Here is a 121,896-nt window from a genome sequence, read left to right on the forward strand (position 1 = left end):
AAAAAGACAGCTTGGTCCTTCACAGTTTCTGTATACCACTTCACCCTGTGAATTTACTTTGGAGTACTGACCACAAATTAAGCATCCATCTGTTGAAATGCCGATTGCTTCCCCCCATCCCCCATCACCAATAGACTATCAACCCACTGAGGGTAGGGGTCCTATTTGTCTTGTTCTCTGCTGAATTCTTAGCAGCTCATATAGACTGCAGCATGTAGCAGTGCTCTATAAATATGTATTGAATGACTAAGTATACTAAACCAGGAATGGGAGATGAAGTTCTAGACTACAGGTCAAAGTCCTGAGCTCTTCATCTCTGGTAATCTTAGAGAAAAGCCAAGTTGTCTAACTAGCTGGACTAGTTAAGAATGCCTTCTGCTCAGGGATGGATAGATGAAGCCCCATTGTGCCTTCCAACCCAGTGGACCTTGGATTTTATCCCAAGATGTCCAATGTGAGGCATCTAGTCATGCCAGGCACACCTCAGGGCCATGAAATGTTTCTTCCAACTGATACTTCCCATCTGAGATGGGGAATTGTGAATCCAAAATTCTTAAGACACCATAACTGGACAGCACAGCTAGACAGTGTCATTGGTTCAATTAAAACATTTTTGACAGCTTACCAAGTACTTGCTACTATCCAATGAGTGCACTGAAGGAAGATGCGTAGCATCCTAGAAGGACAATAGAAAGGAGAAGGGTTTCATTAACTCATGTAGGGTCTGTTATACCTGTTCATTTCTCCATTGGCATTTCTGTGGGAGAGGCAGAGAGATGTATCCTAGAAATATGCCATTTCTGGAGTCTTCAGGGCTTGTTTAACTTTGTTATCTATAAATGTGAAGCCTTTAGCAAGCAACTGTACATCTCCAAACCTCAGCTCCTCACCTGTGAACTGAGGATAATAATAATGGTTATAGTAGGAATTATTACAAAGCACTTTACAAACAGTAAAGTGTCAGATACATCAATTATTTGGTTTTTCTTGTTTTCTTTGGGGACTCACCACCAGCCACTAAGTCAATCATTGTCATTTTTTGCAAAAACTCCTACCTGTAAGCTCACTTCTAACACCACTTACAGAACAAACCAAATATTCTTCTCCCAAATTCTCTTTTACTACCACTTGCAGCCACAAAAATTGGCAACTTGGGTTCACATTTACATCTATTTCCTTTGTGTATATTTTGTTTTTGTTTTGATAATTACTATAGTCTATAGAGATTTTTCTTATGTAACAACATTGCTCTGGTTTTGAGTAAAACTATTGCAGAATTTTAATTGTCTGGGATATCACATATGTCCTCTGATCTAAATTTTGCAAAAGTGCATGATACACGTGCTGACTATGAAATGGAAGGCTCTCCATTCTGTTTTATGTTTTCTGTTTGTTTTTTTTTTTTTAGACGGAGTCTCGCTCTGTTGCCCAGGCTGGAGTACAATGGTGCGATCTCAGATCACTGCAACCTCTGCCTCCTGGGTTCAAGTGATTCTCCTGCCTCAGCCTCCCAAGTAGCTGAGATTATAGGTGCCTGCCACCATGCCCAGCTAATTTTTTTATTTTTAATAGAGAGGGGGTTTCACCATGTTGGCCAGGCCAGTCTCGAGCTCCTAACCTCAGGTGATCCGCCCACCTTGGCCTCCCAAAGTGCTGGAATTACAGGAGTGAGTCACCGTGCCCAGCCTCCATTCTGTTTTAAAATTCTAAGTCAGTTTTTAAATAAGCTCAAATGGTCGTACACTCATTCATTCATTTGTTCATTCATTAAATAAATATTTATGAGTTTTGGAACAGACACTGTTGGCACCTTGCCCACATCCCTTCTGCCATTCCTGTGCATATCAACAGCCTGTGATTGCAAACACCAGCAACCTTCTTCCTAAGTGCTTTCTCTGAGGTATGGGCTGAAAATACCAGAGAGCTAATGCCTCCATGAGCAGCCTTTAACCAGTGATGAATAGGAATTGGTGAATAAGTACTCTGCTTCCTTGCTTCTCAGTTTGGAAGGAAGCGAGTTCCTCAATGGGATTACATGTCAGCTGCTCACAGTGGTAACTTGCAGTTGATGCACTGTTCACTGACTCTCTTACATTCCCTGTTTCACTTCCCCACTTCTCTACTGGTGATTCCTGGGCTCATCTTCCAACTGCTTTCACTCCAACCCTTTTTTTCAGAGTCTGCTTCTGGGGAGATCTAACCTAGGGTGAATTCTTACCAGGACAAAGGCATGGGACTGGGGTTCTTAATTAGACATTGGGTAGAGCCACTGACCCTAATGAATCCACAGTTCAGACAGGGAGATGATATGTGTGTAGAAATGCCAACATGAACATGCACATCTCATTCTTCTAACATTTAAAAATCCTGCTGGGTCTCTCTCTCTCTCTTTCTCATGCACTCAGGCGTGCATGTGCACATGCACACACGCACAGATACACACACACACTCTACTCTGATTCACATGACTATTGTATTTAGTGGTATGGTAGAGCCAGCCTGCTTATGAAAGCTGATTGTTACATTTTTAGGAATTTTTCCAGCAGTTTGTTAAACATGGTCATTATTAAAAATTAAATTATAGGCCGGGCGCGGTGGCTCAAGCCTGTAATCCCAGCACTTTGGGAGGCCGAGACGGGTGGATCACGAGGTCAGGAGATCAAGACCATCCTGGCTAACACGGTGAAACCTCGTCTCTACTAAAAAATACAAAAATCTAGCCGGGCGAGGTGGTGGGCGCCTGTAGTCCCAGCTACTCGGGAGGCTGAGGCAGGAGAATGGCGTAAACCCGGGAGGCGGAGCTTGCAGTGAGCTGAGATCCGGCCACTGCACTCCAGCTGGGCGACAGAGCGAGACTCCGTCTCAAAAAAAAAAAAAAAAAAAAAAAAAAAAATTAAATTATATAAACTTAAAACAAAATAGATCATATTAAAAACAAAGGTAATAAATACCCAAAATCATCGCTTCCTAGTTACTACATTTTACTGTTATCTATACTCTTGGAATGATTTGTGTCTCTTGTGTTTTTATGGTAGAAATAGTAGACAGTGGTGTGCTACTGCAAATTTCTTCCCATCTTTGCCTTCAATGACTCCATAGCTTGAAATCAATTGGCTCTGATGGGAATATTTACACCACAAAAACTGGCAGATGCTGTAAATCAGGGAGTGCCCCCATCCCCATCTGCACCTCTGAGAGCCAATTGTTAAATATTTACTAGCACATCATCAACCATGTCTTGCCTGGAATCTTGGAACAGTCTCCTAATTTGAGTCCTGAATCCTCCATTACACTGTCCAATCTATCCTGCATATTGCTGCTAAAGTGATCTTTGAAAATGCACATCAGATTGCATCATTATTCTGCTTAAAGTTCCCACCCAACCTCAGCATCCCATGGTATCCTCAGGCCTCCGTGGTCTGGGACCTTCCTGCCTGCAGACCCCCTTCCTTTCTCTCCCTTCCACTTGTTCGTGAGCTCCAGCTACACAACCTTCTTTCTCTTCCCTGAACCAGCTGCTAAGCTCCTCCCTGACCCAGGATTTTTGCACTTACCCTTCCTTTTCCCAAGACAAGATCAGTTTCTTTTCATCGTTTAACTTTCAACTCAACCATCACCTCCTCATAGAGGCTTTCTCTGTCCATCTTCATCACATCCACTGCACTCACCATCTCTAAATCCCTGTCCCTCTCCATCAACTGAGCCCATTCTCATTTCCTTGTAGCCCTTTGCACCACTTCTATTAATCTTCCTTATTTATTGGTTGCTTTGTCTACCGTCTCTCTTCCCACTAGAATGAGTTCCATGAGAGAAGACCCTTCCTTTGTTCGTGGCTCCCTCCCCAGCACCTGGAACAGTGACTGACACATAGTGGGTCCTCAGCTGGATTCATCTGTTGGAAGAATGGATGTACGTTCCTTCTACCTTCTCCACTCCCATTCATTTCTTAGCCCTCCATGATCTGGTGGTCTCCTTATCAAACGCCCCTCCTCTAAAGCTGTTTCCCCAAGGTCCCTGGTGACTCCTGGGTTGCCATGTGCCCCGGTCTTCATCTTGCTGGATTTTCACATTTAACAGTCCTTACCATCCCCCAATTCTTGAAACTCTCTTGCCTCACTAAGGCCATCCTCACCTGATTTACGTTTTCCATCTCTCCTTGGACTCAGTAGTTGATTGTATCACTGGTGCCATTGCTTTACCCCTCCCTGTATTTCCTGCCCCTTGAATCTGGGCTCACCTATCCAATATACCTTATATATGTATTTCTGCTTATTTTCTTTTCCTTCAACCATCACCACGAGAAGGGAATGCCCCTTGTAGCTTGCTGATCACAGGAAGAGGGGGTGAGCCAGGTGCAGCAGAGCTTGTAAGGTGCCCCAGCCAAGCCCAGGCTAGAGGTGAGCTCCCAGGCCATCCAGAGACCTATGAGTGAGCCAACCAAGATCAGCCAAGCCTCAGCTGACCCACAGATGTGTGAGCTCTAACAATAAACCATACTTGTTTTAACCACTGAGTTTGGGAGTAGCTTGTTACGTAGCAAAAGTTGGTTGATACATACTCTTTTGTGGGTTTTTTCCTTTCTCTGTTCAGGACTCAAGCATTTTCTCCTGTTCCCATCCACATGCAACTGCCATGCTATCCACTGGGTATGGTCATTGCTGTTCTTGGGGTCTGAATCTCCAAGGGTATGCTTAGGTTTCCTAATTGCATCACTGACCCTGACATCAACCCCTGAGCCTCAGACCTACAGAAACATTGTCTCCACCTGGATTTTCCTCAGGCTCCTGAGATCCAGCATGTCAAAATACAATACAACATTTCCCCCAGCTTCCGTACTCGACTTGTCCATTCTTTTGTGTGCCCTGCCCCAGCAGTGACACTACCATGCTCCCTATCACTCAGGCCAGAAACAGGGGCTCACGGGTAGCCCCTCTCTCCTTCACACCTGCTGATCCCCAAGCCTCACTTGCTACTACTTCATGTCCTAATACCCCTCCTGAAGGACCTTGCACCTCCTACCCCTGCCACTGCCCCATTCCAGTCCTTGTCACCTCTCACCTGAGCTACTGTGGGTCTTCCCCCACAGTACTGTGGAAGCCACAGTAGCTTCCACAGTAGCCTGCAGGCCCCAAACCTAGCATCCACCCCAAATGTAGAATGGCAAAGGAGTCATCGCAGCTGTCATCAATCACAAATCCTTCCTTGAGTTGCCACTCTCAAAGGATTAGGCTCGAACCTTGCCCCTTCTACAGGCACAGCACATCCTCCGTGACCTGGTGCTGAATGCAAGAGTTCTGCCATGAGCCCTGGGGTCCAGTGTTCCTCCTCCAGCAAGCCCTGTGACATAGACAGGTTCCTTGATCTCTCTGTGCCTCAGTCTCCTCATCTCTAAAATGGAAATAATAACTCTGCCTCACTTATAGGGTTGTACTGAGAGTTAAATAACCTTACATATTTGTAGCGTGTCTCAAATGGTACCTGGCACAAGAGACCTAAACATGTTCTATATTATCACAGTGGCTTTTATTTTCACATGATATTTTATTGTACTTGTCATTTGTCATCTTTTCATCATTGTTGACAAAGCAAAATCTCTTTTTAAACTGTAAGATATAATAGATTCTCATCTTTCGGTCTACTCTTTCAGATAATATTTGCAATTTATTGTCATGAGTTAATGGACCATATTAGGTAATTATTCTTGTATGTTTAATTTTTTCTAATAATAATGCTTTGTTTTTAATATGCAGCTAAAACCAAATGCTTCCTTTTTTTGAGTCAGGTTGATTGAAGCATAATTTGCTTCCAAATCAAATGTATCCTTTTTAAGAGTGTACAATCTGATGAGTTTTACCACAGTCATGTAACCATCACTATAATCCAGATATGAAACATCTGCACCACCCCAGGGAAGTTCCCTGTTTCCCTTATGATCACCTGTGTAGAATCAGCTCTTCCCAGCCTCTCCCTCACCCTTCAGGCTTTGCCAACAACCGAGTTGTTCAATAGATAAACTGAGATGATGTGATCTCAGATCATCCCCCCCACCCCCACTCCCCCTCTCCTCCTCCTCTTTCTCCTTCTCCTTCTCCTTCTTCTTCCAACCTGGAACTCCTGGGCTCAAGCAATCGTGCTGCTAGCTGGAGCTGCAGGGGCACACCACCACACTTGGCTAACATCATGCCTTACTTTACCCATGCTGTTCCTCGCCAGTGTGCCCTTTTTGGCCTACCTTCCACTTCTTCAAGCCTCTGCTGTCACCCTCTGCTATCCTCAGGGTCGGGTAACTCCCCTGGCCAGGGGCTCCCAACTGCTGACTTTAAGTTGAAATGACCTGTTCCCATCTGAGAGCCCCTCACTGCACTGCCATTGGGGGATGGCAGGGACCTGTTTCCTAGGATCTGGCCTGAATCTGGCACTGGGCAGCTAGAGCCTGGAGGCTGGACTGTGGGATGGGCTTTCTCATGCTGTTGGAGGGCTGCATGATTTAGCAGAAGACTTGAGCCTGGGGGGATGCCTCTCACTCCTGCCACAGGCAACCCCCGTCCATCTAGTCCTGGGGATGAATCTGGTTTTTCCCAGATATGCCTTGGGAGAGCTGAGGAGGCTGCAGAGGGTTAAAGATGGGTGTCCACAGGCACATCAGTGGCTGTCAAAGTCGGGCCACCCTGAGGGTGGGCAGATCAGCCCTGACAGAGCCTGGTACAGCGGAACTGATTTCTTTGCTCAAAGGGCATGAGGATGATGAGGCTGGAAGTCTTCACAGCACGTTGGGGCTGTGGGCAGACAAGGGGCAGGGACAGAGGAAATGCAAAGGCTTAGATAGGGCTGCTCTTCCATCCCGAAACAAATATTGTGTTGAGGCCAAATCAAATGTTAAGTTATGTGAGGGACTAGACAAGGAGTCCCTTTTCTGTAAACACTCCTCACTCCTAAGGACTTTGTAATGTTATCGCTCATGGGACAATATTTACAGAACATGTATATTCACAGAGCCTCTATTCTGTGCAGGTGCTGTGTCAGACACTGGTTCACAGTGTGGCAGACACTGCTGTGGCCCCTGACGTGCCTCTGGGCACTCACCATTCTGCCAAGGGCTTCTTGCTGCAAGGCTTTCTCCAGCTTGAGTGGGCGCAGGAGTTAAAGTCCCCCCAGAAGAAGCTGTTAACCAGTGAAGACTGGGAGTGGGTGGACAAATAACCAGGTCCTCACCCCTCAGCTGGGACATCTCTGGGGTGTGTTCTACAGAGTTTCACAGCATCCCCAGAGATGCCAAGCCCTGTGTGCCCACACCAGTCACAGGCTTGATGTTGGTCCTCTTATTGGCTCTTTCTCATCCCACTCCTCCACCAGTGTTTCTTATGATTATCCCCCGAATGAATGATTGAACAAAACCCACTGCCAAGATCTGCTTCTGGGAAAAGATAAACAGTGAACAGGATAAAGTAGGTCCCTGCCCCTGGACAGGCCCTTGAGGGCAGCTGGGTCTTCACTGGACCTATGTGTTACTCTAGGTTGCTTGCCCAGCTTAGCACTGTATACCAGGCACTCCACAAACACCGGTGAATGAATGAATGAATGAATGAATTTCCTCCCTAAAACCCAGAGGAAGGAGTGATTGTCCAGAGGAGTAGACTCTCCAGGGTATATTCAGAAAGGTTAGATGGCCCAGCCCTGGTCAAGTAGGACTCATTGGTAAAAATTGCCAGCCAGAAGCTGGGATTCTTAACTTTCATTTGAAGCCGGGTCTCACTGCTGGAAAATGACTGAGTGTTCCAGAGTTAATCCAGGTTAATTCCTGTTGATTAATCATTAATGGGCTAAGGAACCGCCAAGATTAAAAATAGGAATGAACAGTTTAATTTCAACCCAATCCCTCTTTATTCCCCATGAAGGCTTGTATTTTTCACATCTTTCCAACAACAGTTAGTACAGTACTAGTGACAAATGGGGGCGGGGAAGATTGAAAATTATCCAAGAAATAGATGTTAGGTACGGGATTCTGCAGCAACTGGAGCTGGGGAAGTGGTGTGGGACAGGCTAGGCAGCCTTTGGTCTCTCAGAATCCAAAATTCCAAAGAAGCTGTCTTTGGCTCATGTTCAAAGGGTTGGCTTTAAGAGACGCTGACATAATGGTTAAAAATCAAGCCTAAAATTATTTTAATTTAAAGACTTGATTGATTATGAAGACTGAGTGTTGGCTGATATTGGGGAGAAAGTCAGGGAATGAGGAAGTACCAGTTGCTCCGTTTTGTGCGACACGGATGAGTTTTCTTAGGTCAGAAGCTCTCACTTTCCCCATCGCATGGAATAAAAGGCCACAGAGGGAATTGTAATTATTGCTCTGCCGGCTGTGGTTTAGATGAGTATCTTAAACAGACCGTGCCTCAGTTGTACCCTCCCTAACAACGAGGGCGATGACATCCGCTTCAATTCCTTGTGCACCTTCTGGCTTTTCCACCCCAATTCCTCCATTTACTCAAGGAAATTCCTTCTAGTGCTGATTGCAATCTCTTCGATGTTAAGAACTCGTCCTCCCTGGGCTGACCCCCAGCAGAGCTTGTCCTCATACCCCGCGGCCCGAGGGGGCGCTGCTTCGGGGGAAGTTAGTTGGGTTTAAATAACGCAGCTTCCTTGGCTGTTCGCGGTTGCGCAACCCTGTTCAGCCACCGCCATGTCAGCCCAGCGGTATCCAGAGGGGCAGGCCCGGGGCCGATGGGACCCGAACCTTCTGCTTCCCGCCTAGGCAAAGCCGGCTCCTAGTCAGAGACTGCTGGGAGCGCCGCGGGCCCAGAGTGGGCGGAGATGGCCGCAGACCCCACCCTCGGCGGGCGGGGCGTTCCTGCTCCGCCCCGCCCCGCGCACAGCCGAGCGCCGCGCCGCTCGGCCCCGCCCCTCCCCGGCCCTGCCCCCTTCACCTCCCTGCAGCTCCTCCCCTCTCCCATTGGCCGAGGTGGAGACCCTCCTCTCTGCCCAATGGCCGCCGCCGCGGCTCGGCCGTCCGCGTCCTGACTGGCAGCTACAGACAGAGTGGCGGGGTGCGAACCAATGGGAAGAGGCGGCTCGATGAATGGCTGGCCCGGGTGGGGAAGGCAGGAGGCGGCGATCCCGGCGGAGGGGGCCGTTCGCCAGCTCCGAGGCAGAAAGTGCCACGACTCCACACGCGCGCACGCAGCCAGCGAGCGGCCGGAGCGGACGGCGGACGGGGCGGGCGGCGTCAGGGTCGCGGCGTCTACAGCTGCTCGGGGGCGGTTTCTTGGTGGAGGCTCGGCCGGCTCCTCTCTCCCGGCTCCGCGGCGGCGGCGGCGGAGGCGGCGGCTCCTGCCCTCTCGCTCTCCCTCTCGTGTCTCTGGCTGCAGGTAAGAAACTTGGCCGGGCCCTGCAGCTGTCGCGCGCGGGCCGGGCCGTCGAGGGGCCGGGGGCCGGCCGCTCTGCGCCGCGAGTGACACGTCTCCTCGGCGGCCCCTCCCCCGGCCCGCCCGCCGCCCGCCGCCGCGGCCGTGCACCATCGGGGTCGAGGTCTGACTCGGGGCGGGGGTGCCGGGAGAGCGCGGTGCAGGGGCGTAGGCAGGGCACGCCCCGTGGTGTGGACCCCGCGGCCCTCGCCGTCGGGGGACCTGCGGCGGCCGGCGGGCGCGACGTGGCGACCCCTCCCTGCCTCTCTCCCTCCCGGCAGGGCCGTCGGTCCGGCCAGCGCGCTCCGAAGTTGGGGGAAAAAAGTTGGCGGCGGGGCGGGGCGGCGCACAGCTGGCGGAGGAAGGGGTTAAGTTTCGGGAAGCAGCCGGATGACGTTGCCGGGCTGGAGTCCGGGCTGGAGGGGTGGGGGTGCGGGCGGAAGGCGGCTGAGGCCGGCCGAGGGGAGGAGGGCGGGATTGAATGGGGGCCCGCGGGCCGAGCGCGGCGGTCCCGGGCCGCGGCCCGCTGGCGCTTCGCGGAGCTGGGACGGCCCCCGACGGGGCGGGCCGGGGCCGCAGGGCTCGCGGCGCCGGGACCCGGGGTCTGTCCATGGCACGGACGCCGGGCGGCCGCGGTGGCAACTTCCCGGAGTGCGGGAGGCGGCTCCCTGCTCCCCCTGGTGGCGGGGCCAGGGCCACCGTTTCCCCGACTAGGCGGCGCGGAGCCTGGCTCGAGGGCTCCCGGCGGGGGGACGAGGGCATCCGGGGCCCGGCCCGCCCCGCCCGCGGCCACGATGAATGGGCCGGCGGTGCCAGCCCCGGGCGGAAGCGGACACCTCCGGGCCGGCCAAGCGCGCTGGCACCCGGCCTGGCGCCCGCCCTGGCCCGCCCGGCTCCCCCGCTGCGCCCTGATTAGGGGAGGCAGGTCAGGGTCTGCGCTTCCAGTGGGGCACCCGCGATGCTTCAGGAACCCCTCCCCGGATGATAAGTCGCGAGTTTTAGCTCTGTAGCGTCCCGGCCTGCGAGGGTGACACCGACCAAGTTGTTTCGTTCGGGGTTTCCATTTCCCCGTCTGCAAATCGGGGCTCCTGTTGGCTTCGATTTGCGAGAAAAGCTGTGGAGACCTAGCACTTGTAGGAAGGAGCCACAAGTGTTGGCTGTTCAGTTGGGATGCGTTTCTAGGGAAGTGCGGGACACGGGAGGAAGGTGGGGCCTGGCTCCGGCACTGCGGCGGGCACGGGGCTGCAGAAGTCGCACAGCCAGGGTTCTGCACCCCAGGCCACGTACTGGCCGCCTACTCGCAGGTCCCAAGGCCCCTGTAAACCCGAGTTTCTTATCTGTGGCCTGGAGACAGCACCACCCACTCACAGGGTAGGGAGCCACGCCGGGAAGTGCTGGGACCTTGTACAAACAGAAGGCAATTTGGCAATTACTCTGGGAGGTCAGAGGTTAGGAGAGACTGGGAAGCACCAAGGAAATGAAACTCTGAGGGACCTGGGGAGCCTCTCATGTCACTGCTCAGCTATTCGCTCTGTGTGCTGAAACCTTCAGGGTAGGGGCCATCTGGATGGCATTTTCAGGAATTTGGAGAAATAGGTCTAGTAGGGCCTCACATCTCACATTAGATACCTCTTCAGAACTGGGTGTCCCCAGAGACCCAGGACGTCTGTCCAGCACTCCCAGGAAGAAAAACTGCGAATGTTACCGGGCCCTGTGCAGCTGAGGGACATTCTCCCACTGCCCCTGCCTCCCTCCTCACTCTCCTTGTTTGATTTAACTTCCTGTTAATCCGACACCTAGAGAAATCTGTGACCCTGCAGTATGCCACTTACTGTGTGATGTCTTGACTCGTTTATGAACTTGCCAAAGGTCACTCCCACTATGATCTGCCAACCTCTTTCCCCTCCAGAAAGAAGCTTCCGGTTCTGAGGTCCTGGAGGTGCCATTTCCCTCTCTGTTGAAGCAAAGGCGGGGGCAGACCTCCTAGTAGGTGAAGTTTTCCTTTTACATGGAGCACCGCAAAGCCGGCTTGCAGGGCTCCTGGGCCAGTGGAGGCCTGGAGGAGGCTAAGGTTGGGGGAAGGGAGACCAGAAAGGGATCTTGGGGTTTAGAAGCAGAGGTTTAGAGCTCTAGGCACTGTAACAACTCTTACCTTTCATTCTTAGGAATCTGTCTCTGAACATTTACAGAGAGATTAAGAATTTACGGTGGTATGGTGTATGAATATTTTTTGGTGATGGGAGAGTTTTAAATAAATCTTAAATCAAGTCACATTTAAGCAATTATGCTCTTTGCTGAAATGAGCCCTAACTCAACAGGCTGCAATAATTACATGGCACCAAACTCAGTTTAAATGGTTGAATGCCAGTGATTGGAGTATTGGTTTATTATGTAGCAGGGACACCTTTTAAAAGTATCAGGACCCAGACTCTTCTTGTCTGTTTTAGCCCTGGGAATTTTAACTAATAGATGAATGACACATAGAGGATCAACTGTTCTGTTGAGACAGCAAGTTTTTCTTTGCTAAAACCTTGTTTCAGGAGAAACAAAAATAATGGTCAAGTCAGAATGATGAAGGCAGGGACTGTGCTGTCCATCTGTGCATGCTGAGCCTGCAGTGGTTAAGACCTGGCCTATAACATCATAAATATGATCACTTCAGGTGACAGCCGTAACATGTTAAACTATTCCCAGCTGTCTCATCGGATAAATGAAGCTGAGTCCAACTTGGTTTTTAAGGTTCGCTTTTTAGAATCAGATTCCACAACTGTGGTTTACATTTAGGCCTTACAATAACTCTGTTCTAGAGGGTGGGAATGGTTGTCACCCATTCAGTGGATGAGAAGGTGGAGGCCCTGCTGGTCAGGAGGTTGTCAGGCCAGTTCCTGTTGCCTAGTTGCTAGGCAGTGTGGGCCCAGCCTTCCAAATGTTCCCTCCTGGCGGTACACCTCCACCTTCCTGGGGCAGTAATTACCCAAGGGAAGACACAGAACTTGAAGATCAAAATTAAGAGCTTCAGTGGCAGGAAGGTGGGGAGGCATTTGAAAATCTGGCAATGCAGAAGGTGTTTTTCATTTCATCTTTTTCACCAAGGGTCTCCTGTGTGGTGGGCGTTCAAACACTGCAAGTGAGACCTAGTTCTTGCCTGAAAAAGCCACTGTCTAGAACTGTGTTGTCCAATACAGTAGCCACAAGTAGCAATTTAAGTTTAAAACAGTTCAAATTAAGTAAAATTAAAAATTCAATATCTGAGTCAAATTAGCCACACTTCAGGTGCTCGGTAGTCACAAGTCGGTCAGTGTGGGTGTAGATGGTTTCCACCATCACAGAAAGTTCTACTGGACAAGCGCTGGTCTAGAGGTAGCTGGTGTTCTCTAAACATTCATGTCTCTGTTCCTCTTGATCATGTGGTAATATGTGGAACCACACGAAATTGCCCATTCTGTAGGTCAAAACCAGTTGACTAGTGGCAGTTGATACACTTCATCTGATAAGATCTCACCCTGAGAAAGCATTAGTCCTGCCTCTTTGCGTGCATTGTTAACTGCTTTCCAAGAAAAAGGAGTGGGGGGGGCTGCACAGATAGTAGCCCTGTCCTGGAGAGATTTTTTTACCCAATGCCCTCAGCATCAAAATGGTGACTTGTAACAAAGACAGAAAATAAATAGATATTAAGTAGAAAGTGATGGCTTGTAAGGGAAGGTAAATATTTAATTCTAAGTGACAGTGCTTAGGCAAGGAGGCACTCTCACTTAGCATATAGAAAATTAGTTCAAGGGCCTCCTAGGAGACTGTTTTCTTAGGCAGACAAATTCTGACCAAGTCTCCTGAAGCAGACAACCAGACTTCCCCCAAAACCAGACATATCTGTGTGTCCTTTATGTGCATTCAATAACATATGTCTTCCACCCGTAAACAGTGGGCAGCAACTTTAACTTATCAAAAACATTTTGTGATTTCTAACTTAGATTTTTTTGGGAAGACTAGAATACCTGTCCAGTCCCAAAACCTTTTCAGTTCCAAAGTATTGGAGTTCCAGTGTTCTTGGGTGTCATAAATTGGTTCCTACACCGGTGACTATTTACACAACTCTGTTATTCTCCATTTAACTTTTTTTTCTTTTTTTTGAGACGAAGTTTCGCTCTTGTTGCCCAGGCTGGAGTCTAATGGCGTGATCTCAGTTTACCGAAACCTCCACCTCCCGGGTTCAAGCGATTCTCCTGCCTCAGCCTCCTGAGTAGCTGGGATTACAGGCATGCGCCACCACGCCCGGCTCACTTTGTATTTTTAGTGGAGACGGGGTTTCACCATGTTGGTCAGGCTGGTCTAGAACTCCTGACCTCAGGTGATCTGCCCTCCTCAGCCTCCCAAAGTGCTGGGATTGTAGGCATGAACCACCGTGCCCGGCCTCCATATAACTTTGAAAGGATAATTGGGCAGTATTGGGGAAGAATTTTTGAATTCTTGGTTGTACTTTGGGGCTTATCTTAGTATTAGTACTCTGTAAAGAATAACATAAAACCAAAGTTTAACTTTAAAGGAAGAAGCTGAATGATAGACAGCTACTTGATCTCTTTCTGGTCAGAAAGGAGGCCCACTGAGGCTACTGGAAGTTACCGACTATTTATAGTGATAATGAATATTTGCTGACTCAAAAGTTGGAATAAAAGACCATCTTGAATTCAAATCGTTAATTCTCTACCCTGGGCAAGGTATAAGCAAACAAGGTCTGTTAGGCTGTCTTGAGAGGAATTCCAAACTGGTGCCCTGTGTGAACTGAACCTGGCCTCCACATGCAGTTTATTTCACTGACCTCATGTTTAAGCAATTGAGTCACCTTTGAAAACTGGAAATTTTTTGTTTTTTTTTTTCATTAAAATCTAGATTTGTTTGGGCTGGGCACAGCGACTCATCCCTGTAATCCCAGCACTTAGGGAGGCCAAGGCGGGTGGATCATTTGAGCCCAGGAGTTTGAGACCAGCCTGGGCAACATGGCAAAACCCCATCTCTATAAAGAATACAAAAATTAGCCAGGCATGGCGGGCATGTGCCTGTAGTCCCGGCTACTCAGGTGGCTGAGGCGGGAGGATCATTTGAACCTGGAAGGTGGATGTTGCAGTGAGCCAAGATCACACTACTACACTCCAGCCTAGGTGACAGTGAGACTGTCTCAAAATAAAAAAAACAAAATCTAGATTTTTGGGTTCTCTGGGAGAAAATGGGAATTTCTGGCTCTACCAGGTTGACTTTCTTGTGTGGCAGCCATGGACTGTGGTTGTCCTCTCTGGGCAGGGCCTGTGCTCTCAGTGCCCAGCATCCTATCCCAATTTATGTGACGTGCTTGGGTATTGGCAGTCCCTCAGGGGCTGGGGGCTGTTCGGTGTGACCGGACTAGTCATCAGCATGTCCCATGGAGCTGCTGTGTGGAGCAGTGGGAGAAGCACTGGTTGGGTGTTCTAATCCCTGGAATAAGTGAGTGACTTTGGACACGACTTCTCTTCCCTGGGCTTCAGTTTCCTCCTCCTATAAAATGAAACTAGGCCGGCTAGCTCCACCTTTCAGGCCGCAAACCTCAGTTTATCCTTAACTCCTCACCGTCTCATACCTGTACCCTGTACACAGCAGGTCCCATCAGCTGTACCTTCTAGACAGAGCCAGAGTGACCGTTCTCACCACTTCTGCCTTCTCCCTGGTCCAAACAGCTCTTACCTTTTGATTTTTTGTTTCTGAGAGGGACTTGTTCTGTCACCCAGGCTGGAGTACAATGGCGCAATCACTGCTCACTGCAGTTTCAGCATTGCGGACTCAGTTAATCCTCCTGCCTCAGCCACTGCTCACTGCAGTTTCAACATTGCGGGCTCAGTTAATCCTCCTGCCTCAGCCTCCCAGGTAGCTGGTACCATAAGTGCACACTACCACACCCAGTGAATTTTTAAGTTTTTGTTTTTTTTTTTTTGTAGAAATCGTGTCTCACCGTGTTACCCAGGCTAGTCTTGAACTCCTGGGCTAAAGCAGTCCTCCTGCCTTGGCCTCCCAAAGTGCCAGGATTGTAGGCGTGAGCCAGCACGCCCAGCCTGCTGTCACCTCTGCCCTGGGCTACTTCACCAGCCTCTGGTGGGCTCACTGCCTTTGCCTATGAATCCCCTGCCTTGTAGTCTGTTGCCAGAGCAGACCATGTCACTCCTCTGTTCAAGACCCTCCTTAGTCAAGGTCTCCAGTGGCCTCTCAGGGCACCATTTTTGCTCTGGCTTCACTCCTATTGTCTCCCTGTCCTCTGCTCCAGCCATGGTGGCCTCTGTTCCTCAGGCATGCTTCTGCCTCAGGGCCTTTGAGCCTACTTTGGCCTATCCCTGAGAGCTTTTCCTTAGACGGCACATGGCTGGCTCCCTCGTCTCCTTCAGGCCTGTTGGCTACCCTGTGTGGAGTGACAGCCTCTGATGCTCCCCCACCCGCTTTCCCTGCCTCCCTTCTCTCCATCACTTTATCTTCATCACCACCTGACACGTCCCGTATTTCACTGACTTTGTCATCTCCCCCTCTGAAGCGTAAGCTTTACCAGTGCAGGGATGTAGCTTTTGTTTCCTGAGGTATACCCAGTGTCGAGGGCAGTGACTGGCACGCAGTAGGTGCCCATTCTTGCTGAGCTAATGGAGATGATTTTGTAGCGCTGGTATTCTGTGAGTATATCATGTAGCCCAAAGGAGTCTGGATTCCTAGAGCGTCAAATATAAACCACAAAAACACATTCCAGAGCCAAATGCAAGTGAAGTTTTGATTCCCTCCAGCCTGGCTCCAGTTGAGACATTGACAGTCACATGCAGCAGGCACTGTTAAATTTGGACATCCTGCCCTGCCAGTGGAGGCTGGGGTTTGAAGTGAGCCTTAGGAGGTGATGTGGATGTTGGCTCTCTCCTGGGAGCCCTCAGTCTCCAGCCCGGTTAGATTCATCCCAGTGTCTCTGGGAGTCCATCATGCATGGCACCTTGACAGGACTGGGCCCTTCCCAGGTGCTTGCACCAGTTCTGGGGAGGAGACTTGGCTGTGAGCATCCTTTAGTTCCTTGTACAACCAACAAGTGAGAGGTGGGCCTTGCAGAGTAACTGAGCATCTCAGTGACGACACACTCACCAGGAAACAGCATGTGTGTTTTGGGTGTGAACAGTGTGCTGGCTTGCTCTGAAAAGAGGTAGATTTTGTGTTTAGTGAGCAAAAGTGTTCCTTAGCGGGAGAAGGGAGAATTCTTATAGTCGGCATTACATTTTCTTTTCTCTTGGTCAGTCCTCATCATGCTAGGAAGTGAGGGAGGGGACAAGGTTCGTCTCCTGCCTCACCTCATGGTGGTTTTCTTTTCTCAGAGGAATTTTGTGTGGCAGTCCACTAAGCAGGAGGAGCAATGGCTGAGGCAGGGGGATCTGGTTGGGAAGAGGCAATACCAGGTCCAGCCCCATCCTTCGTTTCTCCTCTTCTCTCCTATTGATTTTAGGTGAAGAAGAGTAGATACTAGATTCCTCACCCTTTTCTAACAGGAATGTCTGACCTACTCATTTTACTTAGAAAGGTGAAAGGCCCTTGTTCAAACCTAGGTGGTGTGTTTTTTTTGAAGTTCTCATTCAGTGATTAAAGTATACAACTCAACTGCATTAAATTGGTTTTTAATTAAGTCTGATCCTGAATAGGAATTAGATGTAGCTTTAGTTTTATGAATACATTTTTATTTCCTTGGTAGTTCTAGGTATTTGTAGTAATTAGAAAGGAAAGTCTTAATTTTCAGAATAGTAATCACAGTGATTGAGGGGAGGAAGGAGTCAATACTGAAGAATAAATGAATTATTGAAACTTAATGAAAAGTCGTATTGGTGATGTGTCAAAGGACTCTTGAAAGGTCAACTTTAGTCACTGCTCTGAAGCTCAGCTAGTCTTTTCCTTCTTAAGTCACATCCCTCTTAAGTTGGAGGATCTGGAGACTTATTCTGTACAGTTTGATTTTTTAAAGGACTGCAGGTGGGCCGGGCATGGTGGCTCAGCCTGTAGTCCCAGCACTTTGGGAGGCTAAGGCGGGCGGACCACCTGAGGTCAGGAGTTCGAGACCAGCCTGGCCAACATGGTGAAACCCCGTCTCTACTAAAAATACAAAAATTAGCTGGGCATGGTGGTACATGCCTGCAATCCCAGCTACTCGGGAGGCTGAGACAGGAGAATCGCTTGAACCAGGGAGGCGGAGGTTCACACCACTGCACTCCAGCCTGGGCGACAGAGTGAGACTCCATCTCAAAAAAGGAAAGAAAGAAAGACTTTAGGAGAGCATGGTGGCATGGCCACAGGACCATAAAGGGCTGTGGGTCCTACTGAGTCACTGCCCTGTCAAGTCAGGAGGTAACTGCCTGCCTTGACCCCGGCTCCAGTTACTTCCTGTCTGTGAAGGGAGCGATCCTGTGTGGGTGTGAGCGCTAGGAAGTGGCAGTAGTAACAGGGCTTCCTAACAGGTTTTTTGGGCCTTAAAGATGCTCCTCCTCCAGGATCTGTGGGGCACGTTTTCCAAGAAAATATGACACACCTTTTTAAACTCTTTCAAGTAAAATATATACAGAAAAATTCACTATCATGGGTCTACACAATAAGTATCCACAAACTAAACACGCCTGTTTAACCAGCAGATCAAGAAATAGATTATTCCCGACCTCCCCAACCTCCCTTTGTGCCCAGCTTCCAGCTGCTGCCCATCCCTGGGCAGAGAATACCTGCTCTCTTCTTAATACCAGTGATTGATTTTGCTGTGTTTGAACTTGATGTAAATGGACTCAAACGGCATATGCTCTTTCGTGTCTTTCACCCAACATTATGTGTAAGACTTGTCAGGTTGTTGGGGTAATTGTAGTTTGTTCATTCTCATTGTTCACTATTCCAGCATGTGAATATATGAGTTTATTCATGTTACTGTAGGTGACTACTTGGAGAGTTTCCGGTTTGGAGCTATTATAAATAATACTTATGTGAACAGTCATGCCACAGACTTTTGGTGAATGTCTATACACATTTCCATTGGGTCAGTACACCTAGGAGTGGAATTGCAGGACCAGAAGGAGGTAGGTGCTCGGCTTTAAAAGAAAGTGCCAGACTTTTTGTCTAAAGTGCTTGTACTAATTTATACTCCCACCAACAGTATATGAATGAGACCTTGGAATATATTATAAAGTGACTGATTCTAAAAGGGAACCAAAGTGAATTTTGAGTTACCGCTGATAATAAATAAGAAATGACTCACTCATGCTGAAGTTCTCCAGTGTCACAGAGATAGGATGTTTGGCTGACAGAATTCGTTAATCAAAGGTGGGCCTTTGCAAAGGGCTTGTGAGAGGGTCAGATTTTATTGCCGATGAGCAGATGATATTTCCTAATATAAACCTGAGTGGAAACGCAGCTCTTCTCGAAGGAGTTAATGGAAGGGAATTCAGCGAAGCTCGTATCTTGAGATTGAATTCTTCATCAGAACTCTTCCCCCACAGAGCGAATTTCTTAAAAACAAAAGAACCAACAGTTGGGTACCAGACTTCATTTAGCTCTGGCCCATGCGTTTCTAGTTAGAAGCTCTGCTAACCTCCAGGGGTTGGCGATGTCGGGATACTCCTTCAGGAGCCCTTCCTCCCTGGCCCACTTAGTCATGAAGAATGGTATATCCAGGTCCAGAGTTGGCAGTAGTCTCCCTGGCACAGCCAGCCTCCTGGCACATGGCAGCCACGTGCTCCCTTTTCTTTGAAGAGCATGGTTGGCTGGGATTTGGTTTGGCTGTTGGGGGTGACAACACTGGGCTTCTGGTGATAGGATAGGCTGAGTGGCCTGAACCAGTCTTCTAATTTGTTGGATGGCCTGGACAAGAGGTAAATAACATTAGAAATACCTTCTGACAAGCCTAGAATGGAAGACACTGAGGCAGGCGGTGAAATGAGTGACCCAAGAGGATAAGGACAACCCTGAGGGCCTTTGGCAAAATGGGCAAACTCTTAAGTTCTGATAGCATCTCCAGGCATGGGGGCAGAGATTCATGCTGGCAGCATGATAGGAAACGGGCTCCCTGAGTTGGAACTGCAAGGGGCCATGACACCTTCAGGGAGAAGGGGAGTCAGAGGTAAGCCCATTCTCACCCTACAGGCAGGGTAGGGAGGGGCACATTCTGAGAAGTAGGTATCACAAGTTGTCTCTCATGCAGATCCCATGGCCTGAGTAGTGGGAAACTCCAAGCTGATTTGAAGATTCTTTATTTGAGAGTGGACCTGCACAGCTGGTGCTCCTGGGCCAGTCCAGGGGCGAGCAGATCTTTGAAGGACTGCACCTTTATCCTGGGCTCACCAAATCCCCAGGTGTAATAATCAAACGAAAGAGAACAGTCCATAGTTAGGAACAACTAAATGCAAAGGATGAAAGCACTGAATGAGGACCAGCAGGAACAGATCTCAGAAAACGTAAGATAATGGACTTGTTGACGGAGATTTTAAAGGCCTTACTCAAACTAATAGGCAAGATTGAAAATATCTACGAGGAAGAGGAAACTATACAATGACCTAACAAATTTGAAAAAGGAACCAGGAACAACTTGTAGACATGAAAAGTTCATGTCTTTGTAATAAAAATCTAACCGCTGGGTTTACTAGCAGATTACATAAAACTGAAGAGAGTGAATGAACTGGAAAAGTAGAGAAGAAGAAATGTATACAATTTATCTTAGAGAATCACGTAGATGAATAATTTGTAAGACCAATTAAGATTCAGAAAGAGTAGATTCAGAAGTGTGTCTAATTGGGGTTCCAGGAGAGGAGCGAGGACAGAGCCAGTACTTGAAGAGCTAATGACTGAGAATTTTGCGGAATGCATAAGACACCAAACCAAAACCCAAGCAGGATAAATAAAAATAAATCCACATGTAGACATTAGCGATACAGCAACTCGAGGGAAAAATTCAACAGCGAGAGTGAAAAGATCGTTTTAAGATAAAAACCCAAGATAGCTACTGACAGGTCTTTGCTAAAGGAACTTCTCAAGGATATTCTTGGAAGGAAAGTGATGGGAAGGGGAAAAAGATATAACAAGCAATGATGAGTAAAGAGAGTGGTAAATATTTGGACAATTCTAAATACATTCAAAAGAATAATGTTGGAGTGGCTGAAACAAGGATAAGATTAAATACATGAAAACAGTAACATCTAAGTTGGAAGGGATAATAGAATTAATGGGGGGAGGGTAAAGATTTAACTTTGAATTTTGTGAGCGCTGTGTGTTACTTTTTTTTTTTAAAGGTAATTGCTAAAGAGTAGAAACAATGGAAAAAAAAAAAAGAGTCCTACACTACTGATTTTGATGCCAGCCAACCTTGTTACAAAACTTGACAAGAATAGTAGGAGGAAAGAAAACCGTCAGTCAGATCTAATACCTGAAAAGAAAAACCAAATCCAGCAGTATGTATGACTAAATCGTTTTATCCTGGGAGTTCAAACCTGGTTTAACGTTTAAAAATAAGCTTCGGCCGGGTGCGGTGGCTCAAGCCTGTCATCCCAGCACTTTGGGAGGCCAAGACGGGCGGATCACGAGGTCAGGAGATCGAGACCATCCTGGCTAACACGGTGAAACCCCGTCTCTACTAAAAAATACAAAAAACTAGCCGGGCGAGGTGGCGGGCGCCTGTAGTCCCAGCTACTCGGGAGGCTGAGGCAGGAGAATGGCGTAAACCCGGGAGGCGGAGCTTGCAGTGAGCTGAGATCCGGCCACTGCACTCCAGCCCGGGCGACAGAGCGAGACTCCGTCTCAAAAAAAAAAAAAAAAAAAAAAAGCTTATATTCACCTTCCACACCTCCGGGTTATAGTAGAATAGTATGATTATCTTAATAAATACAGACAAAGTATTTGATAAAATTCAACATGTACTTACGTAAACTAGGAATAAGAAGGCCACCTCTTTGACCTGATAAAGGATGTCTACAAAAAGGCTTAGCAAACCTCACACTATAAAGAGAGAGACACCTAAATCTTTCCTTTCGATATGAGAAAAACAGAATACTTGCTGTCATTCCTTCTCTTCACTGTGTTGAAGGTCCTCCCCTGCGCAAAAATTCAAGAAAAATTAAGCAGACAATAGGAAATTGGGAAGAAAGGAATAAAACTGCGATTCATATGCTTATATGTGTAGATTCTTTTTTTTTTTTTTAATCGACAGATATGTTACTAGAATTAGGCAAGTTGCTGTGGGGGAAAAAAATCATCCTCCTGGAATCAGTTACGTTTCCGTATACCAGCAACAAGCAGAAAATGAAACTTCAGTGCTACCTTTAGAGTGTGAAAACTCTGAAAAACTAAGAGGTAACTCTGAAAACATGTAAGACTCCATGGTGTGTATTATTTTCCATCTGGATACTTGGGGTGTTCTGTTTAGATCTGGTCCTTATAATGGTATACATTAGCACATATGATCCTGATATAATATTGAGTAGACAATTGATTCACCACTTACCATATTTCATGTGGTGAGGTTTGATTGGCTACAGTACAGATGAGACTGACCCTTGCTTTGGGGAGACAAATGTTTACCGCAGTAAGAACTCCCTTGTGGGCTAGCACATCTTAACTGTTCATATCCATTTTGAGACATCAGTTCTTGATTCCTACCGCCTAGGCATGCTGTCTTCCTCAATAAGGTGAAGCCTGTAGGCTTCTTGGAAGTTCGCAGAAGATTTAGGTCTGTTTAAGTACCTACTTTCCAAAGACTGTTATTTGGAGAGACACCAAAAATTGTCAGTTCTTTATTTTTTTCCCCTTGAGGCATAGAAATTGAATCTGAAATGGCTGATGAATAAGCAAAGGCTTATAATAGAATACATTTCTATTTTTAGTGTTTCAACTCTTCTTTAAAATGAGTAACATTGTTTCTTTAAAATAGGAAGTCCATTATATGTATCCTCTTAGAAATGAAATAAATTTTTTCAGACTCTGTCTTCCTTATTGCATTTTCTCTTAGTTTCTTTGGGTTAAAAAAAAAAATCAGAGATTATACTTAAAATTTTAGATCAACTGATCTGAAACCCACTTCTCCAACACTTAGAAACGTTACGTAGTTAGTAAGCACTCTTTACAATGCATAGTAGTGCATTCACAAGGTAGGGAAAGAGATGACCAGAGTTTATAAGCCAAGGTTGCGGAGAGTGACTGGGGCCTGCAGTGAGCTGACCCTGGAACAGGGGTAGGGGTGCGGTATTATCAGTTGAAGTCATCTGAGTCTTTGGCTTTAACGTCCAGGGGGAATGGGATTTTGTCTGAGATTGGGAATGGGAACTGAGCCTGTAAGACTTGAACCCTTGAAGGGCTGTACCCTCAATGGGAGGGCAGACTAGAAGGAACACCTACCCAGTAGTAGCAAGGGGAGATGACAGGTAAGAATTTATCTGTTTTGTCCTGGGCAAGGGAGGCACAGTCTCCTGATAATTTGTAAGAGGAGACCGTGCCTCCTGTAAAAGTTAGTCCCTGGCTGGTCTTCCCTGAGAGCCTAGTTGAAGCAAAGATAAAACAACTCATTAGAGGCAGGCCCACAACTCAGCCCATTAAGGGTTGCCAGTGATAAAGCCCCACCAAAGATATAATATAAAATTACTATTAAAGGTAGAAAAGAAGACAATGAAAATGGAAAAGCCAATCAGACTTAAAAAACAAATTGAATAACTCAAAGGGCTGATTATAGAGCTGGTGAGATTCAGCTGAAGACTGGAGTGTAGGTCTAACGAGTTCTCCAAATGGTAGCACAAAGAGATTGAGGTCTAATTAGGAGCTCTACCAGGAAGGAATAGGGACCAGACCATTTTCCAAGAACTGAGTGGGCAAGGATTTTCCAGAATTGAAGAAAAACATAACTCCTCACACTTAGTACAGTGAACCTGAATAAGTTAAATACACACTTAAAAACATTTTGCTGAGTCTTTAGAACCCCAGAAATGGGTCTTAAAAGTAATGAGAGTTTAAAAAGATATTATAAGGGAATGACGAATAGACTGACAGTGTGTTTCTAAACATCCCATCAAGAAAAGGCCGGAAGACAAGTGAAATAATATCTTCAGCGTGGTGAGAGAAAACTGTCAGCATGGAATTCTGTTCTCAGTTAATCCATGAAGGTGAAGTAAATTTTCTCAGGGCTTTAAGGACTGAGAAAGTTTATGAAGGAGAGATCTTTGCTGAAAGATCTACTCAAGGATGTACTTTGGCAAGACCCTAAGAAAAGGAATGAGATGCAAGAAGCAGTGATGAGCAGATGGCCAGCATTTGGGTAAGCAAGCAAGTATCAGCTGTCCGGAACCGAACAACACTGACTAGTCCATATGTGTGTGTGATGGGGGCTCATGTCGTGGGGAAGGGCAGCAGACCTAAGACCTTGTAGGTGGTTCGACCACTGGGGAGGCAGCTGGAAACGTTCGTGAAATTCAGTCGTGTATGGATGTTAGGAAGCTGTGTTAGCATCACAGCTTGTAGGATGAAGCGGTAGTAGTACTTAGGGAGAAATTTATTGCCTTAAATATTTGCTGCAAGAAAAGAGAAAGGACTGAAAGTTAACAAATGGCCATGTCAGGAAGTTAGAAAAGACAGAATAAACCAATGGAAGGAGGGAGGAAGGAATAATGAATATTAATTTTATAGATTGGATCACAAACCCAACAGCTGGTCCCAGAATCATCGATGAAATTGATGTTGTTAAATTGTATTGAAATTGTTAAAAATCAGCACTCTAGCCACCCTTCCCCCTTTTAAAGAAAAGGTCTCAGAACACTAATCCTGACAGTTTTATGGGCAAGTTCTTCCAGATCTACAAAGAATAGATAACCCTAACTTTACACAAACTATCCCAAAGAATAAGGGAAAAGGAATGATTTTTAGCTCATTCTGTGACACTCAAGTGACTCTAATACCAAGATCAGACAACAGTCTGAGAATGACCTCTGATTGTTCTCATTTTAAAATACACATAGAAATCTCACATAAAAATGTGAACAAACCAAATCTAGTGATATATTAGAATCTCCATCAAGAAAACATTTATACCATAGAAACTTTATGAACTGGCATTAGACTGTGCATTACTCTAATTCCACGTATTTCAAATTAAAGGAGAAAATGTCAACTGGTAAAGACAAAGCAATTGGTAAAATCCAATACTTAATTATATTAAAAAGATAACTAGGAATGTAAGACATGCTACTTAACCTGAGGAAAGATTTCTGCTGGAAACCTACAGTTGGTACAACACTGGTAGTAAAACATTAGAAGCAGTAACTTGGGAATGCCACAAGGCAGCTTATCGCACAGACTCTGCTCAGCACTGCATCAGAGTTCTCAGCCAGCTGTGTTAAGCCAAGAAAAAGAAATGAGATCATATGGTTTGGAAAGCAAGAAACAATACTGTCTTTTTTTCCACAGCTTTTTATTAAAAAAAAAATCGGAAAGAATCTACAAACTCCTAGATTTTACAAGAGCATAGATGATAGCTGGGTAATTGATACATATGCAGAAATAAATTACTTTGCTGGTTGTCTGTAGCTGGGGAATAGAAGAAGTAATTTACAAGAGATACTCTAACCATCAACAAAACAACATGTAAGACTTTTATGGAGAAAATCATTAAAATCTTATAGAAGTATGGAGGAAAACTTTTTTTTTTTTAAGAGACAAGGTCTTGCTATGATGCTCAGGCTGGTGTTCAACTCCAAGGCTCAAGTGATCTCTTGCCTCTGCCCCAAGTAGCTCGAACTACAGACGTGAACCACTGCCTGGCTTCGAAGAAAACATTTAAATCAATGTAGTGCTCTAGCATACCATATTCATTGACAGATAGCTTCTATAGTTAGAAATAGCAGTCCTTCCTACATTCATGTATAAACTCAGTGTGATTCAAATACAAATTCCAGTAGAAGTTTTGTAGGGGATGCTTAAGCTGAAAATGTGGTATTGATGTAGGACATAAATATAACAGTGGAACAAAATGTAGAATCTAGAAGCAGATCCACTGAGTGGTACAGAGACGGCCATCTGAGTCTGTGGGGGAAGGAAAAGACCAGTCAGGAAATGGTGCTGGGTAATTAAACTGATGGGGAAAGTTTTATCACTGTTTCCTGTCACATACCAAAGTAAATTCCTGGTGATTGAAAACCTGACTTTGAAATGCAGTACCAAAGTCTTTTGAAGAAAATAACATATTAACAGTGAAATGACTTCTGTCGCAATGGTTGTCTCCAGGAAGCGACCCTGAGTGGATGGCATCAGGGGTATAAAGGAGATTTTTCACTCTCTATGGTAGACATGTCACGCTACAGTTTTGTGTGATAGCATACATTTTTAAAACCTAAAAGCATAGGAGTATGGATAATAATTTGTGGTTCAGCTATGTAATATAGGAGTGAAAAGAAATAAACCCCACCTTGGCCAATATGATGAAACCCCGTCTCTACTAAAAACTACAAAAATTAGCTGGGCATGGTGGCGCAGGCCTGTAATCCCAGCTACTCAAGAGGCTGAGGCACAAGAATGGCTTGAACCTGAGAGGCAGAGGTTGCATTGAGCTAGGATCGTGCCACTGAGCTCCAGCCTGGGCAACAGAGAGAGACTTTGTCTCAAAAAAACAAAACAAAACAAAACAAAAAAAACAAAAAGAATAAACCAAAGCTGTGTGTATTTATATGAACAAATCTCACAAAGTTTAGTCAACAAATGTTACCAAATAGCACCTAGAACAATGTCACTTACACAGCAATTACCAACACACAAAGCAACGGCTGTATTTTGTTTGTAGAGATACATGTAATAGAAGCATAAGCAGGTGGAAGTGGTAAGTGACCCATTCAGAGTGTTGTCCCCCTCTAGAAGGGAGATGGCATATATATACATATACACATGTGTGTCCCCCCCACATATATATACACACACACATACATACATATATATAAATATCTGAAGTGCGTATGGCAAAATGTTAGGGTTTGGCAAACCTGGGTGGTAGGCTAATGGATGTTCATATTTTTCTTCTTAGTCTTTTGTATGAGTCATTTCATAATATTCTAAAAATTAGGAGCTGTTGATTCTGATGTAGCCATGTCTACTAGGGTCTCTGTTTTATTGTCATTCTGTTTTAGTTCTGTACCTTCCTACCAGGTCACCTTATGCTACGCCCAGGAAATGGATCTGGGGGTTTGCTTTCTTTGACCACCCCCACCCCACGGCTTCTCCAAGCTTCCACACAGGGTCACCCGTGGAGCTGCTGCTTAGTAATGAGACAGAGCCCTGGGAGCTGTTGGGGGTCCTTTCACAAAACCTACCAAAATCCCAGCTGCCAAATTGGACCCAACTGACTTGGCCGGGCCATGTGAATTAGCAAATATCTTCTGTGTCTAAAGAGTTTGGGGCTTCCTCTCACTTTTGTTCCTCAAATCTTAAGAACAGAAGAAGAGTCGTTCTCTCGAGACCTTAGAGGTGGGCCAGAGAGTTCAGTGTGTTGAGCTCTGGGCAGCCTCCTACATCCTTCCCTCTTGGGGCCTTCATCTTTTTGTCTTACAGTCTGAGTGTGTTGGCAATATCGTAGTCCCCCTTTATCTATGGTTTCACTCTTTGTGGTTTCAGTTACCAGCAGAAAGCTGTGGTCTGAAAATATTAAATGGAAAATTTCAGAAAGAAACTCTTTCTGAGTTTTAAGTTGCATGCCGTTCTGAGTAGCGTCTTGCCCAGGGTGTGAACCATCCCGTGTGCAGTGGATTCATGCCGTCTATGTTACCTGCCTGTGCGTCACTTGGTGGCCCTCTCGGCTCTCAGATCCACTGTCTGGTATCACAGTGCGTATGTTTGAGTCACCCTTATTTTACTTAATCATTGCCCCAAAGTGCAGGAGTGGTGATGCTAGCATATGGTTATAATTGTTCTATTTTATTATTGTTAAATGTCGTACTGTGGCTAATTTCTAAATTAAATTTGATCATAGGTATGTAGGTATAGGAAAAAAAAATAGTGTGTATAGGGTTCAGTATTACTGCAGTTTCAGACCCACTGGGGGTGTTGGGATGTTTCCCAGAAGATAAGGGAGGACCACTACAGCGAGTAAAAGTACATATTTGACAGAAGTTTCTGGAATTGACAGAATATAGATCCCTGTGGTCAGACCCTACAACATATGGGTGGGCACACATCTGCCCTAACTCTTTGGTGCAATGGAGGAAGCCCTAGAAAAGGTTTCTGTTGGGGGCCTCTTATCATGGTGTGGATTTCAGGAGCAGAGCTCCCAGAATGCTGATTGTGAGAACCGAATTTGAGAGGCATCCCTGGCTTCATCATTTCTGTGAATCAGGGATCTCCCAGCATGATGTTTATGCCCCACCGAAGCTGACTCGGCAAAGCAGCAGAAAGGCTGTTTTTCATTTCGATTTCTTTGCTGTCCGTGGTGGTATTGCCTTAGCCTTAAATGTTTCCGTGTATTACTACTTCAGACTAGGGCTTTTCATTTTCTTGTGAAAGATTTCTTTTAAAAAATTCTAACTTGGAAATTAGTGGTGGGAATGTAATTTCTTTTTCTGCAAAAGTTGGGAAGACACATTTGTGCTGCTATAAAACATATATTTGTGTGCGTTGCAAAGGAGAAGTATTCTCCCGAGTTTGCTTTTCTCGATTCTGGGTCCCAACAGAGAATATATTTTTGTATTCTGTGTTTGCCTATGTTGAGTGAGATTAAAAGTTCACTTTCCAGCCTTGGCTTTTCTGCCAGAGTTTAGAAGTTGGAAACCACAAGGCTGCACAGAGCCCCACAGTCCTCGGCTGTGAACAGGCCCTGCTTTGTGCATGGACGTTCACTGCATCACGGTCTGCAACCAGTGCCAGCCGCGACTCCGTGGAGACCACCTCTCGAGCACACGGTTGTTGGGAAACCATTTGGGGTTTACGGAGCCTCGGTGAGGGTGACCCAGGCCCCGAATGTTCGTTTCTCTAGAGAAAGGGAGTGTTTTAGAGGATTTTTTTTTTTTTTAATAGAGATGAGGTCTCACTATGTTGCCTGGGTTGGCCTTGAACTCCAGAGCTCAAGCGATCCTCCCGCCTCAGCTTCCCAAAGTGCTGAGATCACAGGCTTGTACCACCACGCCTGGCCTTAGGATTTTTGAATGTAGTGATTATAATGTGGTGTCCATTTTGGTAGAGTTCTGAGAAATCTTGTAAGTACTCAGAGGAGTTTTGGTTGGTGGGTACCTGCCAAAAAGTGAGGGTTGACTGTACCATGTTCCAGACCTTCTTGTCCCCATCCTCCTACCCACTGAATCCATGCACAGCTGAGCAGGGTGTGATTTCCTTTTTAACACCCAGCTTGAGAGTGTGTTCTCGGAAGGCCAGTTCCTGGTACTTTCCCTCGATGATCAAACGTGAGAGTGCCCTGGCTGTGGATCACACTGCTACTGCCCACAGCCAGAGGTCAGAACCCATTTGGAAACATAAATGCCGCCTGACCCAGGATTCAAAGGCCTCTAGGAGCTCCCCTAAGACTTTGTTTGTAGAGGTTAAGACTGGAATGAAAAGTGTGACTTGGTCCCGCTCAGTGCAGAGTGACAGTGTGGGAGAAGTGTGTTGCCACGTGGCTGACAGAGTTGTCCCCAGGGAGAGCATATGCTGGGAAGTTTTCTTGTCATGAGTGTTTTAAACCCTCTTCCTGCAAAAGTCTTAGAAAGGCCAAAGTAATGTATTCCTTCTGTGATGAGAGTGAGAGTGATTTTTTGTTTTTTAAGACGGAGTCTTCGCTCTGTCGCCCAGCCTGGAGTGCGGTGGCGCGATCTCGGCTCACTGCAAACTCCGCTTCCTAGGTTCACGCCATTCTCCTGCCTCAGCTTCTCGAGTAGCTGGGACTACAGGCGTCTGCCGCCACACCGGGCTACGTTTTTTGTATTTTTTAGTAGAGTCGGGGTTTCACCATGTTAGCCAGGATGGTCTCAATCTCCTGACCTCGTGATCGGCCAGCCTCGGCCTCCGAAAGTGCTGGGATTACAGGGGTGAGCCACCGCGCCCAGCCGAGAGTGATTTGCCTTAGAACACGATGCCAAGACGTTGAAAACAGTCTCCCTTCTCAGTCCCTTCTTTAATATGCCCTCATGTCAAAATTTGCATTTGATTCCTACTCTATTTCCCTCCTCTGTATCCACTCAAGAGGAGTGGGGATCTCAGTTTCTTAGGAGAAGAATCTCAATATCTGAGCCACTAAGCAGCCTGGACCCAGCCTCCCACAGCAGCTAGAGGTTTTGCAGGGCAATGTTGGGGGAGGCCTGTCCACTTCCCCTCCTCTCCTCTTCCACCTCTTTCTACTTCCCCTTACCCACCCCTTCTTACCCTTGTGTTCTCTTTGCTCATTCCACCGATCTTCGTTAGAGGGACTCGGGACTCAGTTGAATGTATCCAAATACATACACCTCCTGGAGTTCCTCAGTGAAGTGGAACTTAGCCTGGGCTGTGGCAGGAAGGTGTATGAACCTGGTTGCCTCTGACCCATTGGACTTTGGTCCATAGGCAGTGAGAACCGTGTTGTTCGTCCTCATGGTTTGGGGAGCGTTGTCTGACAGAGTGCCTGGTGACACTGTCTCCTCACCCTGTGTGCACCTTCTGGATGTGAAATTCCAAATCTGGCATCTTCTGGGCCTCCCAAGACTGATTCTTCCTGTTTCCCAACATGCAAATTGCAGGCTCCATAACTCCTCAGGAGCTGTTGCTGGCAAAAGGCTATTTTCCCTCACTGAATTCTTGAACACATTTCAGGATTGTAATGCAGAAGTTTTTCTCTCTGATCCTGGGTAGCGGCATTTATTGGCACTGGGGAAGAGGGAAGCAACAGAGTGGAGATAGCACACTGTGGGCCTGCTGGCTAAAATGCATGTGGCTGAAAACCTCCAGATGTGTTTGGTTTGGTTCACATATTTTTTAAATCAGTCAATTTCACATTGAGAGAAAAAATATTAAAAAGATATCTGGCCTAACATGAAAAATCAAAACATCTCCCAACTCAGCAATGACATTTCTAGGGCAGTCGGCCATGACAGAGTGTCACTGCCTGATTTTAGGTGGGGGCAGGTGTTTTTGCTCCGGTCTCCACCACTGCCCATGGTCTCACACCTGGCCTGCGTTTGTGCTCCGGTGCATCTTTGACTTTGTGGTGGGGAGCATCTTGCATGGGGGTCCTGGCTGCGGAGGCTCCTGGGCATGTGTGCTGCAGAGGTAGACCTGCACTCTGCTCTGACTCTACTGCTGCTTTGTGTGGGGACTGCTCCTGCTTTGGTTATGAATCGCTCACTCCTAAAGAGGAGCAGGAGAGAATGTGGGACATCAGAGAGTACCTGGGTTTGTTTCTTCTCTGAATTTATTAGTCTGAAGAAAGAATTAGTGAAACCTGAAGTTTGATGGGGATGGAAACTGTTGAATGCCTCGATTTCTACAAATAGTAACCTCCACGTGTGTATTTGACAGGTGAAAGGAAAGCAAGCCAGGATGGATATTTACGACACTCAAACCTTGGGAGTTGTGGTCTTTGGAGGATTCATGGTTGTTTCTGCCATTGGCATCTTCTTGGTGTCGACTTTCTCCATGAAGGAAACGTCATATGAAGAAGCCCTAGCCAACCAGCGCAAGGAGATGGCGAAAACTCACCACCAGAAAGTAGAGAAGAAAAAGAAGGAGAAAACAGTGGAGAAGAAAGGAAAGACCAAGAAAAAGGAAGAGAAGCCTAATGGGAAGATACCTGATCACGATCCGGCTCCCAATGTGACTGTCCTTCTCCGAGAACCAGTACGGGCTCCTGCTGTGGCTGTGGCTCCAACCCCAGTCCAGCCCCCCATTATCATTGCTCCTGTGGCCACAGTTCCAGTCACGCCCCAGGAGAAGCTGGCCTCCTCTCCCAAGGACAAAAAGAAGAAGGAGAAAAAAGTGGCAAAAGTGGAACCAGCTGTCAGCTCTGTAGTGAATTCCATCCAGGTTCTCACTTCGAAGGCTGCCATCTTAGAAACTGCTCCCAAGGAGGTGCCAATGGTGGTGGTGCCCCCAGTGGGTGCCAAGGGCAACACACCAGCCACTGGCACTGCTCAGGGCAAAAAGGCAGACGGGGCTCAGAACCAAAGCAAAAAGACAGAAGGAGCCCCAAATCAGGGCAGAAAGGCAGAGGGAACCCCAAACCAGGGCAAAAAGACAGAGGGAACCCCAAACCAAGGGAAGAAGGCAGAGGGAACCCCAAACCAAGGCAAAAAGGCAGAAGGAACTCCAAACCAAGGCAAAAAGGTGGAGGGGGCCCAGAACCAGGGTAAAAAGGTAGATACAACCCCAAACCAGGGGAAAAAGGCAGAGGGGGCCCCAACCCAGGGCAAAAAGGCTGAGGGGGCTCAGAACCAGGCCAGAAAGGTAGAAGGGGCCCAGAACCAGGGCAAAAAGGCAGAGGGGGCCCAGAACCAGGGCAAGAAGGCAGAGGGGGCCCAGAACCAGGGCAAGAAGGCAGAGGGGGCCCAGAATCAGGGCAAGAAGGCAGAGGGGTCCCAGAACCAGGGCAAAAAGGCAGAGGGGGCCCAGAACCAGGGCAAGAAGGCAGAGGGGGCCCAGAGTCAGGGCAAGAAGGCTGAGGGGGCCCAGAACCAGGGCAAGAAGGCTGAGGGGGCCCAGAACCAGGGCAAGAAGGCAGAGGGGGCCCAGAGTCAGGGCAAGAAGGCTGAGGGGGCCCAGAACCAGGGCAAAAAAGCAGAGGGGGCCCAGAACCAGGGCAAAAAAGCAGAGGGGGCCCAGAACCAGGGCAAAAAAGCAGAGGGGGCTCAGAACCAGGGTAAAAAGACCGAGGGGGCCCAGAACCAGGGTAAAAAGACCGAGGGGGCCCAGAACCAGGGCAAGAAGGCCGAGGGGGCCCAGAACCAGGGCAAAAAGGCTGAGGGAGCCCAAAACCAGGGCAAGAAGGCTGAAGGTGTTCAGAACCAGGGCAAGAAGGCCGAGGGGGCCCAGAACCAGGGCCAAAAAGGAGAGGGAGCCCAGAATCAGGGTAAAAAGACAGAAGGGGCTCAGGGCAAAAAGGCAGAAGGGAGTCCCAACCAAGGCAAAAAAGGAGACGGAGCTCCCAACCAGGGCAAAAAGGCAGATTCGGTTGCTAATCAGGGCACAAAGGTAGAGGGTGTTACAAACCAGGGGAAAAAAACAGAAGGGTCCCCCAGTCAAGGCAAAAAGGCAGCAGGGTCCCCCAGTCAAGGCAAAAAGGCAGATGCAGCTGCCAATCAGGGGAAAAAGACAGAGTCAGCTTCTGTCCAGGGCAGAAATACAGATGTGGCCCAGAGCCCAGAGGCACCGAAACAAGAGACTCCTGCCAAGAAGAAGTCTGGTTCAAAGAAAAAAGGTGAGCCTGGTAAGTAACTGATTTCTTTATGAACTTAGAAGGAGAGGCTGTTTTTAAATGACTTGTGGATTCTCTTGGGGAGTACCACCTGTATCAGTCAGCAATTGTCATAATAAGGCTGCATAACAAATATTCAAAAAAAAATTCAGTGGCCTTCAACAGCGGTCATTTATTGTTGCTCATGCTTCTGGAGGTTAGCAGATGTGAGCTTTCTCGGATGGTGGCCCTGGTTTTAACTGGGTTGGTGACTCTGCTACAGGTTGAGCTCAGGTCAGTTCCATGTGTGATCCTTCTGGGGCCCTCCAGGGCAGAGGCCCTTCATGGTTACAGCAGAGGCACAAAAGGGCATTTCAAGGCAGCGTTTCGTTGACCAGAACAAGTGATGTGCCTGAGCCTGAGTCAAGGGGCAGGGAGTCCACTGTGTCCAGGGAGAAGGGACTGCAAGGTGATGTGAGAAAGGAGAGGTGAGTGAGCAGTAGGTCCATGTCTTGGCATGTCTTAAACATATGGGAGCACAAGGAGAGGTGAGGAATTAGGAGCAGTAATTCCATCCACCACACAGTCTAGAAGAGTTCTGTGCGTTGGCAAGTCTTTCTTAACTGTCTGGCTGTGTGCCGTCAGCCTGTTCCGTGTTCTTGCCTCACCTGTTGCTTTTGTGCAGCCTGAGTCATGTATCTGTGCTTGCTGAGTGAATGACGGTAGGAAGGTGTTATTAAGGAGCAGTTGCATTCTTTCCCCCTCTGCCTTCCCCTTCCCCTGCCCCACCCTAGTCATTTAGTAAAGCATTATAGAGCATTAACATAGACACTGGATTACATAGATATGTGATCATATGGAGCACTGGTTTACCTTTGTCTTTTTCGTGTATATCACTGTAGAAATTGGTCCAGGGAGTTCCTGTTTCATGTTTGTCATTCATTCAATTTTACTTATCTCTCCTCTCCTCTCCTCTGCTTTTCTTTTCTTGTTTTTAAATAGCCACTAGCTGATTTGGAAAAATAATTGCATTTGTGTTGACAAAAGGTATCTTAGAAGGTGTGAAATGTTTGGACCAGTGTCGGGTTGCACAGGCCCTGTGTCTTTATCTGGGCTTCCCTATCTTGCCTCTGTTAGGCTATTACCTTCCTGGGGTTTCCTCCTTCTCCCGCTGTTTTTGTTGGGCCATTTGCTAGGATAGCAGCCCCCTGCTCTGTGTGAGAGGCCCTGTCAGCTGTGAGTGGATGTAGGCTCCTGTGGGAAGCCAGGGACCAGCTGCCCAGCCCAGATCAGGTGGCCTCGAAAGCCCTTTGAAAACTCAGACGCTCTGGCCTCAGCCCTACTTCCAGAGGCTGGCAGGCGACACACTGCCCTTTCTTTAACATGATGTTCCACTTGATTCAAAGCTGGCGATGTTGCTGAGAATCGGCTTTTACTTGGTTCTTCTACATCAGACATGTCCACAGCTTCCTGCATCCCATGGTCATTGTTACTTCGTGTGGCTTTAGACATTTGAAACAAGATATGAAACAGAAGTGTGATGATAATATTGGAAAGGAGGACAAAATTGTTCTAATTTGCAGGTAATAAAGAACCTTGTTAGGGATGAGCCCTACGTGTGACCTCTGTGAACCTAACACAACAGCTTGATGAGGTGATAAAGTTGCAACCAAGAAAACAAACCCCATGTTCTAGGAGAAGAAGATTAAATATTATCGATGAAAGGATAGTAATTTTCAAGTTAATTTAGTGGTCTACCATTATTCCAGCCCAACTTTCTCGATAAGATTTTCCCCCTAACTTGATGGATTATTCGAAAAGTCCCATCTGAGGGAAAAATAGGTAAGAATAATTGAACAGTTTTTTAAAGTGGATTTTAGAAGGCCAGTCCTGTCATTGTGTGAACATCTCCCGACTGTTGTAATTACAAGTAGGAGAATAGAAGGCCCAGAAACTAAGAACTTGAATAAGAGAAGCATCACATTGCGGTAGGGGAGGAAACATTCGGCAAATGATCTAGGACAGTGTGTTCATATATTCATAATTTGGAAAAGTCTCCTTAGACCCACCAAGCACTTGCCTCTATAAAAATTTAAAGTTTGGATGAAATAGATTTAATTTGAAAAGAAACGAATATGGATTAGCCCAGATGGTGGAAGATGGCCACTCTGACATTGTCATGAGAAGAAGTCACCAAGGCTGACATGGGGGAGCTTGACATGCAGCCACGCAGGGCTGCGCAACCACAAGGAAGAGGCAGAGGCAGGGCCACATGTGCCACTGACACGCTGCCCACAGGGTGGTTTCTTTCTTCACAGTGTTGGGAGTCTGGAAAACATGGGGAAAGTTCTTCCTTGGACTTTACGTTTTTGTTTTTTGAATTCGCACTGAGGAATCTCAGGCCTGTTTTCCCATGGTCGATGTACAAAGGCATCTTCATGGCCATCTGCAGTGGACTCGGGCCACTCACCAGACACCATGAGGATCCTGGAGACATTCCTCCTGAAGTGCTTCTTAAACTTTGGTATGCAGATGAATCACCCAGGATCTTGCTATGATAAAGACGGTGACTCAGCAGCTCCCAAGTGGGGCCTGAGATTCTGTATTTCTAAGCAGCCCCTGGGAGCTGCTGATGCTGTGGGTCCCAGGTCCCACACGTGGGGCCAGTCATGATCCAGGAGACTTTGTCATTTAGCAATTTTGAAAACTCACATTAAAGCAAATAAGCTTTATTTAAAAACTATTAATATCAATATATAATATATATTTTTAAATGCTGGCATTGTAAATTGTGTGACCGTTTTGAAAAGCAATTTTGTAAAATGTATCAAGAGCCTTAAAGGGGCCAGTAGTTTTTCTTCTTCTCCCGGACTCCCTTCAGGAAACAGTGTAAACTGTGGCAGCCAGGTCTATGGGTGAGTGGCCAGGGTATCCCTCGGACCGCCCTGAGGGCTCGGTACATTGAGCTCACCCAGACACAGTGCAGCCACTAACAGTAATGCCTGGGAAGATCCCATAGTACCCTGCAAAGACTGGTCACATGGTCACAGTGTGACTTTTCATTGGAAAAGTCGGGTGCCAAATTCTTTAGATGCCTCAAGAACAATGGAAGGCAGAGACATTAGATAAGTGATAACAAGGTAAACCAGAACTGTAGGAAATACAGTATGTGAGAATCCCCATTAGAGCGCTAGTTCCTTTCTAATTTTTTTCTTCAATGTGGTAGTAGTTTTCTCTTCAAAAGTCGAAAAGCAGCTGGGCGTGGTGGCTCACTCCTGTTAATCCTCACACCCTGGGAGACCGAGGCAGGAAGATCACTGAGCTCAGGAGTTCCAGCCTGGGCAACATAGTGAGACCTGGTTTCTACAAGAAATTTTAAAAAGAAAGAAAAAAATAAAAGTCAGAAAGCAATGCTGAAGACCCTGGATCTCGTGTTTGTGACAGCACCCCCTGGAGCTGGGAACACCCTTCGGAAAGCCTTCAGTAATGCTACTGGGACAGGCATTCCAACGAACTGATGAAGCAAAGAATTTCCTATTAAAACCTTCCTGATATAATGCCCTTTAGCAATTATTTTAGGGAGATAAAATTGGATCTTGATATATTTTCTTAAATACTCTCTTTGCCATTGCAAAAAATAAAGGAATAATGATACTCCCTTAATTCCAGATGTTAAAACAACTGAGAAAGATCCCTGGAAGGCAGGGGCCGCTGGAACTCCTGCTCCTGCGTGCTGTCTCTGGACGTAGCTCAGCACCGCAGGCCTCTGCCTGTGGGTTCATTTCAGTAGTTCTGGGGTGAAGTGCAGAGAAGGACCTGAGAGCCACAGTGGACAGACCTTAGGGGCTGAGGGTGGTTTGTAAAGCGGCACAGGCTATAGAGTCATCCAGGATTGTTGATAGGGGAGTGTGGACTTGGTGACTGGGTCCAGAGCTCCAGCCACAGTGAAGAGATCCTCCATGATTCCATGATGCTCAAGCATCAAGAGCTCAGGACAGATGAAAGGAGGCATTTATGAACATGGAAGGGAGTCACTAGCAAACACACACGTGATTGGGTAGTAAGGCTGGAAATTCAAGGTATTTGAAATCCCGGTTAACAGGCACATGTATTCAGTCTTCTTTTCCACAGCATCTGTAGTGCATATTGGTAAGGCTCCAAGTTTATCCATAGAAAACCCATAAGTCATTAATGTGTTTGGAGTTCCGTGGTCCCAGGTAGAGATCTTCTCACTGGGGGAGCAGCATTGTACAATAAGAAGCATTCAGAACTCTGGCTTAAGATGCTTCACACACAGCACCTGCTGCCACCAGTTCCATGATGGGGTTACACTCAGGATGTGGGGGACATTCGAGTCCTGGAATGACAATGACTTGGTGCTTCCTGCACGGACACTGTAAAGGGAGGGCACTGGCCCTGGGATGTGAGGAGGTCGGGTGTGTGTTACGTGGACAGCCCACACTAGTCTGCGCGCGTAGCAATTGGGGTGGAAGGCCCTGTCCTTTTATTGTGTCCTTTACTGCAGTGGTCAGACCCTGCATGGCCATTATCAAACCAAAACAGACAAAAAAGGGTTCATGCATTACTGTTTCACTGTACAGTGTGCTTTTCTGTGGACTGTGCTGGTGGGTATCTAATATTAATGTCCCAGTCAGCATTGGTCTTTGGTGGCTGGGGGTTGTGAGGTGTGCATGTGTGGCTCTTTCTGTCCACCTTGGGACCAGGTTGTTCTTTTTTTTGTTTGTTTGTTTTGAGATGGAGTTTCGCTGTGTCACCCAGGTTGGAGTATAATGGCGTGATCTTGACCCGCTGCAAGCTCCGCCTCCCGGGTTCAAGTGATTCTCCTGCCTCAGCTTCCCAAGTAGCTGGGATTGTAGGTACCCACCACCACGCCCAGCTGATTTTTGTATTTTTAGTAGAGATGGGGTTTCACCATTATGGCAGCTGGTCTCGAACTCCTGACTTCAGGTGATCCACCCGCCAAGGCCTCCCAAAGTGCTGGGATTATAGGCGTGAGCCACCACGCCTGGCCAGGGCCGGGCTGTTCTTGGCCTGTATCTGTATGTATTGGCCTCATCTGGACTCTGTCACAATCTGTTTATTCTTTAGCACACATGTATTTTCTGCTCTTTCCAGCTGACGGGCTCCAGGGACATTTCTTGATTCATTTGTGGCTGCCATCTTCCTGCTAAGAGCATGGGTGGGGGGCCCAACCCCTGAAGCACTGCCAGGTGGCGTGGGCAAGAAGGACTGTCTGCATAGCATCCAGCTTCCAGCTGCTTTGCAGCTCTGACTGTAAAGGACAGAGGCCCTGGGTGGGCTCAGTGAAGTGTGCACCTCTCCTCACAGTCTGCGTTTCCCATACACAAATAACATGAGCACAGGGGAGAGCCCGAGGGCGTGCTGGGCACGATGGGCATGTCGCTGCATCTGGCAGAATTCCCACCACGGCAGAGTCAGTTGGTGGTGGTGCTCTCGGGGTGCTTGGCCTTTTTGCCTCGCAAAGGCCCTTCTCTGCTCCGGGCACGCTCCATCACTCGCAGTCATTTCCCACCTTGTCTCTGTGCCCTCAGACGATTTTCTTGGTTTTCAGTTTGCCGTGAACTGTGGTGCCCGAGGGTATGAGGCAGAAATCTGTGAGTCCACAACATGGGTTTTCACCAGCGGCTCATGGAATTGGCTTCAGTCTTGCAGCTACGTCTTACATGTGGAGTTTCGTGTTCCAGAATTAATCGGATTTCTGCTTACCATTGGCGGCTGTGACCATGTTGCCGGGTGAGCAGGCCCGGATGAGACACGTTAGACTGCGTATTCCTTCCTTTGTTCGAAAGGCTGCGGCGGCCCCCACTGGCTGCCCTGTACCCCCTTGCCCCTCTGCTGGGGCCGAGCTTCCTGTCAGTCTGGGGCCTGCCATCTTCTCTAGAGGTCATGTGTGCCCAACCTGAGGCAACCGTAGGCAGAACTCCGGGTGGGCTGACTGGCCCTGGACATCTAGAAACACGGGGACCTGTCAGTGTGAGTGTGTTGGGTGGGAGGGGTGAAGTGGCATGAGGGCTGTGCTGCGGGGATCCAGGAGGTGCTTGGGAGTGGGTTCTGGATCACTGGTGTGGAGCAGGCCGGGACGGGAGTTCCTCCCATGAGTCCAGGAGGCCTTGACTTGGGCAGGGAAGGGCTAGAGTCTCGGGCTGTGCTGTCCCATATAGGTGACACTGGTCACATGGGAGCATTTAAATTATCACCTAAATTAGTCAGAAGTAAATAAAATTAAAGATTCCATTCCTCGGTCACACTAGCCACATTCCAAGGCCTACTAGTCACACGTGGCTAGTGGCTCCCCTTACACAGTGCAGAGACAGATCATCTCGGCCAGAGCAGAACGTTTTCCACAGCAGTGCTCTAAACAGGACCATTTGAAAGGAAGTGGGCTCTTGGATCACTGGCAGATCTGTGCAGCCTTGTGTGGTGGTGCACACTGCTCCTGCCTGCTTTGTTCTGGCTGCTGTGTACTGAGTACAGGGTGGGGTGAGTTGTCTGACCTCCATATCACAGTAGGATATGCTGCGAGGGGTCACAGAGGCTGTGACTGGCCCATAGCACATGACAGATCAGCAGCAAAACCAGGTCTGGAGCTGGGCTCCACCAGAGACTTGAATGGCTTCTTCAGTCTTCCTGGCCTTACCTGTTACCTGTTTGGTCTAGCAGGGCCGCCTGCTGACCAGTGTCCCAGAGGGAGACCCCGGAGGAGTGGTAGGCCCAGGACATGCTTTTGCAGACCCAGGCTGGGTCGCTTCCAGAACTTCTGCTCTGACTGTCCTCCAAGAGCAGATGGGGGCCCTGCAGCAGGTTTTACCACTTGTCCATGGCTGTATTTGACAGAGAACGCCTGCCTTCCTAATCCTCGCCTTTTACAATTTATTATTATATAAATATGTGTTTCCAGTAAACAGAATTCACAGTCTGGAAGCATGGAAGGTGAAAATAGAAAGTCTTTTTGCTCCATCCCAGTCACCATCCACTTCCTGTGGGGGGGCCTCAAATTCACTGTGCTCTTCACATGGGCACCCACCAACGGGAGCTGCAGTGCACACTGCTGTCTACTTAACAGTCTGTTGGTGACATCTTTCCATATTGCACCTGCGAAGCTGCCACATTCAGCTGCATACTATTCCCTAGCATGAATGTATCGCAATTTATTTAAATGACATTTAAGTAGTATGCAGCTATTTTGCAGCTAAAATTAATGCTGCAATGATGTACATACACTGTTGTGTGTGTCTACAAAGTAAATTCCTAGATAAGTAATTGCCAGGTCAAAAGGTGGGTACATTTTTAATTTAGGAAGACAGTGCTGCATTGCTCTCCAGAAACTTTCACAATTTACGATGAGAGGCCCACACAATTGTTTTCTGACTCAGCACTCCTCACATGATGCTGCTGTGCTACTCTGGAAATGATCTAACTTCAGGAAGTTTGGAGTGGGGGGAGCATTATAAACCCAGACGTGGGATAAGGAGAAAACCTCTTCCTTCGGAAATGAAAGGCACAAATTCTTTACTGAATGTTTGGAGAGGAGGAAATTGATGGCATCCTCGAGAAGTGGAAAGTCCCCAGAACGGAAGCTTCCCCGTGTTTGGGGTACTGTCAGCTGACGCGCGCATCCAGGCTTTAGCTGGTTTGTTCTCTGATAGTTAACTGAGCACTTATGTACAGTGTCTGTTAGGAACGTCAAGTTTCTAGCACAAGACGTGTGTGTGTGCAGTGGTGCTGGTTTTTAAAAAAGCTGTTTTTATCCTCAGATTGAGTCTTTGTTTGCAGGATTATGCTGGTTTGCCTCCCACCCTGGGCTGCACTGATCTCATACTAATCACCATCTGGGTGTTACACTGGCAGGAGAGCTGTCCCACCCAGCACCTGGAATCGAGTCTGGATCCTACAGTGTGGGCGTAGACTGAGGAAGTACATATGTACATTCTGAAGACCCCACAGTTAGCGTGAGCTCCAGAACAGTATGCTTTTAACTGGAGCTTGCTTCACTCATTGTTGCTGCTGGGTGGAAACAGGTGTTTCCTCCTTACCTCTGCTAGCACGTCACTCGGGATGTGGGGATGCAGGGTACTTGTTACACTCTTGGGGAGTCTGGAGCTCACCCAAGGACCTGTGATCTTTCTGCCTAACGGAAGGGGGTGGGTAACCCTAGGGGCATGGCACTTCTCTCTTGCCCTGCTTTCTGCGGGGCCCTCTTTCCCCAGCCTGCTGATGCAAGCCGGTTTTACTCTGTGGCCAGAGGGACCATTGTGTCTTGGCCCGGGAGAACCCAACCAACCTCCATGAAGTGGCAAACACTCAGAAACAGGCATTTCAGAGACCCATTCTTGCCACGTCAAATAAGTCCATGTGGGAAAAAGAGGCCACCTTTGGGAGGTAGGATTTTGGGTAAATGTTAGTATCTCCCTTTCAGCCTTCTGCCTTTTCCAGTTTTTCTATAATTTTTTTTTTTTTTTTTATGGAGAAGAAACAAAAACTCCGTTATTTGTCTCTAAGTCAAATAGGCTCTCATTATATCAGAACTGATGGAACTCTCATCCTTCTGGGTGTTTTGAGGCAGCCCTGCATCCTCTGAGGAGCAGCAAGGAGTGCCTTGCTCCTTCTGGGGTCTGGAATGAGGAAAGGTAGTGCCAGCTCTTCTGAGGCCTCCAGGAGGAGGCCAGTGCCTGTCCAGCCCCGACACACAGGTGCCTGGGAAGCATTCATGAACTGAGGCAAGGTGGGAAGTTAAAGGCGATTCCCACATCCTGGAGCCTGGCAGTGCCCTGGTGGGAGGGGGCCTGTGAGCTCCATGTTGTGTGCAGTCTCCCCTAGCCCCCATTCTACCCCCACAATAGGAAATGCAACCTAAAATCCAAAGTCTTGTTCTGTAATCTAATGGGGCTGGGGTCACAGGTCAGGGGGTATGGGGAAGAGTTGTCAAGCCCCCAGGAAACAGTATTCAAGGTGTCTAGTGTAGCAGGGCCCTCATCTTAAATGATTTGACTTGGTGATGGGAACATCCCTTGCTCCCGGCTTCTCACCCACCCACCCACACCCGTCCTCCCCACGTGTGCCTGCTGTGCTCCAAGCCCAGCACTGCTTAGCATAGCCGGTGTGTCACTGCTGCAATCCCCAGCCAGGTGTTTGTCCAGAGGTGCAGTTTAGGAGGCTGGTTTCCATGCCTTTATCCCTCGTGCAATTCTCTAAGGTGGATTTGAATTTTTACCTGTTTGACAAAAGCAGAAACCAAAGCTCAGACTTCCCAGAAGTCATGCAGATGACCAGCAGATGGCAGAGCGGCTGGTGTGGGCAGCCCCTCCCGAGGCCCCCGCCCTGCCCGGTAGGTGCCCCATGCCCTTCTCGCCGGCGGATGCACAGAGAGGTGTACACGGAGATCAAGTCAGATACTTTTTCTTTTGAACTTAACTCAGTTTCTCAGAGTCTGAAGCTCTGAAGAAAACTCTTTGGGGCTTATGAGCCTTTATTCACTTTCTGTGTAAGTTCTTCAAACCCAACTTTTTCTTTTTTTCTTCTTTTTTTAAAAAAGAACAAAAACATCCCCTAGGGAAGCGAGCCAAGTATCAGTGTGAGAAGCTGCTAGATGACACTCTTCCAGAAATCTCTTTTCAGTCACTTGAAAACATGGTGAGGCTGGGACTCCGGTCACTGGCCCCAGACGGCTGTGGTCAGACAGCCGGGGATTAAAAATCCCCTGCCGTTTTCTGCAGGCATTAGGTAGAGTCTTAATTGCTGTCTAAACCGTATCCTCCTTGGGCCAGCCTGTGTGCCCTGGGAAGGGCCTTGCCCAGAGGTCCTCCAGGAATTGTCTTTCTTTTAAAAATACTGTGATGTAGGTTTTTTTTAACTCCAGGTATCAAATTGGTTTTGTTGAAACTTGGAGGAAAAACCAAAACTTTAAAGTGGAAAATAGTTCTTCAGTCTTTAGGATATTTTAAATTCCATTAGATACCATTAAATATACAACTCCCCAAGTTGGTAGCTGATTACTTTTTTCTCCAACTAAAGGAAAAGGACTGATTAAAAGGCCCCGAACTGGGTTGTTCTTGACATTATTTGTACTTAGCTCCATTGCCCTTAAAGCTGCAGATGTGACCATTCGTGGCATTCGGAGCCAACTGCAGCTGCGCCTCCTTGGCCTGCTTCCTGTCAGGAGCGCTGACCAGTGCCTGGGCAAGGCCGGGCTCTGTGGCCTGAGCTGGGCCTGGAGTCCACCGTTCATGTTGTCTAGGGCCGGCCTCAGCTGTGGGCAGATGAGCAGTGAGTGAGAGCAGGAGTCGCAGTTTGCCTCCGGGAGCATTTGGTACATCTTCATTTCCTCCAGGGTCTCATAAAGCTCACTTCCCCCACAGGCTCAGGAGGAGCCTTCATGGCCACAGTCCAGGAACGAGCTGTTAGGGAGAGGCCAGCAGTGATGTTGGCCGGAGCTCCTCCCTAGAGAGTGTCTTACGTCCCACCTTGGGGCGGGACCCTGAAAGGTTGACAGAGAGAGACGCCCTCTGGACTTTGGGCCAGCAGGAATGGGGAGCTTGTCCTCGGCCTCCTAATCTTGGTCTGCAGAGGCTGATGACTACCTGTGTGGTGCTGGGCTTCCAGGAGGCACAGGGGAGCCCCTTCCTGGGGCCCCAGGGTCTTCACCTTCTTAAAGCAGACCTGAGTTTGGGTGGGGTGACTGGGGATTGCAGGGTGTGGAAGGCACGCCAAGATTTCGATCTGGCTTTCTTCCCACGGGGGCAGCCATGCTGGGTCCCTTGGTCTGCACTGTCTGGAGTCGCCCCTGTGCAGGCCCAGAGGCAGCAGCTATTCAGACTGCATCTGTGTGTCTGAGGGAGGTGCCCTCAGAACCTGATCTGGACAGTCTCTTAGGAAATGAGAGTTTTTGCCAATGGAGTTCTTCCCCAAGCCCTCAAGTGCACGCCGTTTCAGGTTCCACTGTCAAGAGTCCTGGGTTGACACCTGGGCCTCTCTCTCCCGCCAGCTCAGCTTCCTGAATGCTTGGGCCTGGACTCTGGTCCTGGGCTCTTAGGACCCAGCGGGGATTCGGGCTCTAGGACCAGGGTCCAGGCCAGCTGGTCTGTCTGCTTCCAGCCTCATCCCCCTGGGCATCCTGAAATCTTTTTCTCAAATTCAAACATTCCTTTCTAGGCATTGCTTGTTGCCTACAGAATAAAATCCGGATTCTGAGGGCCTATGAAGACTTGGACCTAGTCCAACTCGGGTGTAAGCCTGACATGCTAGGACCCAAAGTCCCTCACCGTGTCCTTACCCAGCTATGCTTGGCTCAAAGCCTTAAAGCCTTTCTCAGCATTGCTGCCACAGTCGCTCTCCAGGTCCGCCTTGTGTCACTCTTCTGCCTTATGGCCCGATGTCTTCTGCCTCTCTTGGCCACAGCCCAACCTGTAACTTAACCTTCCAGGCCCAGCAATTTACGGACTGCTGGGTACACAGGTGGTACATACTTTGTGTCTGGAGACCACCTGGCCCTGCCTGCCCTGGCCAGGGCTTCTGGGCACCTGTAGCAGCAGCTGGAGCTGGAGCTGGAGCCTTTTGTGGGGCCCATCCCAGGGCTGAGGCGATAATCCCTTCCTATTAACCACCAGCTGTTGCCAGGGCTCGGGCGGCCGTTCCTGGAGTGGTTCTGATAGCCTTCCCGTGGACTGAGAGAGCCAGGTGTGCACAGTGCAGGGGTGCTCCAGCAGCTGATGTGGGGGGCTGGCCGCCGAGTCGCATGAGGCCCCTTAGGGTTGAGATCCTCCTCCTGTGCCTGAGTCCTGGCCATGGGGGATCTTGGAAATTATACAGAGAGAAAAGCCTCATCCAAGGACGCCACAGTTGACAGTGAGAGAGAACACTAAATGTCTCTTTGCCAGATGGGTTTAATTTTAGGTGCCTGAGCCTCCCAGTGTGGGTGCAGAAGGGAGAGTTGTTTTGAAATTTGGAGTGTGAGGTGCATTATCTGAGCTGCTGTGAGCTGCTTGAAGGCTGGCCATGCTGATTTATTTTGCTGTGCGTTACCCTGTGCCAGGCATGGTTCCAAGCATGTTGCAACTTAATCTTTCTAGCCAAGCTGTGAGAGGAACAGTGATCATCCCCATTTCGTAGGCAAGGAAACAGAGGCAAAGGAAGATTAAGCCGCTTGTCCAAGGACACGGGTGGGAAGGAGCTGAACTGGGATTCGACTCCAGGCCACCTGGTCCCAGAGGCCTTGCTCTGACCTTGGTGCCCCACTGCCCAAGGACAGAGGTGACCTGCAGACTGGACGTGGCCCACGGATGTGTTTCTTCATCTGTACATTCATAAATGAATGAATTTATTCATTCATTTGTTTTTTATTGAGTTAGCTGTCAGCAGTAAAGGTGAGAAGATAGCACTTAAAAATCTCATTTCCAGGCTCTTGGGCAGGCCTGTGGCTCTGAGGGTTCTGGCTCAGATTCCCCCACAGGAGCCATCACCTGGAGGTGAAGTGCCATGCCCAGGGCCACCCAGCTCAGGAGAGGCCACCCCCCTGAGCCCAGGCCTATGTGGTTATTTGTCACACTACCTGTCCCATTGCTGTGTCCCCTGCTAGACAGAGGTCTGGATTATCCATCAAAGTGAGACACTGGTCTGTGTCTCTACTCCGGGGTCTCCTGCTCCCTGGTCTCTCCCCAGGCCTCCTGGCCTGTCCCTCTCTGGTATTTCAGACCCACCAAGATGGGCAAAGCATTAGCCACAGGAGCAAGTAAGTCCTCAGTGAGCCGAGCTGTTCCAGTATTCACTGCACCCTGAGCCTTTTGACGTCTGTGATTTCTGACAGACTTAGTTTAGTGTGTTAAGATTTCACAATTCAGAAGGTTACTGGCGTCTTCAAGTATTTGCTGGAGCCCTAAGTGATGTCCCTGGCTCACCTTAGGCTCCCGTTAGTATGTTATTTAAATGCAACTCATCTAGAGACCCAGAAATCCTGCCTCTGCTTCTGACGGCTTTCCTTTTTTCTTTCAGTTGTGCTGCCCTTGATTTGGGAACAGTGGAGACAGCACAGTTTTTACCTAAAATACTTAATGAAAAATGTTTTGTAAAGTTATAGCTCTCTCAAAATAATACGAAAGGTAGCGTTTGTATGAGTGTGGCAAAGGCTGTGGAAGTTTCTGGGGGGCCATGAGGGATGGCAGAGGAAAGCGTTAAAATTTTGCTGTATGCAGCTTTGCGTTCATTTCACTTGTTACAAGTTTTTTTCTGTTAAAATATCTAATATTATGGAATTACATTAGAAAGTTTTAATGAGAATGCCACTCCAAGAACATTCTCGGGAGCACTCTGTGGACGGAGCCTGTGAGGGGTGAGCATGTGGCCACGCTGATCCCCGTGCAGGAAGCGGCGTCCTAGAGCGCGGGCTCTCCAGCTGCCTTATCCAGATGTTTCCCCACCCGGCAGTGCAGTCGGGGCCGTGGGGTCTGGAAGGGTGGTCTCTCAGGAGAGCGTTCAAAAGAGGCCAGAGCTCTTGGGTCACTCTGGAACCTCTGTAGGACCAGGGATTGCCAGGAATTCAGCAGGGGGCACTTTGGGAGTCCCCGGTTCTGGAAAGGAATAGGCCAGCCAGTCCAGGAGAAATAGAATGTTAGCGACACACGTCTGAGCCATGGATGCGATGTGAATGTTTTTAGCCACATTTAAAAAGGCAAGCAAGAAACAAATGGACTGAATGTTAACGATATATTTTATTTGACCCAATTTATCCAAAATGTTATTTCAACATACAATCAATATATAAAATTATTACAGATACTTCACATTCTTTTTTTTCATACCAAATCTTCTAAATTCCATGTGTACTTTCCACTTGTGGCACATCTCGAGTCAGGCCAGCCACGTTGCAGGTGCCCAGCAGCCACACGCGGCCGGTGCCCAGCACGTCGGACGGCACAGGAGGAGACTCTTCTGAGTCAGGAGGGGAAAATGTCTTTGCAGCCAGCAGCTAGACGCTGCCTGAAGCAGCTACCCTGCCCAGTCTGTAACTACAGAGGTGTCTTTGAAACAAGTGGCCTCTGTCTCCTGGAAAGTGCTGGCAGTAGACACGCACCTGCAGGCTGAGGGGGAAGACAGGAAGGCTGGGAACCGAAATGTGAACTAACACGGGGTTTTCTCCTGAGAGTACACCATGCATGCTTTTATTTTCTTTTGGCTTTTGGGTTAGAATTTTCTCTTGTGTGTGCATTAAAATTACTTTATAGACATACGCATATTTCAGTAAAAAGAAGGTTGAAGGGGCATGCTTCTGCCAGGACCTGTTTTCATGGCACCCATGAGCTCTTAGGCCTTTGGTGTCAGCGTGGTTATTTTTAATCTCCTGAGCCTCACCAGAGTAAGAAGTTATGAAATAAAGGTGCTCATAGCAACCAGCTCGCCCACATACCACGTTCCCCTCATTAAGGTATTGTGCCAAATGCTTTGACTTGTAATGAAAATATTGTGACTAGTAAGTGAAAATATTGTGACAAGCCAGAGAATTGAGGGTTGCTATGGAAACCAGCCCTCTCCTTTGTCCTCCCAAGGTGGGCTCAGCTGAGGGGGCTGCGGTAGGCCGGTCCGCTCTCTGATTTGGCTCATTTTTGGCACTGTCATTCAGCTGTGGAAGAGTACAGGCGCTCAGGCGTGGCATCTTGGTTCACCCTTTCTTGCTTCCAAGGCTGCGTTCAAGCCCCAATGAGAGCAAAGCTGTGTGTGTGTGTGTGTGTGTGTGTGTGTGTGTGTGTATGTGTGGCAGGGGTGGGAGGGGCTCGGCAGTTTTAGTTTTCAGAAGTGACGGTTGGTTTTTGGCAGATGGCTTCCTGTCCTCGAGGCAGTCACTCATGGACTGGTGAGTGGACAGGCCCAGTTCTATAGGAACCCAGCCAGCCTTCCCTCTCCCAAACCTGTCACTGCCTAAGCTTCATCCACGGAGCTAGAAATAGAGGGTTTGCACCGATGTGTGGAAGCAGCCTCTCCTTGCCTTCTGTGCCCCTCCCGTGGCTGCAGGAGTGTAGCTCTGGGTGTCTGTGTGTGATGGACAGTGGATTCGCTGCCCAGTCAGGTCCCACAAGGCCACAGAGCTCAGTCATGGCCAGTGGGGAGAACCTTGGTGAGCCATGCAGGCCGAGAACAGGACCAGTGCATTTGTGAGAAAAAAGGAAGGGAGAAAAGCCCATGGGAAAAGTACGCCTTGCTTAATTTTGTTCCAGGCCAATCTTGATGGTAGAAATAAAAAAAAAAGAGGAGCTCTATTTCCACCCCAGCCTGGGACTTCTATAGCAGAGTTAGGACGGTGCAGGGACCCATCGTTGAGTCAGTTTCTCAGTGTCCTGAAAGAGCAGGAGACACTGGAGCAGACTCGCCATGCTCAGCCTGCTGACCCCAGGCAGTCAGAGAGCTCTTCTTGGCTGTGACCGGAACCTTCTTGGTGTGATGGACTTTGCGGCCGTGTGTGTTGTGGCATATGCCTAAGTCTCAGCTCCTTCCCTCTCGCTGCACAGGGCCCCCAGATGCCGATGGCCCTCTCTACCTCCCCTACAAGACGCTGGTCTCCACGGTTGGGAGCATGGTGTTCAACGAGGGCGAGGCCCAGCGGCTCATCGAGATCCTGTCTGAGAAGGCTGGCATCATTCAGGACACCTGGCACAAGGTGGGCCCACCCTCCTGCTGGCCACACTCAGAGGCCACTGCAGCCGGCTAGGGTGGTTTTGCCCTTCCCCGTGCCTCTCCCCTTCAGGGGCCAGTGAGCTGCAGTGGTTACCTGGGTTCTCGGGCCCCATGCCTCCCACCACCCCGAGATGCCCGTCAGGATGGTCACACGCACCCTGCCATGCCACAGAGAGAACATTCATAAAACAGCCTCCGCTTCTTTTTCTTGGCAGAATTCTGCCACCCTGAGGGATCGCTTGCAGGTGCTTGGTCTTCTGTCAAGCCACCCATGGCCCGGCTCCTGAGATGATTAGGGCCGGGGCAGGGCTCTGTATTGCAGGGGATCTAGGGAGCTGGGGCCTAGCCAGTTTGTGGCCACAGCTCAGGGTGTAGAAAGGAAGGTATAGGGACACACTGTGTGGGGCCCTGTGAGGTTCCCCCGCCCAGAAGCGCCCCTGGTTTCCCTCGTGCTGCCAGGGGCAGGTTCAGAGGCTAAGAGCTCTGAACGGTCTTGTGCCTCTGGCCAAGAGCTGTCCCCAAGAAGTGCTGCATGGCACATTACTTCACTGGAGTCAGAGTTTAGGGTAACTTTGCTGGAGAATTTAGTGGTTAGAGATGCTCAGGTGTGTCCTGAGGCCAGCGGGGTCACTCCCTTCCTCGCCATACACATCCTGCACAGTCTCAGTGGCACTGAGAGCTTGTCACTCGACACTGGGGGCTCTACTGGGTATGAGTGGCCATAGGAGATCAAGATGACCAGGGAGAGGCCTGGCTCTGCTCAGGCCACTGTCCCCGGAGTACCCGGTCCCCATGCTGCAGCCAGAGGCCTACAGGCTGCACGCCCGGCTCGGGGAGGCTCCAGGCCAGAAATGGTGGCCAGCCACCCCTCAGAGGAGCTGGCAACACCACACTCCTAAACACCACTCCAGGGATCCAAAGCCTTTGGCCTTGAAAGTCCCAACACACACTGGACCTGGGGCCCTGGCAGGCTGATGGCCGAGGCAGGGCGCCTTTCCCCACAAGTATCTGGAGTCCCAGTGGAACCCTTGACTCAGAGCCCCTGCTCCACTTCATCAAGACCTCGGGCCTCTCTGCTCTTGTCCAGGGTCGGGGGACGAGCCAAGTCCCATTTGTCCCCTCTGTTAACGCATCTCTGGGTACTTCTAGGCCACTCAGAAGGGTGACCCTGTGGCGACTCTGAAACGCCAGCTGGAAGAGAAGGAAAAACTGCTGGCCACAGAGCAGGAAGACGCGGCTGTCGCCAAGAGCAAACTGAGGGAGCTCAACAAGGTACAGCCCAAGTGGGCTCAGAGATGGCTTGTCCTCCCCCGTCCTCTGAGGACCCGCCCCATTCACGGTGTATCCCGGGCTCTGAGATGCTCAGGCCTGCCTGGAACGGAGCTGGCTGTCAGGCCACTGAGTAGGGACTGCTGCTTATCTGCTGCCTAAGGAGCCAGGGGCCGGTGGCTCACCCTTGGCAGTGCTCGTGGCTCTACGAGGTGGTGGCTTCCTTCGTGGCTGTAAGAACGCAGGGAAGTGAAGCAAGGGCTTGGAAGTTAAGCAGCGTCAGTTTGTGATGGGGATGGACCAGACCTGGCTTTCACTAGACAGGTCCTGCAGTCACAGGCCGGCTTTCTAGGGGCTGTGCCTGGAAAGGAGGGTGCCCACAGTAGATTCAAGGTGGTTTTCTTGAGAATTGTGCAAAACCTTTTGGGGAGGGAGCTGGAGGGGCTGCTCTTCTCCCTTTTGCTGCTGTCAGAGGAGGAATGTGCAGGGAAACCCTGGCTCCCCGCATCAGCGGATGGCGTGGCAGGTAGCATTTGCACCCTGAACGGCACTCGGTGGTGGGCTGGTGCTGCCGTAGGATGGGGCTGATGGCACGTTGAGATTGTGTTGTGATCCATGGCATAGGGGCTGCTCTTCCCACCGCAGAATTCACCAGGGTCTTTCCCCACCTCTCTGCTTCTGAGGGTGGGCCCTGGTGCCCCAGCCTTCCTGGAGGAAGGGCAGGGTGAGGGGCCCCCTAGCCCTCTGGGACTGGTCAGGCCTTGTTGAAAGCCGTCTTTGCCCCATGCAGCACCGCAGGCTTGCTCTTGCTCTCTCCATGCCTCCCTGCCTTCTCCGTCCCGGGCAGCGGGCGCAGAGAGAGGGCCTGGGTGGTGGACTGTCCGACAGTATCTGGGCTACAGCCCCTTCCTCTGGGTGCCTTTGTCTGCTCGAGCACAGAGAATTGGAAGTAAGGCAGCCTTAGTTTTTGTCGCAAATTCAGGGTCACAGCTCTGAGCCAGATGGGAAGTTCACTGGGTGGAGGACGGGCAGGACCAGAAGACACACCTTAGATGGCCACCCTTTGATGCTGCTCCCAACCCTGCTGGGGTGGTAGAATATCTCCCTGGCTGCATGCTCAGGGCAGCCTGGGGTCCTCATTCAGTACCCAGCCTCCTCGGAGACCACTGGCCTTGGCTTTTAGTTGAGGAGAAGGTTAACGGTGCATGGCCTCCCTCCCACCCACGCCCTCCTCCCTAAGCCGGAAGAAGTCCTCTTGGGCTCCCAAATGCTAATCTGTGAGGACCCCCATCAGGTTCTGCCAGTGGCCCCCCATCTTCAGACCTAAGTCTGTCCCTCAGGCCCTGGCTCAGCCACTCACCCTGCCTCTAGCCTCCCCTCTTCCCATTCCCTACCTGTGCCCAGACGTGCTGCGCCCTTTCTTGCCTCCTCTGGGGCTCTCCTCTTGCTCTTCCCTTGGCCTCTAATGCCCTTTCCCTGCTTAGATGTCTGGACATTGTCTTCTTACTCTGGCGGACTCAATTTTGGTCTCCCTCCCTCAGGAGCCTTCTGGAGCTCCCGTGTTCTGTTCCGCACAGAGGTCATTAGTACAGTTAGGCATCACCTGGCTGCATCTGGCTCCTGTCAGCCCTGGAGCCTGGCGGGGCAGACGCGCTCTGGCGGTCTTGCCTGGCTCAGCCTAGCAGGCCGCCAGTGAACAAGTGACCACCGAGGGCCGCAGCTGAGGGAAAGCCTGGAAGCATTTCTGAGTATTTTACATTGTCTTCTTGTAAATAGTAAAATGTGTGTAGTTGATGCCTTTGGCTGTGTCTCTTCCCTGTGCTCCTGCTCTCCGTTGAGAGTCCTGAGCAGAGCCGATGTGTTTACCTCATTCTTTTTTTTTGAGACGGAGTTTCACTGTTGTTGCCCAGGCTGGAGTGCAATAGCACAATCTTGGCTCATTGCAACCTTCGCCTCCTGGGTTCAAACAGTTCTCCTGCCTCAGCCTCCCCAAGTAGCTGGGATTATAGGCATGCACCACCACACCCAGCTAATTTTGTATTTTTAGTAGAGACAGGGTTTCTCCATGTTGGTTGGGCTGGTCTCGAACTCCCGACCTCAGGTGATCCGCCTGCCTCGGCCTCCCAAAGTGCTGGGATTTTGGGACTGTGAACCACTGTCCCTGGCCTGTTTACGTCATTCTTACGGTATCACTGCAACTACCTAGCACTGCTGAGGGAAATGATCCGAGACAGTAAATTCCTGGGAGTATGGCAGTTCCTCTTACCTTAATCCCCCTCAGGAGCTGGGGAGATGGATGGAACCTATATTTCTTGTTGTAGTCCCTTCGACATGTTTTCTTTGTCCTTGTAGAGAAGTTTTTGTAGTTGAAAAGAGTTTTCATTAATTCTTTTTCTTGGGTTCTGATGCGGAAGGCATGACCTGGACACACTGAGAAAGAACATTTGGATCATCTGCCGTATCCAGGTCTCCCAAATGTGCGAAATCCCAGCAGAATTGGGTTCAAGGACCAGTCCAGACACTGTCTGCAGGAGTTGATGGGCTCGGACGCCCCTGAGAACTCTGTCCTGGCTATCTGAGAATCTTTAGGGGGTTTGAGGAGTCCAGGCAGAGCTCCAGTGATGTAACCAAGAAGGCACAACTTTCTGGAAAAACATTCCAGCTGTCATCTTCCTGGGCAGCAGAACCTCTGTCCTGAAGCCATGCCTCAGACTGGCCCCATCCTGGACTTGGTCTCATGTTCTGGCTTTAGGGCCCAGAAGGAGATGGGGCTGTGAAGCAGAAGGAGCCCCACGGCCCTCTAGGACCCACCCAGAGTGTACTGGGGGTGGGGTCATGGGAGGAGTTCCTGTCACCAGGCCTTCTTGGTGGAGGCTGCTTCCTTGCTTGGCTGGGGAAGCAGGTTGGAGGGCTCTCTGCAGTCCTCAAAGCTTACACCAGGAGGAGCCCCACTACTCCTAGGGAACAGAGCCTGGAAGAAGTTGGGACAGAGCCACTGGCCGATGCTAGTGATGGTGTCATGCCTTGTCTTCTTGTGCACCGGACCCTTCCACCACCATCAGGAATGCTTTTCAAGAACATAAATCAGACACTTGCAGCTGAATTAAGAATCTGACAAGCAGAAGGAACCCTGGAACTCTGAGCTCTTTGAAGAAAAAGAAACCATAAAAAAAAGAAAAAGAAAAAGAAAAAAGAAACCATAGAGAGCTAAACAGCTGCACTGAGGACAAGTGACTTTTCTGTGCTCTTTAAAAAGCCCAGAGGCAAAGGAGGGGGAAAATGCCATTGAATCCCGGTGGCCTTGGGACCCTGACCCCCAGGAGATAGGGGGTCTGCAGACCCTGAGCAGGGTGGACCTTGGAACTGCACGAGGCCTGCCTAGGGCTGGGAAGGGTGTCTCCAGGTGGCAGAGGAGGGCTGAGGATGACCTGAGTGTGGCTTCCCAACCTGCCATCCATGTGGCTGTGGGAACGCCGGGTCTCTCTGAGCTTTGGTTTCTTCGCGAGACTGGACCATCTACTTGGAAGGGCTGTTGTGTGGAAAACCTAGCAAAGACAGCTCCTCTCTGCTGGTGTTTGGAGGCTTCCAGCCATCCCTACCACACCCGTCTGCCAGCAGTGGGCCGGTGGGGCTGCGCATGTTAGAGGAGGAAGTGCAGAGGGGTCCTGGAATCACTGCTGAGCTGTCCTCCCTTTCCCCAGGGGCTTCCCGACCCACACAGAGGGGCAGGCGTCCTCATTCTTCCCCTTTCTGGGAACCCGTTGTTCTTGTACGGTCCTAGGTTCGGGCCCCACCCCTGCCTCTTAGAGCTGCTCCCCAGCCTTGGAAAAGTGTGTGGTCTCCAAGGCTCTGTGACCTCAGCTTGGATGGGGATTGTAATCCTCGTCTTCCAGAGAGAATTAAATGGGACAGTGCTGGGGCTCAGTGTCAGCTTCTCCCGCCCCTACTTCTGTAGCTAATCAATGAAGTGGACCTGCAGGCTCCTGTGGGCCTCTCACCCCAGGCAGAGCCAAAAAGATGATTGTCTTTGAAAAGTGAGGCAAGGGTCCCAGGAGGTCCCAGAGAGTGCCAGGAGCATGGAACAGCACCAGCACCCAGTGGCTCCCCTTCAGAGTTCTTTCCCGTCTCAGGCAAGAGGGACACACTGGCCTTTGGGATGGGCCTCCCTACAGCCCTGGTCTGGGGAGGGGGTGGATTTCCTCACTCCTGACCCACTGCCCAGGTCGGAGGAGCCTTGACGCTCATGGGACGCTTGTGCCCTGGTGGCCCAGGCCTGCTGTGTGTGTGATGTGTATTCACACCACATCGGTGCTGAACTGTCCAGGCCTGCTAGACCAGGGAACACCCCCCACCAGGGGCTCATTGTGTCAGCCCTTCCTTCAGTGGTCATCCTGACTCCCTGTGACTTCTGGTTGAGCCATCCCTCTGGGATGACACGGACCATGGCCAGCCTTCCCATCCTGCTCTGTCCCTGCCTGAGACACCACATCCCCCAGACTCGGCATCCATGTTCATCTGTGGGTATCTGGCACTGATCGGAGCTGATGTTCCCCTGGGTGGAGGACAGAGCGACTGCCTGCAGAGACCCATGCCCTACCCCAGCCACGGCGGAATGGGCAGCTGGCCCCACCCCCACCCTAGCCATCAGGGCTTGCTGCCTTTCAGTCCTGATGAAGGCACTTGAGGAGAAGTAGGTGTCCTAGGAGACTAGATGTTGGTGACTGAGTCAAGCCCGGGTGTTGTCATCACAGCAGGGCCGAGCCAGTGCCCTGGAGAGCCAGGGACAGTAACGCGTGTCTCTCCTGTTCCTGCTGCGTGTGCCACCTCCACTGTGGCCAAGGCCTGACATTGAGCCCACAACCGGCCAGGGCCAGCAGGGTTTCCAGGGATCCCTTGTCTGTCGGTGCTCCCGCTGCCGCTGGCTTGAATCTGTCTGAGAACCCGGCCAGCAGGAGGGGTCTGTGCTCTGCTGTCCAGCCTCCCAGCCCGGGTGATGCTCTTGCTCCTTTCTGATAGGCTCCTGCCCCTGCAAGGCTCACCGGCCCCTCTCTCTGCTACTTTCCCCCCAGGAGATGGCAGCGGAAAAGGCCAAAGCAGCAGCCGGGGAGGCCAAAGTGAAAAAGCAGCTGGTGGCCCGGGAGCAGGAGATCACGGCCGTGCAGGCACGCATGCAGGCCAGCTACCGGGAGCACGTGAAGGAGGTGCAGCAGCTGCAGGGCAAGGTAGGCAGTGGCTGGCGGGGGCATGGGATGGGACAGGACCCGGTCCTGATCCAGGACGGAGGGAACCAGAGAGGCCCAAAGGGCGAGGCATGAGGAGGGGGTTGAGGTTGCCCACAGGGGTCTGTGAGGTCTGGTCAGGTTTAGGGGTCCAGGTACTGTTGCATTTGTCTGGACAGTATCTGGCAGCCCACTGTGTGTCTATAATGTTAACAGCCAGGGAGGTATGAAATACATTTGAAAGAACACTTTTCAAAAGAGCCTAGTCTCAAATGGCCAGCCCTGTTTCCCTACCTCCTGGGTGTCTGTGAAGTTCTCACCTTTCACGTGAACCTGGAGAAATGCTGGCTCTGTCTTCTTTCCACATGGTTGGGAGGATCCCATTAATACCAGAGGCCTGAAAATCGCACAGCTCCAGCATGGGGCTCCAGGCCAGCACTGGGTGGCTGCCCAGACTGGCCCTGTAGTCAAAGCCTGATCCTTGTCTTCTGAAACCTACACCCTGCTCATAGTGCCCTGCAACCTCCTCTCTGCTGCATGTCTCAGGACATGCCGGAGGTCAGAGAGCAGGAAACGAGGCTTCCTCACGGGGGGTTAGAGGCTGTGGTGATGTACTTTGTCTTAGAACAGTCAACCTTGTGACTTTGGAGGCAGATGTTCATGGCGCGTGTCAGAGACCCTGGCCTGAGTATTCAGCCTCGGGCAGGCCATGAGCAGTGGGGAGGGAGAGAGGCGTGTCGCTGGGTGTGGGTGGTCATGCTTGGCCTCGAGCCCCTGATGGTGGAGCTTTGCAATTTTCAGGCCTCTTGTTTTATGGGATCCTCTCAACTTCCAGGTGGAAAAGGTGGAGCCTTCTGGGGGTTTTCTTTTGTGGGCTGTGTCTTCACTAACGACAGCTCACAAGTCAATTCTGTGTATGAGGCCGAGCTGCCTCTGATGCCCTCGCCCGTGACTTTCCAGATCCGGACTCTTCAGGAGCAGCTGGAGAATGGCCCCAACACGCAGCTGGCCCGCCTGCAGCAGGAGAACTCCATCCTGCGGGATGCCTTGAACCAGGCCACAAGCCAGGTGGAGAGCAAGTAAGCTGAGCTTTCCTGCCTCAGCACCTTCCCAAGGGCTCTGAACGAGGAAGGCTTCATGAGGCTGTGGCCAGGGCAGCTGGCGCGAGAGCCAGGCACGGGCCCTACATATATGCAGAGCTGTCCTGACCCTGCATCTCCTGTCTGGGTTATGGGCCCCTGAGTCTTCCAACAGGTGGCCCAGCGTCCCTGCGGTGGCTGGTGGTGGGCCTTGACTGTGCCCTGGAGCACGGCCTCCTGCTCTGCAGCACCTTTGCTTCAGATGCGCTGGTACTAGGGAGAGTTTCCAGCACACAGGCCCCAGCTGCCTAGCGGGATTCTCATTTCAGTGTTGTCTCTGAGTCACTGAAGCACTGGAGGCCATAGCAAGTGGGCCGGAGGGTGCACTTCCCCTCCAGAGTTAAATATAGCTACACTTCTGCTTCCCTGATTAGAGCGTTAACAACCTCAGTGGCGGCCCTCAGGAAACCCACTGCAGCGTCTTTTGTTGCACATTTCTTTGCCTTCTCTGGGCCCAAAGTGTCCTGCAGGGACTTGGCAGAGCTCTGTGTTATCCCCAGAGCCTCTGCTGTCACCGAGACAGGGGCTGACCACAGCAGAGTGCGCCGGCACCCTTAGTCCTTATGCTGGGAGTCGGGTCAGGGGAAGTCCAGTGCGGGAGCTGGACAGGGAGGGGAGCCGGGTCAAGTGTCTGTTTTGACTGTGGCTCCCTCTGGTGTGGAGTGAGATCCAGCAGCCACCTTCCCCTCTGCCTGTCCCCTCTGGCTCCCCTTCCTGAGCCATCGGCTGGTTGGAGGTTTGTGGCTGCTGTTTCCTCAAAAGCCACAGCAGAAGGCAAATGGTGGGGACTGAGAAATGCTCTGGTGTCTCCCCACATAGGATCTGCTGTGGCCTCATTACTGGGGAAGGCTCTAAAGCCAGGAGACTTGTCACGCTGAGGCAGCGGCCCTGCCAGTCCAGAAGCTCTGGCTGGTGGGTGGCTGTCAGCAGCGAGATATGTTTTCCCAGGCCCACTTCAGAGCTCCCAGTCCATCTTGAGGGCACCACCCGGCCTCCCGCCTCCCTCCCAGGTTGCTTGAACCTTGGCCTTGTGAAACGTGGAACCGATGACCCCACAGTGGGCCTTGGTGTGGCCTCCCCTGTACAGACGAGGCAGCCCCAAGTCAGAGAGGTGGAACCTGCCACCCCCGAGGCAGCAGAGCCAAGCTAGCCTCAGCCAGGTTTCCCAGCTCCGCCTGGCCTGGTGCTGCGTCCCAGTGTTTGGGACAGTCTTGTCTGGTGGTGTCCCTTGGCTGGACAGTCAGTCCTTGGCCTTGAGGCAGCGTCTGCTAGTGAGGGAGTGGTATCCTGATCACACGCTTCACGCTGGAAAGGCAGGCCTCCAGCTGCCTCCTTTTCCTTTAAGTCTCCTTCTGAAAGTCTGGAACATTCCTCCCAGCTCCTGAGACCCAGCTTTTGAAGTGCAGTCCTGAAGGGTCTGTTTTGTAAGCACCTCAGGCTCTGGCTTCAGGCAGCCTCCCTAGCCTGGGCCTAGTCCGGTTGGCCAGTGAGAGGGCGCGTGGACTCTGTGGGCTGCTGCCTACAGGGGGTCAAGGTGGGTGGGTCTTCATCTCGGGGCTGGTTTGCAGCCAGAACAGTGTGTTGCCGTTTTCTGTGAATTTCTGGCTGTTTCTGGCAGGGGCTCCCATGGGATGCTTTAGTGCACATTTGCTCTATGCTGTCTGTAGTTCAGGCACTATATGGATAAAACAGTGTCTTCAGCAAAACACATGCTGAACCCCACGCAGCTGATAATGGAAAAGTGGCTTTGGTAATGGCTTCACGACGTGGGCAATTGCTTACTTACGAGAGAGCTGGAGTCCTGGAGGGAGGGCTTGGACCACCAATCCCATCACTCTTTTCTTTCCATCAGTTGGGCTGGTGACTGTCTTGCAGGCAGAACGCAGAGCTGGCCAAACTCCGGCAGGAACTCAGCAAGGTCAGCAAAGAGCTGGTGGAGAAGTCGGAGGCTGCGCGGCAAGATGAGCAGCAGCGAAAAGCTCTGGAAGCCAAGGCAGCTGCCTTCGAGAAGCAGGTCCTGCAGCTGCAGGTGAGCCAGGGCGGCGGCCGCCTCAGTGCCTGTTCACTGCCCGGCAAGCCTGTCCGCATAGCAGGGATGGGTCCAGACTGGCCCTGCCACACTGGGCACCCGTTTCTAGCCTCGACTGGGACAGATGACAGTGTCCGCAGGGCTGGGGCTCGAACTCTTCACCTTAGTCTCCTTGGCAGTAGTGATAGCTGGCAGCAAGTGGGAGCTTGCTGTGTGCTAAGCACTGTTCTGAGCATTTTACAAGCATTAACTCAGCCACTTTTCTTGGTAACCCTTTGAGGTAGGTACTGGTAGTGTCTGCATTTTTATCCATAAGGAAGTTTGAGGCACAGAGAAGTTCAGCAACTACCTCAAGTTCACCCAGCCAGGACATGTCAGAAGCAGAATTTGAACCCCGAGTCTCACTCTGGAGCCGTGTTTTTCCTCCCATACTTGTCCCCACTGTGGTACTGCAGCTCTGGAACAGCCAGCTGAGCCCACAGGCTGTGGACACAGCCTCTGGCTTCAAGGCCAAGTTAGGGTTTCTTCTTTCTCAGCCTCTGGGTGTGGCCTGGAGGCCTGTTTTCCCAGGTGGGTGCCTGTTCTCCTTCAGAGGGAGGATTGTCCCCCTGTCCCCAGGGGAACACGGGCAGCATGCAGTGTGTTTTCGCAGCCCACAGGCCTTGCCTGATGAATTCCCGTCCCTCTGCTGGCCTGTGTTGGGCAGGTGGATCCCACATAGGGCTGTCACCCAAGGCACGAGGCACCCTCATGTCATGCCCACTTTGGGTTTAACTTTTCTGGATAACGAGGAGACCCCAGTGACCCCAGGGGCTTAGGACCCTTTTTCTGTCCCATCACTGAAACCAGGCTGTGGTGCGTGGGGGCATTAGTGCTGCCTCTTGGAAGGAACTAGAACAGACACGAAATTTTAAGAGTGATGTTTGAGCGTGTACAAGGACTAAAAGAGAACGTGGACAAAGAAGCAGTTTGAATTGGGGTGGAACTGAGATGGATAATTTGGTGTTTTCTGATGTTCATGTAAAGCAGACCCACTCAGAACAGTGAGATGAGAAACTGTGGGGTGGGTCTGCCTATGGTTATGTTTTAAAGGCTCCTGGATGGTTGTGGTCCATCTGCGCCTGGAACTGGGCTTGGTTTGTCACCATCACATGTCATTCCTGTGAAGGATCTAGCCAGGGCCCACAGGTTCCCAGTATCTCCTGTCCTCTTCAGCCTCAGAGTCCTTGTCCACAGCGTGGGGCTGGGCAGAGGATTCCCTGCTCTCCAGTCTGACACCAAAGATGCTGTGCCTGTCCAGTCTGTGATTGACAGTGAGGCCTTTGGCGCCAGCTGTCAGGTTCAGGTCCTGTCTCTTCTACCTCCTAGCAAGTTATTTCAGAGCCTCAGTTTCCTCATCTGTACTACGGGCAGGACAGTAGGAGCTGTCCTGCAGGGTGACTGCGGGAATTAGCCATGCTCTTACACCCAGAGCGCCTAGGACTAGATCAGTGCTTTTCAGAAAAAGAGCTCACTGTGACTCTACAAAATTTCATTCAAGGTATCTCCAAGTCAGACCGGCGGTTGAGGTTGTGGAAAGTGCCTGTCTTTTGCTGTGGTGAAAATGGGGCTGTTTCCATATTGTGACCATCCTTCCTTCACCCGAGGCCCCTTCACTGCCAGCCAGCTATGCAGGAATGAGGGCAGGAGGGACCTGTGCTGACCTTGGGTCCTGGAGCACTGGCATCAGGGAGGTGCCCTGCCCCCCATTGCCTGTCTCTCCCCGGACGACCTCTTGGGGTCTGCTTGGAAGAAAGTACCCCCATTGAAGGTGCCGATGACATCCTTCTAGAATAACTGAATTTTAGAAATCCGGGAGAGTCTTATGAAAGTCCCTAGCCGGCCTGCCCAGCCATGGGACCCGCTTCTGAAATTGTTCAGCGTGATTGGCTGTGCTAACAACATTCTCTTCAAGGCAAAGACAGTTGTCATCTCCGGTCTTAAGATGGAGGCACGTGGTTTCCATGAAAGATTTTAAGCTTGGGGCTCCTGAAGGCGCGTGGGTTTTTGTTTGCTTGTTGCTGGAATCAGAGTTCTAATGAATGTTGGTAACAAACGGAAGAACATGTGCGGTCAGTCTCCCTGCAGACTGAGCTGGAGTCCCTTTTCTTAAAGAAAAGAAGCAGCAGCAGCTGGTGTGTTTGCTTCCGGTTGTGCAGTGACCCTGCCCTGAGTGTCTTGGTTGAGGCAGAGGTGTGAGGGTGTTGGAACCAGTGGGTGCAAGGCAGGCTCCTGCCTGGGACACTTGGCAGAGGAGAAGCAGGTGTGCATTCTGGAAGCAGCTTGCAGTCACTCCTTTCTCTCCTTTCCTCTCTAGGAGTTGGAACTGGGTCATCCCTGCTACGTTCTAATGCAGAAAGCACTGCCCATCCTAAAGCTGCCCCCCGTTTTCACTGCACAGTACACGTGAACCACGGCCTAGTGGCCACATCCTTGGCGATGGCTCACTGGCTGCAGCTGCGCCTCTGCTTGGATGGTGCTCATCTGAGCAGTTCCCCTAGCTCCAGGTTGTGCAGCCACTGCCCTAAAAGAAAATGAAAACGGATGTAGATAGGATCAGCTTGGTAAAGCCATTGACGAGGGATAACTCCCAGCCTCTTCATCAAACAGCAGTCGTCTGTTGATGCCCCTCTTACCTGGTTCTGCCCCCAGACAAGCTCGTTAATGAATAATCAGTGGTTGGACTTTTTGAAGAACTGAGTTCTCTAAAGGGTTGGTTAAATGGAGGCCTTGGCTCGCACTTCTGCCCCAGTATGTGGGAATCCTTTGCAGGTGGACGAGGGTGTCCTGTGGAGCATTGATTGGGACCGCCAGAGCCTGCCTGACGCTGAGTCGGGAACTTGGCGAACGTTGAAGCTCTGTGTGGCTCCTAAATAAGGGTGCAGTGGGCCTGTCTGTCCTGAGTGAGGAAATGTCTCACTCAAAAATGAGATACTTTTGAACCATGTGAAACTGCCATTTTTGTAGGTAAAAATGGTCAAACACTGACAATTTCATGTGGTTCCACCTAATACTGAGAACTAAGAGCACTGCCCTATAGCATGATCGCCGTGGTGCACCGTGCGTGTGTGTAACACATGGAGCTGCATTTGGGAGACCCACCAAGCTGTCTGCCTCTGGGAGAGGAGTCGAGGACTGGATTGGGAAATGTCACTAGTTTACTCTGAATCGGTATCTTTGGGCTCTTGCGGTAACCACATCTTCATGAATCACTTGAGAATGTAAAAATAGGGACCAGAGAAGAACTGGGAAGTGAGTGTGGGTCCCTGGCAGCTACCTTCTCTCCTTGAAAGGATGCTGGCCCAGGTGAAGCCTGTGCGGGTTCTAGACCGTGAGGGATGCATTTCCTTCCCGCATGGACCAGAGACTGCACAGGGCTTTGGTGGGGTAAAGAGCTCTGTCCGCCTCCATCACAGAGCTGATGAGGGCCTGGTCCTTCCACGTCCTCACCGCCCCACTCCCTTGCCCGTCCCCAGGCGTCCCACAGGGAGAGTGAGGAGGCCCTGCAGAAGCGTCTGGATGAGGTCAGCCGGGAGCTGTGCCGCGCGCAGAGCAGCCACGCCAGCCTCCGGGCGGACGCAGAGAAGGCCCAGGAGCAACAGCAGCAGATGGCCGGTGAGGGCGGCGGCAGTGGGGCCAAGGGATCAGTGCAGGGTGTGGGGTGTGCATGCCGGCCCAGCCCCACTTCCAGTGCCAAAACTCAGTGGGTTAGGCCTGTTGGGTGAGGGCAGCACGGATCCCTTGACTGCCCCTCAGAAAGCCAAAGAGTAGGGGATTATGCCCAGTCAGGGGCTGGCGGGGGGCACAGTTGGCTTGTAGATGCTGTCCAGAGATGCAGAGGTGGAGCTGCGAGGATGGGACCCACAGGGGCTAGAAGTGGGGCGGGCAAGGCCTGTAAGGGCCTGGTGTGCGTGGGGGCGGGGCCTATGGGGGCAGAAGGCACTGCTTCCCTCCCAAGCCTGGGTCCCTGTTGGCTGTGTGTGAGCCAAGGAGGTCCTGAGGCATCTCAGCTAAGTGTGTGTTCTGGGCCTTTCTACTCTCCCAACTCAGTCAGCTCCGGAGGCCAGGCGAGATTTATAAGCCTGTGGTTCCCTTGCTCCAGTTGGTCATGGAAAGGGTGACAGGGATAGAGGGCCAAGAGCTTCTGGAGAAAGGGAGCTGAAGGTGCCAGTGAGAGGCCCACGGCCCTTGGCTCACCGATGCTTCCCGAGCCACTCCCCGGGTCAAGCACCACCGTGGCTGCCAGGCTGGGCTGGACTGGGGGGTACACGGCAGAGTCACCTGCAAGTACAGGGTTGCACAGCAGGGCCCTCTACACAGGGACTGTGTTCAGGGCAGGGTTGGCAACTGTTTCTGTGAGGGATGGATGGTGAATGCTTCTGGCCAGTCTCTGTCACAGCTGCTCAGCTCTGCCACAGTGGTTTGGACTGGGCAAAAGTGCCCATTAACACTGGGTGAACAGGGGCCTGGCTGTGGTCAAAGAACACTTCATTGATACCACCTGGAAAAATGGAGGTTGGGAGGCACGGCCCCAGCTTGCCGGCCCCTGCTCCAGAGGCCTGGGCATGGCTTTAGATTGTGTGGTCCTGGAGACTCTGAGGCAGGAGGGGATGCATGGCAAGAGGCCGGCACAGGGCCCAGAGGTGGGAATGAACTGACTCGGCCTGTGTGAGAAATGGGCCAACAAGTATGGCTGGAAGGAGAAGGCTGGTGGTGGGGCAGGGCCAGGTCACCCTCCCTCTGAGGAGCTTGGGCACTGGAAAGTGTGAGAGAAGTGCTTGGGGCAGGAGATGAAATGGTCTCATGTGCGCTTCTGAACACTGGCACCGGGCGGAGAACAGACCAGGGGGGCAGGAGTGGCCCAAGGAGACCAGGGATGAAGCCTTGCAATTGTCAAGGCCCAAGGCAACAGGGCAGGGCCCAGGTGGCCGCAGAGGTGCTACTGAGGAGGGCAACTTGGCAGATGGCGGTGTGGCCTCCTAGGCTTCAGCAGTGGGCGAGGGAGGAAGATGAGGAGTCCTGGGAGGTCGGGATGCTGGGTTTGCGTTGTCTAACTAGAGCTTCATTTAGAAGTGGCAGATGGCACAGCCTGGGGTTGGAGAGCGTGCAGCCTCAGAGGCACGAAGATGACACTTAGACCCACGGGACTGTCTGAGGTCACCTGGGGAAGAGGATACCTCAAGGGGAGAAAGGGGCCCAGGACAGAAAAGTCACCCCCTGGCCTTTCTCGACTGTGAAGAGATCTTGGGGGTTGGGGGGGACCCAGCCAGGAAGGTGGGGGAGGTGTGGCAGTGGGATCCACTTAGCCACTTTCTAAAGAACTTCTGGTCTCAGTTAGTATGAGCTAGAGTCTTCTAGAAGATGAATCTTTAAAAGCCTCAGCAGCAGTCCATTTCCAGTCTCCATCATTTTCTCATGAGTGGCCCGAGAGCATTGCATTGTACCCTGACAGTTCTCAGGATTGATGCCAGAGTGGCACTTCCTTCAACAGCTAACAAGAGGCCCCAGTGGTCAGTAGTATGTCTTAAGAGCCCCAGACACACAGAGGAGGCAGGAGGAAGTCCTCGGTGCCCCGCGTGTGCTAAGAGGGCATCCCCCCAGCCCACCCCAGCCCACCTCCGGGGTTTCCAGCCTTTTAACTTCTCTTGTTTCCCTTCCTCTGGACCAGAGCTGCACAGCAAGTTACAGTCCTCCGAGGCGGAGGTGCGCAGCAAATGCGAGGAACTGAGTGGTCTCCACGGGCAGCTCCAGGAGGCCAGGGCGGAGAACTCCCAGCTCACAGAGAGAATCCGTTCCATTGAGGCCCTGCTGGAGGCAGGCCAGGCACGGGACGCCCAGGACACCCAGGTCAGCCTCCTGCATGGGGCTGCGGGGAGGAAAGGGAACTCCATCCAGCAGGTGGGTGGACTAGCCCCGCTGCATGAGATGAGTCTCCTGGAGACCAAGGAGCTTTTGTCTCTCATTTCAGGCCAGCCGGGCGGAGGCTGACCAGCAGCAGACTCGGTAAGCTGGAGAAGCACCCTGCCTGCTCACTTGAGCCTCAGCGTGGGGGACCGAAGACCCTTGGGGACCAGGGTTTTCAGAAGGGTGCTCAGGTCCTCTGCAGAAGAGCCCCTTTCAGAGGCTCCCTTCCCTCCCCCATCCTCCCGGTGATTTAGAAGACGGGGCAGGCCTGGGCGGGAAAGAAGGCAGCCTTGCGGAGAGCTCCATGATCACACTCAAGGAGCCAGAACTCATTGTTCTGGACTGGCCTCAGCCAGGGTGGGAGCACCCCCTGCCACCTGCCGTCCATCCATCTACCCGTCCATCTCTTGTGGGAAGAGACTGACTTGTCAGAGGTTCTGTGTCTATAAGCAAGGGATTTTAGGGGCTGAGGTCAGGAAATGTAACAGGAAAAATGGTTGCACAACCCAGAGTGGCGAACTCAGGCTTGCTGCTGGAGCACAGGTTTGAGGCGTCGGGGCAGAGCTGGCAGCGTCTCAGGGTTGTTTTCCTCCATCTATGAGGTGACTTCACCTCTGGCCAGACCTTGTTTTCCGTCCATGTCAGCAGCACCAGTGCCAGGCCACGCTCGGGGAGTGTTTGTTTGCTGTTGCTAAGGCCGGAGCCAACACCTGGGTGGGGTGGCTCGAGTCAGGGGCCGGAGTCCTTGTGACCATCGCTTCTGGGGCTCGCATCCTGTAACACATGCCCACAGTCTCGGGAGGCAGCTCCTGGCCACCGTGGCTAGAGGTCCATGAAGCAGCTTGTGGGGGAGGCATGGAGGATGTCCTGCATTCCCTCACACGCGGTCAGATGTGTCCTAGGCCATCAGCTCACAAAATTCCCTTGTCCTGGCCCTCATCACCAAAGAAGCACCTCCCCCTGTGCCTCTGAGCAGAGGCAGATCCCCAGGCCACAGCCCGTGTTCCCTGGCATTGGGGTCTGCAGCTTGGGGACTGGGAAAGGGAGCCAGCCACCCCAAGGGCCCAGAAAGACCCACAGCCAAACGTTGTCTACGTTCCTTTCCCAAAAAGCATATGGGCAAACTTCGTTTCTCCTGATGGTGTTTGTTGGGGTAGAGAGGTTGTTGTTTTGCTCTTGTGTTTTAAGATCAGATTCTTGGGCCACACAGCATATTACTAGGATAATTAACTCATGTTGCAATTAGGATCAATTTGAATTTTTTTTGCATCATGCAGATGTGTCCGGCAGAAATGGGTGGTTTTATTTCCTTCAAACAGTTGATGTGAAAGCTGTGTGTAGGCTGGGCCGTGCTGCTCTGGAGTAGAGAGCAGCGATTCAGCCCCAGATATCCTGGAAGTCGGGCAGTGGCTGCCCAGGGTGTGACTGTCGATGTGTCCTTGCCACTGGCCTGCTGGTGCCTCTTACTCGGGGTCTCATTCTTCTGGGGGCGCTCTTGGGGTGGTTTGCTGCAGGAGGCTGTCACATGATGCGGGGATTGGAGGGAAAGCTGTGAGGGTCCCAGGGGAGCTCTGAGGGCAAGGTCGTGATTCCGCCTCTCCTGATAACCCAACTCTCCGGTGTCACCAACTAGGACTCTGGTGACAGCTCTGGGGTCAGTGGTCTGGATGGGTGGGAGGGGAGGGGGCTAAGGAGCTGCTCAGGCTTCCCTGGGAGCTCATGCTGGGTGAGGTGGGGGCAGCTGGAGGGGACTGTCTCTGGCCAGATGGTTCAGCCTCGAAGGTGCTCCTCCCTGGATGGGGCCTCAGGTGGGATCTGTGGGGGATGTAGCCCCTTGGAGCCTGGGCGGTGACCTCCCTGTGTCCCTTCAGCCTCAAGGAGCTGGAGTCCCAGGTGTCGGGTCTGGAGAAGGAGGCCATCGAGCTCAGGGAGGCCGTTGAGCAGCAGAAAGTGAAGAACAATGTGAGTGCGGCAGGCACAGGCGGGGACAGACGGGCCAGGGCAGCACAAGTAGGGCTGGGAAAGGTTCTGCGGTGTGGCTCCCGCCCCGGACTCAGAGGAGGGCCAAGCTTGTGTTTCTACACCCCGTTGTGCTGTGGGGATCCAGGATGTGGGGGGTGCTTCTGCTTACCCCTGAGTTCCACCAAAGACCCAGAGCTGACCGCCTGTGGATCAGCCTGCACCACTCACTCAAGCGTGGAGTCATCCCTGGGGTGGGGACAGTGTGCCGTTGGCCTGGCCTGAGTCACGTGGTCGCCGTAAGTGGGGATCCTGGTCCCAGGAGAAGGGGTGTAGAAGCCTGGTCCCAGGAGAAGGGGTGTAGAAGCTGGGCAGGTGGCATGCCTGCTGTCCCGGGGTGGCCTTGGCCACACCCTCCTGCCCCTTCTCACAGAGCCGGGTTTGCTGGCTGGCCCGCTTGCTCCCTGCAGAGGCTACAGCTTCCCAAGGCAGGCCCTGGCCTTGGCCTCCCGGTGTCAGGCTCCACCAGAGCTGGCCCGAGGGATCAGCACTAACCATTTGGCGGCAGGAACCTCTTCCCTCTGAGGTCACAGGCTGGCCCTCCTTCTTCCCTCTGGCTAGGGGTGTCTTCATCGAAAAGGTGCCACCTCTTCACCCTGTGCCATGCTACCCACCTCTGGCTGTGACACCCAGGCCTTGTGTTCAGGCGCCATGGTCATGGGCCAAGGAAAGGGCATTTTGTCCTGTGGCAGGTCCTCTGTGGGCCAGGGTGGCATCAGGGAGGGTCTCTGGGCCCTGTCCTGTCTGACACTAGCTTAGGCAGCTCGTGGGGGTGTGTCAGTGACTGACCAGCGCAGGCTGCTGACCTTTCGCCTGTGTCCCCTCCAGGACCTCCGGGAGAAGAACTGGAAGGCCATGGAGGCGCTGGCCACGGCCGAGCAGGCCTGCAAGGAGAAGCTGCACTCCCTGACCCAGGCCAAGGTCAGAGCCCAGCCACACTCAGGCTCCCACCATGCAAAGTGCACTCGGCACACAAATGCACTAAGACATACAGCTACCCTAGGACACAGATGCACTAGGACAGACACAGAGGCACTAGGAACGCACAGACGCACTAGGACACACAGACATGCTAGGACTGACAGACGCACTAGGACAGACACACAGAGGCACTAGGATGTACAGGCACGCTAGGACACACAGATGCACTAGGATGCACAGTCAGGCTAGGACTCACAGACGCACTAGGACAGGCACACAGGCACTAGGATGCACAGATGCACTAGGACAGACAGAGGCACTAGGACGTACAGACGCACTAGGACACACAGACATGCTAGGACTGACAGATGCACTAGGACAGACACACAGAGGCACTAGGATGTACAGGCACGCTAGGACACACAGATGCACTAGGATGCACAGACAGGCTAGGACTCACAGACGCACTAGGACAGGCACACAGGCACTAGGATGCACAGATGCACTAGGACAGACACAGAGGCACTAGGACGTACAGACGTACTAGGACACACAGACTCAAAGGTGCACTAGGACGCACTAAGTGCACACAGAGTGGCCTTGGCCTCAGAGCTCCTGAGTCCACACCAGACCCCAGCTCTACATCTGCCTCCCCCCTCCCACCTCCTTCCCTGCTTCACTTGCTCCTTTCCCTGAGAGAGGGAGGGGGGTGCCCCCTTAATGGGCTTCTCCATGCTGGTCCCTCTGGCTGAGGGTACAGAGCTGCTGGGGTGGGACTGGAGACAGTGAGCCCGAGGCTGCACTGTCTTGGTGACCTTTTTTAGTGTTATTTCTGTCGTGTGTCCTTTTGTCGGGGTGATTCTGCTGCTTGGGCCTCTGAAGTCATGGCCCAGGAGGTTCCGTGAGGAGTCTTTTTTTTTTTTTTTTGAGACGGAGTCTTGCTCTGTCGCCCAGGCTGGAGTGCAGTGGCGTGATCTCAGCTCACTCCAGCCTCTGTCTCCTGGGTTCAAGCGATTCTCCTGCCTCAGCCTTTCAAGTAGCTGGGGTTACAGGTTCCACCATGCCCAGCTAATTTTTGCATTGTTTGTAGAGACGGGGTTTTGCCATGTTGGTCAGGTTGGTCTCCAACTCCTGACCCCAAGTGATCTGCCTGCCTTGGCCTTCCAAAGTGTTGGGATTACAGGCGTGAGCCACTGTGCCCAGTCCCATGAAGAGTCTTTAAGTCACAGAGGGGAGGACATTGTTTGCAGTGAGCACTCGGGGAATGGGGGCCGTTGGCCCCGCGCTCCACACTGTCCAGGTGGGATGTGTGCAGGCGTCTCCCAGTGTCTGAGCCCACGGGTTGCCTCTGGGGCGCTGGGCTGTCCAGGAGCCAATGAGGAGGCTCTGGCCAGGGGACATGGCCAGCAGCCATAACTAAAGGCCTCGCCCACACTTTGAGGTCACACAACGTTTTCCTACCTCATGAAGGGGCCTCGCCTCCCAGCCTCCCTCACGGGAATGTCTGCCCCAATGGCAGGAGCTTTGCAGCGACTCCCAGGAAGCCTGAGGGTTGTATCAGATGAGGACCACTAGCTAGGGCAGGAGGTGAAGGATGGCCTCAGGCCACACTGTGAGAGCTATAGTTAGACTCCTAGAATCTTGGCCTTGTAGCCCCCCGTGACCTCAGAACCTGGCTACCATGTGGTAAATGAAGCTGTGACCAGAGATGTCACCTGACTTGATTGTGGTCACACAGCCAGATAGAAGGTGGCCTCTGGGTCTCCACTTGCCTTGACTCATCACTGGAGGCCTTGGTGGTGGTGAGGTCAAGGGTCCACATGGGGCACGGGCCCTACCTGTGCATAACTTGGCCAGCCAGGAAGGGCCCGCTTCTCAGGTGTGCGTCAGGCCAGAGGGCGCTGCGCTCAGGCTGGGTGTCCGATGGTCAGCATCCTCCATGCACATTCCAGGCCTCTGCTCGGGGGAGTTACACTCCATCGACTCTGATCCAGGTGGAGTTCCTGAGGCCTCCCTGGGTCTCAGGCCAGGCCTGTCCAGGTGGTGGCAGGGCCAGACACAGGCTGGACCCCGGCAGCTGTCCCCTCAGGGCGTGGGAGGGCCCGGCTCTCTCCCCGGGGACCCTGTGGCCCTAGGCTTTGCTTCTGGGTTCCCTTGGGCCCCTTTGTTTCCTTTGTTTGCTGTGCTTTGAATGGGGGCCGCTGGCTCTTCGTCCAGGAGGATTGAAGGGGTGTCCGACCCAGCATGGCACAGGGTGCAAAGTCCCTGCCTCCTCTGAGTCGCCTTCTCCCTCTCCAGGGTGGCTGGAGATGAGCCTCTCTGGGTTGCCCCTTCCTGGCTGCCACTAACCCCTAACTGGTGCCGCCAGCAGACACGCCGCTTCCCTGCCTTCACGCCCATCCCCGTCACAGCTCTAGATTCCACAATACCGGGGTCCATGAGTGTCCTCCTATCCCCTTTTCCTGCCCTGGCTCCCACACATCAACCAGGGCCCCCCCAAATTCCCACACACATGCACACACGCCCAGAGAGCTCGGGACATGAGAGCTGGTGGAGACCCCATCCCTGCTGGGAGATGTTCCAGGAGCTGGCACTTGCCATCTTGGCCTGACGCAGTATGCTGCTTTCATCAGAGCTCAGTGTGTTTGAAATGGACCGGACACAGGCTGGGTAACCCTCTGCTTACAGTCAGCCTCCTGGAGCCTCATCTGCTCCTTTGATTCTTGTCGCTTCCCTGGAGAGCTGAGGATGTGCCATTTCTGGGGCAGAGACCCGGGCATATCAGTAAGACCTGGGGAGGTGCCCCACATCTCCGCAGCTGAACGCCTTCTGCTCTTCCCCGCCCGCCCCCCAGGAGGAATCGGAGAAGCAGCTCCGCCTGATTGAGGCACAGACCATGGAGGCCCTGCTGACTCTGCTCCCAGAACTCTCTGTCTTGGCGCAACAGGTAGGAGGGGAGGGTGGTTCCCGGGGACCTCACGGTTCCCAGGGAACGTCCCTGGGTCTCACCGAATGTGTTTCATTGCAGGATTACACCGAGTGGCTGCAGGATCTCAAAGAGAAAGGCCCCACGCTGCTGAAGCACCCGCCAGCTCCCGCAGAGCCCTCCTCGGTCAGTGTGGCTGCCTGGCAAGGGCCCTCTGTTGGGCTCCCCTGTCCCCAGGAAGAGGGGCTGCCCCAGGTTGTTTCAACGGGAAGCCAAGAGAAAAACCTTAGTGTGTGGCTAACGACACCTGTTCTTCCCTCTCTCAGGACCTGGCCTCCAAGTTGAGCGAGGCCGAGGAGGCGCAGAGCACGCTGCAGGCCGAGTGTGACCAGTACCGCAGCATCCTGGCGGAGACGGTGAGCGCTGGGAACCTGTCAGCTGGGCATCCCTGGGAGGCTGCCGGGAAGGAGAGCTTCAGGGCCTACGGGGCAGGAGGTGTCCTGGTGTGTTGGAAAAGCCCACTGGCCTTGTGACTCTGGGCCCCGTTCTTTGGCTGCATGGCAAAGGGGATGGATGGTGCCCTCTGAGGTCGTCATTGTTTCTAAGCTGAGGAGAGGGCCGAGGTGAAGGTTTGGGGCCGGTCTCTGAGCAGGGGAAGGGGAAGGATGGGGTAAGCAGCTGTGACGGCCAGGTTGAACTCCCTTTCTTCGTGACTCCAAGAGCAATGCGAAGTCCAGCCCTGCCACTCTCTGGCTGGCCCATCCCGTGCTCCTCATCCTGGGCCACTGACAAACTTGGTGCCGGTGGCAAAGCCCGGCAGTGACAAGCGTCCTAGTGGTCCCGTGCAGGTCACAGACCTCGTTTCCTTGAGTGGCACTGCAGCCATCCTGGCCACTGGCCAGCGGACCTCCCTCCCAGGACAGTGGCTGCCTTCTCTCCCCACCTAATGCTGGTGCTCATGAAGTCACAGCAGGGGAAGCACAGCAGGTGACCAGGGCTACAGGGACAGGAAGATGTGGTTGTGTGGTGCGCGTACCGGGAAGGGAGAGGGCCCTGCCTCACCTCGGTTTCCCCCAGGAGGGCATGCTGAGAGACCTGCAGAAGAGCGTGGAGGAGGAGGAGCAAGTGTGGAGGGCCAAGGTGGGCGCCGCGGAGGAGGAGCTCCAGAAGGTATGTGCAGCCCTGCCTGCCTCCCGGCACCGTGGAGCACGTGAAGCCCAGGGGAGAGTTGACAGGGTTGTCTGTCACCTGTGAGACTTGTGTGTCTTGGTGGGGCTTTTCCACGACTCTCTATGAAGCACAGTTGCGGGATGACAGCTCAGCCCGTCCTCCAGAAGGCCACTGCCTAGGAAGGTGCTGCCAGATGGCGCCAGGGTGACTGTCCCAGCTGTGTGGGGTGGGCACCCCTGGGGCTTCCTAAGTTGGGTCAGTCCTGCTCGGGTCCCAAGATGGCCTCGGAAGGAGACACCCCCAGGCGCTCATGTTTAATGGAGCCTTTCCCTTGCTTTGTAGTCACGGGTCACAGTGAAACATCTCGAAGAGATTGTAGAGAAGCTAAAAGGAGAACTTGAAAGTTCAGACCAGGTATGTGGGGACTCTACTCAGAAAACTCTTTCTCTTGTCCCCGGAGCCTCTTTGAAAGTGACATTATTGCAGAGGGCACTTCACTTATTTCTTCCTCATGGACCGTGTGCCTTACGGGAGGCATTCTCTCTCAAGCCCAGGCATCTTGTCCGTCCTGTTTTTCCTTAATGAGAGACATTTACTACCTCAGAGGACCCTGAGACAGCCACGGGCCCTGTGCAGACCTGCCCTGCCCTGGTGAACAGGGCTCCTGCCACGGCCTTCACAGTCAACGTGACCCCACTGCCCCCTTCAGACGCCACAGGGAGCCCTGGAGAAGGTACCCTTGGTACCTACCTTTGCAAGTAAATCTAAGAGCATGTCAGCCTCCAGAAGTGCTCAGGTGCAGCCTGCCACTTTCAGTAAGGGGTTCTCTTGCTGCTGACTAGTTTCTCATTCACTTGGTAGCTGATGGGCCTCAGGGATCTCCCGACAGCCCTCACCTATCCCAGGCCCAGTCTGCTCCCTGGGGTTAGTGCCCTTTGAGCAGAGGCTGCTGGCACACGTGTGTGCCTGTCTGTGTGTCTGTCCAGGTGAGGGAGCACACGTCACATTTGGAGGCAGAGCTGGAAAAGCACATGGCAGCTGCCAGTGCCGAGTGCCAGAACTACGCCAAGGAGGTGGCAGGGGTGAGTCTGCCCCCCGAGGAGCGCAGCCCCTGCCCAGCAGAGCTGCGGTCCTCCCTGAGCTGCTTCTCAGCCCTGTGGGAGCAGCTCTCGTTGACATAAGCCTTGAAGTCCGAGTCCTCAGGGGTTTGCCTGAAGCCTTGCAGGCCCCTTGTTGGGCTGTCAGACCTGAGGTCTGTCTCAGGGCAGGTTTCAAAAAGGCAGCCTCCCAGCCAGGGCAGGGGCAGAGCCAGGCAGCCCTGCCCCGATGGATGTATTTGGCATTTTAGGTTATCCCTCCACAAGGGGATTCTGTGTCTGGCTTGCTGATGTCATATCTGGTGGGGAGTGGATTTAGATCTGATACTGTTTTCTGCTCTTCAGAAGCAGAAAGCACAAATCCAGCATCCCAATTCTGGTTTAATCTCAAACTTTTGGGCCAGGTACAGCGGCTCATGCCTGTAATCCCAGCACTTTGAAAGGCTGAGGTGGATTGCTTGAGGCCAGAAATTGGAGACCGGCCTGGGCAACATAGCAAGACCCCATCTCTACCCCAAAAAAAGAAAAAAAAATTAGCCAGGCACAGTGGTGGGCACCTCCAGTCCCAGCTGCTTAGGAGACTGATGCAGGAGGATTGCCTGAGCCCAAGAGTTCAAGAACAGCATGGACGACAGATTGAGACCATCTCTGAAAAACAAAATCTCAAACTTTTGGCCCTTTTTTGCAAGAGATTATCAGTAAACACTTGTGAAGGTCTGAAAGAGGTATGCAGTGAACACCATTCTTCCTAAGTCCTCAGAAAAGAAATTGTAGCTGTAGGAAGCCTGGCGAGCCCTGTGCCCTCCCGATTCTGTGACCCTCCTCAGGGCTTTGGTTAAGTGGATGTATTAGGTTTTCTGTTTCGGCGCTAACTCACGGGCACTGGTTTTCTCCTTTTCTCTCCTTTTTTCCCATCACCTGCCTCTGTTTTCTCCCCAAGCTGAGGCAACTTCTCCTAGAATCTCAATCTCAGCTCGATGCAGCCAAGAGCGAAGCCCAGAAACAGAGTGATGAGCTTGCCCTGGTAGGTGGCCTCCATGTCCCCATGCCAGGAGTGTGACCTGGGGTGTTGCATGTGTGAGATGCATTTGCCAGTCATGCGTTTGTGTCCACTCAAAGATAAACAAAGTCTAGGGAAGGGACAGTGTCACCCGTTGAGCAGCATGGGGCCAGCTTCTGGGGGCCTTCCTGCACATTTGCCCAGAACTCTGAGCTAGGCTTGTGGCTGTTGGGACCAGCGTGCTCCCACTCCGTCTCCTGTCCCCTGGCTACCTGGTCCCCTGTTCAAGGTAGTGAGAGCTCTGGGTGTCCGCACTCCCTGTGAGCCCATTGTAGTCACCTGGGGGCGTCAGGGACATTACAGTCCCCGGTAATCACAAGACCAGGAAGCCTGGGGGTTCCTCCTGATCTGGCCACCCATCGCCCTGGGGCTCTCAGCAAGTCCCGTGCCTTCTGTGGGTTCTTCTCACCTCAGTGACAGATCAATTCAGTCAAAGCCACAGGCATGCAGGGAAGACCTGCTCCACGCCCGGCCTGGTACCAGGTGCAGAGAGCAGCCGCGTTGGCAGACCACAGGAGCTCTGCCTGTGCAGGCGGCCTCCTGAGTCCCTCCTGGGATTCAGCTCAGGTGTCTGATGCCAAGTCCCAGCTCCTTGGCAGATTCCACTCAGCCTCACCGGATCTGGTACCGCCCCAAGACTGGTGCTGTGCGCAGCACCCTGTGAGGCTGCAGACATGTTCTGTTTGTCTGCAGTATTTTTTTAAATCTTGAATTAGTTGTCAACAAGGAGGAATTCGGAGATTTTAAATAAAAATGGGCTGGCATTCCCCCTGCAGCAGCCAGTGAGTCTGGCACACGCTCCCAACGCCCTGGGTCCCCCTCCGTCATTCGGGTCTTACCCGGGCCAGAACACCAGAGGGCAGTGCTGCTCAGGCCAGGTCTCCTGTGTCTAGGGGCCACTCACTGAAGCCTTGGCTGAGCAAAGTCTGGGTGACAGGCCCTGGGGGCATGGCCCAGGCCGGGGGTGTGCAGAGAAAACCCCTTGGAGTTTCTGTTGCCTTCCAACTGTGCAGTTTGGCATTTGTGTTGGGAGGGGCTGTTCAGAGGGAGGGAAGAATGTGTGGGGTTCCCACATACCTGGGGTGGCCCCTCAGCGCAGGGCCTGAGACCACCCATGTTCCCTGGGGAGCTTATGCCAAGGGCCCCACCCGGGTCTCCAGTTGGAACCTCTACCCCAGCCTCTCGAGTGACACCTGCCCTTCAAGTTGCAGGCCCAGTGGTTTGGGGGCAACCAGATATGTCACCCACTCCCAGTGATGGAGCTCAGGGGTGGGGGACCTTGTTAGGCAAGAATGTCATCTCGCAATGTTTTCTAGACCCCAGAAAGGGCTCTGAGCAGTGGACTGTGTCCTTGAAGGAGAAACGGGGAGTGTAGACAGCGTGGCGGCCACCCCGTTCCATCGGGGTTCATTCGCTCTGTGGGCCGTGCTCATCAGCACTCCCCTCACTCCCAGGGAGGGCGCCCCTCCGGCTGGGCTTGGAGCAGAGCACATGGGTCTCATTAGCCCAGAGGTTTGGTGGCCTTGGTTTGGCTCAGGTTGGCGGGGGGCCTGGGGGGGACCCAGACTTAAGTCACAGTTACCAAGCCAGGTCCCCTGAAGGAACTTTGGCTGTTGAGAGCAGCCACGGTCCTCCGAGGGGGTCCCTGCAGGAGTGAGCATGGTAGGTGTGCGACTGGCCGTGCATTTGCAAACCCACCCCTTCCTGTTCCAGGTCAGGCAGCAGTTGAGTGAAATGAAGAGCCACGTAGAGGATGGTGACATAGCTGGGGCCCCAGCTTCCTCCCCAGAGGCCCCCCCAGCCCAGCAGGACCCTGCTCAGGTTAGGGTGGTGAGCCAGTCCCCAGACACATCACTAACCCCAGGAAGAGTGCAGGTTCTGCTGCCCCTGTTCTGACTAAACCCCACACCGGCTGCTCCGGCCCCCGCTGCTTCCCCATCCCACCCTGCTTTGCCCCATGTGGGTCACCCAGGTTTGGAGAATGCCACAGAGCACAGGACAGGAAGGTGGCCAGGTGGAGAGGCTGGAGGAGTGGGGGGAGGTAGAACTCGAAGAGGGAGTCCACGATTTGGGGTCTGCACCTAATGGGCTGGGGGAGCAGCCCTGGGCAGGGTCTGCAGCCACCCGGAGGGGACTGTCTCCCACTGCAGCCACGGCTGGGACATCGCTAGCAGGATATTCACCCTCCAGAGTTTTGAGCCTGGCAACAGGCACCACGAGCCCTCACCGGGAGGCAGGGTCTGTCCCTGGGGTGGCCGCAGTGTGGCTGCTGGGGTTGTCGCCGTGGGGGCGGGGCTTGGAGGCGTCTTTCTTGTCCTGTGAGTCTCAATAAAGGCCCCTGAGGTTGCAGCGGCCCCATCAGCTGCTCCTGAGCCACACCCAAGTCTGTACCAGGGGCTAAGGTGCCATCTCCCCAGCGAGGGGAGCACTGGGCCAGGAAAGGGGAAGCCAGAAGCAGCTACAGAGCGGGGCCTGTGCTGGAGCCCTGGGCCCCCGGAGGGTTCCTCACCGGGTTGCCGGGTTATGTTTGTGGTGTTTGCACAGCTGAAGACGCAACTGGAGCGGACAGAAGCCATCCTGGAGGATGAGCAGACGCAGCGGCAGAAGCTCACGGCCGAGTTTGAGGAGGTCAGGCCCTGCCTGGTGACTCTCAGCCCCCATCAGCCCCTGGGCCCTGAATCTCCAGGGAACAAGTGGGTCAGCCCTGCCCCCCTTGGCTGTGCCCAGCAGCACCTGGCTGGGCCTTCTGGGCAGCAGTGGATGGGGCCCGGGCAGGTGGAGCACAGGCTGGAGGCACCTTGGGAGCCCTATGGGTGGTCTGCATCCCTAAGGAGTCTTGAGGGCCTGGGGCTGGGGTCAGGACTTGTGAGTCCGGCCCACTCATTCCAGCTACAGGATGGAGCTGTTGCTCCATCAGGCTGGGGGTGTCCTCTGGTCCCCAAGCGTGCTCAGTAGGGTCTTGACAGCACAGCCATTTGTAAGACGTCTCACATCCCTCTCTGGCAAGGCTCAGACCTCGGCGTGTCGGTTACAAGAAGAGTTGGAGAAGCTCCGCACAGCCGGCCCCCTAGAGTCTTCAGAAACAGAGGAGGCCTCACAGCTGAAGGCAGGCAGGGGCTGGGGCGGGGGTCACACCTGTGGGGTCTGCTCTGGGGCTGGAAACACACTCTTGGCCTCGGAAAGGGGCCAGGAAGGGGAGAGCCGACCCCACCGGGACCTGCCCTCGGCCCTGGTTCCCCTTGTCACTCCTCGGTGCTGGGGTGGGGGCTCCTAGCCCTGCAGTGTCACATGGTCACATGGTAGCCATTCGTCCGGGTGGCTGTTGAAATGTGAGTCATATAGAACGTGAAGTGCGTTCCTCAGCCACGTGTCTGGCGCTCCGTAGTCAGGTGTGTCTCCTGTGCTGCCTTGGACGGTGCCAAGTAGACTGCTCCTGCCCCAGGAAGGTCTCCTGGTGGTGCTGAGAGAGCAGGACACAGCCTTGATGGGCAGCATGGGCGGTTTCCTCCCTGTTGTCACCACCTGTCTCTGGGTGACCAGGAGTTGCCTTCCTTGTGTCCCCAGAGGGCTCCAGTTCCTGGCATCAGGGTCCTGTGGGCGTCGCTGGGGTGGGCCTCCTGCTGGTGCAAGGGCTGACCCCCGGCAACCTCTTGACCATCAGGAGAGACTAGAAAAAGAGAAGAAGTTAACAAGTGACCTGGGACGTGCCGCCACCAAACTGCAGGAGCTTCTGAAGACGACCCAGGAGCAGCTGGCAAGGGAGAGGGACACAGTGAAGAAGCTGCAGGAACAGCTGGAAAAGACAGTGCGTGCCTGGCCCCAAAGCAGGGCGGGAGGAGTCAGAGCTGCTGGGAGCACTGGGCCGGGAGCCCCAGGGGAGGCAGGACCGGGAGAGGCAGAGCTGGGCGGAGGTAGTGGGGACAGACGCTTCCTGACGAGTGCTTCAGCCCGCCCAGCCCAGCACCCGCCCTTCTGGGGTTCCCTTGCCGGTCCCCCTGCTGGCCCAGGTCTTCACTTTGTACCTGTGCGGGCCCCTTAGCCAGTGCCGCAGCCCCTGCCCTGCAGGATGATGGTTTCCCCTCGGCTCCCACCACCTCCTCCCTGTCCCCCAGCCCCAGGGGTCTGTGGCTCCTGTTCTCTGAGGGACTGGAGTGGCTTGAGGGGGCCAGTCCGGGGAGGGACCGATGGCCCAGGGAGGAGGGCAGGTGGTTCTGCCGTGGCTCGTGGCCCACCCCCCCTTCATCCCACCTGCCTTCGTTCACAGGAGGACGGCAGCAGCTCAAAGGAGGGCACCTCTGTCTGAGTCTCCTCTGTGGAAAAAGAAGTTACTGTTCAACTTACCAAAATGCCTTACACATTCCTTACAAATACACCGACCAACCTACACAGCGTTATCCAGGCCCAACTTCCGGTAGCTCCGAGAGAAGCCATGAGAAACGAGAGTCTCCTAGAGCCACAGAAGTAGACCTTCCAGAGCCCCAGTTTGTCAACGAACCTGTGTCACATTTGATAAACACTATCCTGGGCGCAGCCCTGGGCCACCACCGAGGGACGCCAAAGTCCTGGTTGGCTCTGACAGCCCCGTGGGTGTGTGGGAGGCCGGGCACTCGGGGGTCTGTCTGTCAGTGCAATCGTTTCGTGTTTTTTCAGCAGGGTGGGACGGGAAGCGGGTGGGACCGGGCAGCCAGTTCTCGAAGGCTGAGGGGCCGACTGGAGGCCACAGCCCCTCACCCTTAGACATTGCCAACGAGAACTCACGTGCGACCTCCTGGGTGTTGATGCCATTAAAACCAACGTTGGTGCCCGGTGCTGTGGTCTCGTCTGGTCGTCTGCTGGGGCTCCCCCACCTGCTGTTGGGCCCAAGATGAAGAACCAAGGGGTGGGGGCATCCTCGGGGAGAGAGCGAGTGTGGGCCTCGGCTGCTTTGAAGGCAGGGTCTCTGCAGCTCCGCGTAGTGTGCGGCTGAGACTCGCTGCTTCCGGGGCCATCAGCAGTTTTCCCTGTCACCTCCCAGGCGTCAGTGCCCTCCGGGCAGGATAAGGGAGCAGGGCCTGCTACACCTGAGAGCCAGACACATGGACTGCTGCCCCGCATCCCGGAGGGGCCGAGGTTTGTGAGCACGGCTGGTGGTGTGGGCTGCTGTGTGACAGAGGTCTGGGAATGAACAAGGGGTCTCTGTCCTGGCTGGGGCTTGAACAAACACCCACACTCCAAGAGGGTGGGCCAGGGCTAGAGCAGCTCACTGCCTGCCCCTGGGAGGCAGAGTTTCACCTGCAGAAGCCAGCTTAGGTTTGCCACGACCCTCAGACCCAGTGTCCTCAGCGGCCCCTGACAGCATGGTCCTTGGCCCCAAGAAGCGTGTCTCTTTGAGTGTAAGCAATAGGAACCTGGAGCTTAGTCCACAAAGAGACGTTCAGAGGCTCAGTCACAGTAGGGCCCCAACCAATTCCGGAATGGAAGGCGGGTCTACCTTGACCAAGGACTGTTCACTTGCATCTCCCTGCCAAGCCTCAGAATCTTGGGAGAGGGTCTGCTTGGCCGAACTTGGCTGGGGGACAACTGGGCTCTTGGATGGCAGGTCCTGCAGGATGGCATTGTGAGAAGGGTGCTGTCGGGGACAGTGGCAGCAAGAACCAGGGTCTCCACAGCCTATGAGCATGGCAGGTGGCCTGCTCTGGGATCTCTGTCACGCATGGCCCTTTCAGCTGATGACAGTGACTCGGGGGTGGTTTTCACAACCTCAAGACCTAGGGAAGCCCTGTGGTGTGCATCTGTCTGCCTCCCTTCCTTAGCCCCCCCACACGGCCTCTGCCTGCAGCCTGGAACTGCTTAGCCTCAAACTGCTTGGCCCAGCCCTGGTGCCAGCTCTCAGGAAGTGCCTGTGGGCCACTCAGCCGTGGTGTGTGGTACTGTGTGGCATGGCTGTTCTTGGTGCTGGGAATCCTGGGACGGTCCCTGGAGAAGTGGGCTTAAGCTGAGCTCCCAGGAAAAGCAGATGTGTGTGAGGTGAGGGAGGCTGGCACTCAGGCAGCAGCAGCATAGAGGTATGGAGGGGGCCCAGGTTACCAAGGCCAGGGGGCGCTGGACCGGGGAGGCAGTACAGCCATTGAGGTTTCTGAGTAGGGAGAGCCAAGCCTGCCTGTTGTAGAACTCCAGAGGAGGCTGAAGCAGAAAGGGATCCCACGGTCTTGGAACATTGACATCCTGGCTTCTGGCTGGGAGACTGAGTAGCAGGAAGTGCCTGCAAGGACACCTGATGGCTGCTCGTTCCCAGCCCCATGCCTGGCGCTCAGCGAGCCCTCAGTCCTCCCGGTGAGGTGCACCCTGCCCCCCTCCCCGGGCTAAAGGCTGGACAGGTTCAAACCCACCTCTCTGACACGTGGCTAGGCCCCACAGCCTGGGAGGTTAGTACTTGCGGGGCAGGGCTGGGCTCTGGAATGTGGGGAGCCTGGGGAAGAGCACCTGGGGCTGAGTGCCCCGCAACAGCCACTGGGCCCCCTGCGTCTGCACCCCCATGCATCTAGTACAGGGGGCTGAGTGGGAGCACAGGTTCCGGGTGAGGCAGGCCACCTGCAGGTCAGGTCAGTGGTGTGGGCCCCGATGCGTGTGGGGAACAGGCAGACCTGTGTGCTGCAGCGGGGCTGCCACTGAATCGCCCCCATCGACCTGCCACACCGCGAGACTGAGCGCCCCATGCTGGGCTGATGCCCTCTGAAGGCACAGGAATGGGGCAGGGGTACCCATTTTGAGCAGAGGAAAGGGTAGACCTTGGGGAAGGAGAAGGGATGCTGGGGTGCCACGCTGCCGCTTCTGTGGCCACCTGCTAGGAGCCCCGGGTCTGTGCATGCAGAAGGGAGGAAGCTGAAGGCAGGTAGCACGGGGTGTAGGACGCCTGTGCGGCTGGCCCGGGAGTTCAGGAGAATGCCACTTGGGAGCTTTTCTCCTGCAGCTCCAGTTCTAAGGGCCCATCATCTGTTGTCCCCACCTGCCCCAGCAGGGCCAGAGCAGTCCTTAGGCCCAGCAGTGGTACCTCCCAGGTGGGCAGAGGGAGCCGAGTCTGCCAGGCTGCCGGCTGGGCCCTGCCTCAGGTGGGCCGGGCCTCCTCAACTGTCCCAGGCCAGGTTCCATGTCAGGCTCTGGGGAAGCCAGCTGAGGCGCAGCCCTCACAGACTTCCTGCGGAAGGGGCTAGCAGCCCTCCCCAGCCCCACGGCATTCCCCAGCGTGGCACAGGTCACTGGCCTGGCCATTCGCAGCCCCGTCTTGCAGCTGTAGCCGAGTTCAGGCAGCACCAGAGGACTGGTTCGTGGTGTTCCTGGAATGAAGTTCACTGTGGAGGCAGGACTCACCCAGCTGCCACCCAACAGACGAACCACTGCTCCTCCCTGGACTGGCTTCCCAAAGCCAGACCCTGGGTTTGGGCTGTTGGGTGAAGATGACCAGAGCTCACAGAGTAGATGTGAAGTTCAGGTTAACGTGGCCCATAGACAGCACAACGGGACCTGAAGCCCCTCACAGACAGCTGCGCTCAGACGAGCTTCCTCAGGTCGTCTCCATATGATACTCTGGAACACAGGCACCACAATGCTGCGCCTGCTGGCCGCACCTATGGCACCCCGAGAAGGAAGGGGGGTGGAGAAGGAAGCTGTGCAGCGAAGGCAGGGAGCCAGTGAGGCCTGAGGGACAAGTGCGGGGAAAGCGAGGTTTTGTTATAGAAGCCACTCCAGGCCCTCCGCAGATGCCATCACTGCGCTTCCTTCAGGGTTGGGTCTGACGGGAGCTCAGAGCCCAAAAGAAATGCTTTCCGTCTTGGCCCTTTCAAATCTCACCCCTAGCACTGAACAAGGTCTAACCTTTGAATTTCCGATGTTAGAAATGTTGTGGAAAGATGATCCAATTATAATAAGAGAAATGAAGTGAATTACCCTGAGGTGTTGAGAATAGCTCAGGAACAGAAATGAAGAAGTCTGAGTTTTTGTCCCAGTTCTGCCACCTGTGAGTCGACTAACCTTAGGCAAGTTACTTCACCTTTGGGCTGGTTACTGAGGGTACTGGCCAGAGGCTAAGTCCCTTCCCCAGGGCCCTTTTGGGACTGTGCAGAACCCAGAGAGCCCTCAGTAACAAAACACGGTACTCAAGCCTGCCTTCCACCGAAACCCTGGCTCCTGGAATACTCCCCTTGCCGGCCATAATGCCATTACTGTCCCTTCCAGCTGCAGCCCAGCTGGAACCCAGTCTAGAGCCCATTCTCAATTTCAGAAATGCCCCAAATCACCAAGAAGTGATGTGTGTGGGGCATATTCAGTCTCTGGTGGTCCCAAGGGCAATTACAGTCAAGAAGCAAGTTGCACTTGCTGGGCCTACAGCAGCCAGTACTCTGCAGAAAGGAAACCACCACACGAAACCTATGATCCAAGTCACCGTGTCCCGTTTTTGCAGTAACATTGTCTAACTTCACAGTCAAGCTCTGATTGAATTGTTAGCAATGGCTTTATTTGCTGCTTTGTCAGGCCAAGAGAGTAACCGCTAGATGAGACTAAGTCAGCTTTCCACAAATACATTTTTGCAGTGCGTTAGCATTTGTGAAAAGGTAAACGTTATTTTCTGGAAGCAGAATATACTTGTAGTTTTGTTCCTGACCAACAGCAGACCAATCAGCTGAGGTCTGAACCCTAATTTTGTACCAGAATCACCCTGAGTGCTTGTGAGCACAATTCTTGGGCCTCAGCAATCTACTAAGACTTTCTCAAAAGCTCCCCTAGAGAAAGAGTAATTGAATTTCTGGAATGAGCTCTAGATGTTTACATCACATCCCTTTATACTGTTTGAAATGCTTCCCAAAGAATGCACCTCACACACGCACAACAGTGCCACACTTAAACCGACACCACAGGAAAAATTTCCTCCTTCTAAAACTCCTTGACGAAACATCTGGCTTTACCTACATGGCTGACTTTTGAGTACGGCAGTCTTGAACTTCTGGCACTTCCCTGGAAGCCTGTTAATCACAATCACTAGCAGGACACAGTGGCTCACACCTGTCATCACAGCACTTTAGGAGGCCAAGGCAGGAGGCTTGCCGGAGCCCAAGAGTTCAAGGATGCAGTGAGTTATGATTGCACCACTGCACTCTAGCCTAGGGGAAAGAGACCCTGTCTCAAAAAACAAAACCCACGCTAAAAGCAGTAAAGAAACAAGAAATTCAGGATGAATGACAAGCAGCCAGCACTGTTTTCTAGACAATTCTGAAATAAGTATTTTGATTAAAGCATAACCTTGTCTCACAAAAGCCTGGCACGTGGATCAACATTAAAATGTTCCCCATCCTAGACTGGACTTCCACAAACCTAGATGGCATAGCCTACTACACACCTAGGCTGTATGGTAGAGCCTATTACTCTTAGACTACAAACCTGGACAGCATGTTACTATACTGAATACTGTAGGCAACTGTAACACAATGGTATTTGTGTTTCTAATTACAGCAGAAAATACCTTGCAATTATATGGGACCACCATAGTTTATGTGCAGTTTCTGACATGTAATAATGCAGAGCTGTGTATCAAAAGGCTAACCATGTGATGGTGTGGTAGGACAATGTACAATTTCCCTTTTCTCTATTTTCTAAATTTTAAATGTGAATTTATTACCTTTATAATTTTAATGTTTATTACACTTATAGTGTAATAAACATTGAAAAATTCCCCAACTTTTACACCAACTTTCTTATTCACCAGAGGGAGCTGTGACTTTTTGAGACAAGGTCTTCCTCTGTCATCCAAGCTGCAGTACAGTGGCATGATCTTGGCTCGCTGCAGCCTTGACCTCCTGGGCTCAAGTGATCCTCCACCTCAGCATCCAAAGTAGCTGGGACTACTGACCACCACACCTGGCTAATTTTGTTTACTTTTAGTAGATGAGATCCCACTATGTTGCCCATGCTGATTGTCAAACTCATGGCTTCAAACTATCCTCTTGCCTCAGCCTCCCAAAATGCTGGGATTACAGGAGTGAGCCACCACACTCAACCAATCTTTTTTTTTTTTTTTTTGAGACGGAGTCTCGCTCTGTCGCCCAGGCTGGAGTGCAGTGGCCGGATCTCAGCTCACTGCAAGCTCCACCTCCCGGGTTCACGCCATTCTCCTGCCTCAGCCTCCGGAGTAGCTGGGACTATAGGCGCCCGCCACCTCGCCCGGCTAGTTTTTTCTTTTTTGTATTTTTAGTAGAGATGGGGTTTCACCATGTTAGCCAGGATGGTCTCGATCTCCTGACCTCGTGAGCCGCCCGTCTCGGCCTCCCAAAGTGCTGGGATTACAGGCCTGAGCCACCGCGCCCCGCCTCAACCAATCTTAATTATTGGAAATACCCAAACCTCAATGACTTACCCCATATGGAAGGCAAAATCTTATATTCCCAATTCACACATAAATACACGAGAGATAAATCAAAAATGCTTCCTTTATTACACAAAGCCAATACTGCTACTTCTAAGTTCAACTGTTGGTGCATCTCTATATCGTTCAAAGTGTTACGCCCGTGATATGAACAATGACCACTTCCAAATGTCAGTGAACAGTGGCTCCCTGTGAGTGTCATCATGGTACCTCTCCCCATTGCACACGAGTCAACAAACTGCTCTAGAAAATTAAGTTCTCCCAGGCCCAGAGTAAACATATACTCAATATTCTTCCATACTTTATTATACCATAAGAAGCAAACTTCTGAATGAGATACAATTAAAGATACCACAGGTGTCCTAGTTTGTCAATATTGTTTTGCCATTTTCATTAACAAAGCAGATTACAATGTAGCCCTAATTTGCATTATAATTTATTATAAGACACTGCACATTCTCCTGAAGACACACCATGATTTGCAAGATGCCAGGTCACTCTCCCAACCAGTGAATGGTGAGCTCACCGGCAGGTGCAGGGCTACTTCCTGTATTCCAATGATGTGCTTGAAATAGTGCTTTTGCAAGATCAGCGTGGATTATGTGGACACAATTTTGAAGCAATCTCCATTACACATTTGGCAGAAGTAAAAGACTGCCTGCCTTAATCTTACTATTAGTGTATTAGTGTTGTTATATTATAAAGACATAGTATATTCCATTATTCTGCTTAGCTCAAGGAAGAATCAAGAATTTGGGCCAACATTATAACCAGATTATGAGCAATTTTCTAAGCGAAAGAAACAAAGTAAATGCTGAGGTTACTAAAGATGTAATAATTCTCTTCACATGGCCTTTACTGTTTTGTGAACTGCATCATTTAAAATCCTGAGCTTAACAAAAATCTTTATAAATCAACTCATCAAAACAGGCATATGGCCAATAAGAATTTAATTTCACACCAATAAAACTTCAGACTTTAGATTTATTTAGGGGCTGTTTGCATATGTTTATAGAATATTTCGTTTAAAAGATGATGAGACAGCTCCCCCTCAGTGAGACCCTGGCCTAAATATATTTGCTTTATTTATATAGCAAGAGAATAACATTAAACATGGAAGCTTTCAATTTGTGGCACTGAAAGACCTACACAGGGCATCCTTCAAAGGCTACAATTAAGGATCCACCTAATTTTTCAGCAATACAAGCCCGATTGAGATCTTCTGGTCCATTTGCTTGACATTCATGTTTTATGCCTAGAGAGGAAAAACAACAATTCTATTTAGAATTATGGCAGCAGTTTATCTCTTTCTCTAGGATATCAAACTTTTAAAAGACCAGTTCTAATCTGGATAAACTGGGGTATATACAAACACAGAATACTACACAGTAATGAGAATAATTGTAACTACATGCATCAAGATAGATGGGCCTCACAAACGGCATTCACTGAAAGAATCCAGATTTAAAATGCATATATTCTATTATATATATAGATATAGCATACAAAATCAGCCCACACTAACTTATGCTGTTAGAAGCCAGGGTGCTGGCTACCTTGAGGAGGAAGGGGCAGGCAGAAAGAAGTGCTATGAATTGAAGGGAACAGCACCAGAGAGGCTTCTGCGGTGCTGGTCATTAGATTAAGAAATAACCATTATGTTCACTCTGAAAAATTCGTCACATTCTACAATAATTTGTGACATACACTTTTCTATAGATATGTTGTACTTCGCTACAAAGCTAAAAGGTCTAGTAAAAAAATTTTCTTGGTTTTTAAAATATAAAAATACAAATTATTTTTGATTGCACAGTTGATTTTGTCAACTGTATTGAAAAGCAAACAGCTGGCTCTTCAATGGTATTACACTACACATTTATAAAATGATCACAATTAAAACTATGTGAAATATTAGTGACTGCTTTCTTAGAACAATTACACTACCAACTACAAAAACGAGCTCAATTATGGATTACATACAGTAGCCTCTCTGTAAATGGCCACTGTCTTTTAAATAACTGCATGGTTATTCCCATCATTTAAAGACCATTTATTTCTCAAGCTGCTGAAAGCACAGGAGGTCAGCTTTTTTTTTTTTTTTTTTTTTGAGACGGAGTCTCGCTCTGTCACCCAGGCTGGAGTGCAGTGGCCAGATCTCAGCTCACTGCAAGCTCCGCCTCCCGGGTTCACACCATTCTCCTGCCTCAGCCTCCCGAGTAGCTGGGACTACAGGCGCCGCCACCTCGCCCGGCTAGTTTTTTGTATTTTTAGTGGAGACGGGGTTTCACCGTGTTAGCCAGGATGGTCTCGATCCCCTGACCTTGTGATCCGCCCGTCTCGGCCTCCCAAACTGCTGGGATTACAGGCTTGAGCCACCGCGCCCGGCCGAGGTCAGCTTTTGAGCTACTCAGGACTGATCTGAGAAAGCCAGTGGATGCTTTCATTAGAAAAAAAAAAGGTAGCATGGTCACTATCTTTTTTTTTTTTTTGAGACGGAGTTTTGCTCTTGTTGCCCTGGCTGGAGTGCACTGGCGTGATCTCAGCTCACTGCAACCTCTGCCTCTTGGGTTCAAGCATTCTTCCTGCCTTAGCCTCCCAAGTAGCTGGGATTACAGGCACGTGCCACCATGCCCAGCTAATTTTTTTTTTTTGTATTTTTAGTAGAGACAGGGTTTCACCATGTTGGTCAGGCTGGTCTTGAACTCCTGACCTCAGGTGATCCACCTGCCTCGGCCTCCCAAAGTGCTGGGATTACCGGTGTGAGTCACTACACCCAGCCAGTCACTATCTTTTATCACCAAATCAAGTGTGCAAAGCAATTCCCTTTACTGAAAGGCAATGCAGAATAAAGATAATAAGGAATCCACTCTGAACCTTTTGGTTGGGCTGGGAAAGTGTTGAAGCTAAAGGATTTAAAAGCATCAGTTAGCAATCCAGTGACACACTTCTAGGGGGTGCCAAACATCAAACCAAATGCACGAAGAACCTGACCTGGCAATAAACTATGCAGCAGCAAGGCTCGGGAAAGGAAGCAAGAATTTTTTTTCATAACTAAAAACAGGCTAGGGCAAACCTGTTCTACCATGAGAATATAAAAACCAGTGACAGTAAAACAAACAACAAAATCAACATCAGGCCAAGCCCTTGTGACCTTGGCTCACTCAGCTGTTTGGAAATAGCCATGGAAGGAAGGTGGCAGGGCAAACTCTTGAACTAAAACTCACACATGAGACCAAGTCTCCCCTTCTACAGCTGAGAGAATCAAGGCCCATGGAGGTTAAGCAGTTCTGGCCAAGGCCACACAGCAGTTAGACAGGCTTCGCCCTCAGTGCAGGCCTTTGGGCACTTGCCCCATGCATGTTCTTTCCATCATACCAACATTTTCTCCTGGCTGAAGTCTGGCCAGGCCATCTCATCAGGATCCCAATCACCCAGTGGCAAGTCAAATAGAACTGACCAGCTCAGGAGTGGGTGCACTTTCCTTGGGACACAGATGAATCAATTACCTAAAATCATGCCATTCAACAGTAAAGCTGGAGAAAAGAGCATCCTTTCTCATTTAGGTACATCTCCCTTTTGCAACTTTATTATAACAACTACATTCAAAGGCAAGAGCAAATTTACTATTATGTCCAATGTTAAACAATCAGTCTCCACCTCCTACATGAGAAAATTGGCAGCACCTCAAACTAGTTTAAAACCAGCCTAAATAAACGATATATACAGATGTCGTCAAGGGTAGAGTTATTAAATACAGGCTGGGAAGACTCAGAACAACCAGCACAAAGCAGAAGATACATGGAAAGCCACGTTCAATCTTCTGCTTTTCTCAAAACAAGTAACACTTCCCCCTTGTGCCTGAAGTTCTGCAAAAAAATAAGGTGCTTCTCAGAAAAGGTGCTGCCCCATTCTGGGTGTTTACCATACCTCTACATATTCAGAGGTAATCTAGAACATACCTTGAAATTTCTTTTTAATTGCATCCTTGGAGCTTGCATAGATCATTTTACTTTTCAGAGGTGCCAGTTCTGGTGCCCTAGATAGAAAGATGCCAAAAATGAAAAAAGTGGTCTAGAGAAAGTACAACTTGCATCTTGTTAAACATTTGCTTCAGTGTCAAGGGGAGAATCCTCAGACTCTCCTGAGATATTTTTTCTTAACTGAACATTTGTTCTACCTCCCCGGCAGCTCAGAGAGGAAATGCTACAGTTAGGCATAAGTAGAATTACTCAGGTTGACCAGGGTGGGAAAAAAGAAGAGAACCACTGGTGGCAAAAGACAACCACCAATTAAAAATCAGATCACAGTGGCCATAATGAAAGAACCAATACTGAGTACTGCACTGTATAACTCAATTCTTTTTCTCCAGAATATTTCTGTTCATTTATTATTAATAAAAGATTGGATTCAGGCTAATATTTACACAAGGTTTTTGACAGTTTTTCTTGTTGGAAAAAAGTTTTAAAATACAGAAAAGTACAGATAATAATCTAAGTACGTGTGACCCAGAATTAAATGCTAATATTTTGGCACCTTTGCTTCAGATTGTTTTCTAAAAAAGAATAAATCAAAAAAAAGGAAAAAAAAAAAAAGAATAAATTACACATAAAAGTCCTTTTCTTAGACTTCCCCAGTCCCTTCATCTATTCCAATAGCAGGTTTTGATCCCACAGATACTTGTTTTTAGTCTAACATAACAATACATGTTTAATTATAGATCTGGGAGTCCACGTTTCAATAATTCTCTTGAAAAACAAATCCACTTGTATAATCTCATGATTCTAAATACAGCTTTCACAAAGATTTCTAAATGGCAACTCACCAATAATTATGTCTTGTCAATATTATTACTATCTTGTATTTATAAAATTTGAGCACGTTCTCCCTCTTGAATGGAAGCGTGTTGGAAGAACAGCATATGCATCACAACACCTTCAGCAGCAACACTGAAGAATGATTAGTAATGGACAGAAACCCCTGTCCCACTCAGACTGCTTGCACGTGAGTCCTTCTTTCCTCTGTACGCCAACCCATAGGCCCACCTCCATGCCACAATGCTAAAATATCACAGAGAAGATGCAGTACAGTAAGTCCACACTTAACATTGCCAGTCAGTTCTTGGAGCCTGTGACTTAAAACAAAATGACATATACCAAAACCAGTAATTTTTTTCTCAATGTTATAACAAAACTACACTGAAGGAAATGACGCTATTTGAGGACCTGGTGTATGTTGTTTTGCTTACAGTTGCGGTTTCGAAGAGCCTCCTGGAGGTCACTGAGATATTACTGTATAGCTAAATACTTCTGAGCATTTAATAATTCCATTTAGCTGCCACACTTCGAGGACATTCAACAGTCATGAGCACTGGCATGTGGACCTCACCTAGTGTACCCCTTACCCCAGTGAGCAGAGATTCTATTCTTGGGAAAAAGGAAATGGGCAGTCTGTCTCTCAGAGGCTTATTCCTCCCAATCCTAAGGTCCAGTGAAGGAGGCAAAGTCATCACAACCTCAGGACTGGCAGATATTTGAGCTACAGAGTGGGTACTTTTCTTTTTTTTTTTTTTTTTTTTTTGAGATGGAGTCTCACTCTTTCGCCCGGGCTGGAGTGAGTGGCACGATCTCGGCTCACCGCAACCTCCGCCTCCCAGGTTCAAGCGATTCTCCTGCCTCAGCCTCCCGAGTAGCTGGGACTACAGGCGTGTGCCACTACACCCAGCTAATTTTGTATTTTTAGTAGAGATGGGGTTTCACCACGTTGGTTGGCCAGGATGGTCTCGATCTCTTGACCTCGTTATCCACCCACCTCTGCCTCCCAAAGTGCTGGGATTACAGGCATGAGCCACTGCGCCTGGCAAAGTGGGTACTTTTATGAAAATAGGTCAGAAACATAAAAAAGCATTAGCTGTTCTGATTTTATTCTAACCAAATTGTTAAACTACTTGAAGAGCTGCTCCTTGGGTGGAGTTTGTTATAGAAAATGGCTTTAATAAGGTTCTACCTTTTCTTAATAGTGTAATAGTGCAAAATAAACCATTACACTAACACTAAATTTCCTTTTCTTCTATTATTTTCCAAATTTTTAAAAATAAGAATGCATAATTTTCATAATTACAAAATACATAAAAAGCAGAAAAAATAACTGTAAATTAAGGAAATAGTGACCCATTTAAAAGCCTAAACCATTAGCTGGCCTATCTGCCACTCAGCTGTGAATGCCAGAAGAGCGGGGACTTAACTTCACAGCTGTTTTCCCAGGCCCTAACACAGTAGCTGGCATGTAGTAGAAATAAAGTTCAATAAATGCACCTTCATTCAAATCCTTGTTAATTTTCAGTCTTACGTACCCGCTTCAATGACTCTAAGCTGCCCGAATACGTGCACCCTGAGCTCATATTTGCATTCCTCACAGCAATTTAGTTTAATCAAGTGCAGTAAAAGCTTACTGAAATAGAAGTGAGGTGTGACCTCGAGTATCTTCCTTTTTAAACCTCAATCCTCTGCATCTCCTACTCCCATATCCCTTACACTCCAAACTATTGATGGCACACAGCTAAAAACTAAGTCCCTCCCTGCCTTGCCCTGACTCAGGCCAAAGTATCAAGAGAATCCTTGCTCCTCTAACAAAAAAAAAAAAAATCAGGTGGTGTTACCATTTCTCCCTCCCCTTGGAAACTAAAGAATTGTATTCCTGGCCATATCAAGGAATGTAGTATAATATTCAATAAATGAGAGATCCAGGTGTAACTTTTTCTAAAGCTTCATCTCAAATACTGACTTACCTGAAAAGACCAGAATAATTAAACAACATTTCAAGAAAAAGGCCATAAAAATAACTTTATGGCACTGTTTCACTATCTAGAGTAACATCGACCAACAGTTTTCTGCAGTGACGGAAATGTTCTGTATCTGTGCTACTCAATAAGGTGGCCACTAGTCAGATGTGGCTACTGAGCATTTGAAATGTGGTAATTCATTCAGCTAACAAACTGAATTTTTAATTTTAAATAATTTAAATAGCCACATGTGGCTAGTGACTGCACTGCGAAGCAGTACAAATGTAGAGCGAATTATAGCAGGGAGGGAATGGTACCAACTTCTTCAAAAGTAGCGGACCACAGAGGCACAAGTAAAGGGTATATATTTAAAAGAGTAGAAGGCTGGTTCCTGGCACAGCTCCTTGGAAAAGTAGGGGTTTGGCTTATAATAAGAAAGTTAAAAGAAGTAGGAAATTTTAGCTTATAAAAGCAGTACATTTAGAGGATGCCTCCTGTCCTTTCCCCATAAAACATACACACACCACACACACCACAATCAATTACTGAGAGTCATATAGCAAGTAGACAGAAAATAGTCAAAATTTAGTTGTGGTCCCATAAACATCAGCCCTGGTAACATTATGAAACCTATAAATAAAAATTAAATAACAACTGCAAAGAGTTTGAATAAAAATTACTTTGGTGCTGGAACTGGTTTTCCGAGTGCTAACAAAATGTTTTACAGAGGCTAAATATTTCCAACATGCTTACCACAAAAAAAACATCAACTCTTCTTTTCTGGATTCTTTTGTTTCAAAGCTTGCATCATACAAAGCATAGCGACAATCTTTTTCAGGAAGCATTCCCACAAAATGCTTGAAAGGATCAGTTATGGTTACACCAACATCTCCAACCAAGATCTCTTTGCCTTCTTCTACAATGATGCACTTTTTGTCTGCACTGAGACAAAAAATGACAGCCTTCTTTCTTTTCTTGATTTCTTCTGGTGTGGAACATTTACGAACTTTCATGTCATAAAAAATGCGACATACTTCATCAGCTACTTGCACTCCTGAGGCCTATGACGAGAAAATACATGAGAAAAAGACTTACAATTTTTATTGTGCCAAACGTAAAATACTAAATTCTGCTTATAGATTGGCATATATTTAACATTTTACAGGTATATCATCTAATTAAAAAACTAGAAATTTGAGCTGTAATCATTACTAATTTCAGACATCAAACTTTTTAAAAGATCACAAATATATGCCATTCATCACTACTGCACAGGGGTAAAGAAACATTCAACTACAGCAGCCTCTCCTACCCTAGAATCTTAAAAGAAGTGTTTCCTAAGGTGCTGGGTTATTTTCTTCTTATACAGGTTGCTTAGAGCCTTGACCACAGGCAGATCATCTTCCCAGTCTGTATGCTGATGACACCTAAAATTCCTTTTGTAATACACAGTAGCTGGTCATAGCTGCTAGACTGGGAAATTTTCATCCCTACAGCATCTCTTTCTCTAACTAAAAAAAAAGATTAAGAGGTCTTTGCTCTACTCACATTTCAAATTATGTGATCAATATTCAGTATTAGTCACCTGCCATTAAAATTTTCACTTAAAAATTCCAAATTTTAAACTAAGATTAGAATAAATAAGAAAATGTCTACTGCTATAATAAAGAGGGTATCTTAATTCGGGATTATACTGACCAGAAAAATAATCTTTCACTATGTTATACTTGCTATTCTGGGACAAAGCATAGTTAAACAAGATTTTGATAGCACAAGACCTTAAACCAGTTTTTAATTTTTTCATCTTGAGGAATGTGCTGTTTACATTAACTTTACTATATCCATAATTTTTAATGCTTCATTAACTACTTTGTTTTGCATGTTAGCTTTTCTAAAGCAAGAATTATAAAGCCCAACAAGAGATGCCCAGGAGGCTGTGCCAGTCATGGCTGAACAGCACTGGAGGATGATCAGACTAAGGGAAGAATGCAGACAATCAAATGTGTGATTGTAGGAGATGTGACTGTAGGCAAAGCCTGCCTCCCCATCAGTTATACAACAAACGCCTTTCCTAAGGAGTATATCCCCAATGTCTTTGACAACTATGGCACCCAGACATCTGTGGATGCCCAAATCATCAGCCTGAACCTGTGGGACACCACTGGCCAAGAGGAGGAATATGACCAACTGTGAATGTTCTCCTGTCCCCAGACCAATACCTTTGTCATTTGTTTTTCCACTGGCAACCCATCCTCTTATGCCAATGTGAGGCATAAGTAGTACCCAGAGGTCTCCCATCATTGCCTCAATGTATCTGCTATGCTGGTAGGCACCAAAAGGGACCTGTGGAGTGACTGTGAGACAGTGAAGAAGCTGAAGGAGCAGAGCCAAGTGCCAATGACTCCTCAGCAAGGCCCCTCCCTGGCTAAGCAGGTAGGAGCTGTGAAGTATCTGGAATGTTCACCCTTGATGCAGGAAGGGGTGCATGAGAGATGGGATCTCGTTATGTTGCCCAGGCTGGAGCTTAGTGGCTACTGACAGGCATGATCATAGCGCACTGCAGCCTTGAACTCCTGAAGTTGGGCAGTCCTCCTGCCTTGGCCTCCCAGATAGCCAGGACTGCAGGTGCATGACAAAGCACCTGGTTACTTTATTTCTTTTTACTGTTGAATAATATTCCATTGTTTGGATATCCCACATTTTCCTTGTCTATTCATCAGTTGACAGACATTTGGGTTGTTTCCACTTTTTGGCTATTAACACTGCTACAAACACTCATGTACAAGGTTTTGGGTGGACATGTTTTTAATTCTCTTGGGTAGAAAACTAGGAGTGCAATTGCTGGGTCATATGGTCAATTTATGTAAAACCATGCTTTGAGTCAAGAATGGTATCTTTAGACTGGGTGTAGTGGCTACGACTGTAGTCTCAGCACTTTAGAGGGAGAGGGCAAGAAGATCACTTGAGTTCAGGGGTTTGAGACCAGTGTGGGCAACATAGGGAGACTGCGCCTCTAAATTTTTTTTAATAAAAAGGGAAAAATGAATCATAAGCAATAGAATTTAAATACTAAACAATGGAAAAATATTAATGATACCCAAATTAATGTCAAATCATTTAAGAAATAAAAATGTACATAAGATAAAGATAACCAACAAAACGAGAGAAAACGTCAGAAAATCCTACAAGGAACTTGTCAGAATAAAGAACCCTTACAACTCAATCATAAAAAAAGGCAAATACTTCAATTGAAAAACAGTTAAAGGATTTAAATAGTTCTCCAAAGAAGATATATAAATGGTTAACAAGGATATGGAAAAAATGCTCAACATCAATAGTGATTAGAGAAAAGCAAATCAAAACCATAATGAGATACCTCTTCACTTCAAAACCATAATGAGTCACCCACTAGGAGGGCTAAAATAAACAAGATGGACAATAACAAATGTTTGTGGGGTCATGGAGAACTTGAAACCCTGATATGCTACTGTAGAACTGTAAAATGGTACAGCCGCTTTGGCATGCAGTTTGGCAGTTCCTCAAAAAGTTAAACATAAAGTTAACACCTGACCTAGGAATTTCACTCTTAGGTATATATACACAAGAGAAATGAAAATGTGTCCACACCAACACCTGTACACAAATGTTCACAGCAGCATTATTCAAAATAGACCAAAAGTGAAAACAACCCTCAAGTCCACTTAGTGATTAATAGATTTTTAAGATGTAGTATATCCACACAATGGAGTATTTCTTGGCCATTAAAACAATGAGGTACCGATACATGCTACAAGGATGAACCTTGACAAACACTGTGCTATGTGAAAGAAGCCAGACAGAAAAGGGCACCTATTGCATGATTCTATTTATATGCAATGTTCAAACTGGGTAAAATCAATAGACAGAAGGTAGACTAGTGGTTTCCAGGGGTTGAGAAAAAAAGGGAATGGGGAGTGACTGCTAATGAATATGGGATTTCCTTTTGAAGTAATGAAAATGTTCTGGAAGTTGACAGGAGTGATGCATACACAACCATGAATCTACTGAAAAACCACTGAACTGAACTGTACTTTGTGAATCTACTGAAAAACCACTGAAGTGAACTGTACTTTGTGGTATGTGAATTATACCTCAATAAAGTTGTTACAAATACCACGTATTCTCACTTATCAATAGGAAATAAATAATGTGTACACATGGACAGAGTGTGAAATAATAGACAATGGAGAGCCGGGGGAGGGTGAGAAATTAATTAATGCGTAGAATGTATGTTATCTGGGCGATGGATACCCTAAAAGATCCGGCTTCACTACTACACCATCCATGCATGTAGCAAAATTACACTTGTACCTTCACAAATTTATACAAACAAATAAAAAATAAAGTTGTTACTTTAAAACCCGTGCAAGAATTCTGGGAGAAAGACACACTAAGATCCTAGCACTTACTTAATATTAAGGTAACTGGGTCATTTCATCATCTCATTCATTAAAGATCTCTAAATAATACACTCCAATGCCATCTACTCCACATTTTCTGTTCATAAATGAACATTCACTCTAATAACAGAAACAGAAAATTAAGACTAGAAAATTCTTAACTACACAATGTTAGCACATTCCTACTTTAAAAAAGCACTTTTCTTAAACCTTTTACTGCTTTAAGAGTAGTATATTTCTGATCTTTACAACGTATCTTACGTTAAGCAAGTTAAAAATCTTCATTTTGCAACAGATGAATAAAATGTTCAAAGAAACAAAAATTGAAGAACTAGAAACACACCCCAATCCCTCTAACTCCCTAGTCCATAATGTTGAAATCACATTTGACCCAACAAGCAATTTCTAAAAGCATGAAGGCAACATTTAAAGCCTTATATTCAATCGACCAATATTTGAATACATCTGTCAATATCCAAGCATCTCAAACATTCTAAATTCTGATTTGTAAATTAAATCAATGATTACTAGTAATTGAAAACAAAGTGAATGTGTATTCTGCAATTATAAAACAGATAAATCTCAGCCAAACCTGGCTGTAACTTACAAGCTCCTTAAAAGCCTCAGTAAGGAAGAATTTTGTCTTTTTTTCTATTAGAAATGATGTCTGTGGAGGTTTCTTATACCATTAGACACTTGTGCTTGAGGAAATTAACATTGAAATACTGAATCACACTGAATACTGTGAAGGAGAAACTGGCACCGAAACTGGAAGCAGAAAACCAATTTTGAGACAATTATAAATATTCAGAGAAGAAAGCTCTGAACTACAGCAGTGAGGTTAAAAACAGAAAAATTCAAGGACATGTCAAAGTCAAATCAATACAGTTGAATGAGACACAGAAGAGTGGTATCAGACGAGCCCCGGGATTCTCTCGATTAGTGACTAGACTGCGATATATGAACAGAAAAGGAAATATGGCACAGTATGACACATCAACTCTGAAGATTGTGCAAGACATCTAGGTGGAGATGACCAGACATCAGCGGAAATATAAGCATGGATCTTGTTGGAAGGCTTCACCTAATACATATTTTGGACTAGCCCACACCAGGGGGTCACAAACATTAAGCAGCAAATCTAGTTTCTCACCATTGAGTATGTATGTAAAAATTAAAAAGTAAAAAAAGAAAAAAAAAAAAAACCAAACCATCAAGGACACTAAAAAGAGGTAATCAGAAAACTAAGAAGAAAAAGTAAGGAGGAAGAAAGCAGTATCTTAGAAGCAAGGGAGAATATTTTGAGGAGGAAAGTCATCAACATCCAATTCTGCAGTGTTTGCGACAATGAAAACACACCACTGGGCTTGGCAATTGGGTCTCTGAACATTTCAATAGATGGGAGAAATGGGACAGAAGTCAACTATAATGGACTGGGGACCCTTCGGGAACTGAAGAGGTAAAGACAGAAAACGTAAGATGGTTAACAATGAAGAAAAAAGGGAAGACTGAATGCTACTTGATGAAAGTTGTCTTATGATTGGGGCGATGTAACTGTTCTAGATGTTTAAGAACTTGATGTTAAAACAAAACAAAACAAAACAAAACACTGAGTACTTACTACTGCCAGATACTTATAAATCAAAACAATTCTATGAGACAGCCACTATCACTATTTGCATCTTTTCTTAATTTTTTTTTTGAGATGGAGTCTCGCTCTGTCGCCCAGGCTGGAGTGCAGTGGCGCAATCTCGGCTCACTGCAAGCTCCGCCTCCCAGGTTCATGCCATTCTCCTGCCTCAGCCTCCTAAGCAGCTGGGACTACAGGTGCCCGCCATCATGCCTGGCTAATTTTTGTATCTTTAGTAGAGATGGGGTTTCACCATGTTAGCCAGGATGGTGTCTCAATCTGCTGACCTCGTGATCCGCCCACCTCAGCCTCCCAAAGTGCTGGGATTACAGGTGTGAGCCACCACGCCTGGCCTGCATCTTAAAGATGCATTTTTTTCTACTGAGGCATAGCAAAATTAAATAACTTGCCCAGGGTTACAGAGGAAACAATAGCAGAACTGGGAATGGAACTCTGGCAATTTGGTTCCAGAGGAGATACTTTTTTTTTTTTGAGATGGAGGTTTGCTCCTGTCACCCAGGCTGGAGTGCAAGGGTACAATCTCAGCTCACTGCAACCTCCGCCTCCTGGGTTCAAGCAATTCCAGAGGAGATAATCTTAATCATTCATACAATTAACAATGTCAGAGATCTAAAGAAATGGTTAAGATCCACAGCACAGATGGGAGAGTCAGTCTAAGAAAAAGATACACATTTTTTTCTCTGAAATAGGGAGGAAGGGAAAATGACAGTTTTGAGGTGGAAGGAAGATATACTGCCAAAAATTGTGTCTGAAAGATTCTATTTTCTCTGTGCAGTATAAGGCAGGAGTAGTAGGATGGGTTTGAGGGCACTCCTTCAATCTACTACTACTAACAATTCAGAATAGCTATAACGGGGAGTTCCAAAGGGAACCACCTAAGGACAAGAAAAAGGGCTCTGGGGACCTCCAAAAGATCAGCTGAGGTCAAGGGGTGGGGGTAGTAGGACAATGCGGCAGAAAGCAGAGGCTGACAGCAGCATGGAAGGAAAGGACGAACTCTGCATTCTTCCTCAGAGACTTTACCCAAGCTCAAGCTTTCAATCATCTAAGCCAAAACTTACATGTTGTTCAGACTTTTGCTCTTCTGAGCTTCTAGTCTTTACATTCAATTTCCTATCTCACGTCTCCAGTTGTTATGTCTCAAAGGCATGTGATGCACAACATGTCTAAAATAAAAAGCAAGCTGGTCCATTTCTAACCAGTCTTCCTTTCTCAGTAGCTATCACCACCCTTCTAGTCACATAAGGCTCCAAGCCTAAGAGATGTTCTTAACAACTCCTCTATTCCCTTACTCTTTGGATTTTCATCTTTCTCTGAGACATTCATCTCATTTCACCCTCAGTCCAAGCTCCCATTGCCTCTTAACCAGACTGCTGTAACTTCTCAATTGGCTGCAGAGGAGATAGATTAGGATATGTATACATCATACTGTTTTCTCTTCTTGGCTGAACAGGAAAGACTGCATTCCCCAGCCTTCCTGGCAAGCTGAGTAGGCTATATGACCAAGTTCTGCACAGCCAAGCTGGGCCCAGTTATGTAAACTACTTCCAGTCCTGGTCCTTTAAAAGTGACCTTTAAATATACTAAATACATACAGCTTTTTAGATGTGAATCCTACCACAATAAAATGATTTTTAAAACATCAAAAATTAAACAAAACTTAAATAAAAGTGATCTTAAAGCTCTGCTTTCTCCCACCAAGATGACCTTGGTAGGCATACTTCACGATGGAAGAAGACTGCCCAACCCTTCTGGACTGTGTATGACAGAGACAAATCTTTACTGTGTTAAGTCACTGAGATTTTGAATTTGTCACTGCAGTTCTAATACAACAAGATTGCCCATACCAACTGCCCATCATCTTTACCCTCCAATTCATCCTCTACATAAATATGAATCTGATCACCATACTTACAACAGTCCAGTGGCTTTCCATTGATCTGAAGGTAAAAAATAGCAATTTTTTTTTTTTTGAGATAGGGTGTCACTTCCTCACCCAGGCTGGACTGCAGTGGCCTGATCACAGCAAACTGCAGCCTCACATGCCTGGGCTCAAGTGCTCCTCCCACCTCAGCTTCCTGAGTACTGGGACTATAAGCATGAGCCACCATGCCTAGCTAATTTTTTAAATTTTTTTTTTTTTTTTTGAGACGGAGTCTCGCTCTGTCGCCCAGGCTGGAGTGCAGTGGCTGGATATTAGCTCAGTGCAAGCTCCGCCTCCCGGGTTTACGCCATTCTCCTGCCTCAGCCTCCCGAGTAGCTGGGACTACAGGCGCCCGCTACCTCGCCCGGCTAGTTTTTTTTGTATTTTTTTAGTAGAGACGGGGTTTCACCGTGTTAGCCAGGATGGTCTCGATCTCCTGACCTCGTGATCCGCCCGTCTCAGCCTCCCAAAGTGCTGGGATTACAGGCTTGAGCCACCGCGCCCGGCTAAAATTTCTTTGTAGAAACAAGTTCTCACTATGTTGTCCACGCTGGTCTCAAACTTCTGGCCTCAAACTATCGTCCTGCCTTGGCCTCCCAAAGTGCTGAGATTACAGGTATGAGCCACCATCCCCAGCCCACTAATGGGCTCCATCTGGCTGTACCTACCTCTTTAGCCTTATCTTATAGACCACACACTCTACAATTTAATGTTTAATATGCTCCATCTGGCTGTACCTACCTCTTTAGCCTTATCTTATAGACCACACACTCTGCAATTTCACTACCCTGGCTTTCTTTCAGTCATTTGTATTTGCCATGCTCCCGTCCACTTCAGGGCCTTTGCTCATACAATACACCCTACCTAGATAACACTTCCCTACAGTTCTTTGGCTAATACTCTTTAGAAGTCAGATCAATTCTCACTATGTAGAAAAGTCTTCTGCATCAAAACCAGTATCACATGCTCCTATAAGATCATGGATCTCTACCACACAACACCTCCCACCACTTCAATGCTCTATCTTTAAAATTACTTAATATCATCTCCTTAAGAAGGCTATAAGTTCTTAAAGACTGTAAGTTCCTTAAGATAAACCATGTCTGTCTTATTCATTATTGTGTTACCCTGAAAAAATATCAAAGATGAGTCAGATGAATCATTAGTTTGACTTATGGAGAAGATAAGGACAGCACATATAAAGCTTCAATACTTGGCAGAATATACATTATTCCTTGATAAACTCCAGTGGAAGGGAATTTAAAGAAAGTAGCTTAAACAGAAAGACAGGTCATCAGGTAGAGTTTCATGCTGACTTAAAAGCATTCTAAAACAATGGGACTGAAAGGATGAAAAGACTGCTCCTGACAAAGAGAACCCAGCAAATACAACATGAGAGGAAGATGAGGGAGAAGGAAAATGGAGACTCACATCGGGTTGACATGGAAAAGGCCTTCAACAGAAGGTTCAGAGGTTTGGAGACTGGATATTTTTAAAAAGAGTAAGAGGAACAGAGTTGTGCTTTGGGAAAATACATGAAGCCACGCATAAGAGAACAAGAAGAGGAAGAGAATTACAGTAGGCACTCCAGCTAAAAGGCTAATTCAGCAAGCAAGGCAAGAGGTGCAAAGGCCTTCGCTAGGGTAGTGGCAGCAGCACTAAGGAGGAAGTGATGATGGGTGCTGACACTGCATAGGTGCAATCAATTGTAGCTGACAATCACTGGACTGGGAGAGGGGAGGTGGAAAGGAAGGAGTTGGTATGGTGATCAGGAGGCTAATTAATAATGCCAAATGCTCACTTTCCTTAATTTCTCCACTGTGGTGGCTCTGATATTAGAGTAGTATGGCGCTTCATGACTAGTAACACTATATACTAAATTTTGCCTGCAAAAATAATTTAAAAACCCACAAGGTATAGTATATGTTAGATTTAGTGATTATACTTAAATTTACTATACTATGGTTTACTTACCACATCCTTGAAATAGCACTGAGATAAAAGAAATAAAGATTAAATAACTGGTTCCCAGATTCTTTTTTTTTTTTTTTTTTGAGATAAGGGCTCTCTGTGTCACCCAGGCTGGAGTGCAGTGGTGTGATCATGGCTCACTGCAGCCCTGACCTCCTGGGCTCAAGCAATCCTCCCACCTCAGCCTCCTAAGTAGCTGGGACTAGAGGTACATGCCACCACACCCAGCTAATTTTTGTATTTTTTATAAAGACGGGGTTTTGACATGTTGCCCAGACTGGTCTCGGACTCCTGGGCTCAAGTCATCCGCCTGCCTTGGCCTCCCAAAGTGCTGGGATTACAGGCGTGAGCCACCATGCCTGGCTGTAGTCCCTAGGTTCTTGAAAATGATTTTTATACAGTAAAACTAAAACCATGAGGCAGTCTGAGAGAGCACGGAATATGAACCCTAAAGCCCAGCCCAACACTGCCCAGGGCTCTGACCTTCTTCTAAACTCCATTCTCCTAGTGCCTGCGTATTTCCTCTCAATAACCTGGTAGCTCTGTTACGTCTTTGCCTTTAGTGGGTGTACTGAAAATCTGGGGTAAAGATTAGTAGGATGGAAAGAAGATAATGATTAAAATAACTGCAATTCATTAACATCTCAGAAACCAGAAGAAGATATCTTAAAGCACGAAAATCATGAGAGTAACAATCCATCCATATTCCTCTACTAACTAGCTAGTGGTCACCTTAGGCAAGTCACTATCTTTGAATTAAATTTGTTCCTTTAACTGTACTTAGGGGAGTGGACTAGATCAGTTATTATCTAACTTTCATGTGCATAGGAATCGCCTGCAGATTTTAAAGACTCTGACTCAGAATATCTGGGGGTAGAGTCTTAGAGTCTGTATTTACACTAAGCTTCAGGTGATGATCACTAAGATCGCTTTGAAATTTCATGAAACAGAATAAAATTGTAGCTCATTGCTATACAGGCTTCTTTGCCTACAGGAATAATTTTTATAATGAAGCAGTAGTGATAAGAGTATTGTATTTTACCAATACTAGTAGGCCCAAAGTCAAAGCATTTTTTGGGTGTGCCATGGACTCCTGGCAAAGCCTGTGGGCCCTTTCTGGAAACACTGTTTCAAATAAAATAAAATATACAGGATTGCCAAAAAAAAGTCAATTATACTAAACAACAGTTTATCTATGATAATAGTTAAGAGTTCCTGTATTCATTCTGGATGATTTGTTATCACAAAGCAACATCATGGTGAATCTTAAAAGTGGCTGTAACACCAATATACAGAATTATCTGCTTTACACTATTCACTATCTTTTTACCTAAAAGATCTTTTCCTATCAGTCCCATTCTTTTAGTATTTCTGTGTTGTTTGTTTTTTGAGGGACAGGGTCTTGCTCTGTTGCCCTAGCTGGAGTGTAGAGACACAATCATGGCTCACTGCAGCCTCAATCTCCTGGGCTCAAGCGATCCTCTTACCTCAGCATCCAGAGTAGCTGGGACTACAGGCAAACACCACCACACCTGGCTAAGTTTTTAATTTTTTTGTAGAAACAGGGTCTCGTTATGTTGCCCAGGCTGGACTCGAACTCCTGGCCTCAAGTGATCCTCCTGCCTCAGCTTCCCAAAGTGCTGGGATTACAGGCGTGAGCCACCATGCCTGGCTGTAGTCCCTAGGTTCTTGAAAATGATTTTTATACAGTAAAACTAAAACCATGAGGCAGTCTGAGAGAGCACGGAATATGAACCCTAAAGCCCAGCCCAACACTGCCCAGGGCTCTGACCTTCTTCTAAACTCCATTCTCCTAGTGCCTGCGTATTTCCTCTCAATAACCTGGTAGCTCTGTTACGTCTTTGCCTTTAGTGGGTGTACTGAAAATCTGGGGTAAAGATTAGTAGGATGGAAAGAAGATAATGATTAAAATAACTGCAATTCATTAACATCTCAGAAACCAGAAGAAGATATCTTAAAGCACGAAAATCATGAGAGTAACAATCCATCCATATTCCTCTACTAACTAGCTAGTGGTCACCTTAGGCAAGTCACTATCTTTGAATTAAATTTGTTCCTTTAACTGTACTTAGGGGAGTGGACTAGATCAGTTATTATCTAACTTTCATGTGCATAGGAATCGCCTGCAGATTTTAAAGACTCTGACTCAGAATATCTGGGGGTAGAGTCTTAGAGTCTGTATTTACACTAAGCTTCAGGTGATGATCACTAAGATCGCTTTGAAATTTCATGAAACAGAATAAAATTGTAGCTCATTGCTATACAGGCTTCTTTGCCTACAGGAATAATTTTTATAATGAAGCAGTAGTGATAAGAGTATTGTATTTTACCGATACTAGTAGGCCCAAAGTCAAAGCATTTTTTGGGTGTGCCATGGACTCCTGGCAAAGCCTGTGGGCCCTTTCTGGAAACACTGTTTCAAATAAAATAAAATATACAGGATTGCCAAAAAAAAGTCAATTATACTAAACAACAGTTTATCTATGATAATAGTTAAGAGTTCCTGTATTCATTCTGGATGATTTGTTATCACAAAGCAACATCATGGTGAATCTTAAAAGTGGCTGTAACACCAATATACAGAATTATCTGCTTTACACTATTCCCTATCTTTTTACCTAAAAGATCTTTTCCTATCAGTCCCATTCTTTTAGTATTTCTGTGTTGTTTGTTTTTTGAGGGACAGGGTCTTGCTCTGTTGCCCTAGCTGGAGTGTAGAGACACAATCATGGCTCACTGCAGCCTCAATCTCCTGGGCTCAAGCGATCCTCTTACCTCAGCATCCAGAGTAGCTGGGACTACAGGCAAACACCACCACACCTGGCTAAGTTTTTAATTTTTTTGTAGAAACAGGGTCTCGTTATGTTGCCCAGGCTGGACTCGAACTCCTGGCCTCAAGTGATCCTCCTGCCTCAGCTTCCCAAAGTGCTGGGATTACAGGTGTGAGCCACCATGCCAAGCCCTAGTATTTCTCTAAAATGTTAGGTTATTACATTTAATTGCTCATTTGTCAAGACACCTAAACTTTATTTTTAAAAAAGCAAAATCAAATTGTTTTTACCTAAAAAATTTTCTAAGAGTTACTGATATTCAAGTACACAGTTTTAACAATAAAGACCATTAAAGGATACTCTGAACATAGCACCAAGTTTGCTGCACAAATGGGAAGGAAAATCTTGAGAGTAAAAATAGATTGCTATCATAACAAGAGCTTTGTGATTACCTTAAAAAGATATGTTATCCACAACTTCAGTTTCTCCAGTGACCACTGGAGAACAGTTGCTCTTAGAGCTCCACCCCCATGTCAAAAAGTAGCTGTTAAAAGTATGGTTCACAGCATTTTATCTCGCTAGACTACCAGTTTTTAACTTGTTCTCAAATCTATCTGAGTCTCCTCTGGCACAGCTTTTGTAAAATAATGATTCAGAGATTAAATCAATACATCTGAAGCCCTGCCTGTATACTTAAGAATCACTCAGTGTAAGCTTCTTTAAAAATGTTACTACTCACACACAGAGGGAAGTAAACGTTACAAAAAATACAGAAAACTGGGTATTTTACAGTTGCAAAGGACAGAACACAACTTAAAAAAAACAATTCTCTCGATTCTAGCGCAAGGATAGTAACCTTTGAAACGTGAGGATTAAATTTTTCTAATTTGAGTTTTGTAAACAACTGAACCAGTCCAAAAGCTAAATGCAATGACGGCTTACAGCAGTCCCTCCTAAACCAAAAAAAATCAGAAATGGTGGTCTTTTTCCGTACTACTAAACTCAAGTAAGACACCTGACCTTGGCTACAAAATTAATGTCAACTAAACTTCACGTGATCCTTATTATTAATAGAGAAAACAGGATGAAAGCTATTTTAACTACCTCAGAAAATTATTAATTAAGAAAATTATTTTTCTAAGGTAAAGTGTGAAATATGTGAATGTAGGATACTGCAGACAAATACAAATTTTCAAACTGGCAAAAATGTCATCAGCGTCTTTCTCAATCTACCTACTTCTACCAACTTCTCGAAGGACTTGGGGAGTTAAAAACTGGGTTCACGATTCTACTTTATTTAATACCATGCCTTGCACAAGGGCCAACAGAAACAAAATGGCTAATGACAAAATATTTGGGCTTTTGGCTACTATAACTGATGCCTCGGAACAATAATGCTGAGACAACAAATAAAATGAGAGTGACAAGTTCTTCAGCACATTTCTGCTTCACGGAAGTGTTCAGGGTCTCACAGGTCCTATATTAAGATGCGGAACTGGGCTGGGCATTGCGGCTCACGTCTGTAATCCCAAAACTTTGGGAGCCTGAGGTGAGCAGATCACTTGAGGTCAGGAAAGCAGCCTGGCTAACACGGTAAAACCCTGTGTCTACTAAAAATTTAAAAAGTAGCTGAGCATGGTGGCACGCGCCTGGAATCCCAGCTACTCAGGAGGCTGAGGCAGGAGAATCACTTGAACCCGGGAGGCGAAGGTTGCAGTGAGCAGAGATCATGCCACTGCACTCCAGCCTGGACAACAGAGCAAGACCGCCTCAAAAAAAAAAAAAAAAAAGGCGAGTAGGGAGGTTTGGGGGTTGAATATATACATCTCCCTACCAAAACTCCACTTAAAGTATAAAAATGGGATTAAAAAGAAAAAGAACATAAATCCACCAGGACAAGGAGAAAAAATATGGAAGTTCAAATAAGGAAGAATGAGTGAAATTGGTCTGAGAAGCACTGAGATCCCTAGACTCCCTCCTGAACACCATCCTGCTGCCAGCCCCTTACCTCTGCAATTCTGGAGTTTATTTTCTGGAGAGGGTAAACAGTAGTTCTGGACTAGTCAACATACTGAAAAAGAGGATATAGGTGACCATATGTAAATGAGTGCTAAGACACTCTCCTCCTCACCACCACCACCACCACCACCTTGAAGTCATGACTTATTAAAATCCTTCGTCCCACTGTTCTAGAGAGCCCTGCTGTCAAACAGAACTTTCTGTGATGATACAAATGTTCCTTTTTTTTTTTTTTTTTTGAGACACAGTCTCGCTCTGTCACCCGGGTTGGAGTTCAGGGGCGCGATCTCGGCTCACTGCAAGCTCTGCCTACTGGGTTCACGCCATTCTCCTGCCTCACCCTCCCGAGTAGCTGGGACTACATGTGCCTGCCACCATGTCCGGCTAATTTTTTTTGTATTTTTAGTAGAGACGGGGTTTCACCATGTTAGCCAGGATGGTCTCAATCTCCTGACCTTGTGATCTGCCCAGCTTGGCCTCCCAAAGTGCTGGGATTACAGGTGTGAGTCACCCATGCCCGGCCAAATGTTCCTTTTTATTCCCCTCAATTTAAACTTTATTTTGCCAACGTTAAGGACATGCTGATGACATAGCCTTAGGCGGTCCTGAGAACATGTGCCCAAGGTGGTTGCGTGACAGACTGATTTTACACATTTTAGGGGGGGCAGAAGTTACAAGCAGACATCAATCAATAAATGTAAAGTGTACATTGGTTAAGTCTGGAAAGGTAGGATAACTCAAGGGAGCATTCCAGGACACAGGGGAATTCTGTAAACCAAAAGTATCAGAGACAGGTCTCAATCAAGTTAGAAATTTATTTTGCCAAGGTTTAGGACATGCCTAGAAGAAAAGAACCCAGAAGCACAGAAACAGTCTGTGGCCTATGCCTTTCTCCAAAGATGATTTTGAGGTCTTCAATATTTAAAGGGGAAACATGGCTGGAGGAGAAAGAAGGAGGGTATGGTCATACACTGTGCGAGAGAAAAAAAGCAAGTAGGGAACGGTACATTATATACTGGTCTTGTGCTCAGTAAATCAGCATTTTACATAAGGTGAAAACGTTCCTTTTCTGCACTGTCTAGTATGGTAATCACTACAGAATGTGGCTACTGAACACGTGATGTGTGGCTAACAAAGCTGAAGAAATTTTAAATTTTATTTTAAATAGTTTGATATAAAGTAACATAAAATTAACTCTCTTAATACCAAAGTAGTATGTCTGGAGTAAACAAATTTACTGACCATATTTCATAGTTTTCTGCCTCAGAAAACAATATATTATTTAGCTTTATTGATGACTGCTGTCATCAGGAAACTCAGTTATCATGTACACAATGACAGACTAATGCCTCTAATATCAAAATCACTCAAAGAGAAAAAAAAGAAAAAAAAAGGAATAATGCCTCCAAGGGTAAAGACTTCAATTCTAGTTTACTACAATTAATTATGGTTAACTATTTCTGAGGGCAAGGAAGAAATCTTGGGAGAAATTCAGATAAACTCTTTTTTTTAAAAGTACCTATTCTGAGTGTTAATTTGGAAAGAGTCAAAACAACCAAAATGAAGGATCGTCATAAAGTTTCATACAAGAGGGCTTGACTTAGCCAGGTGTGGCAGCACATGCCTATAGTCCCAGCTACTCAGGATGAGGGAGGATCACTTGGGCCCAGGAGGTGGAGAATGCAGTGAGCCAAGATCACACCTCTGCACTCCAGCCTGAGCAACAGAGAAAGACTTTGTCTCCAAAAAAAAGGGGGGGGGGGCTTGACTTTAAGCAAAGACCTTAATTCTTACAGATGGCATAACAAGACTTTTTTTTTTTTATTCCTTGAGAAACAAAAGCCTAGTTATTGGGGAAGAAGTGAAATAATGGATTTAAAATACAAGGTTTATGTAACAGCAATAAAGGTAACTTCATTTTATGTAACAATACTACACACAGGGTTATTTCCGATTTTACAATTAACAGGGAAAATTGAGCAAGTCAAATACTGAATATATATATTTTTAAACTGGCTGTGTTCTTCTCAAAAACAGAATTTGTAACATTTAACCTTAGAAGACCTTTTTAACTAAAGAAAGTGTAACACAGGGTTGAATCAGACTTAACTAAAATCTTGTAACTTGGACAAGTCAGCTAACTTCTTTAATCCTCAGCTTCATCGTCTGTAAAATGTGAATTATTGTACTGCTAACTCAAGAGGATTGATTAAAACAACACACATAAGGCCTTCCATGCACTAATCAAAGCCTCTTACATTATTAACCAGAAAATCTGATTACAGCTTCTTCTACTCTTTCTAGTTACCAATGTGGCCAATTTTTATTGAAATCTTTGGGTAACAGAATGTTATGGATAAAGAAACCAGACAGCTTAAAACTGATTTGAAACAGTAATTTCCATTTGTTCTCTGATAATCAAAACTATGAATTAAAAACAAACCTAACAATTTAACGTGTATCTCTTCTTTCTCCACATGACTATTAAGTGGTTAAATAGCAAAGACATACCAACAGCAAAGAGAACGGTAACAGCTCTCTTAACACTGTAAAATTCAATTACACTACCTCCTACCATTCTCCTAGGCACAACCATCACCTGCAGCCATAAATCAAAATCTGCAATGAAGAAACTGGGGTCTATGAGGCAAGCCATAGGTTTTGTCCTAAAATATGTCCCTTTTCCTAGTATATACAGGCATACCTTGGAGACATTGCAAGTTCAATTCCAGACCATAGCAATAAAGCAAGTCACAAAATTTTTTGGTTTCCCAGTGCATATAAAAGTTGTTTATACTATACTGTAGTCTTATACTATACTGTAGTCTTATCAATTGTTCAATAGTAAGTTGTATCTATTGGTTTTATCTAAGGCAGAGAAAATGACTGTTTCAAGGATTTATGAGCATTAGAAAGAGGAAAAAAATCCTTCTAATATTCTGCCTCATCCTCCACTGAGACAAGAAAAAATTAAAATATACCTCTCCAGGGAGACCCTCTCTTGGGTGACCTGTTTTCTCAGCATGACGGAGCTTTCTCTCTCTTCTTTTTTGTCTATTAAACTTTCTGCTCCTTAACCCAGAAAAATAAATACATAAATAAATAATAAAATAAAATATATCTCTCCATTGGGGAATGGAATAAAATTCAGCAATAAAATAGAATTGCCGAGGCACAAATGCCTTATGCTAAGTGAAAAGAAGCTAGACTCAAAGTGTATCAATGTACAGTTCCACTTACGTGGCAAAGTAAAACTATAGAGACAAAAAACAGATAAACAGTTGTTGGGGACAGGAGGAGATTAATGACGAATTTTTTTGTGTGAAGGGATTATTCTATATTTTGACTGTGGCTGTAGTTACACAACTATATATATGTATGTGTGTGTGTGTATGTGTATACATATATGTCAAAACTTCTAGAACTTACACTAAAAAGGGAGAATTTCACTTTATGTAAATTATACTAAATTATACATCTAATTTTCATTTCAAGGTGAAGAATATTTTTAGTATTCTACTCTTTGAGAAACAGCATATTAACCAAACAATAAGCTAAATGTGAAAAATTTCTCCTTGGTTTAACAAGTTGTCTTAGTTCTCTCTGGATGGTTAACCAGCACATCAATGAATATGAAAGATACTGCTGGTCAACTGTTTCCCAGTCACACCTAGTTTTCTAAGCCCTGCCAATTCCTCCTTAAATGTGTATTTCAAATCTATTCCTTCTCATTTACTCTCAAAATCTCCTATAACTCCCAAGATTAAGTCTTTAACAATTCCCAAGCAATTACAAGATAAAGTCCATATTTATTAACAGAGCATAAAAAGCCCTTTATTGTCTAAACCAACCTACTTTTCCAGATTTGTTTTTCACCACAGGCAATGCTATTTGTTATTCACTAATACCTTTTAGAAAGCAATTTGGCCATTTATATCATAGAGCCTTACAATAATCCATACCCATTGACCCTTTAACCCAGTAACCTCACTTCTAGGAATTTATTCTAAGAAAATAATCTACTTAACACTAAAAAACCAGACAGCCCAAATAAATAAAAACAGGAGAACTACAAAGTAAATGATAGTATATCCACAGGATAGTTTCTGATGCAGCTGTTAAAATCATGTTTATGAAAAGTTTTTAATAGCATGTGGGAAATACTTATGACTTACTTTCAGTGAATGAAGAAGCTGGATATAAAGTTATATGTACAGTATAATCTCAATTATGGAAAACAGTACAGAAGAAAAAGAAGTTCCACAATTTTATCTCTAAAAGTAGGACTATAACTGATTTTTATCTTCTTTCTAGTTTTATTTTCTTTTATTTCTCTGCTAAGCTTTTTTTTTTTTTTGAGACGGAGTTTCGTTCTTATTGCCCAGGCTGGAGTGCAATGGCACGATCTTGGCTCACCACAACTTCCACCTCCTGGGTTCAAGCGATTCTCCTGCTTCAGCCTCCCGAGTAGCTGAGATTACAGGCATGGGCCAACACACCCGGCTAATTTTTCGTATTTTTAGTAGAGACAGGGTTTCTCCATGTTGGTCAGCCTGGTCTCGAACTCCCGACCTCAGGTAAGCCATCTGCCTCGGCCTCCCAAAGTGCTGGGATTACAGGCGTGAGCCACTGCGCCCTACAGGTAAGCATATTTTTTATATTAGAAATACACACACCTTTTTGATTTGGTGATTTTATACCTAGGACTTTCTTTTGAAGAAATGCAAGATTTATGCACAAGATGAGAGTATTTCTTATAAAAATAAATTTAACATGAGGGTGACGTACATGTATGATATTAAACAATTTAAGTAGGTTTTACAGATATATTTTATATACCATGAAATTCACCCATTTAAAGTGTAGTAAATTCAGCGGATTTTCAGTATAGTCACAAAGTTGTGCATTCATCACCACTTCCTAATCTTAGACCATTCTGAACACCACAAAAAGAAACCCTGGACTAGGTATAATGGCTCATGCCTGTAATCTCAGCACTTTGGGAGGTTGAGGCAGGAGGATCACTTGAGTCCAGGAGTTCGAGACCAGCCTCGGCAAAATAGTGAGCCCTCATATTGACAAAAAACCTTTTTAAAATTGCCAGGGATGGTGGTACGGGCCTGTAGTTCCAGCTATTCAGGAGGCTGAGGTGGGACGATCTTTTGAGCCAGGGTGGTAGAGGCTGCAGTGAGGTATGCTCATGCCACTGCACTCCAACCTGGGTGACAGAGTGAGACACTGTCTCCAAAAGACAAAAACAAAAACAAAAAAACAAACTCCAAACCCATTAGCAGTCATTCCTCATTCCCACTCCCACCCACCCTAGCCCTTGCTAACCACTAATGTACTTTCTGTCTCTATGGATCTGCGTATTCTGGACATTTTATTAGATGGAATCACACAATATGTCATCTTTTGGGATTGGCTTCTTTCACTTAGCATATTTTCAATGTTCATCCACGTTGTAGCAGGTATCAGTATTTCATTTCTTTTTATTGCCAAATAATATTCCCTTCCCTCGTATGGATATACTACATTTATCCATCTATCCATCAACTGATGAACACTGGGTTATTTTCACTTTTTGCAACTATGAATAATACTGCTATGCACATTTGTATACAAGCTTTTGTGTGGACATACATTTTCATTTTGCTTGGATATGTAGGTAGGAGTGAAACTGCTGAGTCATACGGTAGCTCCCAAGTTGAACTTTTCCAGGCACTGCCAAACTATTTTCCAAAATTACTGCACCATTTTACATTCCCACCAGCAATGTATGGGTGCTCCAACTTCATAGCCTGGCCAACATTTGCTACAATAATCTTTTCCTTATAGCTGGCTTAGCAGGTACGAAGGAGTATATCATTGCGGTTTTGATCTGCATTTCCCTAATGGCTAATGATATCCTGCATTTTTTTCCATTGGCTTATCAGTCATTTGTACATCTTTAGAGAAACATCTATTCAAATCCTTTGCCCAAACGAATGGGTTTTTTATTGTTGTGTTGTAAGTCCTTTAATATATTCTACACACAAGCTCCTTGTCAGGTATATGATTTGCAAACATTTTTTCCTATTCTGTGGGTTTTGTTTTCATTTCCTTGATGGTGGTCTTCGATGAACATTTTTGTATACAATGAAGTCCAATTTATCTATTTTTGTCACTTGTGCTTTTGGTGTCATTGCCTAGAAACACCAGGAAAACTACCAACAAAAATTGCCTAACACAAGTTCACAGAGATTTATACCTATGTGTTCTTCTAGGAGTTCACAGTTTTGGTGCTCACATTTAGATTTATGATCCATTTTAAGTTAAATACAACATACAGTATGAAGCAGGGATCCAAATTCGTTCTTTTGCATGCGGCTATCCAATTGTCCCAGCACCACTTATTGAAAACACTATTTTCCCCCACTGAATTATTCTGGCACTCATGTCACACTGGGAAATGGGAAATACAGTTTTATCCTCTATAGATGAACTCAAGTGTGTGAGAAAAATCTATATTGGCGGTTTCCAGATAGTCACTGTTTCATTCCCTTATTTCCATCATAGTATGTATAAAATCTGTAATTATCTTATTTGTTTACTTATTTCTTAACTGTCTCTCCCATTAGAATGTATACTTCAGGGCTGGGCGCAGTGGTTCATGCCTGTAATGCCAGCACTTTGGGAGGCCCAGGCAGGCAGATCACGATGTCAGGAGTTCAAGACCAGCCTCTCCAACATGGTTGAAACCCCATCTCTACTAAAGATATAAAAAATTAGCCTGGCGTGGTGGCGTGCACCTGTAATCCCAGTTACTCAGGAGACTTAGGCAGGAGAATCACTTGAACCTGGGAGGTGGAGGTTGCAGTGAGTCAAGATTGCGCTATTGCACTCCAGCTTGGGCAACAGGGTGAGACTCAGTCTCAAAAAAAACAAAATGAATGTATACTTCATAGGCACAGGGACTTTTTCTTGTATATTATTGAATCTCTAGAGCCTACAACAACAGTGCCAGGTTCCCAGAAGGTAGCTAATAATTACTTCTTGAAAAAATGAGAATACATATTAAATGGCTTGAAAGAAAATGTCCCAAATGTTAATACTTTGGTTAGAATTGTCATTACAGCTAAATTTTTCTTAACATTCTACAATGAACATATACTACTCTTATAATCAACTATTATGGTATTTTAAAGATTTACAAAACTTCTGAATCAATTTTTTTATTTCTCAAAATTCTAAGAACCTAAATTTTTGCTAAACTATTTTGTTTTAGCTTCTTTTATAATAGGCCCCCAAGCATAATGACACCATCAAATATCTGGTAGATCAGGTCTAAGCCTTAGAAGCCATCTTTGATAGTCTTCTTTCCCTTATGCCACACATTCAAATTATCATTAAGTCCTTCCAGTTCTATCCCCAAAATATATATCCAATCTTACCACCTCTCATTAACTCCACTATTAACAAATTTTAATTCAAGCTACCACCATCTACCATTTGAATAAAGCAATAGTTGGTTGTGTTGCTATTTGTTTGTTTACGGATACGGTCTCGCTTTGTCACCCAGGCTGAAGGGCAATGGCGTGATCTTGGCTCACTATATCCTCAACCTCCTGGGGTCAAGTAATCTTGCTTCAGCTTCCTAAGTAGCTAGGACTACATGTATATGTCACCACGCCTGGTTATTTATTTTTTAGTAGAGATGGGGTCTCTCTATGTTGCCCAAGGTAGTCTTGAACTCCTGGCCTCAAGTGATCCTTCCACCTCGGCCTCCCAAAGCACTGGGATTACAAGCGTGGGTCACCACACCCAGCCAACAATAGTTTCTTAATTGGTCTTTGTCCCCATTTGTACATCTCTACACATCGACCATAGGGATAAATCATACCTCATTCCACTACACTACTTAACACCTCCCCACCATCACACACCCAACGGCTTCCTGGTGCCATCAGAATAAAATTCAAATTCCTCACCTTTAACCTAATGGCCCTTTCTGGTCTAGTTCTTGCCTATAATCTATTTCCTACTTATTTCCCCCTTGTTGACTGAATGCTAACCACACAAGCCTTTTTTCTGTCCCTGGCAAATGTCAAGCCCATTCTCTTCTACCTAGAGTTCCTTCTGCCCCAAATGCTTTTCACACAGCTAGCTCTTTATTGCCATGTAAGTCCTACCTCAAAAGAGGCCTTCTCTAAACTCTAGCTAAAGTAGCCCAACTCTTCTAGTACTTCCTTTTTTTTTTTTTTTTTGAGACAGGGTCTTGCTCTATTGCCCAGGCTGGAGTGCAGTGGCACAATCTCGGTTCACCACAACCTCTGCCTTCCAGGTTCAAGCAATTCTCCTGCCTCAGCCTCTCAAGCAGCTGGGACTACATGTGCCTGACACCATGCCTGGCTAATTTTGTATTTTTAGTAGAGATGGGGGTTTCTCCACGTTGGTCAGGCTGCAGATTCTTATAATGATTTGAGAATTCCTGAAAACTCCTGAGCTTCAACAACTGACTTCAAAGATTGCTCCAGAGCAAGCTGGAGAAGGCTTATCTGTATTTGCCTGTGCTGTGCTGTAGCGTTAGTTCTATTACTACAGGTTAAGTACCTTCCGGTATGAAACATTTCAGATATTTTCAAATTTTGGAATATTTGCATATACATAATGATATGGCTTGGGGATAGGACCCAAGTCCAAATACAAACTTCATTTGTGTTTCATATATACTTCATACTGATAGCCTGAAATTATTTTATATATTTTCATAATTCTGTATGTGAAACAAAGTTTTGTCTGCATTTTGGCTGTGACTTGTCACATGAAGTCAGATGTAAAATTTTCCACTTGTGGCAATATGTTGTTGTTCAAAAAGTTTGGGATTTTAGAGAATTTTGGATTTTTAGATTAGGGATGCTCCACCTGTACATGAAAATAGCAACAGAAAAGCTGTGAAACCATTTTAAAATAAACACTAATTACATTTACAAGCTATTTTCTGAAAGCAAGCCAAGATATAAACAAGGGTAGGAAATTCATTTGCTTTTCTGTGATAAGGCAAACAGAAATAACAACCTATGAAGTAATGTAAAAATGTTCAAAGGAGTAAACAATCTTCCTTTGATGTGATCCAAAAGCACAAACACAATGACAAATGACCTTCCAGCTGTAGTATGAACTTAAGTTTCTTTCAAGCACTCATCTATGCCTTGTTGCAACAGAGTTGTCTTTTCACACCTTCAACTAGAGATTACATTGTTAATTTAAAAACTTTAATTGCATTTTTTACTGAAATCAATTGCTTTTAAAAAATCTACATAGGATGTGAGGGTGATATGGCTGCGACATCTGTCACCCCCTTGGTCACCAGGGTTGATATGGCTGATCTGGCTGGCTAGGCTGGTGTCCCCTTCCTCCCTCACCACTCCATGTGCATCCCTCTAGCAGCTATGCACTCGGTAGAAGAGGATGACCATTCCCAATAGAGGAGAACTGGTCTTTGGTCAAGGTTATATGGGCAGCTGTGCTCCCCTGCTAGAACCTCCAAATAAAAAATCTACATAAAACTGACCTTCAGTTTTAACATAACAAAGCAAAACATGGAATAGTGTTGGCAGCATGTAAGCATTACAGTATCAGCTACTAGAAGACTAATCTTGGAGCTAAGAATCACTCTAGATTAAATATTCAACTCAGTGGGGGTCTTAGTACAGCAGATTCAATGATGAATATAACATTTTGGCCCAAAGTATTACTGAGATGAATAAACCTGATGTTTATTTGTCTAAGTCTATGCCTCTCCCAACTGTAAAATGTCAAGAAAAATGAGGAGATAATTCAGAAGCACAATTCCAAGTGAAAACTTCTCACTTCTAACATCAATGAAAGGAGGCAGGAACAGAAGAAAAGCTGTGGTTACAATATTGCTGAAGTATTAGGTGTAAATCTTTGTGTATGACTTTCATGGACAATCTAGAGAGGAATGTTATGCCACAAGGGAAGTAAGCTCAAGATACTTTCACGGCTGGGCTCACTGGCTCATGCCTGTAACCATAGCACTTTGGGAGGCCAAAGTGGGTGGATTGATTGAGCTCAGGAGTTCAAGACCAGCCTGGGCAACATGGTGAAACCCCGTCTTTATATATAAATTTATATTTATAAATCCCATCTTTACATATATAAAGCTTTTAAAATACAAAGCTTAGTTGGAAGTGGTTGTGCGTGCCTATAGTCCCAGCTACTCAGGAGGCTGAGGTAGAGAACTGACTGAGTCTGAGGGTGGAAGATGCAGTGAGTTGTGTTCATGCCCCTGCACTCCAGCCTGGGTAACAGAATGAGGCCCTGCCTCCAAAAAAAAAAAAAATGCTTTCACAATATTCTACTTATTTATTATGCTCTGTGGTTTACATATGCAAATGACAGTACAACGAAGAGACTAGCTCTAGTTACTCAGAGACTAGAGTGTTGTTCTGTGGACAAAAACAACGCATTTACATGTTAAATTCAGTTTTTCAAGACTTGGAAATTTTTTTTCAAACTTCAAATATAGCGTGCTTCATCTCAAAGTATTACTGAAAGAAAACATAAAGTTATACTAACATAGAAATTCAAAAGTTTGAAGTCTTCCTGTATACTAAGTTAAACATAATTTTGATTTAAACAAATTCTATTTATGAAAAATAGTTGCTAGGCACGATGGCTCATGCCTGTAATCTCAACACTTTGGGAGGCCAAAGTGGGAAGATTGTTTGAGACCAGTCTGGGCAATATAGCGAAATCTCATTTCTACAAAAAATTTTAAAAAGTTAGCTGGGTGTGGTGGTGCACATCTGTAGTACCAGCTACTCTGCAAGCTAAGGTGGGAGGATCATTTCTGCCCAGGAGATCCAGGCTGCAGTGAGCTCTGGCCTGGGTGGCTGCAAGAGTCTGTCTCAAAAAAAAAAAAAAGAAAGAAAGAAAAAGAAAAGAAAGGAAAGGAGAAAGAAAAGAAGGAAAGTCAGTCATGGTTACTTGTTTTGCATGTTTGTTTTTCAGACAAGGTCTCACTATATTGCCCAGGCTGGTCTCCAACTCCTGGCTTCAAGCAATCCTCCTGCCTCAGCCTCCCAAAGTGCTGGGATGACAGGTATGGGACACTGAATCCAGCTGATTCTTTTTTTTTTTTTTTTTACTGCTGTATTTACTTTACGGCTCTGTAAATAAGCTTAGGTGAAGATGATAAGTATTTACAGAATGGTCAGGTTTGCAGGATGTAGCATGCATGTAAAAACCTAAGATGCAATAAACATACAAAAAGAGTCAGCTCACCAGTAATCAGAGAAATGCAAAATAAAATAATGAGAAACCATTTCACAACCATCAGACTGGCAAAGGTTTCAAGTCTCTTATTAAGTGGTGAAAGGCAATGTAGAAACAAGCTGTTGATGATGAAATACAACCAGAACAAACCAGTAGCAGAGTAGAAAATATGTATGCTCCAACGCAGAGCTTCCGCTTCTAGATATATACCATGGAGAGATACACACTAGGGCTAGAGAAGTTAATTTATAGTAATATATGACATGGAAATTGCCTATTATAAAAAGTTTAAACAGACCAAAAAAAAAAAAAAAGGCAAAAAATTAGGAAACGGCCAAATGTCTACCAACAGGGGAATGGATAAACTTGCATAGTCATATAAAAGAACACAATTCAGCAGTTGAAGAATCAAAGCTACAAATATACCCAAAAGCTGCCCCCCTTGCAAAAAAATAAAATTAAAAAAAACCCACCCCACAAAGTTTAATTTTTTCCTCACAGAGCTGCAAAAGCATACATGAAATGTAGTATTTACGTAAGTTTTAAAAGCACATCAAGGCAATATATATGATTAAGTAGCTAAAAGTATGGAACTATCAAGGAATATCAATTTCAGGTGACTACTGTAAACTTTACCTGAGCCCTGTGTTCTCAGAAAGCAGTGATGGTTAATCCACCCCATGTGTTTTGTGTTCTGGGAAACAGGTAACAGCAAAGAACTGGCCTGTTGCATATTTTCAGATAAGACAATCAGGAATGCTCTCCTAATTGCAATAGCCTTTATAAAATCATCTCCTTAACCAACCAGGATATTATGTCTTTGACACAGGAATAGTTACAACTCTGGGGAGGGAAGAGCATGGCATGAGGAAGATGATGCATATTTAGCTGTAATGGTAACATAAAAACCTGAAATACGGCAATAAGATGGCCCTTTTTTTTACCTGCACAAAAGGATCTGTGATTCTCTGTACTTTTCTGCTTAAAATGTTTCAAAATTATTATTTTAAAGCTTGGAGTCGGAAACGGTGATTTGTCTCAAGTCAATTAATCATTTACAATCTGCTTTCTCATATGTTAAATAGGCATGTGAATACATGCCCAACCTATTTCACTGGGTTGTAGTGTTTTTGCTAATCACCAAGTATTAGAATACTTGAATACTGTGTCAGTTAGTTCAGTCTGTGAGACCACAGTTCATATTAGGATAATGTTAAGGGTTAGATTACTGTGCAAACCTTTTAACTCTACTTTGGGGGCACGACTACACACTCTTACTTTCCAAGAAGCTATATATATCTATGCTGTAAAGAAACTCTGGTGGCCGGGCGCGGTGGCTCAAGCCTGTAATCCCAGCACTTTGGGAGGCCGAGACGGGCGGATCACGAGGTCAGGAGATCGAGACCATCCTGGCTAACACGGTGAAACCCCGTCTCTACTAAAAATACAAAAACTAGCCGGGCGAGGTGGCGGGCGCCTGTAGTCCCAGCTACTCGGGAGGCTGAGGCAGGAGAATGGCGTAAACCCAGGAGGCGGAGCTTGCAGTGAGCTGAGATCTGGCCACTGCACTCCAGTCCGGGCGACAGAGCGAGACTCCGCCTCAAAAAAAAAAAAAAAAGAAACTCTTTGGTTACAAGAGGAGCTAGGCAAGTCTAGGTGTGATGTCTCAATCCATATCCAGTAGAACTACTGAGCAAATAACTCTAGTAACTTGATGGTGGGCTACTAAATCTCTATACAAGGAGGCTGGCACACCCAATACGCATACACACAGTTTTGTTTGGGGTCTGTAATTGTGGTTCATGTGGACGCAGACATTGTTTGTTTTTGTTGGGGGAGGGGGTTAACACTATAAAGTGAGACATCTGAAAACATCTAATCTCATCATCAAGTGCCCAGCTGTTTTCAAACCGCTTTATTTCAGGTGCTTCTCGAAGACTTGGTGAGTACAAGGAAGTGATTCTGCTAATTTAGAACAAACTCATCGGTAGTTAAAATTTAATCTTAAACTTGGAACCAAGCATCCAACCAAAAGAGCTAAAAGAAAAGTGCTAGACTCCGGGATAATACCCACAATATTCTCTAATCACTGGACTAAACAAAGATGCTCCTGCGCTCCTAAGGCTAAAAACAAAAATAACCTTTAAAAATGGAGGGGTCTATATTCTGAACTCCAAAAGTAACTTGTAAGGTCTTCTTGATCTCCCTAAAGCCAACAATTTTGAAACGTATTTGGAAACCGCTCATCTCTAGTTTTTGTTTCTCCCACTTCTCACAAGAACCAGCAAATATAACAGACTCCTCCTTCCTTGCATTTAGTTACGCTTTAAGCATTTAACTTAAGCACTTAACTAAAGGTAAAATGTTTGGTCTCTTATTTTCAAACAGAAAAATAAAGTCTGTATTAGACACTCAATAAAAAAGTATAATGTCAAATCAGAAGTCTCTAGAGCAGACCCCAGTCAGCTTCAAATCACTTTCAGAGTGAATGGTCTTAAACGTATCGTAACTCATAAGCCCCTAGATTAAAAGTCTTTTAGTATAAAGTAGCATATACATTTAAAATATTAAATTGTTAATAATTAAATATTAAAGAGACTTAAGATGCTGAAACTTTGTAGCGTACAGCATTAAACCAAAGAAGAACCAAAAACTGAACCGTGTCAAATCCCTATTACATACATACCTACAGTCATCAAGAAACTACCGGCTAATCTTTTCTTTTACTAAGGGACCGCCTGCATGTTCATGAAAGTTGCAATAACTTAAGAAAACCAAAACTGTTACACGGTGAAAACAGTTTGCAGATAAGCTGGTACCAACTGCTTCTAGACAGACAGATGCAATTAGAATGTAATATTTCTAGCAAAGTCTGGTAAGGCTATGCCTGCAAATCATTGACCAAAAATGGTAACAGTGTGTGCAGACTAAAGAAAATGACAAAATGTTCCATCTGATAGTTCAGTTGAGAATACGTTTGTTTTTAAATAGCTAATTAGAGGGACACAGTGTAAAGGGGGGAAAATATGTAAACTAAGCAAAATGTCCATCATATAGAATATACTAATGAGCACCTGTTTACTTGTTGGTGACTCCAGTATTTTAATGGTTTTTAAAGCTCTTAAATTTGCTTGTATCAGCATCCCAGCATCATGCCCACACCCTGCGCACCAAGTTCTGGCAGAGTCCAACTGTCTACAGGTCAGAAAAAAAATTCTAACCATACACGGACAGATCGGGTAGGGAAGGGTTAAAAGAGACACTGCCAAGCTTGACAAGCACGACGAGAGTGCTGCTGGAAGCCGATTGCCAGATAAAAAGAAAAAAAAACAAAGAGGCTGCAAGGCCACCCCGTTCTAAATCATGCCAGTATCCTGCCCGTTAGCGATCATTCCGCGCTCTAGGACTGTTCATAAAGGCTTTAGCTTCCTTATTGAGATGGACAGACCTCAAGGGCTGGCACACGCAGAAGTCGCCGAGCGCCTCAGCGCTAGCTCTGGGGAACTAAACCCACGCCAACAAGGACGGTCGCCGGATTCCGACGCCCCCCGCCTCCCACTCCTCGGCCGCGGTGTGCAGACCGCCGGATGGATTTCACAGAGCGGGTGGGGGCGCTCGACCCCGGCCAGTTGTTGCAAGGCCCGGTCTGGAGGCACCGCAGAGGCCACGCTCAGGGCGGCGGCCTCGCCCCAGCTGGGAGCTGCGAAGCGGCCGCGGATCCGCCCAGGGGCGCGAGGGCCCAGCCAGGATGGCTGGCGACGGAGGGCCGGAGACCGCCCCCCACGGCCCAGAGACTGCAGCCGGGCCGGGTCCCTCCCCGGGCTGGGGCACCGCTCACCCCCTTATCCCCGACTCCGCGGCGCCCCCGAGACCCGCTGCTCCCGGCCGCCTCAGCCCACGCCTCGGCCTCCCGCCCACTCACCATCTTCGCCGCGGCGGTCGCAGGGACGCGGGGTTGGGAGCCGGCGGGCAGCGAGTCTGCAGAGCGTCCTCCTCACAGCTGCGGGACCAAGCGCTGAGCTGACGCGGCGGCGCGAGCCTACCCCGGGGCGGGCGCGCCTGGGACGGAACGCGGCTGCGCACGTCACGCACCTCCCGCCGTTGCTACGCAACCAGCCGGTCCGGCAACGCCCCGCCCGGCGGCTACCAAACTACCGGAGGGGAACTTCCCTCACCTGGTTCAGGCTGCGGGGCGGGGTCCCCCTCAGCAGAAAGTGTTTAGGGATGGGGGTACTTCCTTTCTCGTCAGCAGGGGACTAGAAGGCGGACTAGGCGGGCTCCTGCTGGCGAGGGGCGGGCAAAAGATGATGGGGGAGGGGTGGCCTTGCTTCGCCTCCTCGGGCGGGGCTCCCTGACGCTCCACCCACTGTGCAGGCACGGCTTGCGCGGGGGAAGGCAGCCACCTGGCCAGGTGTTCTTGCCGCTGGGGGCGGGGCGGGGCCAGGGAGGGGAAAAGGAGGGGAGAGCTGGGGGAGAGGGGTACAGAGTGTGGGAAGCAGGGGGATTTGGCGGGGAGGGGCGAAGGGCACATAGTTGGGGGAGGAGGGAATGGAGAAGGGAGGGGAGAGGTGAGGAGAGGGGACAGAGTGGGGAGGGGGATGTAGGGGGAGGGGGGAGGGGTGAGGGGCACTTAGTGGGGGTAGGGGTGATGGGGGAGGGAAGGGGAGAGGTGAGGGAGTGGATAGAGTTGGGGGAGGAGCGGGATTAGGGAGAGGTGAGAGACAGAGACACAGAGTGGTGGAAGGAGAGGGATGTTGGGGGTGTGGGGGCTAGGGCCCGAGGACGGGGGACGCGGTGGGGGAGGACCCGCGGGAGCGGAGTCGCGGACCGCGGCGGCAGCGGGGACGCCTCACGCATTTTTTACCTACTTTGGTGCGATTCCCGCCGCCCTCCCCTGATTGGCCCAGCCTGGCTTGTCCTGCCCTCGCGTGAGGGGGAAAAAAATCTGCACATTTTTCCTCCTTCCCGAGGCGACCGTGGCCATGCAGAGTGCTCTGTGAGTCACCGTTAATTTCAGGTCTGGAAAAACAAGGAGGATTTATTTATCTTTGGGAGCTGCCGGGGAAGGAGGCCGGCGGCGCGCAGGGGTGTGGCTGAGAAAGGCCGCGCTGTCCCGGGACGGTGGCGCCAGCCCCGCCGCTCAGTTCTCCGGGTTTTTAATTTGGAATTGTGTTTTTCTAATGGGCGGTTGCGTCGGAAACACGGTTTTCAGAGGGCCGAGGTGAATCCCAGCGTTTTTACTGCGGGTGTTTTTGTGGGAAATAAAGGGAACAGAAAGACTTTTATAAATTAGGTTACCGAGAACATCATGGCCTCGACCAAAACTATTTTAATTCTCCAAATATGAGACTTTTGGACAAGATGGTCAGTATTTTTTTTCTGGCACTATATAAAATCT

At 48.4% G+C, this 121,896-nt stretch overlaps 2 protein-coding genes and 1 long non-coding RNA gene across 9 annotated transcripts; 1 reads left to right on the forward strand and 2 right to left on the reverse strand.

Moving 5' to 3' along the window:
* The first annotated feature begins 9,178 nt into the window (after nt 1–9,178).
* RRBP1 (ribosome binding protein 1) lies at nt 9,179–78,059 on the forward strand. 7 transcript variants are annotated; one of them, XM_033185539.1, is made up of 25 exons: nt 9,179–9,359; nt 11,305–11,381; nt 30,891–32,793; nt 48,294–48,442; nt 49,609–49,731; nt 54,798–54,950; nt 55,908–56,026; nt 57,962–58,115; nt 61,631–61,769; nt 63,823–64,001; nt 64,123–64,157; nt 65,930–66,020; nt 66,906–66,998; nt 69,853–69,945; nt 70,027–70,110; nt 70,251–70,340; nt 71,002–71,094; nt 71,437–71,508; nt 72,081–72,176; nt 73,132–73,215; nt 74,965–75,072; nt 75,796–75,879; nt 76,259–76,357; nt 76,913–77,056; nt 77,516–78,059. In XM_033185539.1, the coding sequence occupies exons 3-25, from the start codon at nt 30,912–30,914 to the stop codon at nt 77,552–77,554; spliced, it is 4,203 nt and encodes a 1,400-aa protein (XP_033041430.1). In that variant the 5' UTR covers nt 9,179–9,359; nt 11,305–11,381; nt 30,891–30,911; the 3' UTR covers nt 77,555–78,059. The 7 variants fall into 7 exon arrangements, with proteins under 7 accessions (XP_033041430.1, XP_033041433.1, XP_033041428.1 ...); XM_033185542.1 differs by lacking the exon at nt 11,305–11,381 and having other exon boundaries at nt 9,229–9,359; XM_033185537.1 differs by lacking the exons at nt 9,179–9,359; nt 11,305–11,381 and having other exon boundaries at nt 30,891–32,610; nt 32,641–32,793.
* Nucleotides 58,603–76,856, reverse strand: LOC117068423. Its single transcript, XR_004431116.1, has 3 exons — nt 76,727–76,856; nt 67,361–67,371; nt 58,603–58,613 (listed from the first exon to the last, which is right to left on the reverse strand). It is a non-coding gene; the product is annotated as an uncharacterized LOC117068423 (long non-coding RNA).
* A 5,631-nt stretch (nt 78,060–83,690) lies between the features above and the next one.
* DSTN (destrin, actin depolymerizing factor) lies at nt 83,691–121,508 on the reverse strand. Its single transcript, XM_033185543.1, has 5 exons — nt 121,367–121,508; nt 120,421–120,781; nt 91,176–91,483; nt 87,604–87,680; nt 83,691–84,899 (listed from the first exon to the last, which is right to left on the reverse strand). The coding sequence occupies exons 2-5, from the start codon at nt 120,421–120,423 to the stop codon at nt 84,790–84,792; spliced, it is 498 nt and encodes a 165-aa protein (XP_033041434.1). The 5' UTR covers nt 120,424–120,781; nt 121,367–121,508; the 3' UTR covers nt 83,691–84,789.
* Nucleotides 121,509–121,896: the final 388 nt, after the last annotated feature.

Source organism: Trachypithecus francoisi, unplaced genomic scaffold (genome assembly GCF_009764315.1).
Source record: "Trachypithecus francoisi isolate TF-2019V2 unplaced genomic scaffold, Tfra_2.0 Lachesis_group21, whole genome shotgun sequence".
NCBI classification, from domain to species: Eukaryota; Metazoa; Chordata; class Mammalia; order Primates; family Cercopithecidae; genus Trachypithecus; species Trachypithecus francoisi.

What these genes read in the sequence shown, in the direction of transcription:
- RRBP1 (XM_033185539.1), top strand. Translation starts at nt 30,912, where the DNA reads ATGGATATTTACGACACTCAAACCTTGGGAGTTGTGGTCTTTGGAGGA. An exon ending in ACGCCAAGGAGGTGGCAGGG is followed by an intron (nt 72,177 to 73,131) that starts GTGAGTCTGCCC and finishes TTTCTCCCCAAG; the next exon opens with CTGAGGCAACTTCTCCTAGA. An exon ending in AGGAACAGCTGGAAAAGACA is followed by an intron (nt 77,057 to 77,515) that starts GTGCGTGCCTGG and finishes CTTCGTTCACAG; the next exon opens with GAGGACGGCAGCAGCTCAAA.
- DSTN (XM_033185543.1), bottom strand. An exon ending in GAGTTGATGTTTTTTTTGTG is followed by an intron (nt 87,681 to 91,175) that starts GTAAGCATGTTG and finishes CTTTCTATCTAG; the next exon opens with GGCACCAGAACTGGCACCTC. An exon ending in AATTAAAAAGAAATTTCAAG is followed by an intron (nt 84,900 to 87,603) that starts GTATGTTCTAGA and finishes TTTCCTCTCTAG; the next exon opens with GCATAAAACATGAATGTCAA.